Here is a 136874-nt window from a genome sequence, read left to right as displayed (position 1 = left end):
TGATATTTTCAGAGCTGTGAGAAGACACTGCAGTCATGAAACAAGAACAGGAATGATAAAGCGACATCCAACCCCCCCACACACACCAAAAAAAAAAAGCCTGGAAATTCCAAACAGGATAGCAGAAATACAAAATCTCAATATGTCGATAGGAGAATATCAATCATCAAGTATTGTAAAAAGAAAAATCAGGAGGAATGAGAAAGCCAGTCCACCAGTTTCACTATTTGAGCAATTGGAGGAGAAATAGAAGGAACGAGAGAGATAAAATGAGTGTGAGAGAAAGTGAAATAGCAGGGAAGGGGAAAAGTATCAATAAAATATTTTAAGAAAAAAAAAAGGATTTAATTTTTCAGGTTTTTTTTTTTTTTTTTTTTTTTACTTTTTTGAGCCTGTGTCTCCCCCCATGTAATTCAGGCTGGCTTTGAACTCCTGAACTCAAACAATCCTCCCGTCTCAGCCTCCAGAGTAGCTGGGTGTAGGCCATCTGGAGTCTTTCCAAGTTAAAAGGACTCACTGAATGCCACACAGGAGGGGTGATGATGAAAACAGCCACTCACCACGTCTTGCGAAATTACAAACTACTAGGGACGAGGAGAAGATCCTACAAATTTTCAGAGGAAACCAAATCACACACAAAAGAACCCAAGGGACTTGAGTTTTCTCAACAATAATACTGCAATGTAGAAAATTTGGGAGGGAAAATATTTTCCATGTTAGAATTCCATGCCCAAATTGAATTACAAGGCAAATGTAAAGATAAAGACTTTAAAAAAAAATTAAAAGAATGAGCCAGGTAAAACAGAAAACACAGGTGATATAGGAAACAAGAGATCCAGCAAAGAAATTCTGCAGATTTCAGGATGATCCTAAAGGAAAACTCCTGAATGTCACCCGGGAATTGGGCCCACAGACCAACCAGTCGGTACAGTAGATGAGGAGGCTTTGAAAGAAACTTCTTTCGGATGTTGAATCTGACAGAACAGCTGGTGTATCTAGACATCTTGATGGGCTATTGTAACAACTGGCTAGGGTTTAGTGTTGAAATGATATTAAGGACAGAGAAAACTAAGCAAATAGAAAGCCTCGACTTTGAATCATTAACTCAGGAAAGGAAAAATAAACTTGGTTTAACTACACACATCACCTGTATGTGTTTATGAAGTTATAATGATATAAGGACTATGGCCAGGCACAGTGGTACATGTCTGTAACCCCAGAGACTTGGGAGGCTGAGGCAGGAGGATCACAAGTTCAAGGCCAGCCTTGGCAACTTATCAAGACCCTGTCTCAAATTTTAAAATTAATTAAAGAGTGAGGGAGACACACACACACAGTGGGTAAAGTACCTCTGGGCTCAACCCCCAGGCACCCGCCCCCCAACCAAAAAAAAAAGTAAGGGCCAATGAGTTATTTAACTGAAGTTAGGGCATAGGCATAGGCATCCTGGGAGGATGGAAGATGGGAAGGCTGGACTTGGGTATGGTGGTGGTGGTGGTGGTGGGAATGTGAGAGGGCTTACCCACACTTACTATACTGGGAAGTCACAGGATGGTTGTCACCATATTTCAGATAAAACAAGAAGCAATTACATTCTTCAGAGCATGCTACTTAGAGATATGAATGTCAATTTAAAAGCAATGAGATAAAACAAGGTGTATTTGTCTTGTCATTTTGTGTAACAAATGCCCACAAATCGAGCAGCTGAAAATATCATGAAAAACCAGGATGGTTTCTCAAAAGTTAAGACACAATCACCTTATCATTCCAAGATTCTACTTCTAGGTTTATACTCAAGAGAATTTAAAGAAGGGACTCAAACAAACACATGTACACCCACGTTCATAGTAACATTATTTACAACAGCTAAAGGGTAGAGACAATCCACATGCTCATCAATAGATAAATGGAGAAATAAATTGTGGGCTATAAGACATTGTAATATTCTTCAGCCATGAAAGGAATGAAATACTGACACATGTCACCACATGGGTAAGCCTCGAAAACATCATGCTAAGTGAAAGAAACCAGACAAAACGTCATATGTCTGGTTACATGTGGAGTGGCACTGTATGGCTCCTTGTACATGAAATAGCCTGAATCGTTAAAACCACAGAGGACAGACGCTAATGGTTGCCAAGGGCTCAGGGAGAGGGATTGGGGAGTAACTGCTTAATGGACTTTGAGGTTCCCATCTGGGGTGATGGAAATGTGTTAAAACTACATAGAGGTAATGGTTGCCTAACACCGTGCTGTGGTAAATGCCATTGAATTGTTCACTTTAAAGTGGTTAATTTTATGTTACATGAATTTCACATCAATTAAAAAAAACTGTATAATCTAATTGTACAGTATCATTCTGGGTTAGTGAGTGTAGCCTTCCATTAACCTGATTAAGAGAATCTACCGGGGCTGGGGATGTGGCTCAAGCGGTAGCGCACTCGCCTGGCATGCATGCGGCCCGGGTTCGATCCTCAGCACCACATACCAACAAAGATGTTGTGTCTGCTGATAACTAAAAAATAAATATTAAAAATTCTCTCTCTCTCTCCTCTCTCACTCTCTCTTTAAAAAAAAAAAAAGAGAATCTACGGCATGGCAGAGTTATAACCTGATATTTTTTCTTCTCTTTCTTCTCCTTCTTTGTTAATTTTGACCCTTCCACTCTCTTCAACTAAATTCCATTCCAAAAACTTAACAGGAGTAGTATACTTCCTGTTAAGAAGATTTAACACTGGAGGAGGAGGAATGTGATTATTAATAATCCTTTGAAAATGTCCTGGTCCCATTTAGCTTGAGACATCAACTCAATATGATAAGTCTGCAGGAGAGGGAATATCCAGAAATCATGTAACTCAGAGAGCCAGAGTGGGGGGTGACCGATGTTTTTCATGTCAACCTTGTAGAAAGGTTGTATATGTGAAATAAAACTCTGTTTCTGAAAACAGAACACCCTGTTCATTTACTATTTCATGTTTTCTCAGTTGGCCCCGGGAGGTAGTTTGCAATACAGATGTTCTCTTTCTGCCAAGCCAAATGAAAATCTCTCTGATTTCTTCTTCTCTGGTCAGGAAAATTCTTGCTCTCTAAGGGATCATCTGATGATATCTGACCCACCTGAATAATCTCCTTGGGCCATATAATGTGACATAATCAAGGGAGTGCTATCAGACAGTTTCTATCCACACTCAAAGGAGAAGGGATTTTATAAAGGCTAGGGTCACTGGTGGTTGTGTTGCTTAAGTTTCTCCAGAGAAACAAACAAATTTGTTATTTACTTAGTTATTTATTGAAAGAAATCGGCTCTCGTGATCTTGGAAGCTGAAAAGTCCTGAGGTCTGCAGGCTGAGCCAGCGAGCTGGAGACCCAGGACAGCCAGAGTTTCAGTTCCACTCCAGATTCCAGGGCTTCTTATCATAAGAGCCAATGATGTAGTTGCAGCCTGAAGGCTGGAAGGTTCTAGATGCCAGATGAGCCAGGAAAAAGCCAGTGTCCCAGCTCAAAGGTAGTCAGGAGGAATTCCTTCTTATTTGGAGGAGGGTTACCCTCTGTGTCCTATGCAAGCCCTCAACTGATTGAGGTCTACCCATAAGAGGGAGGCCAATCTGCTTTGCTTCCTACCAATTTAAACACTTTCAAAACTACCATCAGCTGAGCACAGAGGCTCAGGAGGCTGAGGCAAGAGGATCACGAGTTCAAAGCCAGCCTCAGCAACTTAGTGAGGCCCTGTCTCTAAATAAAATATAAAAAAGAGCTATATAGAGGTAATGACCTTGAAATAATAATAAACCTTGAAAACATTATGCTAAATGAAAGAAACCAGATTAAAACGTCATATGTCTGGTTACATATGGAGGGGAACTGTATGACTCCTTGTACATGTACTAGATAGTAACTCAAAGGGTCAAAATTAACAAAGAAGGAGAAGAAAGAGAAGGAGAGGAAGAAAATGTGGCTTAGGGCTTAAGCACTCCTGGATTCACTCCCCAGTACCAAGGGAAAAAAAAAGAAGTACCATCATAGAAGCACCCATAATAATTTAAGCACATATCTGATCTCTCTGTTGCCCAGCTAAGTTGCCACCTAAGTTTAACCATCATAGTGGTCATATTGAAATTCTTCCTACATGGAAAGAGTGAGAAGTTGCACTGCAGAGAGTCAACTGGGGAAAGGGAGAGGGTGACTGATGTTTTTCATATAAACTTTGTAGAGATATTTAACTGGTCCTTAAACCTGTGCCAAGTATCATGCCCCTTTCACTGCAGGGTGAAAAGTCTGTGGGGCCAAGAGGCAATGACCATACAGAACCTGTGGCTCCGTTTTCTATCTAGATGACACTAAAGGTTCTGAACAACAGCTGAGATCCTCTATGTGAATCCTGAACAGGTCTCTTACTGAGCCAATCCTCTTGTGCATGCCTCCAGACATGAGAAATGTACCAGTGTACTAGCTGTGTGTGATGGGTAAAGATATCACACGAACATGTTGCTGAGGTGTCTTTTTATTTTTATTTCTTGTATGATCAGCACAGACAAGTTTTTGTAAAGTCATAACACAGAGAAATCCCAGGTACCTTTTATTTGATTTTCTTCAATGGTAACATCTTGTAAAAAATCTATATAGTATCAAAGCAAGGATATTAACATTGACATAGCCATCAAACTTACTCAGATTTACCCAGTTTTAAACTCACTAATGTGTATGTATGTGCATATTACTAAATTCCATACAAATTTTATCATACATAATTTTGTGTATCCATGACCCCAGCCAATACACAAAAAATTTTCCCTCACTAGAGGATTCTCTTCCATGTTCTTTTATAGCCACAAATTCTCTCCTCCATTTCTAGCCACTGATAACCACTAAACTGTTCTCCATTTCTGTAACTTTTGGCATTTCAAGACTGTTATATAAATAGAAATATTTAGGAGGTAATCTTTTGGAGTAGGATTTTTTTTTCTATGTAGTAGATTTTTTTAAAAATGAGATTCTTCCAAGTGTTGCATGTAACAAGAGTGTCTTAATCCACTGTAACTAAGTGCCTGAGATAATAGAAATTTATTTCTCATGGTTCTGGAGGCTGGGGCGTCCAGGAACAAGGCACTAGCAAGATTGGTGTCTGGTGAGATCTGTTTTCTGTTTCCAAGATGGCACCTTGATGCTGCATTGTTTAGAGGAGACAAATGGTTGTGTCTCTACATGGAAGAAGGCATGGAGGGCGAGACAGTGTTTCTTCAAATTCAAGATCCTTTGTAAGGGCTCTAAACTCATTCACGAAGCTAGGGCTCTCTTGACTTAATCATTTCCTAAGGCCTCCGCCTTTTAATTCAGTGGGGACTGAATTTCAACACGTGAATTCTGAGGGGCATGCATACTGCGGCAAAGAATTTGTTCCACAGCAAATAGAAACTGTCTGTGAAAAAGGCCTAAGGACCTTTTAAACAAGTACTATAGAGTATCTGTCTTAAAGATGCTTAAAGAACTAAGAGTAAATGTGGAGAAAGAAAGTCAAGAAAAGGTGAACAACAAGGAAATATCAAAGAGATAAAAAGCAACGAGATGCCGACAAGAAACTCTGGAACAGAAAAGTATGAGAACTGAAATAAAAACATTTTATTAGAGGGTGGGGTCGTAGCTCAGTGGTAGAGCACTTGCCTTCCATGTGTGAGGCTCTGGGTTTGGTCCTCAGCACCACATAAAAATAAACAAACAAAATAAAGGTATTGTGTCCATTTGCAACTGAAAAAAAAAATTTTTAAAACCATATTTTATTAGAGAAATTAAAAGGCAGATGTGAACACACAAAAGAAAGAATTTAGCGAACTTTAAGCAATGGAAATTACCAAATATGAGAAATAGAAAAAAAGATTAATGAAAAGTGAACACAGACTAAGAGACTCGTGACACATCATCAAAATGACCAACGTATGTATAATGGGAGTCTCAGAAAGGGGAGAGAGAGAAAAGGGGAAAGAGAGACTATTTAAAAGATTAATATAGCTGAAAGTATCTCAAATTTGATGAAAGACATAAATGTAACATCCAAGAAACTTAATGAACTCCAGGTAGGAGTTCAAAGAGACACATTATAATCAAACTGTCAAAAGTCAAAGACAGAGAAAGAATCTTGAAAACAGCAAGAGATAACAACTCATCTTGTACAAAGGGTCTTAATAACTTTTCCGGACTATTTCTCATCAAAAACTTTGGAGGCTAGAAGGCAGCAGGTTGACCTATTCTAAGTGCTAAAAGGAAAAAAAAATCAACTGTCAACCAAGAATCCTCTATTCAGCAAAACTATCAAAAGTAAGCAAGAAATTAACACACTTCCAGGTAAATAAGACTGAGGAGGCTTATTATCTTAGGTGAAAAATCTTACTAGATATTAAGTCAAACTTCTATTAAGAAATACAGATCTCTGTAAATATATGGACAATTATAAAAGCTAGTGTTATAATAACAATGGTTTGTAACTTTAAAATTTTTTCTACATGATTTAAGAGATGAATAAATAAAAACAATTTTTAGACAAAGCTAGTATTATAACTGTAGTTTGTAACCACATATTTTGTTTTCTATCAACTTCAAGAGACCAATGCTTTGAAATGCATTTTTAGTTTTTGTTTCAAACACAATGGATAAAGAAGCAATTTTGTGACATCAACAATTGAAAAGGTAGAGATAGAACTATAATGGGGCATAGTTTATGTGTGTCATTAAAGTTAAGGTGGCACAAATTTAAATTTGAGTGTTGTAGCTTTAGGATGTTAAATGTAATCTCCATGGTAACCACAAAGAAAGTAGCTACAGAATGATTCAATTTATATGAGGTATCTTGAGTTGTCAAATTCAGAGACAGAAAGTAGAATGGTGGTCACCAGGGATAGGGGATGGGGGGATGGGGAGCTATTGTTGAATGAATGTAGAGTTTCAATTTTGCAAGATAAAAAGAATTCTGGAGACAGATGGTGGTGATGGTTGCACAATAATATAAATGGATCTAATGCCACTCAACTGTGCATTTAAAAATGGTTAAAATGGCAAATTTTATGCTGTGTGTATTTTATGACAATAAAAAACCTGGAAAAAATACTTTTTAAAAAAATCTTATTTTTTGGAGAAGACGAAAATGTTCTCTGTCTTAATTTGGATGATAATGACAGGGGTATAAACAATTATCAAAACTCATCAAAATGAGCCCTTGAGATCTGCATGGCTTTTTTTTTTTTGGTATGGTAATTATATCTCCACAATAATTTAGAAAACATTAAATTTTTAAGTACAAATTCCATCCATGTATGATTTTGTCAAAAATGAACCCAACTATTATGTTTAACTATAATGCTCTCATGAAAAATTTGAAGCAGAGACAGAATCAGTGGTTTTCAGAAAGGGATGAAAAATCCTGAAGATGGTTCACCATGGACAGAAATTTGGCATGATGGACGTCAGTTGTATTCTCTCTGATACTTCATGTAACTTGGCTTGAGGAGAAGCCACTGGTGGTGACAAGTCAGGTCACAATAACAACCCCTTGTCAGTGTGATCAGCACATTACAATTTATACAAAAATCTCAAATATGCCATCTGTATGATTTTGCTCAGAGAGGCTGGTCATTATTTCCTATTGTTGATAGGGAAACTGACTCAGATGGGAACATTTTGGCAAAGGACCACATCTGGGGTTGTCTCTGTGGCATTCCCACTCTGCCCCTGACTTCCTCCATTATTGTGTTCTGGCCCCATCTCCCCACGGGGACCACACGGGACGTCTTTTTGCTCAGCCTCCAGGAGCCGGCGTCTCATCCTGAGTTTTACAGGTGGCACTCTTCAGCTGGAGAGCGAGCTGATGCCTGTCTTGGAGAACTGCCCTGAAACAGCCCAAAGGGACATGGCAACTGTAGGCGGTGACCACAGAAAACAAGTAAACATCCTCTGCCGCCCTTCAACAAACTGCATGGCATGTGATGTCCCCGGTGCTGGCTGGGTCTGGAACGGACCTTCCCACTGAGCTGGGCCATGTGCTGGGGAGTGGCCCCCCTCCAACGGGTGCTGAGAGGACGTCAGAAGTGCCCAGCAGGTACAACATGGTAGGGGATCTCCATGATCTTTTAATTCTCTTCTCTCACTTTTATCCACTACAGATAAATAGACATAAAACAACGAAAGTGTCTAAAAAGTTTCTTCATTCAATTACCACTGAAATCCCAGTCTTCAGAAGCCACTATGTGTGATTTTTTTAAATGGTGATTCTTAAACTCCTTTTCTGCTCTAAAAATTGACCTGGGGTGATCTCATCCATGCTCATGACTTTGAATGTCACTTACAGTTTTATGTCTTTCAAATCTCTAGCTCCTGAGTTCCAGAAACCAATAACCAATGAATACTGGAAACTATACTAGGATAGCCTCAGACTCCAAAAACGCACGTCTCCAATCTCCTCGGATGACATCCGTTCCCATCCCTGAACCAACCTGGAAGCCTGGGGTCCTCCTCTACTCCCCTGCCCTCACCAGCATCCAGCCTCCAGAACCAGTTTACCTTGTTAGAACATGAGCTGAAGAATTCTAAATATCATATGATAGGCACTGTGTGCCTGTTACTAACACATACGTGCGTATGTATTGAGCTTCTCCTTTTGGCTACTTTATACTGAATCCAGGTGGCTTCTTGGATGTGATGTGGGACAGGCTAAGGCCACTGAGAGCTTGAACTTGAGTGAAGAGAGTGTAGGGGCAGTGTTCATCACACACGTCCCATGGAGGAGCCCTGTCAGGTGTCTTGGGAGGCACCTTAGGAGCAGAGATACCGGGTGTCTCTGACGAGTTTCCCCGGAAGCAAACCTTAAGAAAACAACGGTGCATATAGTTGCTTTGGGAGGCGACTCAAGTAAGCAGAAGTGAGGGAGCATTAAGGGTAACAGAAGGAGCTGGGCACAGTGGCAGACACTTGTAATCCTGGAGACTGAGGATTGTGAGTTCAAAGCCAGCCTCAGTAAAAGTGAGGTACTTAGCAACTCAGTGAGACCCTGTCTCTAAATGAAATGCAAAATATGGCTGGGGATGTGGTTCAGTGGTCGAGTGCCCCTGAGTTCAATGCCTAGCACCTGCTGCCCCCTCCAAAAAAAAAAAAAAAAAAAAGAGTAACAGAAGGAAGGTAAAAAATGTCAATCAAGTGTATGTTAAAGAGTTGGTTACTATGGGTAACTGGGACTTAGTGCCACCAGGGATTCTCTGAAGAACTGTATGGAATACACCTCAGAACTATCCCTCCAAAAGAGCAAATGACCAAAAGACCTCGGGCTGATACCAGCCTCCAGCCTCCACAGCCTCTGGGTTATCTCCAGGGGTGTTAACGTCCCCACATTTCTCCAACGCACCTTCACATGACTGAGAAACCTCTGATGCTCCTCTGAAGCAGGGCAGGGAGGCCTGCATATGAGATCTTGCCGTGGTGCTCAGGGCTCTCCGGCCCAGCTGTGCTCAGAAGACAGGGTGAATCGTGGATGTCTCCTTGCAAGGGGGAGGTGGAGTGAGCCCAGCCCCGGGCCCCCACACCCACCAAATCATGCTACTTCCCTGATTACTTTATGCACATTAAAGTCCCATTAGTTGTTTGATTTGAAGAAAGCATTTTGCAGCTGGAATCACTTGAGAAACACTTTCCTTCATAATCAGCACTAGTGAATAGATTCACTGTGTGCCTGTTACTAACACATACGTGTGTATGTACATATGTGTGTCTGTGTGTATGCGAATATATATTTGCTCTGTGTGTGTGTGTGTAAGCCAATTTGGGCATTAAAATCTCATTCAACTCACACTGGATCTCGCTAAAATGATCTGCGGAGAGGACCCTCTTTGAGTTGCTATTTGCATTTAATGTAATTATTGACAAGATGGGATTTACACCTGCCATTTTGCTATTTTTTTTCTTTAATCTTTGTTCCTCTTAGTCCTCCACCACTGATTTCTTTATGTAAAATATTTTCTTGTATTTAATTTTCTTCACTCTCATTTTTAAGTTATTTTCTTGGGGGTTGCTTAAAAAATATTTGAATTTGATGAATGCTACCTTACTCTCCCCCACATCCACAAACTGTGCTCCACCACCGCTCTTCCTCTTGCCCCTCTTTGGTGTAATTATCATCACACAAGTGTCATCTTGACACATAGTGAATTGATCAATGTAGTTTTATAATTATTGCTTTAGGTTGTTGTTCTAAAAATTATTTAAAAACTTCTTGAATATGGCTGGGAGTGTAGCTCAATGGTAGAGTGCTTGCCTAGTGTGAGTAAGGCCCTGCCCAGCACACCACACACACACACACACACAGACACACACACACACATTTTTAAAACTTGTGGCAAACTATAAATAAGTTAAAATTTACTATCTGAACCACTTTTAAACGTGTTCAGAGGCATTACATACATTCATATTGCTATGCAACCGTCATGACCATCCAGAACAGTTTTCATATTAGAAACTAAAACTCTACTCACCCAACAATAACTCCCCACTCCCCGCTCCTCTCCTGGAAGGCACAGCTCTAGTTTCTGTCTTTATCAATGAGTACCTCAGATAAGTGGAATTGTACAGTATTTGTGCCTTTCGCTTGGTGTATTTCACTTAGCATGGTGTCCTCAAACTTAATTCATGTTGTAGCTCATGTCAGAATTTCTTCCTTTTTAAGACTGAATAATCCAGTGTGAGAGTGTGTGTGTGTGTGTGTGTGTGTGTGTGTGTGTGTGTGCATGCGCGCGCGCATACGTGGTGTGTATCCATTTTGCTTTACCCATCACTTGGGTATACAACTAGAAGCAGAACTCTTGGATTATATGGTAGGCCTACATCTAATTTTTTTAGAAAAACAAATTTACAAAACATCCTAGTGTTTTCCATAAAAATGTACTATCTTACATTCCCACCAACACAACCCAAGGATTCCAGTTTCTCTACATTCTTGTCAACACTAGTTATTTTCTGCTTTAAAAAAAAAATAGGGGGCTGGGGATGTGGCTCAAGCGGTAGCATACTCGCCTGGCATGCACGGGGTGCTGGGTTCAGTCCTCGGCACCACATAAAAATAAAATAAAGATGCTGTGTCCACCGAAAACTAAAAAATAAATATTAAAAACTCTCTCTCTCTCTCTCTCTCTCACCTCTCTCTCTCTTTAAAAAAAATAGTACTTATCCTAATGGGCGTGAGATAGCATGTCATTGTAGTTTTGATTTTATATTTTTTTAATTTCCTTAACAATCAGTGAGATTGAGCACCCTTTCATGTACTTATTGACCATCTGCATTTCTTTGTTGGAGAAAGATCTGTACAAGTTCTACGTCCATTTCACATTCTGGGGCTGCTTTTGGTTCTTGAATTTTAAGGTTTCTCTCTATGTCCTGGATATCTACTCTTTATCAGATATGTGCTTTGCAAATGTTTCCCTCCATTCTGTGGTTTGCCTTTTTACTCTGTTGATAGTGTCACAAAAGTTATTAAGTCCCATTGTGTATTTTTTCTTTCATTGCTTGTGTCATATTTAAAGAAATAATTGCCAATTCAATGACATGAAACGTTCCTCCTGTTTTCTTCCAAGGATTTTATTGCTTTAGCTCTTACATTTAGGTCTTTGATCCATTTTCAGTTTGTTTTTATATGGAAAATTAGTTAAGTTTCAATTTTATTTTGTAGCATGTGGATGGCCAGCCTTCTGAGCACTGATAGTTGAAAAGATTGTCCTTTCCATCATTGGATGATTTAGGCACCTCTGTCAAAAAACACTTGACTATAAATGTCTTCACAATCTTATTTACGGGCTTTCTTCTCCATTCCATCAGTTCACATGTCTGTCTTTATAGCCGGTACCACCCTGTTTCCGTTCCTATAACTTTTTTGTAAGTTTCAAAAAAAAAAAAAAAAATCAAATAGGAGAACATAGGACACAGCCTTCTAAGTCCTCAGGAAGATGTCAGATCTTTTCAATGTGGACATTTTACTCCCAGGATCTTAAGTGTTTTGCCTTCTTGTTTGACCAAACTGGTATCACCAACCCAGGCGGCCACTGATATTAGACAATGACTCCTGATTATTTTGACAAACACCCTGGGGACGGGGTTTTTCCTGCAGAGCAAGCTCCAAGTTAGATCAAAGAACAGCATCCTGTGAATGGAACTTTTACAGAGAGATGTAAGATAGATCAGATAGTAATAATGCGTTGAGGATGAATTTTCATTTTTTTATTTTTATTTTTGGTATCGGGGAGCTTCAAACCTAGTCTTTCCCTCTGGTGGCTACAGGGTTGCTGATTTTACAGATATAGTGACTCTGAGGGGTCTGATTTTTAAAGTTATCACAGAGAAAAGGAAGGGATAGGAAAATAAGTCAAGTTATAAAGCCACAGATCCTAATTCTTTTACTGAGAACCAGCAAATTTCCATTAATAAATGTTCATTAGATTATTGTAAATTTAATTTCAAGAGTTCATTTTTTTTCTCAGTGTTGTCAATGCTTTCTGTCCTGAATTTCCATCTGTACAACATTCATTTTTATGTATGCATATATATTATATTGTGGAAAATCTTGAATAAATATGTATGAAAGTGTAGATGATAGAATAAGAAAGTCCCAGGTGCCCATTAAGCCAGGCTCACTAGGTATTAACCTTGGCTGCTTTGGTTTCATTTTGATCTCTCCTGTTTCGTGAGAAAGGAGAGGTCTGAAGCAAAGACACAGGGATACCTCACCAAGGAGGGCTTTCCAGAGGGCGAGCCGTGAAGTCAGGGCCATGTCTCTGGGTGAGAAAGAAGGAAGAATTTCTCCATTGAGCTCCATCTTCCTGTGATGGGACCACCAGACAGACTGCTCAGAGCTCTGTACTTACAGTTGCATATGTGGAAGCTGAACTTATTTTTGGTATCGGGGAATAACTTCTGAGAGTCCAGAACACAGGGGAGAGCTGCAGCAGTGACTGGGACAAGTGACAGGTGAGGCTGGAAGAATCTGGAGTGCTTGATACACATCTACTTCCTGCCTCAATGCCCCGTACTCTCTCAGGCTGGACTAGGACATGCATTCATTTTTAATGGTTTTGTTCTACTGGGGCTTCAAACCAGGGCCTACACATGCTAGATAAGCGCTCTACCACTGACCTACACCCCAGATCAGGGCATGCATTTTTTGGGAGTGGGGTCTGTACCAAGGATTGAACTCAGGGGCACTCGACCACTTCTCCAGCCCTATTTTGTATTTTATTTAGAGTCAGGGTCTCACTGAGTTGCTTAGCACCTCACTGTTGCTGAGGCTGGCTTTAAACTTGCAATCCTCCTGCCTCAGCCTCCCCAGATGCTGTATTATAGGCATGCGCCACTGCACCAGACAGGGCATGCCTTTATAACAAGCTTCCCAGGTGTTTTTCCCGTGTCCTTAGAGACAGGTTCTTGCTAAGTTACTGAAGTTCTTCCTAAGTTGCCAAAGCTGGTCTTGAACTTGTGATTCTCCTCCTAAATGCCCTGCTTCCAGCTGATTTTTTTTGTATCAGGGATTGAACCCAGGGGGCACTTAACCATGAGCCACATCTCCAGCCCTTTTTATGTTTTATTTTAAGACAGGGTCTTTCTAAATTGTTCAAGGCCTCACTAAGTTTCCGAGGCTGGCTGAAGCTGGCTTTGAACTCATGATCCTCCTTCATGTCGTTGGGATTACATGTATGTACCCTCAAAACCTCCCGGCTTCCCAGCTGCTTTTAACGCACTCTTAGGGTGTTGGTTCTCTCTCTCTCTCTCTCTCTCTCTCTCTCTCTCTCTCTCTGTCGTAAATGGAAAGAATGTCTTTGTTTATTTTTATATGGCGCTGAGTATCGAACCCAGTGCCTCACATGTGCCAGGCAAGCGCTCTGCCATTGAGCTAACAGCCCTAACCTTGTGGCAAGCTGAAATCCCTGGTTTCCAGTCTTGACATCAGCTAGTTGTTACCTTCCACGGGCTGGTTCTAGTCTAGGTCTCCCTCTGCTGGTGATGATTAATATTGCAGCAGGCCGTCACCAGTCCTCACCATCCTTGGGTCTTAACATTCAGGCAACAGCTACCTGCATCTGTCCTTGTGACTTCAAAAAGAAGGGGGCCCTCTGTTCTGCTCTAGGTAAACCCTCAGAATTCTTAGATGATTCTCAGCCTAGGCATCTTCCTGGTGCCACGGACCCGGCCCTGTTTAGACCACTTTTTTTTGAGGGGGGGGGGCTACTAGGGATTGAACTCAGGGGAACTTGACCACTGAGCCACACCCTCAACTTATTTTGTATTTTATTTAGAGACAGGGTCTCACTGGGTTGCTCAGTGCCTTGCTAGGTTGCTGAGGCTGGCTTTGAACTTGCAATCCTCCTGCCTTAGGCTCCCAAACTGCTGGGATTACAGATGAGAGCCACCATGCCCGGCTGAGGCCACTTCTGACCAGAGGTGAACTCAAACCTCACTTCCTTCAAATATCTTTCCAATTACGTCCAGGCAAAATGAATTGTCCTTGCTGGTTCTCTCGAGTCCTGGTGCTGTGGGGGTTGGGTGGGAATCATGTTGACTAAAATGATGTTTTTTTTTCCTAATGCCTGGCTCTCGTGGCAATAATTAAAGCTGATTTGTACTGAGCCTTTCCCTCTGTCAGGCTGTTCTAAGGGCTCAATATCACGAAGTCAACCATGATCATGATTCTTTATAATGGGCACCATTTTTATCTGCATCGTACAAGAGAGGAAACTGAGGCACAGGGTATAAGTAATTGTCCTAAAGTTATACAGTCAGTTGACAGGCAGAGCCCCTTGGTCCTAGTAGTCTTGTGAATAAATATTATTATATATATTGTTACTGTGCTCAGGCACTGTTAGCTATTTGACATTGATGGTCATTTTAAGTTTTGCAGATGAGAAATAGGGACTCCGGGAGGAAGAATAAGAGAATGGAGCCTGTTGGGTCGGTCTGTCTGTCCCATGCTCCCCAAAGCCAAGGGACCTCTGCTGGTAGAATTTACCAAGTATGCTCCATGGACTGTGTGCCTCACGGTCCTCTGGATGCCATTAAAAGCACACTCCTCAAATTCAGGAATGGGTCGTGAGAATCTGCATCTTAATAAGTATCTCCTGTCAATCCTGATTCATACCAACGTTTGAGAAATCTCACTGATCTGCCCTGCATCCATTAGAGCACATCCTTCCAGTCATTTTAGATAAAAATATAACAGTTAAAATGCTTTCTCTGCAAGTAATGGACTCCCCAACAATAGAGGCTTAAGATCCTCAAGCTCTATATTGTTTACTTAATAAAATTTCCAGAATTCATCCCCAAGACTGATGAAGCAGCTCAGCAGCACCACAAAGGACTTAGTTCTTTTAGTCCCTCTGTTCCCCTACTCTTGATGGCTGGCTGCTGTGGATCCAAGCATCTTGCCCACATCGTTATTTCCCTAGATTTTGTTGCAGCGAGGCCATGACAAGTTGCATGACATAGACTGAGCCAAGCAGAAATTCTCAGTGGGAAATTTTAATTGGGAGCTGGTGGCAAGAAGGAAGGGACATTTGGAACTTCATTCTAGGAGATAATAGCAATGCTTTCCGTGGCCACAATGGATTCTTATGCCAGAGGTCTCACCTGATAGGTTTATGATGTCATTTTGACAGTTATGGTGGCTGTGTGGCTACCAGGGCCTTGTACACACTAGGCCAATGCTCTCCCACTGAGCTACATCTGTAGGGCTTTCCCTGTTTTCTAAGTTGGATTCTTTCATTTTTTCAGGTAGTCTTGGAAATATTTCAGCATCTTTACATATTTTCCCCTACCCTTGATTTAGCCGGAGTTGGTTTCTCCTGCTTGCAGTCAGGTCTACCATGCTTGGCTCCAGGTCTTAGCTGAAACACGATTCCATGAAGGATCTCGCCTGGCCAAGAGGGAACACTGCCTATCATACCCCAGGACAAAACCTGCTTTTCCTTCATTACATTTATCCCAATCTGTCTGGATTTGGTCTGTGTTCTTGCTCCTAACTGGCTCCCAACTAGGATATGGCCCTCCCCCCGCCCCTCCTGGCCACAGATCCCTGTGTTTTTATGTGTAGAGTAAAATCCCTGCTCAGAAGGGCTGTATTTGACTGAATAGATGGATGGGTGCATGGATGGTGAGAAAGCTTGTTTTGAGTCGGGTTTGACCTGGGAGTCACTAGGTGGACTGATGAGTCCCGTGTTGCAGGTCACATTCCTTCCTGCAGAGTGACCTGGAGACCTCAGTTCTGCTCCTCCATGATGAGCAGGCCTCTTGTTGACTATAAGCAACTGTTTTTAAGCAGCATCACAAGGGTTGTCTCTGCCCTGGGTGGGGAAAGTATCTGTGCCCTCAGCAAACAGACACCAGCCAAGCACAACAGGAGACCATAATAAAATAATATTTAGAATAAAGGTTATAATTGGCTTTAATACCTACTTGGACATTGACAACCCTGGAAATAATAGGGGAGACGGTCATGATGACACTGGGGAATTATGCATCAGGCTGACTGCACTGAGGCTTCTTCTAGTCACTGTTGCCGCATAACAAGCTATGCCAAATTCAGTCGTGAAAAATATTTTGTATATTCCCAAGGGTGAGAAGTTTGAACAAGGCACTGTGGGATGGCTGGCCTCTGTACCACAGTCTCTAGAGCCTCAGCTTGAAGTCTCAAGGGCTGGGAATAACTCAACATCTAGGGCTTAGTTACTCCCATGGTTGGTGGCTGGAACCTCAGCTGGTCTATTGCCTGGAACGCATGCATAGGCCGCTTCATGTGGTCTGGGCTTCCTAAAACATGGCAGCTATGTTCTGAGGGTCGGTGGAGACACACAGAACCACTGAACTGCTCAGGCCTAAAGATGAGGGTGTCAGCTGCATGCCTCTTCCTTGACCTCCTGCACCCAATCCCTTGGCATGACCCATGGGCTCTGTCTCCACTTCTGAGCCCACCCATTGCTACCACCCTGGTCCATGCCACCATGATGCCTCTGTTATCTGGATGGTTGTGGTAGCCTTCTCCATGGATTCTCTGTAGCACCCCAGGCTTTCTTTTAAACAAGAGCCAGATCCTGTCACTTCTTTGCTCAAAACCTTTCTGGGCTTCCCATCACATTCAGAATAAAAACCAAGGTTCTCACAATGGCTCATGAGGCCCACCTTCTCCTCACCTCTGATTACCTGCACCCTCACCTCTGCACCCTGGGAGCGTCACTTCCTTCATGTTCCACACACATGCCAGGCATGCTCCCACCTCAGGGTTTTGCCCCACCGTTTCCTGCAATTCGCTCCTTTAGATTCACACGATTTCCCCTCCTAGTTCATGTCAGGTGTCAACACTCACACGTCCACCATCAGAGAGCCTCTCCTGTCCGGTCCCTCCCCCACACATGCTCCATTCTGGCTTTTATTCACCAGTGTAGTAATTGTTAACTTGGATTTTTATTTTGTATTTATATGATTACTCACTGCATCTTCTAACTCCTCACCTCTACCCCTCTTACATCCCTCCCAATGACTCCAGACTTCCAGAAAGCACAAATCATTTCTGATGAGTCTCCATGATTTAGCACAGTAGGGGCTCAATAATCATTTGTGATTCAGTGAAATCTTGGAATTTAATGGCATGGTGACCCCAGAAGGTCATATCCTACAGGATAAAAAGCATTAGATTGCCAATGTCAAATAAGAAAAATACTCAAATCCTTCTGTACAGTCATGCTCCCAACCCCCACAGGCATTACATAGTTAGGTGAGACTGAAACACTGTCAGATATTTGTACATGGGTCTGAATTTTTCCCAGGAACCAGTAGGGGGTGCTCCACTCTAATCCCTAAGGGCTCAGAAATATTGGAAAAGGCTCACTCCAAATTAGCAACAAGTGTGTCCTCTGGCATGAGTTGGGGAAAGAGGAGATGTCTGACATTTTAAAATTCCTTTGTATGCTTATATAAAGATTTTTTTATGTTGTGAATATATTTCTGTAAAAAATATTTTAATGTGTCTGCATATATTTAAATATTTTTATTTTAATATAGAGAAAGATAATTTTTTAAGGAGTAGCCATAAAATCTAAATATTCAGATTTTAAGTAATCAGAAGCAATAAAAGAAGTAAAATAGAAATACTTACTTTAAATAATAAATATAAATAAATGTATGAATAAGTAATATCTAACTTTGTTCCAAATTAAACCCCCTCAGTTCTGTGTCCTCTGAGGCATGGTAAATGTGCAGGTTTAGTCAGTGAAACCTGAAGGGTGTGTGGGGTTGATGGAATTGCTGCATGAACACTCCTCTGTCATTGCAGTTTTGCACAATACAAGTTATGCCTCATGGAGGGAGGGCACATTGAACTTATCACATAATGTCACCAAGCACCATGTTGCTATGGTTTGGACCCTAAGTGTCCCCAGAAGTCCATGTGTTAAAGGTTTACTCCCCAATCTATGGCATTATTGGGAGGTGGTCAAACCTTAAAGAGGTGGGGCCTAGTGGGAGGCTTTTAGATTATTGGGAGTGTGCCCTTGAAGGGAGTAGTGAGATCGTAGCCCCTCCTCACTCTTTCTTTTGAGTTCTGGCAATGAATTGAAGGGTTTTACTCCATCATTTGACCCCCCCACCCCCACCCCATGATGTGCTGCCTCACCAAAAACAACGGGCTGAAATTTCATGGGCTGAAATCTCCACATGTATGAAAAACAAACCTTTCTCTTTAGAGGGTAATCATCTCAGGTATTTTGTTACAATAACTGAAAACTGACCAACATACATATTTTGTGATACGATATCACTACATTATTTTAAAAACTATTATAGTTGATCATAAGAGAAAGGCTTGCATGGGAGCAAGGAACAGAGAGAACTTGCTATAAACCACTGTTTCCCCTTGGTTCCAGGGAATAATAATATCCACCTTTGAAGGTTGCTGAGAGGACAAATTATGTACTGGCCAGGGGAGCCCCTGGTATTGGGCATGCTCCAGGTTGAGTGTAGCTCCCTGAGGCTGGCTTCCCAAGGAGACTGTGATACAGGTTGGGAGGGAGAGTGGCCCAGAGCCAAAAGAGGAGGCCAAAGAGGTTGCTTCTGGGAAGAGGGACTCTTGGGGCCCCTGTCAATGACACTGCCTCAGCATAGGAATGAGAGAGCCAGTAACTTAGCAGTTACAGGAAGGAGACTTGGAGGAGTCGTCCGAGAGTGCTTCCACGGGGCTGGGCACCGTAGCAGAGACACTTCCTTGATACTCTGCATCATTTACCTCCCTGTCTCTTCGTAACCCTGTTATGGCATTTATAGCTGGACAGGTGGTACTGCATGACATGCAGATCAGGCACTGGAGCCAGACCACCTGGGACTGAATCCCAGCTCTGTCCCCTGTTGACCTCACTTATCTGTGACCTCAGTAACTTCCTCATCTGCAAATGGCAACAAGACTAGCACTATCCTTAAGGATTGTTGGAAAGGTTAAATAAATACTTCTCAAAGTCTTAGAACAGAGACCAACAGAGTGTTCGCTCTCAGTGAATGTGAGATATGACATTTCTTTCAGTCATTCCAAGTGGTCACTTCATTCATCATTTAATTCATTCAGTTATTCATCCACAATATCATTTATTTAAGTCTTTCATGAACATATATGGGTGCTTAATTTATACCTGATACTGTCTAGATGTGGAGGTTGTAGGGCTAAAAAAAGAAATGGTTCTTGTACATGACAAGTACATGGTCTAGGAGAGGGGACAAAAGACATAGGCCAGTTGACTTTTTATGTCAAAATGTTCTAAAAAATACCTGTGCACAGCGGAGGGGAGAGCAGAGGGAGGAGAGGCCATGAGTGTTTGGGATGCAGCCAGGTGGAGAGATTCGGGAAAAGCTTCCCACAAGAGGGGACTTTTGAGTTTTCATGGAGGTGGAAACTAATAATATTTAATAGTATCTTTTGCTGCATAACAAACCACGTGACAATGTGATACAGCAAGCAGATCTGTGGTTGGCTACTTGGATTAGGCTCAGTTTTTTCTACCTGTCTTCATTTTAAATTCATTCCTTTAGTAGATGTGGAGGTAGTTTTTATTGTTGCATCTAAGTTATGCAAATTTATTTGCATAAGATTATTTATAGTATCCCTTTATTATTCTTCAAATAACTTATTTCTTTTCTTCTTCTTTTTCTTTTCTTTCTTTTCTTTCTTTTTTTTTTTTTTTTTTTTTTTTTTTTGATACTGGGGATTGAACTCAGTGACACTTGACTACTGAGCCAGCCCTATTTTGTATTTTATTTAGAGACAGGGTCTCACTGAGTTGCTTAGTGCCTCACTTTTGCTGAGGCTAGCTTTGAACTTGCCATCCTCCTGTCTCAGCCTCCCTAGCCACTGGGATTATAGATGTGTGCCACTGTGTCCAGCTTTTTATTTCTGATGTTCGTCATTGTATTTTCAGTTTTTTCCTGATCAGTCTGGCTATAGATTTAAGGAGGAAGTTGCATCTATTGATTTCTTTCTTTGTTTCTAATATAGGTTACAGATTCTCTTCAGTGTAGGATGGGGTTTGGCCTGGTGAGTCTTTCTCAACATAAGCCATCACTTTCCCCAGATGTTTGGAGCCACTTAATTGCAAATCTGCACCAGCATTGGTGTCCTGGTGGTCACAGTATTAAATCCTGAGTCACAAAAAGTGTGGCCCTGTTGGGTACATGGGTACATGCCTGTAATCCCAGCAACTCAGGAGGCTGAGGCAGGAGGATTTCAAGTTCAAGGCCAGCCTCAGGAACGTAGCACAACATTGTTTCAAAAATAAGAATTTTAAAAAGGGGTGCATGCATGGGTGTGGCTTAATGGTAAAGTCCATCTAGGTTCAATTGTGTGTGTGTGTGTGTGTGTGTGTGTGTGTGTGTGTATGTGTGTGTATGTATAATGGCCCAAGTCCCTAAAAGTCCTCCTTCTTCTGCCCCCTACTCAAGGGCCCTCAAGTCCACTCCCATAGTACTTATTTGCCCTGGTCCTGCTGTCTTAAGTGGGCTAATTTCCACATATCCTTTTGGACCACAGTCTCTTTATTTTCTTTTGAGAACTGATGGGTCTCTAACTAATTTATGCCGTGACTCAACATTTACTGGCCTGGAAACGCAGAGAGAGGGTGGAACAGACCCTGAGTGGGGCTCTGTTTGCTTGTAGAGGAGAGGCTTCTCCAGTGTCTCCCACATGGCGGGATACTAAGAGGAAGGGCGTCATCCATCTCTATGGGCTTTGAGGGTTCAGGGGCCTCTGGAGAACCCAAATCTCTGAGGTCTCCATCCAGTGACCCTCTCCACATCCCCTGGAATGATATGGAATGAAGATGGGCTCTCCTCCAAATTACTGCTTTCTTACGCCACTCCTGTTACCACCAATTAGCTGGTCCTCCAGATAATAGACCCGGAGCTGGAGTTAGGAAGTTAAGAGATTTGTTGAGTGTGTGATAGAGACTTTGAAAGATAACAGGGGAGAAATCAGGGATGTGCAAAGGAGAGCTTCCTTCTGCAATGGAGATCTGTCAATTTCAGTCACCCTGAAGGGGAGCCCCAGAGCAAAAATGGCTCACTAGAGGAACCCAGTGATGGGCAGAATTCAACAGGTGCCATTTTCCTGCTGGCTCAGTCATTGCCTGGAGCTACCCAGGAAGAGATTGCCTCAAATGCTGAAAAGGAGCCAGAAGGCACTATCAGCTGAAGCTGTCAGCTAACTGCCCTCCTTGCAGAGGAACAAGATATTTCTCTTTTTTAAAAAAATTAATTTCTTTATATATTCCTCTTTTTTAAATTAATTTTTTTAAATATATGACAGCAGAATGCATTACTATTTGTATTACACATATAGAGCACAATTTTTCATACCTCTGGTTGTTTACAAAGTATATTCACACCATTTGTGTCTTCATACAGGTACTTTGGATAATGGTATTCATCACATTCCACCATAATTTCTAAACCCATGCCCCTCCCTTCCCCTCCCACCCCTCTGCCTATCTAGAGTTCGTCTATTCCTTCCATGCTCCCCCTCCCTACCCCACTATAAATCAGCCTCCTTATATCAGAGAAAACATTTGGCACTTGTGTTTTTTTGGGGGGGGGATTGGCTAACTTCACTTAGCATTATATTCTCCATCTCCATCCATTTACCTGCAAATGCCATGATTTTATTCTCTTTTATTGCTGAATAATATTTAATTGAGTACATTTGAATATTCAATTGGCACTTTTTTTATCCATTCATCTACTGAAGGGCATCTAGGTTGGTTCCACAGTTTAGCTATTGTGAATTGTGCTGCTATAAACATTAATGTGGCTGTGTCCCTGTAGTATGTTTTTAAGTCCCTTGGGTATAGACCAAAGAGAGGGACAGCTGGGTCAAATGGTGGTTCCATTCCCAGTTTTCCAATGAATCTTTATACTGATTTCCATATTGGCTGCGCCAATTTACAGTCCCACCAGCAATGTATGAGTGTGACTTTTCCCCCACATCCTCGCCAACACTTATTGTTGTTTGTTTTCATAATAGCTGCTATTCTGACTGGAGTGAGATGAAATCTTACAGAAGTTTTGATTTGCATTTCTCTAATCGCTAGCGATGATGAACATTTTTTTCATATATTTGTTGATTGATTGTATATCCTCTTCTGAGAACGGTCTCTTCAGGTCCTTGGCCCATTTATTGATTGGGTTATTTGTTTTTTTGGTGTTTAGCTTTTTGAGTTCTTTATGTACCGTAGAGATTAGTGCTCTATCTGATGTGTAACGGGTAAAAATTTGCTCCCAAGATGTAGGTTCTCTATTCACCTCACAGATTGTTTCGAAGAAACTTTTTAGTTTGAATGTATCCCATTTATTGATTTTTGATTTTAATTCTGTGCTAAGGAAGTTGGGACCTAATCCGACATGATGAAGATTAGGGCCTTTTTCTTCTATTAGATGCAGGGTCTCTGGTTTAATTCCTAGGTTCTTGATCCACTTTGAGTGTAGTTTTGTGCATGGTGAGAGATAGGGGTTTAATTTCATTTTGTTGCATATGGATTTCCAGTTTTCCCAGCACCATTTGTTGAAGAGGCAATATTTTCTCCAATTTATGTTTTTGGTGCCTTTGTCTAATATAATTGTAATTTTGTGGGTTAGTCTATGTGTCCTCTATTCTGTACCATTGGTCTACCAGTCTGTTTTGGTGCCAATACTATGCTGTTTTGTTTCTATTGCTCTGAGCATAGTTTAGGGTCTGGTATAGTGATGTCACCTGCTTCATTCTTCCTGCTAAGGATTGTTTTAGCTATTCTGGGTCTCTTATTTTTCCAGATGAATTTCATGATTGCCTTTTCTATTTCTATGAGGAATGCCATTGGGATTTTGATCAGAATTGCATTAAATCTGTATAGTGCATTTGATAGTATGGTCATATTGGCAATGTTAATTCTGCCTATCCAAGAGCAAGGTATATCTTTCCATCTTCTAAGATCTTCTTTATTTTCTTTCTTTAGGGTTCTACAGTTTTCATTGTATAGATCTTTCATCTCTTTCGTTGTTGATTCCCAAGTTTTTTTTTTTTTTGAGGCCTTTGTAAATGGGGTAGTTTTCCTCATTTTCCTTCCAGAGGATTTGCACTGATGTACAGAAATGCCTTTGATTTATGGGTGTTGATTTTGTTTCCTGCTACGTTGCTGAATTCATTTACTAATTCTAGAAGTTTTCTGGTGGAATTTTTGGGTCTTCTAGGTATAGAGTCATATTATTGAAGCCAGAATTAGACAAGCAGTCAGTATAGATAGGTAAATCGAGTCAGGTCAGATGGATTCAGGCCAATTTTGAGTGAGTCTTGGGAAGTTGGAGACTGTCCCTTGAAGGATTGAAATGTTAATTCCTTCAGAGCCCTTTCTCCACTCTTATCCAGAACCTGCCCCTGCTCCAACCTGCTGTCAAAGTAACCTGTCCCAGGAATTGCCCCTCATACAGGGAGCTAGAAGTTTGTTAATGTGTCCTTGGCTGCTCCATCCTGTCCTTTCCCCCTCAGCCCACCTGTTTCCCACCTTTGGGCCACCCCACCAAGCATTCCTGGGCCTAGTCCTGTAGGAAGAAAGGAGAAATATAAGGGTGGGAGAAGGCAGGAGAGCAGAGGAAGCCTAGGACACATAGAAACAGGGCAGAACACCTTGCTTCTTGGGGTACCAGGATATCAACTATGGCGCCCTTCTCCCTCCCAGGAGAAGTCTATGTTACCCCCTTTTAAACCCCTGCTTTATATGCTTGCCTTGGCGTGCTTCTCTAATGTTCAAACTTCAACATGTGAGGAAGCAGGACTCGTCACCGATAACCAGAGGTATCATCATCAGCAAATAGTGCTAATTTAAGTTCTTCTTTTCCTATACATATCCCTCTAATTTCTTTCATCTGTCTAATTGCTCTGGCTAGAGTTTCAAGAACTATGTTAAATAGAAGTGGTGAAAGAGGGCATCCCTGTCTTGTTCCAGTTTTTAGAGGGAATGCCTTCAATTTTTCTCTATTTAGAATGATGTTGGCCCGGGGCTTAGCATAGATAGCCTTTACGATGTTGAGATATGTTCCTGTTATCCCTAGTTTTTCTAGTGTTTTGAACATAAAGGGGTGCTGAATTTTGTCAAATGCTTTTTCTGTGTCTATTGAGATGATCATATGATTCCTATCTCTAAATCTATTGATGTGATGAATTACACTTACTGAAAAGGTATTTTTTGAAGGGACAAAGGATTGACACATATCCATGGTTGACACAAGAATGGATCAGGTGTTTTCATATAGTGATCTTGGGCACTGTCCCAAGAGGGTGAGAACAGAAGTACACAAAGCTTCTCGAGGGACTGGCTCTGAGAATTCACACCGTCTCACCTCTGCCAGGTTTTATTGGCCGAAGCAGGCCAAATACTGAGGTTCATCTCCAATTCAAGGGGTAGAAAAAATATTTTTTTTTTCTTAATTTGTTATTATATGTCAACAGAATGCATTTTGATGTTGATCCACAATGGGGAGGGGGTAGGCATGGTAAAGTGGAGGAACTTTGATTGGGCAAAGGAGAGGGAGAGTGGGGGGGTTGCATGGGGGCAGGAAAGATGGTGAAATGAGGAAAAATTATTGTGGCTAGTAATTAGTGTAGCCCCAAGGAATGCTGGCTGGTGAAGACGATGCTTGAGGGTATTTGTCTGGGGTAAGCATCCCATGAATGGAAGGAGATAGAAATTTCTGGGATTTCTTTCAGTCAGAATCCAGAGCAGAGGGGGTCTGTCTGTTTTACACAGATGCTCCTCAATGGGGTCTGGGGCAGAGTCTCTATGAGGAATAGAATGCCCCTATCCCCAAGCCAAAGCCAAGGGCGACCCCAAGAGTCCACAGAGAGGGGGAAGATGTTTAAAGAGGCGTCACAGCGCACCTCGCTCTGCAGCTGGGGGCCTGCTGTGCTCAGTCATCTGAGTGGGGGCCTGGTGGGAGTTCCTGGGGGCATTTGACATGGGGGCCAAATGTGGACCCAGATTCTGCTGCTGACTTCCCTCAGGAGATTCCGTTAACTGTGTGAACTGCAGGCAGAGGACAGGGCGTTTGAGGGCAGCCCACTGGTCTATTGCTTGGAGGGGCAAGAGGGGGTGAGCTTCCCAAGGGCCAATGGCCCCCATGAAGTGGGCCACCATCATGAAAGCACCACCGTGAACTTCCATGGCACCTGGGGGGGGGGGGCTGTACTTCCAGGGCCAGAACCAAGAGGGCCCCGTTGGCCCACATCAGGAAACATGTCAGTAGGGAGGCTGCATTGAAATACTGCCCTGTCAGGGATGGGTCGACCCCTGACTTCAGCACCAGTGAAAGTGGACCTTTGCCACTGAGTCTCTCTCCACTGCTCTGGCTCTGAGGGATCCAGCAAGGAAGGGAGAGAGGGACGATTAGGAGAACCGTGCCCCCTTCACAAGCCTGGGGCAGGACTGAACTGAGCAGGAGGGGAGAGATCCTGGGCCGATGTGGAGTCAAGGTTTCTATTTAGACCAGACGGATCCCTTTAACTGGGAGAGTGCGGTAGAACTGCCACAAAGGGATTAACTAGAGCAAGTGACAGGAAAGCTATGGAATCTGCTTGGGGTTGTTTTAAGGGGCAAGGAATGTTTGAGGAGCACGTGTGAAGGCAGAGAAGGTTCTGGTCAACAGCACTGTGTGGCCAGCTGAAGTGGTGCCTCTGTCCTGGGCGAGGCACCCAGGAAGTGCTGTGGTCTGGGTTTACAGGCTGGAGGCTTGGTTCCCAGGGTGGCCGTGTGTTAAGAGCTAGAAGGACTTTTAAGAGGGAGGGAGATTCTGGGGGGTCGTTAGGTCACTGGGAGGTGCTGGACGGGATTAGGTAGTTCTCCTGGAACCTCAAGTTAATTTTCATGAGAACAAGTTGCTTTAGCAGAGCAAGACAGTCCCTCCCCACTCTCTGACATTTTATCTTTCCCTCTTACATATACTCCTGCCATCTGCCATGAAGGTCTCACCAGAGCTGATACCTCCAAAACGGTGAGTCAAGTGTTTCTTTTTTCTTTGAACATTATGTGGCCTCGGGAATTTTTGTTACAGCAACAGAAAATGGGGAAACATGTAGAGACATTTTTTAAAAGCGTTTGCCCAGCACACAGGGTGTGCTTGGAGCCTACTGTGTGTGACCAGAAACTCTCTCCTAAGGCAGCCTTATCTGTTTTTAGACCTCATGTTAGAAATCTTTCCATGAATTGGCTTGAAATGTCTTCCTATTTTTGCACCTGGAGCCCCACAGAACAACTCCACCTCCTACGGACATTGGAACACAGAGGACAAGGCCTCCCCCAAGTTCATCCTTTCTCCACAAGGTCTTGGCCCTGGCCCCTCTGTCTCCTCCACCAGCCCAAGTGAAACAGCAGTCTGCTCGAGTTGTTGCCATGTGATTGCACTTATTTATTTTGAGTGTAAGGATGTTACGCTACAGCAGATCAACTAAGCCTTCCCTGCCGTCCATGGTGACCCAAGGGCGGAGCAGATGTGTCCCAATTGCAGGCTGGGGATCACCAAGCAGTCCAGACTGGCTCCTCCCCGTATCCATGTGGAGAGTGCCTGGGTCCGTGCTCTGACCGGCTTGAAGGGTGAGCAGGGTCATGGGGTTCACAGCAGGAAGCTGCAGCGGGGGGCAGCAGCTGGGAATGTGCAAAAATGATTAAGTCACAGGCCAGTGATTAAGGCCTGGCCCGGAGCTGAGGGGGGATGTGCTGGAAGTTCATGTCCGGCAGCCTCTGAGGGTGGAGTCTGGGCCACACGGGCAGGGGTCTCACTCCACGGGTGAGCGTCCCTGCTGCATGGTACCCAGGTTTGTAGGGAGGGTGCCGGGCCCTTCACTCGGCCACATCGATCGACAGCATGGCCTTGATGGCGGGGAACTTGTTGCAGGAGAAGTCAGCCAGCAGCTGCTTGGTGCCACTCCGGGTAGGCAGGATCTCAAAACGGACCTTGGACTGCTCCTTGGGGCGCAGAGCTGGCACGCTGATGAGGAAGGGTACAGAGCAGTGTTGATGTGAGAGACACAGACCTGGGGCCCCATGGGCCTTCTGTGACCCCAACCCTGACCACTTCTTCAGCTCCCTCCAGCTGCTTCTCTTGGTCACCTGGACCCTCTAGCCCTATGACACCCAACAGGGGACTGTGGGGGAAGATTCGTGGCCCTGTAAGCATGGGCCCTGAGGGCTGGCTCTTAGCTCTGGTGACTGGGACTTCCCAGGAGCTCAGGACTGGCGAACCCCCAAACCTAATGCAAATGCAGACTGTTGAGTTTCAAGACCACCTCCTCCTGCCCTCCCCCACCAAAAAAAGTGAAGAACTCAAGGCCAGAGGGAGCTCTGTCTGTCCTGCCCAGGGCAGGCCTTCTGTCCCCTCCCTTGCCATCCCCCCACCGGCCGCTCCGGCCTGGGACTCACTCGATCTTGAGGTTGCCCCGAAGCAGGCCACTGCCCTCCACCATCAGCACACAGTCCTTGACCGGCTCGTTCAGGGGGTTGGAGAAGATCATCTGCACATTCAAAGGCTTCTGCACCTGAGCCTGATCCAGCACCTGTGGAGGAGAACGGCCACCTGGTGAGGGTGGGGCAGGATGAGGTGGTGACACATGGGGGAGATGTTACTGAGAACATCCTGAAAAGGGGAGGGCCATTGATTTAGCCCTCGTAAGTGCCCGATGGCTCTCAACATCCAAGTAGGGGATTCTTAGCCAGCATCATCAACCCATGCTATGGAGGTGAAAACTAGGCTCGGAGGGAGAGAGGGTCTCTTGCAGCAGCCGAGCGCAGGATGGCTTCTCTACTACTCTGCAGGGAAGGACAGCCCCCTGCTTCCCAGAACAGCTCCTTGTCACAGGTGTTAGGTCCCAACACCTCCATCCATGCCACTCTTCTTTGATGACAACCCAGTCTTCTGATTTCCTTCCAAACTTTGGTTCTGGGTGTGTCATGTTGTGGTCTGGGTAGGGCTCCAACACTGACCAGTCAAGGGTAAAGAAAGTGAAGCCAGGACTCAGGGTCAGAAAAGTAACCTGGATTGTTTAAGATGAAAGCTATTGTCCTTTTTTTTTGGGGGGGGGCGGGTACTGGAGATTGAACTCAGGGGCCCTCGACCACTGAGGCACATCCCCAGCCCTATTCTGTATTTTATTTAGAGACAGGGTCTCACTGAGTTGCTTAGTGCCTCTCCATTGCTGAGGCTGCCTTTGAACTTGCCATCCTCCTGCTTCAGTCTCCCAAGTTGCTGGGATTACAGGCATGTGCCACCACGCCCAGAGAAAGCTGTTATCCTTCTGCAAAGAGCTGGCCAGCACTCTGGACAGACATATCTGGTAAAGACCGACAATTATCCCTCCTGTACTAGAAGGGACCAAATGAGATCACAGACAGGGAGGAAAGTATTATGGAAATTGTGTGGCTGGGGGAATTCTTTTCTTCTGCTTTCAGGATCACGGGAGGTTGCTGTGTTTTGTTAGTTTGGTTTTGGTTTTTCTTGTCATTAGTCCTCACAGCAACTCACTGCATAGTGACAAAGCGTTCAGACTAATGCAATAACTTGGGAAATCCACACACTAGGAGCAGCAGGGCCCAGCAGGTTCCAGAGCCTTCGCTCCTTTTGACAGGCCTTGCTATACCGACCAATAATTTGTGCATAGTTCAAGTGGTCTCAAGACCATGATTTTAAGTGTATGGTATAATTTTAAGAGTGAAGCACTATTTTAGGCTGTTAGGATGTAACATAAGTAGATGTCATATTTTTTCCATCGATATTGGAGATCTCCACGTGTTTGTTTCTTTTTCTTTATTGCTATTGACCTTCTTCTCCTACTAACCCTGATCTGTAAATATACCGGAAGGAGAGCATGAGGACCACAGGTCACAGATTTGGAGGACGTCAACTTTTGGAACAGTATTTCGACTTTCTGACTCTACTGCCTAAGGTCCTCAATGCTAATTGTCAATCAGTGCCAGATGAGATAATGGGATTTTACCCAAATTGTTATCTTTTCATACAAATCACCTTGGCGAGTTTAAAAATCTGTGCCGTGCTCTGAGTGAGCGAGGCCTTGATTTGTTCAATCAAGTCAAGAACATCTCCATTGTCTGGAGGCTTCCAGGAGAGAACATGAGTGTAAGAAGGAAACTCAGGGGTGTTTCATAAAGATTAAAGGTTGACGATGGGACCCTTCTGGCCTGCGCGTGTTCTGATTTCCTTTGTAAAGATAAAGTAGCCTTGATATGGAGATCCAAAAGACGTAGGGTTAAAATGTTGAATAAAATATAACTCTAAGGAGGTCTGAGGATATTGGATAAAGGAATGGAATGGGGAAAAACAGCTTCATTTCAACACTCATCATTTTAAGGCAAAATGTTTTCATAACTGAGTTGGCTGCTAGCCACCGTCATTTTCTAGCCTGAGGCATTGGAACGGACACTTGGCCATCCGTTGTGTCTTGGCAAAGCCTTGTGAAGAAAGAAGGCTATACAGTACAGGGAACATGAGGGGACTGACAGTGCCATCTGTCCCCGGGGTGGGGGTTGGAGGGAAGAATGCGAGCCCAGACCCACAGCTCTGGCCAATCATGACCCAAGGAGGGCGAACTTTGTAATTTACAAATATTGATTATCTACTAAGAAACTGTGCAGTGAAAAGCCCGGAACACGGGGGCACTTGCTTTCTTGGGTTTACAGTCAGGGAGGGGAGCAAACCATTGTACCAATAAACAAGAGATTTCAGCTGGAAAAAAATGCAGTGAAGGAAGAAGATGGGCAGGCGGAGTGTATAACTGGGGAGCAGGCTTGATTTGGGGGCATCAGGAAAGACTTCCCAGGGGAAATGGCACACTGAAAGGGAAGTGTCTTATTATCCCTATGAGAGAGTGTTGGTGCTGATACATCCTGAGGCCCAGATATGAGCCCATTTGTTTGCTCAGCCTGAGGTCAGAATTACTGCCTCTGCCTGCTGTCCTCACATGGGCCATCCAGGCACTGGGGAAGCTGTAGGGGGACAGACAGGCTTAGAGTCCACACAGACGCTCCTTCTTGGCACTGAAGAAGGGACAGAGTGGTAGCTGGGGCCCCTGCATGGCAGGGCTCCTAGGAGGGAGTCTGGAAGCAGAGTCTGCAGACAAAGGCCAGCTCTGAACACAGAGAGAGGGTCCTAGGGCTCAGCCACTTTGGATGCTGCTGTGGCGACCAACCTTGGAAAGGACACATAGATTTAGGGGAAGGGGCCAGAGGTCTAGCCCCGGCTCTGGTAGGAACTGTCTGTTCCCCTTTCTCTGGGCCTTGCTTTACCTAGATGTGAATGACAGGATATAAGAACCCGAGATTTGGCTTCTAAGAGTCCATGATTCCACAACCCTGGGCTCCAGAGGCTGGGGAGATGCGGGGAGTCAAGTCTGCTAGTTATCTGATCCATGGACGGTGACTGAGCGGCAGCCATGGAAGGACTCTGGAGCTCTCCGTGGACCCTGGGATTCCCGAGCCTGGGCCTCTGGGATTCCTGGGCCCAGCATGGCCCAGAGTCCAGCACGTGCTCGGTAATGGTCCAACAGGCGGAAGCGAGCCCCTCCCCAGTCCTGCCTCACTGATGTCCCCAGTGGGTCTAGAATGGGAACCAAAGAAACAGCCAGCAACTGTGCCTGTTTATCTCTCCAGACAGGAAGCACACACTGTGGCCTGAGCAGAGCCCTGGGCTGATGCATTTGGCAGAGACCTGAGCCAAGCTGAGCCTGGTTCTCTACCATTTGTGCCGAGCTGCGGAGGCTGGGCGCTGGGGGCCGAGGCACTCCTCCCATCCCCTTACCTCCAGGATCAGCGCGGGGTTGTCCAGGACGAGGTCCCGTTCCACCACCACCTCGTCCTCATCGGCCAGCTTGCATATGGCTGTGGTCCGGATCATGTTGTCTGCCTTCAGGTACTTTTCATACTGACCGTACGAGATCTTCACAGGATGCTGCACTTCTGTAAGAAGCAGCCAGGGGAATGGAGGGAGGGTGGGGATGGACCCTGCTGTCAAGCCAGGTCAAGCAGGGAGGAGAGTCCTCCCTGGGCCAGGCCCTGCGCTGGGTGGGCTCCAGGGCAGGGCCCAGGGAGGGCCCAGAGCTCCAGGGAGCTGGGCGGACTCTGGAAAGGATGGGCTTCGTCACCCCCTGCTTTGGAAAATGTTAAAGACAAGTTTCCTCCTAAAGAGGCAGAGAGGAGTGGGAATGTTAACTGATTGCCTAATGGCAGTGACAATAACGATGACAACACAATAATAACCGGGGAGGGAAGCCAGGGTATCAGCTAAAGAAGTGCTTGGAGCCCTCCTAGTCATCTGATGACCTGGGATTCTATTGCAAAACCTTCCCCAACCCGCTTCTGGGCTCTCCTGCTTTGGAATCATTCACACGCCAGTGACAAAGCTTTGCAAGGCCACATTTTTCTAAATCATGTTGCTCCTCTTTCATGTCACAATAAAAATCTTCCATGGCTTTTGGCTACCTCAGAGATGGAGCCCAGACCCTCAGCTGGCCCTGCGTTGTCTGTGACTGGCTCACCTCCACGTTTCTCATCATTCCTTACACAGAACAGGCACGTCTGTCCTTCTCCACCTGCCTCTTGTTCCCTACATGGAACTGCTTTCCCTGGCCGGAGTCCATCTGTCCAGCTCCTCTCCAGGGTTCAGGGCATCTCCTATTCTGATACTGCAGTCCTCCAACACTGCCTCTGCTCTGACGGCCCTGGACACTGTTCTCTCCCTCATGCAGTTGTGCTGCTTTTGATCCAGGAGGAATTTGCCATGACTGTCCCCAGAAAGGAAAAGACAGTCCCTTGCATCAGATGCTCCAACCCTCTCAGTGACTGAACCGTCTTGATCCAAACCTGAGGTTCAGAGAGAGCAAGAGACTTACCTAGGATCACCCAGCAAGCACTAGACAGCATCAAGTCTCCAGGACCACTGTGCCTGCCTCCCCACCTCTTTCCCATTTTGGTCCACTGTCTCTTGCTAAAGGACGTTTCTGAACCCATTTCCCTTATGTGGATTATTTTTGGCCTCCAGAAATAGCTTCTTCCAAGGCTGGGAGTGTAGCTCAGTGGTAGAATGCTTCCCTATCATGTGTGAGGCCCTGGGTTCAGTTCCTACTGAACTACACACTACACACACACACACACACAAAAAAAAAATCCCATGAAAACAAACAATACAAAATCCTCCTTTGAGTTTCAAAGGTAAATAATATCACCTGTATGTGTATGTAGGAAGCAGCAATCAAAAACAAGCTAGCGAAAGAAAGATAAATAGAGTAGAGCGAGGAGAAGAGGGAGAAAGAGAAGAGGAGGGAGGGAGGGACAAACAGAATTGAAATCGAATCCCATGCCTGTATGATTTTGTCAAAATGAACCCAACTACTATGTATAACTAATGCTGTAATTAAAAAAAAAAAGAAAGAAACACTGACGTGGCTGCATCAATATAGTAGGCTGATTTTAAGTCCTTTGAGTATACAGAGGAATGAGATAGCTGGATCAAATGGTGGTTCCCTTCTAAATTTTCTGAGGAATCTCCATACAGCTTTCCAGAATGGTTGTACCAATTTTCAGTCCCACCAGCAATGCCATGACTGTCCCCAGTGTGCCTTTTGTGTATAGCAGTTCAACTCACAGTAGCTAAACTATGGAATGACCTAGGTGCTCTTCAACAGGTGAATGGATAAAGAAAATGTGGTATATATACTCAATAACATGACTCAGCCTTAAAGAACAACAAAATTTTGGCATTTGCAAGTAAATGGATGGAGCTGGAGAATATCATGCTAAGGGAAATCAGCCAGTCTCAAAAAACCAAAGGCTGAATGTTTTCTCTGATATGCAGATGCTAATTCACAATGAGTGGGTGGCTAGGTAAAACCAGAGGTACTTTGGATGAGACAGAGGGGAGTGAAGGGAGGGGGTAGTAAGGATAGTAGAATGAATCAGACGGTGTTACCCTATGGGCATATGTGACAACATGACCAGTGGGATTCTACATCATGTACAACCAGAAGAATGAGAAGTTATACTCCATTTATGTATAATGTGTCATAATGCATTCTACTGTCATGTATAATAATTAGAAAAAATTTTAAAAACATTAAAACAAGTTGTTTCTGATATTTAAAACATTTCTACCAAAATCTGTGACAAGAGACTGGTGGAGGATGCTGCCTTCTGACAGGTGAAGCAGATCTTAATTTCTCTGCAGACACAATTCTTTCATGATGGGCTACATCATTAATCAGTTTCCATTATGTGAAGCAAATAGCTACCCCGCCCTTGCTAATCGGCTTTGTAAGTCCAAACTTTTCATCACAGCTGGAAGGATTTTGCCAGTGTGGGCATACCTGCATTCTGATCCCACAAAACCCGGCTGGCTTCCTCCGCTCCACCTCTTCCCTCCCCACTTGCCTCCACCACCCTGGGGCAAGGAGTCACTGTTCCTCCCAAATGCTCAAAGCTCCAAGAAAACCTGTCACTTTGTCAGGAATCAAGAACTCCACTCACACCCTGGCAGCTCTGGGGGAAACTGGGGAGGCTTCGAGACCCTGTGATATATGACAGTCCACCTGGGGCTGAACCTGAAAAGCGATCCCTGGGGAGGGGAAGTGAGGTGGGGGCGGGGTGAAGGTGGGAATGGTGACATGGCAAACAGGCTCTGGAAACCAAGGATGAAGACCTTGGCATTGCCACTCACGGGCTTTGATGCCATCTCTAAACATGGACACTAATATCTACCCTCTTGGAGAAAACTTGAACAAAGTAGTATTTAAGGACACTCTGCAAATTGCTGGGGTGTGTATGCCTGTGCTGCGGCTATGAGCTGCCAACGCTTCCTTCCCTCCCTCTCCTAGGGTGTAAGAGGATGTTGGTCGATACCATCACGACTTAACGCTGTTCATAGAGATGGTAACTGCCAAGCACTCACATCTAAGGCTTATCCCCCTTCATTCCTCTGTCCCCAGTCAGCTAGTTCACCGGGAGCCCAGCAGGAGCCCTCCTGTTCTCCACAGACTGCTAACTACTTTGCACCGCTTAGAGGACGAGTTACCTTCTTCGGATTCCAGGGATATGATGGCAGAGTCCTTCCACACCTCGTGGACAAGTGTGCCATTGTAGACGATGGTCCAGGCGGTCATGTGCACGGCCACCGTCTTTCGGTCCTGGCTCTGGTTCTTGAGCAGCAGGACTAGGTTGACTTCTTGGCCTACTTCCAGTACACCGTTGACCTTGAACCTCCCAGAGATGCTGGGAGACGACCCCTCTCCTTCCTCACTCTCGGCCGATGTCGGCCTGATGGACGCACTGGGTTTCAGTTTTTTCATTGCCCGTTGTTGCACTTGTCGTTCCTCACCAGAACCTGGGTGTTGGGAAAAGGCAGCAGCATCTCAGAGAGGTGGCAGCAACTGGGACGAAGGTCAGTGGCCTACCTGGAAGGGGGGTCCTGGAACTAACTAACACTGGCTCTACTGCTCTGCCACCATGACACTCAAAGCAAGGTATCCATTCATACTCCTAACCGAGGCCCCCAGGCTGCTGGTCGTGGGTCCTTTCTCCAATCGGGTCAATATTGTCATGAGGCTGGTCTGCTCCTGCCCAAGATGACTATATGGCTGGATCATTCTCTTGTGTCAAGTTAGATTTCTTTCTTTTTTTCTGGTACTGGAAATTGAACTCAGAGTGATCTTACCACCCAGCCCTTTTTTTTTTTTTTTTTAAATTTTAAGACAGGATCTTACTTAATTACCCAGGCTACCCTTAAACTTATGATCCTCCTACCTTAGCACAGGTGTAGACCACCACCATACCTTGCTTTATTTTTTTAAAGGTTTTTATGGGACTTAACAGGTCATTTTAAAGTAAATAATAAAAACTGAGCTGAAAAAGGTTAGGATGAATTCATAAGAAAAAAAATACAAAAACCAAAGTTATGATTTAGACCTGATTTTGTTTAAAAAAAAAAAAAAACTCAAAACACTTCCCTGTGTTCCCCTGCCTTGTGTCTAAAGGCACTTTAAAAGTCAGAGAGTGACATTTCTGTCTGTGCCAGTCAACTAGAAATTCCCGTGGCTGGTATGGTTCCAAGTTGTGAATAAAAGGGTGGGTTTTCTGATTCTGATGCAGTTGAGGGTGCTGCCCAATATGAGGGGGATAAGGAACCCTTGGAGAGTGACAATTATGTACCCAAAAAGGGCTCTGGGGGCAATAAAAGCTGAGTAACCAACTACTGGCCTCTGCCAGGCTGACTCAGCAGCCTGAGGCCGGCTAGGCAGTGTGAGGCTCCCTGCCTGGACCCGGAGAAGAAGAAGGAGAGTTCTCCCAGGAATCTGGAAGAATGACCACATTGACCTCTGTAGGCCACCCGATGGACCCTTGCTCCCTCAACCAACCTGTGACATTTCTAAGGCGCCAGGTAACTTATGATCAGCACTTTACAACTTGGTGAGCTCTTGCCTGTAGGTTATAGGCAGAGACTTCAGAGGCTGAGGGATCCAAGCACATCAGGCTAAGAGGTGACTGGGCCAAGCCACGCTGGGGATTAGATGCAGAGGAGGAAGGGACCTTCTAGAGCCCTGGCCTAAGGTTCCTCCCACACACCCTATTGAAAGGAGGCAGCCAGATTGATTACCCGAGCCAAGAGCTGCTGGTAGGCTGGGTTCCTTTGGATGCCCTTCCATTGTCTGGTCCGCTGTCAGTCCATGCCCAGGGCTGTGAGCGAGCTGGGAGTGCTGCGCAGGGATCTGAGCCTTCTATGCCCAGGACCTCCAAGCAGGTGTGTTTGCACAAAGAGGCTCAGCGCTTAGATGCCTATATAGGTCACCTGCTGGGCTTACTCAATACTAAACTTCCTGCTGCTGTTTTCTCCCTGTGGTGTTGCTGTTGTGTAAATGCTTAGCAACCCATTTTATGAGCTTTTCCTCCCTGGGGCCCTCAGAGACAAGCTGGTATTATCAGGTAAGAAAAACTGGGTAACACTGGTCAGGGTGATCTGTCTTGCTTATGCCAGGGCTGAGGCATTTCCAGGAGTTTTGCAGGGACCCCCTACTTAGCCTCTCTCCATTGCTTAGGGGGTTTGGCTGGGTTAGCCAGAGCCCTGGAAGAGCAGGATCAAGGTGCAGGAATAATAGGAGACTCATAGGCTCCTATATGCAAGTAAGCAGTGCCTTGAGAAGTCATTATTCCAGGGAGGTTACAGATGTTAAGATAGGCTACCACACTATTTATTAAGTCCTCTGTAGATGCCAGGCACTGCACTTGGCACACTGCGTACAGCCCTATATTTAAATCCAACTGAAGACAGGTATTGCCATTCCCATGTTCCCAGTGAGGAAACCAGGAATCTGAGATCATATGAAACCTGCTTGAGGCTGCATAGTTATAAGTGGTAGAACTGGAGTTCACTTTCTGTCCTAGGTCACTTGTTCTCTGTACACCTGTTTCTGCATCATGACATTGTTGAAAAACCCTCCTTCTCCATCTGCCTCCCCCAGGACCCTGTCTGCCGTGCTTTCTTGTTGCAGGCCCCGGGCCCAAGCCTGGAGCAGGCACTCAAGAATGGCTGGGGAGAGCTGTCAGCATAAAAATGGAGTTGCTGGTGTCAACCCTAACCAAAATAATAATAATAACAATAATAATAATAATAATAATAAATAATTCTCATGTATGATGGACTGACAGCAACAAACTCAAAAGACTCTGCCAGAACCAAGAGTTTTCACAGAGGCCACCACGGCCAGACACAAAAATGACTTCTACAAGGACATCTTCCCAGCGACTGTTAACCCTTGGACTGATGTCACTCTGGTTATTAATTATTCTGCCCAAAGTTTATTGCATCAAAATATCTGATGTAATCTTTGTTTTTTGCCTTAAAAAATGTCTCCTTGTCTCACTCTCTTTGCACACACCCATGGTTCACTATGGTACGTGTATTCCCATTACAATGCTCTGCCATTCCCAAATAAATATAACTTATTTTTGGAGAACCCTGCCTCTAATTATTTATTTTTTTAGATTTGACAGGCTCCCTGCATGCTTATGGACTGACAGAAGGTTCATCTGACCTCCATTCTGGGGATACCCTGCAGAGACAGGTGGAGGCCAAACTGAGGCCATCAATCTCATGACCCCAGAGGTATTTCTCAAAAATCTCCACAAAGATCGTCACTCAGAAGGGTTGTACCTCTGGCATTGGGGTCAGGCCCCATCTCAGATTTCCTCTTCTATAAACTTTGGACAACACCAAGAAGACCCAGAAGTTGCTCAAAGATTTCAAGCTTATTTTAGGGGGCACTGTGAGCACCTTTGCAAGAGTTCTCCTCTTGACCTTGGGAATCAGCTGCAAGGAACAATGCATCAACTATTTCCAAACATTTCAGAAAGAGTGGACCATTGAACCCATTAAGGAGTGACCGTGACCTGCTAAAACAAGTGCTACATTACTCTGGGCTATTTCTAAACATGAACTTCACCTTCACAGGCAGAACTTTTGCCACCACCGAGAATCAACCACTTTGCTGTTGGTTCCAAAAACAATTTCCAAGCAACAGATGGAACTGGAGTGCAGGGAGCTCCATAACCCCTGACCTTTCAAGGCCACCCCAAGGACCAGCGCTGGTGTGCATGCTGGAGGTTTGGGGGACTCGAGTGTTGGCCTTAGCATGCGATCACACCTCATCTGGCATTTTGGGATGCCTCTAAATGAACATAGCCCAGGCCTATGTCTCTAGATTTCTTTGTCCCTTTCTTGTTTTCCAATGGAGGATAGGGGAGCAGGAGGACAGGAAAATCTTTCTCCAAACCTCGGGGATCTTCATGGGTAACATGTCTCCCGCTGTGCACTGACAAGGAGACACAGCTGGAGCTGAGCTGGGCAGACCGCTCCCTGTGCCCTGAAGCAAACTTCTATGGCAATGCAGCTACTATTGACATTCCTGTCCCCACTGTCAGGGCAGCTGCCAAGGGCATTCCATGCCAAGGAGCCATCCTACCATTCAGGCAGAAGTAGCTGAGAAAGGTGGCGGGAGAATGAGGCCTTTTCTCCTCTCCACCCTCAAAACTGCCCGCCCACCCTGGAGCCTTGTGGGGCCAGCCATCAGGGCCCTCTTACCTTCTGGGTACTTGTACTTCTCAGTGACATCCATGCGAGAGTAGCTGCCCACCGCCTTGGTGCTGATGAATTGGCCAATGCTGCGAGTGTCCACGCCGTTCTGCTTCTGGCTGCCATTGGAAGCATTATAGATCCAGGTGATGCGGTCAGCGTTCACTTCCGCAAAGATGAAGGGCATGTCGAAATTCAGGTCCACATCACCCTCTCGGATCGCGTTCACCGAAGCTGGGCCACACTGGTACACTCCTGGTGGCCAGGGCGAGAGGTTGGGTGTGTAGATGCTAAGGCCCGACCCATCTGCCACCGCCTTGCAGAGCCTGCTTCTCTGAGGACCTTCTGCCGTCATGCCAGCCCCCTGCCTCTGCCCTAGCCAAGCTCCTTCAGTGGAGACTGTGTGCATCTGGACTCAGTGGGCACCTTCCCATTGCTATCTTTCTGCAATGGCACCCTTCTCCAACTCCACCCTTACCTAACCCTGGCTCCATCCAGCCTCCCTTGGGTGCCTAATCTCAACTGGTCCAGGCCTGTCGATCTGTTTCCTAAAGAAGACAGTCTTCCCTGTCTTGTGCTCATGGCCACTGTCTCTTTTCTTCCTCTGCGAATCACTCTGGCCTACAAGGTCATTGCTCTCTTATTCCTGGAAGACTCCCCCAATGCCCAGCCCCCAGGATCTCTTGCTTCTCTGAGCTCTCATGCCCTGATCTTCACCTTCCTCCTCTGGCACGCAGCACGGGGAGCTTAGGTTTGAAAGAAACAATTCAAAATGCCGTGGAGGAAAGAAAAGCAAGAGGAAAGGCCCCAAGAGAGCCTGGGACCCCAGCCCTGACGGGAGAGAGGAGGGAGAGAGGCCAGGGGTCAGAGTTCAGGCCTGGAACAGAGATGTGATGGCCTGTTGGAAGGAGAGCTGTGTTTGAGGACACCCAGGGAGGAGAAGGGATTGCTGTGGTCACAATCCTGGGGTCTGGGGTAGAGCAGAGAATGTGGAATAAATCCCAAGGGCCAAAGGGAGCCATGAGGTTTCTGTGCTGGGAAGGACAAGCTGCTGGAAATCACCTGGCACATGCCGGGGCCTCTCCCGTGGGAGTAGCAGCCAGACGGGGTGCAGAGGAGGCACCATGTTAAGTAGCAGCCTGAGCCAGAAGAGATGAAGAGCAGGGAAACTATTTTTTAAAACAGTGTTAAAAACCGTGTTACACTTTGCAGTGAGGGACAGGCCTTTTAGGTTTCTACTTGTGTCGCTGTCCTGCTGTAAATAATGGGGAGGCTCATGACTTGAAGCTAAGCCCAAAGCAGGGCCAGCAGAGGGTTACCTTGGCTCCTTTCCTGGGGGGTAGCATCCAACACCTGCCATCCGTTGAATATGGGGCCCAGGTCATTTCGCATAAACCAGGCTTCATTCCAGACATGGAAATTCCTGCAGATAGAACAAGAGACTGCAGAACCTGCCTAAGGTCACACAGCAGACAAGTGACACAACACCACATCCTTGACCTGGCAGCAGAGCACCCTGGTCCTCATCAGGTGAGTTAACTCTGTGCCAGCTACTGTACAATGGGTTGGGTGAGCACTGTCCCATGGGAATCCGCACCGACTATGAAATGGGTACTACTTTTAGATTCATTTCATAAAAAGGGAAACTGAGGCTCAGAGACACTGAGCAGCTAGCAATGACGGAGTCAAAGTCTGAACACAGACGTGCCTAACTTTCAAAGCCAAAGCCTTGCCCACCATGGTCCACTGCCTTTCTGGGGAGCAGAATGGATAGAAGGCAGCTGGCCAGATAGTCTATATCCTCTTGGGGACATTGCTGTGTCCGGTGTGGGCTGACAGTGAGTGGAGTTGCAGCAGGAGTGACATCCTGCCAAGGGACACACAAACTCTCTTGCTGAGGCCTGAATGGAAGCACGACCCAGATCGGCCCTGGGGAGATCTTCATCCACAACAGCACTCTGTGTCCTGTCTGCAAACTTCTGTCACTGTTTGCCCCTCACCAGGCACAATTAGCTACAGCGACATGGGCCCTACAAACAAAGCCCATAGCTCTGCTTTTGGTTTGGAGGATAAACATAGGACACATGGACGCTTTTGAATGTGGAAATAAATACTGCAAAAAAAAAAAAAAAAAAAAAAAAAGGAAAAAGAAAAGAGAGTAAACAAAGTCCGAAGATTTTGGAGGAGAGTCAAAACTTGGAGGATGAGTTGTACTTTATGTGACTTTGCCCCAAGGAGGGGCTATGGTAAGGGAAAAGTGAAGGACAGTAAAAAACTCTAAAATATATAACCCAATATCCTTCTGGCCTGAAGACCCAGGAAACAGATCCTGGGCTGACTAAGATAGCAGAGAGAGAGAGGGGGAGTGTTCTGAAAAGAAAGTCAGGGAAAAGGTACCCCAAGTTTGTCTATAAACTCCACTCCAGCCTCTGATTGGCCCTGAATCACACATGTATGAGACACATCACACATAATGCAACTTAAGATAAAGGAAAGAACTGAGATTGGAGCTGCTTCACTTACAGGTGAGAGGATTTGCAGTGAGTCTCCCCACAGTGGATTTCTCAAACAAAATAACAGAATACAGACACATCTGTACAATCTAAAATGACTCAACATGCAAAGAGCCAGAAAAAAAAAGTGATTTATTTTCAAAGGGAAAGACAATCAACGGAGATGAACTGTAAAATTATGTGGATGTTGAAATTATTATACCAGGACTTTAAAGCAGCTATTATCATCATGTTCAAAGAAATAAAGGTAAATATGCTAGTCATGAATGAAAAGACAGGAGCTCCTTGGCAGGGAAACAGAAAATATTTAGAAAAGAACCAAATGGAATTTTTTTTTAACTGGAAAAAAGATAAATTAACTGAAATTAAATCATTCAACAGGCAGACTTCATAGCAGAATAGAAGATGACAGAGGAAAAGATGGATAAACTTGAAGACAGATAGGTAGAAATTAACCAGTCTGAAGACAAGGGAGAAAAAAATTTGAAACAAAATTGATAAAGTAAAAATTTTGATAAGAGTTGCAACCCACACACTAGATAGAGATTTACTAGATTAACATTATACTTACAAAGACTTAAAAAAAAAAAAGACAAAAAGAAACACATGACCATCAAGGGCAATGAGCAGGAGATTTTTCATAAGGTATACAAATGGTCAATAAACATGATAATGATTTTAACCTCACTACTATTAAAAGAAAATTAAAATGACAGAGAGAAACCATTACAATGACACAAAGGTTACATCTATTAGACTGGCAAACATTAAAGCACAGGATGACAGGCTCATGTTGTTCTTATTTCCCGGTGGGAAAACGAGTGCTGACATGCACAATGGTGGGAGTATAATGGGTATGACCTGTGTGGAGGGTAATTTGGCAACAAGTATAAAAACCTTTAAACCCCTACAGGCCTACAGAGCCAGTATTTCCACCTCTAGGAATTTCTCCCACAGAAAACTTCACGTGAGTACACAGAGATGTCCACGTAAAGATGTCCATAGTGGTATTGTTTGTAATAGTAAAAATGTTGGGAGAAAGAGTTCATGGATAAGGGAATGTCAGGTACGTTGTGGCACAGCTATAGGGCAGAGCATCATGCAGCCATGGAAGAGAATGAGCATCCCATAGGTATGTGCAACTGGTTTTTGCCAATTAAAAGTGAAATGAAATTAAGCAAAAAAGGAACTAGAAAAATCAATCTGGTGCTTACTTATATTTAAAGTACACCATGAGGTAAGAAAATCAAGTTACAAAATCTTGTGTGTGATGAAACCCCTTGAAATAAAAAAAAATTGGAAAAAATTACCCAAAGTTCTATTGTCTTGGCCAGGATTAACAGTTTGGTGTATACATTGTGTATATGGTAATATATGAAAAGTTTTATATTGTTTCCATTTTGTATGTTCAAAATTACTCATGACTTCTGTTACTAGAAAATAAATGAAGATTTAATAATTATATATAGTATATAAATGATAATAGCTAACATAGTATTAACATGGAAAGCTGTGTTCTAACTGCCTTTGTTATAGTGGAAATTAAGACAGAGCAGATAACAAGTGCATCCTGGTTCCTCCCTCACGCAGAAGCCACTACATTGGTCCCACATATTGGGGATATGTGCCATTCCTTTTTTTTTCTCCTTCTCTGTTTCTCCCCACTCAAGCCCTTTCTCTCTCTTTCTTCCAGTACAAAGAATTGAACCCAGGGCCTTATACATGCACTAAGCATGGGCTCTACCACTGAGTTTCACTCCTTGGCTATATCAACTCATTCAGTCCTTATAGCATCCTATAAGATAGAAATGATTATTATCCCCATTTGACAAATCTGTACACTGTGGTGCAAAGAAGTGAAGTGATGTTCAAGTCTCCTAGTAAGTTTTGTGTATAAAAAATTCTACACAAAAGCAAACTAATAATAGATTATCTTTTATTTGAAATAATCTTATTTTTGAAGATTATTTGATGACAGGAAAATGCTAGTAATAAAATATTTAGCCATGAACACATGATTAAAACTGTAAGTGGTTGGTTTCCAGGTGTGGGAAAGGGAAGGGTGTACCTATTAAAGGTTTTGTCTTGTTCTCAAATCTTGCATAATGTATAATTCCCAATTCTACAAATAGCAACAACTCATGGAGAAAAGTTTGGATAGAAACTATCAATGTTAGAAATATGTGAGTGACAGAATCATCGTGAGTTTTACTTCCATATACATTTTGACATTTCCTACAATTGTGGAAAAAAGTCGTCATAAGATTTATCTCCAGGAACACCCACAAAGTGTCTTTTTGAATGGATCTTGAAGATGGGTTAGAATTCACCAAGAGAAGACAGAGGGAGTGTGGGAAGATGATCTTAGGTGGGCACAGGGGACAGGGAGGGAAGAGAGGGCGGTAAGAACACCATGTTCGACTCCACATTTGTGTTGTTCCTGGCAAAGAACCCCAGGGGAAGGGTGGGTTGGTTAGTAGCAGCGTTTTAGTACTTATTTACAAAGTGGGGATTAAGACAGAGCAGATGACAAACGCATCCTGGTTCCTCCCTCACGTAGAAGCCACTACATTGGTCCCACATACTGGGGATACGTGCCAATCAGATGCCCATCGGCATCATCACCGAAATTCCAGTTTGAGCTTCTGGTTGTAGCCACACTCTCTCCCACCACCCACTTAGGCTCCTATTTCTGTCTTCAGGGTTTCAGGAAAGACTCAGACCTCAGAACTACCTGAGTTTTTGTTTATTAAAATATGTAGATTCCTGTCCTTCCTGTCTCTTCCCACACAATTTAACTTTTTCTTTTTAATTTTTATTTTTTTCTGTATGAGGTATTCAACCCTGGGCCACTCTACCATTGAGCTACATCCCCTTCCCTCTTTATTTTATTTTATTTTTTTAAATTTTGAGACAGGGTCTTACACTAAGTTGCCCAGGCGGGCCTCAAACTTGCAATCCTCCTGTCTCAGCCTCCTACAGATTACAAGCACACAATACCACCCCTGGCTCCATCCAAAGCAATTCTAATGTAACCTTGGACGTTTATAAACCACTACTATAGAGAAAGCAACTGAGTAAGCTTACTTTAGAATTCACGGGTTTAGGAGACCATTTTGGAAAGCAACCCCAATGCCCAACCCCTTCTAAAGATAAACTCAAACCACAGTTCAGATGCAGCCTCTGCAAGCTATCTTTGCCAACATGCCCAGAGAATGCCAACCGGGACCTCTCTGCTGTCTCTGAGTCTTCCACATAATTCAACAATTTCAATTCTTCTGCTCCATCATAGCCAATCTTTTTACAAGCTATGAAGTCCTCTACTGCAGTTCCTGCTAGAGGATGGACCCCTCTCAGTGCTCAGTGTCTTATCAAGGAGGTCCTGAGTCACACTTGCTGAGTTCAGCTGTCCTGAGGACAAGGCTACTCTTGTTTGCCTCACTGTGGGTCTCAGTGGCTAAGTGTTAGTGGGCTCACGTGTCCAGAGGCAGAGCTGTGACTGGAGACGGCACGAGGAGCCAGGAGTTCTGCCGAGTGGGTCTGCACAGCTCTTCCTTGGAAGCTCTGCCCAGCTCCATCTGCCAGGCAGGGCTGCGCAACCCACACCTGCCTCCTATCCCAGAGCTCCACACCGCCTACAAGTACAGTCAGGTCTGTGACTACAGAAATTGGGAGATGGAGTCTAACAAATTAAGGAAACAAGCCAGAAACATCAAGCTAACCTTGGCCGAACTGTTCTGAATCATTTGGTGGCTGCTCAGTGACTAAGTGGGCTCCAGAGACCTCCTTCACAGTGGCCCGACAGGGAACTGGATCAGAAAAGCATCCTTAACTAAGCTCTCCCTAAACTGTCCTGACTGTGAATAAATTGGCATGAGCAGAAGGGCTTAGAAAAATATGTTCCCCACTGGACGCTGTGAATGTGATTTTTAAAAAGACCTGGAAGAAATAGCAGAGGATTCCTGATCTAGCCTTTCCTTTTATGGGGTTGGGGAGTGGGGATTGAGATGTAGAAAAGGACCCCCCTGCAGATACCAAAATGTGCAACCTCAAATCCCGTATGTAGAATGGTGTGGTGTTTGCACATGCTCCATATGCTTTCAATCATCCCTAGATGACTTCTAATACCTAATGCAATGCAAATGCTATGGAAATAGTTGTTACACTGCATTGTTTAGGGAGTAATGACAGCAAAGTCTGTATGTATTCAGTCAGCACAGATGCACTCATCACAGGCATAACTACATTTTTGACTCACAGTTGGTTGGATCTGTGGATGTGACACCCACAGACTCACAGGGTTGACCATATTTCTCTCTATGCCTTTGTTTTCTCATCTTTGAAATGAGCAGAATCCTCTCAGGACCCTTCCAGTGCTAATGTTCTTTGGCTTGGTAGAGTCCTCTTTAAGGATACCTGTTTTCTACCTCTAGTTTGCTCACTAATTCACAGTGTGATTTTGGGCGAGTCATTTTTCTTCATGGAGACTCTGGGATACATTTAGTCTCACAAATAAGTAGCTTTTGCTGCGTGAAAACAAACAAACAAACAAACAAAAAACAAAAACCGAAAAAAAACAAAACCAAAAAACAAACAAAAGACCAGCCTAGCTTCTCCGGAATGAGTTGCGTAGCACTCAACATAACCAGAGCTCTCATTGGTGACCAGCCAAATTCTTTTGGAAAAATTTCAAGGTGAGAGCTGTCAGATTTCTCCAACATCAGTTAGGAATAGTAACAACACTCTGTCATTGTTAGTATTTTTTTTTTTTTTTTTTTGTAGTAGGGATTGAACTCAGGGCCACTTAACCACTGAGCCACATCCTCAGCCCTTTAAAAAATATTTTAAAATATTTGAGACGGGATCTTGCTAAGTTGTTTAGGGTCTTGCTAAGTTGCTGAGACTGGCCCCGACTTTGCGATCTTCCTGCCTCAGTCTCTCAAGTTGTTGGGATTATAAGTGTGTGTCACTATGCCTGGTTCTATAGTTTATAAATCTGCCTGAGTTCAAATTCCATCTCCACCACTTTCTGGATATGTGCCATTGGGTAAATTCTTCAACCTCTGTGCCTCAGTTCCCTCGACTATAAGATGGGGATGACAATAATAGGGCGCTCCTTGTCATTTGTGAAGATGAATGTGAGCACAGACCTGGCACACAGCCATGGCTCAGCAAGCCACCGGCTACACTGTTATCATTACTAAGCATTTTGTGATGCTTAGCCTCATGACCCTCACATTCTATTGCTGGACAAGGTTCTAAAAGCCTCCAACATTTATAGCTCACAAAGATTCAGACCAAAGGTTTTTCTATCCAAACCCAGGCTGTTCTCATAATAATAGGTTAGTAATTTCACTTCAGACAGAAATGACTTTTGCTTCAGCTCTCCTCTGGATGGATTTAATGTAGAAAGGGTACCATGGCTGCTTGGGGAGGGGTAGCCCTCATAGCAAAAGTGAGGTGGGCTGGAGCTACAGAGAGTGAAAGTAGTGAAGTTTGCAAGAGACTTAAATGACAGTTGAGTTCACTGACGGGAGGAACTCGGGAACCGCCCACAGCAAGCCGGTTGTAGGACTGGAACAAGGGCTCAAGACTCCCTGTCTTCATACCATCGTGGGCTGCTTCCCCCTCCCACAGCTGGCAGGGGCTGGGGTGGGGCATGGCCACCAGCTCCACTGCAGAGAAGGGATCAGAAAAGGAGGTGCGAGAGGAAGGAGGACAGGACCCTCAGGAACAGTCAGAGCTCCTAGACCTGGAACCCTCCCAACAGAAATGACAGTGAGCCACCCAGGTATGTCTTCATCAACCTCTACTTGTCCCAAAAGGGATTATATCTGAATGAGAGTTCTAATTCAAAATTCAGCTTAAAAGCTCCACCTTCCTGCTCTCTGGAAGCCTTTCTTGAAGATTCCCTCTCCAGGTTCCCACAGTGCTCACTGTCTGAATCACTCACCAAGCAGGTCACACACCATGCCGGTTGCTAAGTCACCTCTAGTAAGGGCTTCCTACCCCTCTCCTAATTGCACCATAAATGCTTTGAGCAGAGAGAGCCAGTCTTAAACATTCAGGTGTCCCTGCAGCTCCTAGTGTATAGGATCTTCACAGAAAGGTTGCAACTAGAGAACCTTCCCCCAGAAGACCAGGCATCTTGTTCCACCAACCATCTCCTTTTGGAGAGGAAGCTAAGACTAGGCACGTTTTTCCCTCCAACTCCGGATGGACCTGGGTTCCAGGGGAAGGTGAGGGCCAGAAACTTGGTGCTTACGGTCACATGGCAGGGTCAGATACTCACCATACACTATCACTGCCTTTCTGCAGGGGGTTTCCCATGGGGTCATAGTACACATCCACGGTGAGGTTTTTGTCTGTGTCATGAGCCGAGTTGAAGTTGGTGACCACGCGGGCGGGAATCCCCAAGCATCGCATCACTGCAAATCAGGGTTGGCATGAGGACTTGGCTTGTGGAGCGGGTACCTTGGCACATCCCATGGCTACCCCCTGGCCCAGAAAAGGCACATCACAGTCAACGTACCTGTGTTGAGGACCCCAGCAAACACCCAGCATTGGCCAAATTGGACTGGCCTGAAGCCAGAAGTTTCCCATGTCTTGAGGATCTCCACACTGCCGTTCCAGTTCCTTGGATCCCGGCCACCAGCGTAATTGCCGCTCCAATTCCCAAGAAGCACACCGTAGTCATCGTTGCCATTGATCTGGACAGAAAATCCCCACAAATGAATCCACATCATACTTGTCCTAGGAGAGTGACTTGCAGAATTCAGAGGACCAGGTAGGGAGATGAGAAAGAAAATCAGGGACCCCTGAGGGAACCTTTATGTCTTTCATTTTGGGGGTGATAATTCTAACAATAACCCCTTAGGAGTCCTATGTGGTTTATGGGTTCAGAGGTGCTCTGCTTAATGGGCCATGTTGGATTGCCCTTGATCCCCACATCAATCCTGCACTGCAGTTGAAAACAGAGACTCCACAGCCTGCCAGGGGCCCAGCAGGGCCAGAAACACAGTTTGCAGAGGACTTCTTGCAAAAAAGAACTCATGAGCTAGCTATCACTGCTGTCTGTCAGCTAGGGGGTCCATGACTTGAAACTCATGTTCTACAAAGACCATTTTAAGACTTTTAAGATCTAACTTCTTGGAAAGAATAAAAAGGGAATATTGTTTTTTATTCATTCATTTGTCCATTTTTTCATCCATCAATTTATTCATTCATTCATGCATTCGACCTAGAGCATGTTTCTACTAAGGAACACAATCGTATTGCAGAACAAGAAGAGCACTAGAGCTTGGGGTGCAGTTCAGTGACAGGTGGCTTGCCTAGCATGCACAAGGTCCTAGGTTCTAGCCCAGCACCATTCAGATAAAGAAAGGAAAATAAAAGAGCACCAAGTAAGGACCTGAATTACTTATGGGTGAAATGATATCAACAGTGTCCTGTCTGGGATTTACCAAATGATCTGTGGAGGAGGGGGTCAGACGTGACACGAGATCAGTCTTGAGTGGGTGGACAATTGCTGAACCTGGTGATAGGTACATAGGAACTTTTTTTTTTTAATTTTAATATTTATTTAGTTAGTTAGTTCTCGGCGGACACAACATCTTTGTATGTGGTGCTGAGGATCGAACCCGGGCCGCACGCATGCCAGGCGAGCGCGCTACCGGAACTTATTATCCTTTGTTTTGTGTAAATCTGAACTTTTTCCATAATGAAAAGTTAAAAGAGGGCCAGGGATGGTGCTAGAATGCTTGAGGGCCTGGGTTAATGCTTAGTGTGGGTGTGTGCATGCACCCACGTGTCTGTGTGCGCGCGCGCGCGCACACACACACACACACACACACACACACACACACACACACACACCAGAAAGAGAGGAGAAACCTAGGTTATAAGCACTGCTTTGCTACTGGTCAGCTTGGGGATCCTGTGCAGGTCACTCACCTCCCTGGGCCTTATGTCTTCAATGCAGAGAAAGTGAGAAGAAATGTTCGCTAGGCTGCCTTCCTTCTAGCAACCTGTGTCATTTATCCCCACTATACAAGAGGCTGGACCAGGACCTCCAATGGCTTCTCCAACCTATGGGTTCCACTCCCTCTCTTTGGAACATCCCTAGTGGAAAGGCCTATGGGAATGCATATTCTGGAAACAGACAGATGCTGGCCCAGTACAGGCTGGGCCCAACATTTCCTGGCTCTCAGTCCAGAGGTGCTCCGCACCCCTTCCAGGAGGGTCTGGACTATAATTGTAGGACCAGGCCATGAGCGCCCTCCCTCTGAGATGGAACATGTGCAGCCTTTCTCCCTCTCTTACGTCACAAGTGTGCAGCCACCAGTGTGGTAATCAGCAGGGTCACCTCTGGCCGAAAGCTGAGTGTTCAAAGCCCTTTCATAGGCCATAATTAGCTCCTGGCCCAGCCCAACAGGGAGGTCTGGAGAGAGCATCAGGGAGGTGCAGCTGAGGAAATTGGCTCTGAGATAAAGTGGTTTGGCCCTTGGCTTAGTGAGTCAGCAGCTGTAGGGCCGGCTGGCCGCACCCTCTCGCTCCTGGTGGAAGAGCTCAGCTCCCTGAGAAGCCCTGAACTCCAGCTAGACTTGAGTTCCCTTTAATAGCCCCTCCTCCAGGTTACTTGGTTTTCAAGATTCAGCCCCAATCTTGCTTCCTCTTCGTACCATTTTTTGACTGCCTTGGCCCTCACTGATCCCAGGGCCCCCAGGTTCTTAGAGCCTATTCCATTCCTTTCCTGCAAGGCTTGGTTTCAGACTCAACTCTCAAATAGCCCTCTCCAATTAACCCTGCATATGTATCCTGCAACTGCAAGTTGTTGGAATTTCTAACCAAGTAACTAGTTTGTTTAGAAATAAAATAATAATAATAATAATAAAATAATAATAATGCATCTCAAAAGTAAAAAGACCAAGACAAGCCTAAATCATGAACCAAAATAAAAAAGCAGTTTGAGATACTTCTAGGTAATTGTTTAGTTCAAGAAAGTTAAAATGAAAGAACTTGCTTTGACTTTTATTTCTTAACTTGTAAGCTGGTTGATCCTCTTGTTTACTTGAATTAAAAAAAATTTTGTGGTTGATGCATTATGATTACATATGATAATGGGATTTACTGGGACACTGTCTGGTCATTTTTTTTAATATTTATTTTTTAGTTGTAGTTGGATACAATCTATTTTATTTATTTATCTTTTTACGTGGTGCTGAGGATCGAACCAGGGCCTTGCACGAGCTAGGCAAGCGCTCTACTGCTGAGCCACAACTCCAACCTTGTCTGGTCATTTTTTAATGGAGGCATTCTCTACACACTGAGTGCAGAGCCACAGATTCCTCCAGGATTTAGTTGTGTGTGTGTGTGCGCGTGTGTGCATGCTCATGTGTGGCAAATCTCTCATGCCAAGGTCGAAGTCAGTGGAAAGAGAGCCTGGGTGGGCAGCTCAAGGCCTTCCTGTGGTCTGACTCACAGTTGATGCACTGTGAGCAACACACACTAGCTCCGTGAGCATCTTTCCCCATCTAGATAATGAATGGGTGTCCCGACAGTCTAGAGCTTTCTTCTGTGGAGGAGCTGGATTATGGCAAAGGAGGTTAAAGCCCCGGGCTCCCTAGCGGATGTAATGTGCCTCCCTTCTCAGAGGCCCCACGATAGAGTAGAGGCTATCTTTGCATCCCCTCTCCTTCCTGACCCATCCCTGGAAGATGCCCAAAGAGGAAGTACCCTTTGGAACAGACAGCACCCAAACTTCCTCGTGCTGAGAACAAGAAACTGACCTGTGCTCCGAGCCCAGGGGTACTTGACCACTGAATCTCATCCCCGGCCCTTTTGTTTGTATTTAATTTTGAGACAGGGTCTCATTAAGTTGCTTAGGGCCTTGCTAAGTTGTTGAGGCTGGCTCTGAACTTGGGATCCTCCTGCTTCAGCCTCCAGAGCCCCTGAGATGACAGGTGTGCGTCTCTACATTGGGCTTCTTTTCTTTTTTTCCCATTTGTCTATGATGTGGGCAGGTGGCTGAATCTGGCTGGATTCAGGCAGGTTCCTTGGCTTAGCTGCAGGTTAACCCCTCATCTGAGAAAGGCCTCCCAATGGAGGTAACCACGAGTAATTACCTTTCTACTGTTACTCACCATGGCGCTCAGCACCCGGGTAATGTATTTAGGGTCATTTCTTCGGGCCACATCAGTAGCAGCATCACGTCGGAAGTTCAGACTCTTATCCAACACGGTGAGGCTGATTTTCAGAATGTCTTCTTCATACTATTCAGAATGGGACTATATATTACCACGAAAGAAATGACAAGTGGTCCTGGCTAACTAAGGGAACGCGAGCCTCTATGGCGAGGCCACAGGATCTCGATGGGACGTTCCATTCTGTGACCTCCTGAACGGAGAGCCTCTGAGGAACAGTGGCCGTGCCCAGTCATTAGCCCTGCAAACTGCTGTACCCAAGACCCTGTCCCTACTCCCCCGTTGCTTTGCTGCCGTGGAGTTGGGAGTCTGTTGCTCAGCCTGTGCGGCCCCGGCTGCTCTATCCAGTGAATGATCAGGCCAAGGTCTTCTCAAAGTTTTCTTATAGCTATGACTGTGACCTGGACTATATTATTTAGACTCCTGGGAAACCAGTTTTATAAAAATACACCTGAATCCATTGTCACAATATGAGGCTTATATTAAGTAATTGCCTCATACTAGGTCCTTTGGCCTTTTACACTGAATGAGTAACAGAAGCTATGTCACTGTCCTGACGGTCTTTCTGGGGCCTTATGTTATTGAGGCCCCAGTAATACTTCTTTGTACTAATTGAGTAACGTGTGTCTGTCAAGCCCACTAGCTTGTGACTCCTTAAAGCAGCAGATCTTCTCCATCTCGTGTATCCTCAGTGAGCAGCTCAGGGTCTGGAGCATAATAGGTGATCAATAAATATCTTCTGAATGAATGAATAAGGGCAGGCAAATGGACAGATACGGAGCTGATCTGTGAGACAAGCCACTGAGCTTGCTTAATTGGGACGTTGTCCTTAGTCTTCACTGTTACCTGTCCAAAATTCCAGCCAACCATGTTAATTCGATTTGTGCTTCCTACAAAGATGGCGCCAGAATCTTCCTCAACAAACTCTCGTCTCTCGGCTTCGTTACTCATAAAGACATCATCCCCTGTTTGACACAGAAAGCAGATACCAGGGACTAGAATCCCACAGAGGATCCAAGCGATCAGCCCTCCCCCAACCTGTGCCTAGGGAATGAGGTCTTGGGTTATTAATGCTTCCAACCTTCTTTGTGGTACTCTGGGCTGGAAAGAGTAGATGGGCTGACCTGAGGGTCTGGCAATGAGACCCCAGGGATGACACACTCCCTCCTTCAGGCAGAAAGCTATCGCCAAGCTTCAGAACTGTGTTGGAGTCAGAATTATAATGAACCATGCTAGGCAGGATAAAAATTCAAGTGACCCCCAGAGGAAATAGCAGGATGTTCACTTGATGGGGAAGGATTTGAGGATCAGAGAGACAGCGTTGACCGCTCAAAGTCACAAAGCTGGTAAGTGGCAGAGCTTCTGACCTCTAGCTTCTCTGTTCTCTCCACGGCCCACAAACTTGCCCCAGTGAAACCTGAGCCTGCAAAAGGGCATTCCCTCACCTCCTTTCCAGGTCCACAGCTTGGATCCAGGCTTACCTTGCATCCAGGGGTTAAAGAGCAGTACGAATACTCCGAGGTTCGCGGTGTACATCCCTTCTGAGGAGGAGGAAGAGGTGACCTGAATGTTCATCGTGTACCACCCTATGGGTGCAGAGACGGGGCTGGAGATGATGACCGTCAGCAAATTGCCCTCCTTGCTCTTGAGCAGAGCTTTCCAGCCTCCTCCAGCGCTCCCAGTGCTGATTGGAAATGTCGCCTTTGTCTTGGCTGACTCTGAGGACGAAGGCCCTGTCAAAGAAGACAGAAGATGAAGGAGACCCAAGACGGTGGGTCAGACCATGGGGACATGTCAGGTTCCAGTACAATCGCAAAGTCCTTCGGGGGGGATTCATCCAAAGGAGTTCCTATTATCCCGCTGGAAGTATCATCTGAAGGTGATGACTCTTGGGCTCAAAGATGGGCAGCCACTTGCCCAAGGTTACACTGAACTGATGGCAGAGCTGGGCCAGAGTCCAAAAAAAAAAAAAAAAAAAAAAGCCCATTGATCCCAGTGTGGTGGCCATCGTCCTTGGGATGGGCAGTCCCAAAATCTACTCAGGTGTCTGTGGATGTGGTGGGGAGGTGAGCAGGTACCTGTGGAGACCACAAAATCTAGATGTTCTTCAGGGGCAATATTTCGGTTCCAGGCTATTGCGATCTCAAAGGGCTGGCCTCTGCGCACGATGAGTTCTTGGCTGGAGAATTTTTCTGTGTGATGTGCATCCCGGTTGGCAGACTTTTGCCAGTTGACACTCTGGAGTCTCAGAGCTGTGAGACAGAGAAGGACAACCTGAATTCTTGGGAGTCAAGGGTGGTGGAGTGGAGAAGAGTATAAGACACCAAAAAGTAGCGATGGGGTGAGGCTAGTCAGGGCAGAGCCGAACTTCTGGAAGGAATCACATTAAGAGTCAAAAAGACTTTGATCCTGCCTAGTAAAAATCTCACTGTCTATTCCAATTTGGCCTTTCTAGACTCAGATATTCCAATTCATATGATTCAAGATTATAGAAAGGCCCCGATCTTGTAAAGAGCTGAGCCACTCCACCTACTGTTCCCACTGCTGAGAGGGTCTTTCATCTGTATCTGGTGACCTGTCACTCAGACTTCAAGGAATAAGCCAAACACTCAGGGACACTTCACCAGCCATTCAGAAGACCTGTGTCCCCAGAGCAACTCTGTCCTATGTTTTAGCATGTCTCATTGCTTAGTGGATGAGGTTCCAACAGAACTGGGGAGGAGGATGCATGTCTCCACTCTAGGGGCATGGATTGCTTTCTTGTGTCCTTGCATCTCCCCAGTCACCAAGGGCCAAACATTTACTGGGAGGTGGCCTGAGCTTAGGATGCTGCTAACCATGACCCTCAGCAACATTTCTAGACCTGGAGATTGGGAAATTCCAGCCTCCGAGGGAACTTGCAAAAACTCACCGGCAAAAGCTACACAGAGGACTGGATCAAAGGCCAGTGAAATCCCCGGATGAGACCCCAAGGACACCCATCTCAAAATCCACCCCACTCCAGTCCTGCTCATGTGATTATAGAAGTGACAGAGCCACACTATATGGGGCTTATGACAGACCCCATGACGTATGAGGAGTTTGGCTCATGGAAACCTGTAGAACAGCTCATTCCCTGGAAAAAACTAACGTCATAAAACACCCTCGTAACTACCACTCAAAATTTGGTCCATAAAGGAAGGTGAAATGCAGGGCACCCATTCATTAGACAGATATAAAACACCTATTCTTTGTACCACACTCTGTTAGACCCTATGTTGGAGTGGAAAAATGTGTGAGATGGAGTTTTAATATCATCTGTATCGGGTGAGATAGGCATGAGTGACAAAGGATGATGGAGTCAGGGGAATCCTGTCCCCTGCCCATAGGGAGGGTGCTTCAGTCACACAGGCAGCAGACAATCACAGTTATAGGGATCAGAAAAAGCTTCATTGAAAATGCTGAATTTTTTTTGTTTTGTTTTGTTTTTAGGAACTGGGGGTTGAATCCAGGGGCACTTGACCATAGAGCTACATCCCCAGTTCTTTTTTTTTTTAATCTTTTGAGACAAAGTCTCACTAAATTGTTTAGGACTGAGTATCTGAGGCTGCCCTTGAACTGGTGAACCTCCTGCTTACTGTGTCTGGTGAAAAGCTGGATCTTGAAAGAAGACATATAAATGGCCAACAGGTCTATGAAAAAATGCCCAGCATCACTAATCACCAGGCAAAAGCAAATCAAAACCACAGGAGGGCTGGGGATGTGGCTCAAGCGGTAGCGCGCTCGCCTCGCATGCGTGCGGCCCGGGTTCGATCCTCAGCACCACATACCAACAAAGATGTTGTGTCCGCCGAGAACTAAAAAATAAATATTAAAAAAAATTCTCTCTCTCTCCCCTCTCTCTCCTCTCTCACTCTCTCTTTAAAAAAAAAAAAAAAAAAAAAAAAACCCACAGGAAACCACACCTCACTCTAGAAATAATAGCTATTGTAAAAAAGACAAAAGACAAGGGCTGGGCTGGCCAGGAGGTAAGAGAAGAGGGAAAGGCTTGCATACTGCAGGTGGGAATGTATACTAGTTCAGCCAGCCTGGAAAACTGTATGAAAAGTCCTCCAAAAATTAAAATTAGAACTATCCTATGATCCAGCAATCCTACTTTTGTGTAAATATTCAAGGGAAATGAAATTAGTATGTCAAACAGACCTCTGCCCGCCTAGGTTTATTGGGCACAATAGCCAAGAATTGGAGTCAACCTAAGTGTCCAGCTGGGGATGAGCAGGTAAATAAAATGTGGTACATACACACAATGGAATACTATTCAGCCACAAAAAAGGCTGAAATCCTGTCCTTTGACAACACGGATGGAACTAGAGATCATTTGTGCGGTGATGTAAGCCAGGTACAGAAAGACTAGTACCACATGGTCTCATTCATATGCAAAAGGTTGATCTCATTGGGGACAAAAAAAAAGGGAAGGGAGGTATGAGGACAGATTGATCAATGAGTACTAAGCTATAATTAGAGAGCTCTAAGAAAGACGAACAACCAACCCTAAAATGGTAAATGGTGAGATAGACATGTCGAACCTGATTTAAACATTATACAATATATGCATGCCTTGAAACATCGTATGTGTCCCAAAAATATATACACAGTCTTTATCTATTAAAAATAAATTCAAATTAAAAAGAAGGATGAACATACTGGGACTTGAAAGAAGATAATTTTGTCAGGTGTCAATAGAGCAGTGTGCTTTCCCGAGGATGGGGAGAGAGGCCGGCAGGCGTAGATGAGTGAGCTGCCTAGAACAGAGGCCCTGCACCGAGAGGGAGGGAGGGAGACAGGAGCAAGCAGGGGGCCAGGGCAGGGTTATTTATGGAAACAGAGACATGCATGCAAACCTCAAGAATTGATTGAATGAAGGGCGGAGGAAAGGGAGGCCAGGAGGGAGAAGAGGGAAGGAGGAAGAAAAGGTGAATGGTCCTGGCCATCAGTAGCAGGTGAGATGGCCATGCAGAGACTCAGATGTGAACTGACACTGAGCTTTGCATGGTTTATAGACAACCAGGCTGCTGGGTCCTCGGTCTCTCTAGGGCTATGGTCCCCAGCTTTTTTAACCTCTGCCTCCTACTGGCCTTGCTCACTGCTCTCTGTTGGTCCCGGTCAGGGAAGATATGGTAGAGCTTTATTCGTGGAGTTACTTTAGGAAAAAGAAGGCCTGCATGGAACAATTGGTTTCAGACCACCTGAGCCCCCTACGCCACTTCCAGATTCTTCACCTCCTTTCTCAACCTTAAAGGAAGCACGCCCTTCTCCAGATCAAACACGCTCTTCTAGACCGAGAGTTCTTTGGGCACAGAAAGTGTGTCCCCAGATGGCTCTCTGCCAACACAGGGGAAGGAAAGAAGGGAGGGACCCTGCAGCTGCACCTGGCACCTGCCCTCCCCGCCGACAGGCCCACACCTGTGGCAGCTCTAGGAAAGCTCGTGTTGTCCTTGCTGCGTCTGTGTCAGCAGCAAAGGCCCCTCTCGTTCATCCCAGGGACCAGTGACTGGTCCTTTGGGAGAATGACCAAGACAAGACTGAGCTCCAGGGGCCTTGGCTGCAGAAACACCATTCCTCCCACCAGGGACATGGGCGGCGAGGAGATGGGTGCACTTTGCATGACCCCCCGGGTCAGAGCCAGGGTGATTGTGGAGGCCCCGATCACAGTACTAGCTGAAGTTTACTGGGCATCCATGTGCCTGTCATTACTCCAGTCCTTACGTGCATCAGCCCATAAACCCTGTGAGTCGGGCATGTGTAATACTCTGTTTTACAGATGAGGAAGCCAAGGTGTGGAGAAGGCCGTGTCATGGTCACCCGGCTCCAGCGTGGAGGACTATAGTACACAGTCACAGGAGGCTGCCCCCGGAGCCCACGTTCACCATCGCCTCCTTTCCTACACCAAGTGAAAGCCCCAGCAAGGAGGAGGAGGAGGTCTGCTCTCCACAAGGGTATCGTGGGATCACGGCCTCCTCTGAGCTGGAGAGGACGGAGGAGGAAGACATTGCTCAACAGGCTGCAGTGAGTCATCGAGGAACTCTCGAAACTGGAAACTGAGGCTCAGAGAGACAAGGCACCTTATTTGAGGTCCTGTATCCAGGAGTTGCAAAGCGAGGGTTCTAAACCCAGGTGTGATACCATAAGAAATGCATGCTTCTGCCACCCCCAACTCCTAAAATTCTTGGGATCTTGGAAAGGACCTGTTGACCCTGTGGATTACTTGGGGATGAATGGATAAACAAAATATGATCTATTCATAGAATGGAATATTATTATTGCATTTGGATGGTAATCCACAGTTCTGAATTCCACCTAACACTACTAAATTCTATCCCAATACCCATTTGCTCCTGTCCTGGCCCTCCCCCCACCGCCCTTGGCAGAGCACTTTGCCTATGCTGCCAGCCGTGCACAGAGACAAAGGGGGAGAAGGGACCTGACCATCTATGTTTCTCCTCAAGTTTGCAATTCATGAACATGTTTGAACCTCAGGGCTGTTTCCTGCACCAGCCTAGGTGAGGGAGGGAATGGAGAGGTGCATTCTTGCTGGGGGTGTATCTCAGTGGTAGAGCACTTGCCTGGCATGTGTGAGGCCCTGGGTTTGATCCCCAGTATGCAAAAAAAAAAAAAAAAAAAAAAAAATCAGAGGAAAATACAGGTTCCCACAAAGGGCACCTCTGGATCTCTATTCCAGGGCTCATCCCACAATATCATGCCACCTCCTTGAGTTACTGCTTAACTCGAGGGTCAGGCAATTTCTCACTTTTTTTTTCCCCCTGAGAATATCAGAGCCACCAGCAGTCCTACTGTGAAGAACACTACTAAATTCTTTCGCAATACTTATTTGTTCCTTTCCTGGTCATAAAATCCCCCTTATCAACAGGCACCATATTTCGCTGGCTCCGTTGCACCTGGGTGGTCACCTGAATAAAGTTTGGCCCTGACTTGTAGGCAGTTCTACGTTTAAACATAGATTCCAGAGAATCTTTTTTTTTTTAACTTTTAAAATTGTGGTAAAATGTCCATAACATTAAAAAAAAATCACGATTTTAATCATTTTAAAGTGGCTTCTAGTACATTCACAATGTTATGAACTATCTGGTCCCCAAAGAGCCCCCTCTGTTAGCAGTCCCCCTCCCCCATTTCCTCCTTTCTTTAGACCCTGACAACTGCAAATCTGCTTTCTTCTCCCATGCATTTGCCTGTTCTGGACATTTCATATAAATTAATCACACAACATGTGCTCTTTAGCATAATGCTGCTGTTCAGTCTCATCCATGTTATAGGATGTATCAGTACTTCATTCTCTTCTGATGGCCGAATAATAATATTCCATTCTATGAATAGATCATAGTTTGTTTATCCATTCATTACATGATGGACATTTGGATGGTTTCTACCTTTTGACTCTTCTGAAGAGTGCTGCTATAAACATTCATACGAAAGGCTCTATATTTTTCAGTACCAGGGATTGAACCCAGGGGCACTCAACCCCTGAGCCACATCCCAGCCCTTTTTACTTTTTATTTTGAGACAGGGTCTCACTAGGTTGCTTACAGCCTCGCTAAGTTGCTGAGGCTGGCTTCGAACCTGTGATCCTCCTGCCTTAGCCTCCTGAGCCACTGGGATCACAGGTGTGTGCCACCGTGCCCTGTGGAGGAAGGCTCTTTTAAAAAGTTGTTGGCAAATGTCCTTTGCTGGTTTTCCTCCCTCTTCTTCCATCCTGCTGTCTGGAGGGTGGACAGGGCTTCAGTGGCCACCTCAGACCCTAGAGATGGCAGAATTGGAGGCAGGACAGAGCCTGGGCCAAGGAAGATTCCACAGTGCCTTTACCTGCCCAGAACTGCCTGCATCTACACCTCTTATGTAAGAAAGAAACTGTTGTCGTGTTTGTTTATTTATTTGTTTTTGGTAAGGCACTTATTTGAGGCTCACTGTCACAGAGAAACCTGATCAATTGCCCTGCTGGTGTCTGGGGTCTAACTTTGGCAGGGGTGATGGGAGAACATGGCAGACTGTGAAAGGGGGTCACTATCAGCCCAATTGACCCTTGTGAGTCCCTGTAGCATGCAGGTAAGGACGCCTTGGTTGCTGGGCGTGTGGTTAAGTTTCACCTCTGCTCCACGAAGGATCACACCACAGAGGAGCTGGCAGGTGACCCAATGTGGCATGACAACTACTCCAGGAGGTGGACCTCCTACCTGCCCAGACTCTACTCAAGACAAAGATATATTTTTATCTGACACACTTCTAGAGTTACAGCTGAGAGGAAATTCTAAAAAAAAAAAAAAATCATCTAGGTGAATGGCTTTTGAGCTTTTTAAAAAAATATAGAAACTTGGGTTGGGGATGTGGTTCAAGCGGTAACGGCTCGCCTGGCATGTACGGGGCGCTGGGTTCAATCCTCAGCACTACATAAAAATAAAAATAAAGATGTTGTGTCCACCAAAAACTGAAAAATAAATATTAAAAAATTCTCTCTTTCTCAAAAAAAAAAAAAATCTAGAAACCACATTAAGAAACGCATTTTACACCGTGTCTGCACACATCAATCAGCAACCGACACCAACTTTCATGAAACAATGTTAGCGCTTCTTATAAAGCTGGGTATAAAGCACTCAGATACTTTCTCCATTATTTCATATTTTTAAAAGATTGCTGGTCACCATCCACTAAGCTGATTTCACAACCCGCTCACGGGTTTCAATGGGCAGCTTGGAAAAAGAGTGATAGAATCCAAAATTTGAACATTATTGGATAGGAAACTGAGCCCCCACTCCTTGCCCCCACCCCTTGTCCCCACCTCAAAACAGAAGAGATCTGCTGAGATCACAGAGAAGTTTATAAGCCAAGCTTGGCCCAGAAGCCGGGTCTCAGATCCAAGTCATGTAAGGGCTGTGAGTCATTCCGATTGCCGCTCTTCCCGCCCCCTGGGCCACAGGCACCTACCTCTCCAGCTCCTGGCCAGCCCCACCTCTGGCTCTGACGACAGCCTCCCTTCCCCTTTCTCTTTCCAGCCTCTGCTGTTTTAGCTTGGCCTCCCTATTCATACTTTCCAGCCCTGAGTAGCACCAGTGGCGCCAGGTAGTGGGAAGTCTGGGGCTCTGTTGGTGGACAGAGGAAGGAGCTGGTGTGAGGCTCTCTGGGACAAAGAGGGACAAGCCCTGGACTGGTGGCCTAGACAGGCAAGAGTATCAGTGTCTCTAATTTGTTCTTTCTTCATGTGTAGAAAGGAGTTTTGAGATCTGAATGTCCTCCCTTGTAGAGTTATTGTTGGGATCTAAGACAGACCCACCCCTATCCCTGGGTTTGCACATATAATGGTAAAGTCACGCAGGAGCAGAGGAGGGTTTGAGCTTTTTGTGGGCTGCCATGGCAGTATTCTTCAGAGCCAGACACTATGTCAAGCCTTTTACCTGCATTACATCTTTTAATGTCAGAAAAACTCTCTGATGTGGTCATGCCCGTTTTATAGATGAGGCACTTGGAAGTTGAGTCAGGTGAAGTCATTTGTCCAATATCACGAGCTCAGGCAGAGCCTGGACCCCAGTTCAGCCTGGATGACTCTAAGTTGCCACCCTGCAGCTAACCCAAGTGGTTAGGGGGGGGGCAAAAACTAGGGCCAGTCCCTGGAAACTGTCATCCATGGCCTGTTTAGAGGGGAAGGGGGACCTCATTCCCCTCTGAACAGAGTTTAGAATCTCTCAGACCAGGGGAGGGTCTCTCGACCATGCTGCCCAGATGAATCCTTTGGAGAGTGTCATGTTGGTCTGCGCCTCACCCCAGACCAGTCAATTAGCACTTTTGGGGTAGGAAGAGCACTAGTATTTTTTAAAAGATCTGTGAGCACTGCCTACCTTAGGCCTCTGTGTCATTGATACTATTGACACTTTTTCACATGATCTCACCTGAGCTGCTCTAGAGGGAGGGGGGTGTCACTGTCCTCTTCTCCCAAATAAATCTAAGAGAGGGGAATGCAGGCTTCTTTGGAGCTCATCACCCAGCCCACGACGTACCTCTCGCTCTTTCTGCTCCCAAGTGGTAGGAAAAGAATTTCCTAACTTCAGCACACACGCAGCCTGACATGTGTCCCTGGGGAGGACAGCGACGGCCCCAACTGAGAAAACAGCCCCGCAAGTGGAGGTAGCATGGAGAAATCATTTGAGGTGGACAAGAAACTCATGCAGACACCAGGACCCAAGGCTCTAGGAGTGTATTAAGGGGACTGGTGAGGGGACAGGACGACAGGTGTTAGGGAGGTTTCTAACAGGGGGATCCCCTGGGAATCATCCTTGAATATCATCCTTGGAAATAAACTTCATCTCATAAGATCCCAAAGCAAGGAGAAAACAGACTCATGAAAGAAGTTTCCAGTCCTAGGGGACACCTAGGAAGTGGATAGCACAATAACCCTCATGTACAGGTGAGGAAACCCAGACACACAAGTTATCTTACCTGTCCGAGACCACTCACTCCACCAGTAGGGGACAGTCAATCCAGGGAGCACCTCTTGACTTGCCCTTGTAACCCTTGGTTTCCCTGCCCCTGAATACAGTCCCATGGTAACAAAAACCGAAGTATGGGTGGTCCTCAGGCCAGGGGGGACATGTCTCTGATGAACAGGTAGCAGCTGCTGTCCACGTCAGCCAAGACAGTGAGTCTGGGGCACAGAGGAGGTAGCTGGTCCTCACTGGAGCCCAGCGGGGTCATCTACTTTTCAGAGTGAGCAGAGTCCAGGTGACTGAATCAAGAATGCAAAGAGAGTCCAGAAAGATCCCAGAAGATTCACAGAAAGAAGCAGGTAGCACCCTAGCAGGAATGCCTAGCTGCTATCATGGGACAAGGAGCCCCTGATGCGTCAGCTGCCGGGAGATGTTTGGTGGCCGACCCACGAGTCCAGAATGTGACACACCCTCGGGAGATGGGGAAACAGAGCCAAGAGAAGGTAATGCCTGAAGCCAAGGCTAGTGCCATGTTCAGGAAAGTGGTTGGTAAGAAAGCTCATGGCCCCCAGCAGGACAGAACCGTAGTCCCCAAGAGGTTCTGGTCTTTTGCAGCAGAGGTCTTAGGTTTAGGTTTGCACCCTAAGGACTCTGCCTGTATGAGGCGCTGGGGATGGGGAACAGTGCTCCCCTCCACCTGGGACCCAACACCTGGGTGCACAGTCTGCACTCCTGTTCATTCCAGGGGTGCTCGAGGCTGCTGTGTGTAGGATAGTGCTGACTCTGCCTGAGCCACCATTGTCCCATCCATGGTCCAGGTGACCTTCTTTGCCAACAGGCAGAATAACTGGACACACTCTTATTCCAGCAAGAGGAGCAAGTTAGGAGCTAGACGCAGAGTCCTCAACACACGTGTCATCCTGATAGTCCCCTGGGTCCCACCTAAATGTAAGTGTTATACCTGTTCCCTCTGCCTGAATGCTTTTAATGCTCTTAATCTCACAAACCACTCCAGTCCAAGCCCAGCTCACTGTCCATGACCAAGTGCCATTGACTTTCCAGGGCCGTCCATATTCCACATTCCAGCCAAGATTAATCTCTGCCTCGTTTTGGTCCCCACAGCACTTGGTTTGCATTTGTCACGCAGCCTAGCGACAGTGCACCCTGCATGTATCTTACCAATGAACTGGTGTCGTCAAGACTGAAAGCTCACCAAGGGCAGGCCCTGCATGCCATTCATCTCCTGATCCCCTCTGCACCTGGCATAGTCCTTTTCCCTTTCCCACAAGTAAATCCATTCACCCACGAAACATGAACCTCTTCCTGGCTGAGTGACTAGGCACTGAGCTAGGGACTACATGTGTGACAAATTTAAGGCACTGGATGCATTCACCTGCTCTTCCTTCCTCGTATTCAAACTGACTCTTTCCCAACCAGCCACTGCCCTCATTCTGTTGTGACCTAAGAATGTCTCTGGTGAACTTGGGTGGGCTCTAGGAGCTCAGTGCCCAGGAATCTCAGACCCTAGCCATATCAAGCAGCTGGACCACTATGCGCACGTTACTCATGGGGTTCATACCTTCAGGGGCTGGGCACATACTGGGGCCACTGGCTCTCTGCCCTTGAGTTCCTTTCATGGAGAATCACTCCTGGAAGGTGCCTCAGAATCCCTCTATTTCAAGCTCATCATCTTGCAGACTGAAGGCTCAGAAGTGACAGGGAGCAGTTGGTAACAGAGACCAAATAAGAATCCACATTCAGGATTGCTTTCCTGTGTCCCACATGTCACTTGCACTTGTGTATGAGCTCAGCTCGAGCAACAGGACACAATGAACAGATCCCACAGTGGCTGGGCCATAGTTGGGCTCTGCTACCAACTGGTTGTGTGACTCTGACAAAGGTCTGCCCATTTCAGGTGCTCAGTCACTTCCTGGGGGAGAGAGGTAAGCTTCATGACGGCTACCATTCCCTTTTGACAAAGTTTGAAGGACTCAGGGCTCCTCTCAGTAACATCCTGGCCATCCTGCGTATCCACAGGAGAAAGCGGAAGGCAGGGGAAGGCACATTTTTGCAACAACCCTGACCTGGTCTTGGGGGTTCCTAGAGGAGACAGCATTCACCTTTTGCATCTGGCTCAGTGATTCCTGTGGTAAACCTTCTTGTGGTTCTCACTGCCATTCACAGTATTTTATGGGTTTGACTCATGCCTTGTTTGGGTTTGGCATCGCTGCTATCAATGTCTAAGGCTGAACACCCATGACAGGCAGTAATTATCAGGGGCTTAGCAGGGTCTCTGATTAACAAAGGGCCCAAATCCTCGACAGTAACCGACAGTAACTACAGAGTTAAAGAACCTGCACTTCTTGTTCTCTTTTGCTCCCCTTCCCAGGTAGGAACACCTAGCATCTTGTGGTACACCTTCTGCTACTGGATTTCAGCACATCAAATCTCTGACAAGGAGCTGGTGCTTCCGGATGCATAGTTTACCTAGGAGCATTCCAGCGATGCCAAGAAGTTCTCTTTTTACAACTAAGCTTCCTTGCTCTTGCTCTCTCACCCCCTGAGGGCTCTGAGACTTCTTGCTATTCTTCGCCTCTGCTGCTGACAGCTGGTAAAACAGACACCGCGAAACACAACGAGCAAGTGCTCTCTGGCTTGACTTTAGTAGTGGTAACAAGACGTGTCAAAGAAACACCAACACAATAAAGCTAGTCCTCTATCTAAGGGGACATTGACCTTCAGCTGCACTGAACACCTGCCCATCACTCAGAACTACATCCCACACCTAGAAGGTGCTAGAGGGAGCCGGCAGCCACTCTGAAAAGAGCCACCTCTGAATAAAACCCTGAAATACTGAGATCCAGCCTTCAACCGTGCCCCAGGCAGGCAGCTGTCCTGGTTGGCTGCTCAGGCCCCGCACCGGCCTCCAGCAAGGGCTTGCTGGAGAAGATGCTGCGCACTCACCTCTCATGTTTCGCCTTCCTCAGCCTCCTCTGGGGCTCCGCTGAGAATGTCAGGGACAGTGTGGGGAGATGTGGTGCCAGGGATTGCCTTACCATTTATAGAAGCCTCTCCTACACACCCCAATTAGAATTCTAATGAGGTGGGCGAGGCACCAGGTCATTCCTGTAGTGCCTGTAAACGTTCACTTACGACACGCTCATCGCCCAATGGCAGGTCATCACGCTTGTGCAAGACCAGCTTGGGAGGAAGGGGTGAGATAAGAACGTCAAATAGTTTGTTTTTATGATTTATTTTTTAAAAAAGGTGAACAACTTCCTGGATCATAAGGCTTAGGGAGTTGATACTGCAAGTTCTTTCTGGGTCAATAAATCTCAGCTGAACCCCCGAGCAGAAACCTGTGAAGTCCTTTCTCAGTGTGCACATATCCCCTTGCACAAGGGGTGTGAAACACATCACTGTCCATTTGTTCAGGGCTGTGGTGTGATAGAAAGAGCACTGGACTTGGAGTTGGAAGCTCTCCAATCTGTTGCTGGCCAGGTTGCGGTCATCATTCAGCCTTGAAAGCTGGAAGCCTTGTTTGTGACTAGGGACAATCGTGCCCACCCTTCTCAACTCACGTAGGCAGAGGAATAGTCCTAGTGATGACGCGAGTGGAAAGCGAATGTTCACGGACCACAGCGGACTAAACCAGAGATCATCAAGAATCCAGTGGCAGTTTGATTCTAGATTAGGGGAAAAATTATTCTTTTTCATGAGAAGGAGTGACAGCCACTGGCCTTCTGGTTTTACCACATGCTACCTGTAAGACTGCAGGGGAAGTGGGATCTGGTGTTGCACGCCTGTAACCCAGAGGCTCGGGAAGCTGAGCGAGGAGGAGCACAAGTTCAAAGGCCAGCCTGGCAACTTAGTGAGGCTCTGAGCAACTGAGTGAAACCCTGTCTCAAAATTTAAAAAAAAAAAATAGGGCTGGGGATGTGGCTCAGTGGTAGAGTGTCTGCTTGGCATGCATGAGGTCCTGGGTTCAATCCTCAGCACCACAAAAACAAACATGCAAACAAATAAATAAAATTAAAAAGGGCTGGGGATGTGGTTCAGTGGTTTAAAGCCCCTGGGTTCACTTCCCACTACAGGGGGAAAAAAATGAAAAAAGACTGCAGGGGTAGTCACTGACCCTCTGCTTCTTTATTGGTTTAAAAAAATATGGGTGAGAAGAACCTCTGACACTCTACATTTTTTTTTTGCTTGTTTGCTTATTTTTTAAAAAGTATTTTTTGTTACATATTGACACTATACCTTTATTTTATTTTATTTATTTTTATGTGGTGCTGGGAATCGAACCCAGTGCCTCACACGTGCTAGGCAAGGGCTCTACCACTGAGCCACAACCCAGGCCTTGTTCGATTGTTTTTAAGGTGAATGTTTTTTCCAAGATCCTATGATGGATATTTACAAGTATTGAGGTTTCCTGTGATAGACAGGGGAGTTAATAGTCATATTTCAGGGAGTCCTGATACAGACGCTGTTTTGCAAGACTTCCCCAGCGCTGGAGTGGAAGAGTGAGGACTGAATACTGTGATGAGAAGATTGGGTCTTTAGGGAGAAGGTGGGAATCCTGGGTCTTGAAGACAAGAATGAATAGACAAGAGGCTTAGAAAAATTGGAAAAGAGGAAATAATGTCCTTTCCCTCTCCTCTGGGCTCCTACAGCCTTTGGTACATTTAAGGACCTGTAGTAAGATATGTATCATGGGACTGGGGGTATAGCTCTGTGGTAGAGTGCTTGCCTAGCATGCGTGAGGCCCTGGGTTCAATCCCCAGCACAGAAAGGAAAAAAGAAAGGAAGGAAGGAAGGAAGAAAGATAGACAGATTTGGGTGTTTAAGATGTGGATCACATTGCACTGGGACATGTTTAGAGGATCCCATCCTTAGACTTGAAGGAACAGGCTGTGGGTTAATTCATTCCTTGCTCCAAAACTAGCAGAGCCCTTGACCTGTAGCAGGAACACATACACACACGTTTGAATAAACAAATCAATAACACTAGGACTGGGGATTGTCACTCCCGTCCTTTTCCTGTGAGCAAGCTCCAGCCAGCCACTGCATCTCAACCCTCTCACCTGGGTGCTACTGCTATTGCTCTAGTAAAATGGGGACGAACGGAGTAACCTGAGGACACACAATTGTGAGATGCATTCCCCTGTGTAAGTGACTCTGGAGCCCGCTTGCTTAGGAAGAGAGCCTAAGGAGCGAGCAGAGGTGTATGGCAAAGAGCAATGGACCTTGATTCGGAGGTTTAAGGGTGGCCCTTAGGGTGGCCTTGGCCTCTACCATGCACCAGCTTTGACTCTGCAGGGTCAGTCCCACCAGGAAGCCTGAGAACTTCTTGATAATTGTTTATGATTGTTATTGGGGTTGGCCTGGGAGCCAAGAGGAACTGGACCCTGGGCATTCCTTTCAACGACTTGACAGAGGACGCTGAAGAAATGACAAGTGGCACTGCCCTCGGAGAGGAAACTGAAGTCACAGAGATCTGCCTGGGTCAAAATTCTGCCTGTGCCAAGTCACCTCTCAAAGCCTCCTTACTTATCTATAGAACTGAGGTGGAATTTCTTCGAGAATTAAAGGAGTCGATGAATATAAAGTGCTTAATTAGTACAGCACCTGGCACAGCCCAGCGTCAGAAGTTGGTATTGATGTTATCAGGATCCTTAATATCCTTAAGGGATTCCACGTTTCCAGTGTGCACAGCGTGGATATTGGTGACTGACCACTACTCATTGATCTCCCCTTGGATGGGTCTGTGCTGATCAGCCTTGACCCCAGTGTGGTGGAGTTAGAAAAATACTCTGAGCTGGATTCAGAAGACTAAGACTCAAAGCCAGACGCTGTAGCTTGCCTACAATGTGACCTTGGCCAAATCCTTTCACTTTTCTTATACTCAGTGTCCTCATTAGCCTGATCCACCAATCTCCCAGGCTGTAGTGAGGCTCAGAATTAGGGTGTGATTGCAGCTCTGAGGTCCCCCTTAGACAGACTCCTGTTACGCAGGTTGGGGGCTGGCTTCCCGTCTCCCCTCCTTTGCTGCCCCGGCTGGGCTGGCCTGCAGCCTGCTAACTGAGCAGCAGCAGGGCCAGGCTGTGTTACCTGCCAGAGGATTGCGCCACAGTGGCAGCCGCAGCCCCAACCTGAAGGCAGACTATAATTTGCCGGCTATGTCACAATTTCAGCTAAATGATTTTCAATTCCTAGGCGGAGTCACCCAGCTACACGCAGGACGAAATTCCTGCTTGGCCACAGTCTCTGCTCCTCAGACTTCAGTTAAGATGGAACATGCAAATGTAGGCTTTTAAACAGAGAGCCTAATTGATCACTTGCCTTTTTTCTCCCTCTAATTAAGGGATTTAGGGTTGCTGAAGATTTCACAACACATGCAGATGCACAAACGCTTATGAGAAACTGTCCAGGCCAGACCACCCCCAGCACGAGGTGGGTGACACATTTCTCTCGACAACTGTAAGGAAGGGGATCTTATGCCTCTCAAGACAGCCCAGGCTATACTAGAGAAGTTTTCTGGCTGTAGCATTGGACCCTGGGGTGGTTCTGACTGAGGCCTTTAACTCTGGTTAAAGTGCATTGAAAGGATCAGAAAGTTTTTCTTCATTTGAACTGAAAATTTCTCCCTAGAGCTTCTATCCACTCACCCTCATTGCTGTCCACCAGCCCCAACCACTTATGGAGACCACACAAAATGAGCCTGCTTCTTCCTTTATCCAATACCGATCACGTTCTCCCCCAGGCCTGACAAACACTTTCCTCTCTCCCTAAGTCTTCTCTTTACCAGGTTAAACACCTGTTTCCTTAAAGATCATTTCTGGTGAGTCATGGTTTGGGAGCTTCTCATCATCTTGTTACTCCCTTCTGAAATCTTCCCTATCTCCATGGCCCAATCAGCTTGAATTCCTTAGCTGGGCAGTTGGAGCCTTTCAGAATATGTTCCTCCTTAATTCCATGTTTTCTGCAACTCTTACGTGGACTCTCTTCTTTGGCAAAATGTGACGGATCATTTTTCTATCTATTTTTAAGCTGGGCCTCCATGGAACACCTGCCCTATTCCTTAGGTAATAAGCATCATCATTGTCACGGCCCAAAGCCAGTTTCTTCTCCTGCTCCTTCCTGTGGTTTGTGGAAAGACGATTTATAAGGAAATAGGCAAACTCAGGCTTAAGTCTCAGGGGCACATTCTAATTGCATGAGCCACCTCAGGCAAGTCACTTAACCTCTCAGCCAATTGTGTCATTGCAACATAGGTCTGATGCCATAGGTCTGCCTGGCCCATCTCTGGAGTATGGTACGAAACCAGGAGATGACTTCCACAAAAGCCCTTTGTAAATGGCAAAGTGCACTGATCTGCCCACCTCTGAGCTCTTTGAAGTTATCCGGTGTCACTTGTCACCTATTCAAGAATACGGGATCTAAATCTGTGAGTGCCGTTTCAAGGAACATCTCAGAGTGTGAGACCCTTCATGAGGGGAGTATATGCATCCACGTGGCTGACACCATTCCTGATCCCAGGCTTTGTACTAAGAGTTGCACCTCAGTTAACTTCCTTGGGAAGTGGGCATTACTATTCCATTTTATGAGCAAGAAACCAGATAAGCTTAGTACTGGGACAAGGTGACATGACCAACAAGGGGCTGCACCGGGATGTGAGCCCAGATCTGTCTGACACCAGAGGCCCTGTTCCTAACCATTAAGCAGCTCTGTCTCTGACGAATCCTCCAGGTCACTGAGGATGGAGCCTCAGTTAGGCTGGCCTCTGCCATGCACCAGCTTTGACTTAAATTCAAGAGACTGTGGACATTGATCGTGGTGATGTGATGTGAACAATCCAGGGCTGACTAGGACGTCAGGGTCCCTAGGAGACTGATACTTCAGCTTCAACATTCCTGTGTTCATGCCCAAATCTTCTACTTGTGACCAAAAAAAATAAAGCAAACCAAATCCTTGGAGTAAGAGTGGGTGTCCAAAAGTCCTGCTAACTTGCATAGGTGCTCATGTCGCTGACTGCCTGCTTGCAGGAGGCCTGCCGGACTCTTAACAGATGCCCGGCTCTCAGTAGAGAAGACAGATAAGCAGCAACAGAATTTAAAAAAAAAAAAAAAAAAAGATGAACTGATAACAGCTAAAAAGAAGTGCATACCACTTGTGAAAAGCATCCAGAAAGAGTGATGGATATTGATCACGGAGATTAGGAAGGGCTTTTATTAAGAAGGAGGCATTTCACACAAACCCTGAAGAGAAAGCTCATGAAGAGAGGCGTGGGAGAAGAAGAAGTGGGGTGGGGGGCTGCAGCCTGGCCCTGGAGAAGGCTGCACATGAGTTGAGAGGACCCAGAACCCCAGGGCACTGGGGAGATGGGAAAGGCCTGACTCTGCCCTGACACACTAGCGTGACACTTAATCCTCAGGCTTGAGGAAGGCCAACCAGCCTGCAGCCTCAGATCATTGCGTGTCTAAAGCATCTTGTTGGAACAATCAGTTGACTCTGCCAAGTTGTCCCTTGGCCATTTATTTGTGAGCACACAGCAGAAACAAACAAACAGGGAGGACAAAGGAAACCACAGCCCACTATTTGTGGTCCCAAGGCCACAGCCTGGGGGGCCATGTTGTGGTGTGGTTAAGAATACACCAGATGATCAGGGGTGGTTCACCTGGACCGTGTCAATCCTCGAAGTGGACCAGACAGGCCAATAAGCTTAATCCCTTCATTTGCCTGATGACGAAAACGAGGCCCGCAGAGAAACAACTTGCCTAAGATCACAGAATTGCTGACTCTGAGTGCCAGAGGCAGAGGAGAGCACAGGAGTCATTTCCTGCAACTTCCTTTTTAAAAGGAAGAATACTAAGGCCCAAAGTATCCAGAACGAGAATGCGGGCTTTCTGGCTCTCGGATCGCTGCTCTTTCTGCAATGCTGTTCTAGTCACTTCCTTCCTTTCGGTTGAGGAACACATCTTAGAAAGGCCCATGGGGGCTGGCCCTGCAAGTCAGGGAAATGATCTTCAACGTCACCAACAGCAGCATGTTACTATTCACATCGTCCGGCATCTGTACGATAATCACAAAACCACCTCTCCGATCCTTAAGAGGGTCTTCAGAAGCAGATCACAGGGCACCTTCGGAAGCTTGCCGAGTCACAGGGGAAAAAATTGGGCCTGCATAGGTTGCATGTCTTAGCAAAAGCCAGACTCAGATTTGAAACTTTGGATTTTAAATTTCATGTTTTTTTAAAAATCCATCTCATCTAAGGTGATAAGAGTAGATAAATATCAGGGGGAGAAAATTCTCTGTGTGCTTTAGAGTAACTTTAAATACAAGGCTTTGCTTCATTTTTGCCATCTGACATAGTATAAGCTGCTTTGAGTAAAATGTGATTTATCAAGAAACTGAAAGGTCAGGGAAGACAGGAGGGCTGCCCAGGCTAAGTGGGGAAGGCCTAGGCTGGCCTGGGGTCCGATGGCCTCAGGGACTATTCTCTGCCCCCACCTCGTGTGGCTCACTCACCCCCAGATTTGGAACTAGGCACTTCCTCTCAGTTTCCATTTCCTCAGTTTACCAAAACAGTAGGAGAATAGAGAAGATCAGTGTACACAGGACCTACCTCTAACAGCTCCCCTCCCCTGGTGCCTGAAGAATAAATAGATTTTCCAACCATGTCTCAAAATTAATAAAAGAAAGATTAGAGGGAATGGAAAATAATTTCTTCTGGATTTTGTTCATCTATTCAGCCAACAGTTATTATGTCGTTATGGGCAAGGCTCTCTCTCTTTAGACATTTTGGAAAACTAAAATCTGAACACATTTCATTGAGGGCAACTTGTATCAAAACCTGTAAAAGTGAACCTCTGCCAGAGTGTGCCTTAGGGTGATATGTAATTGGTTAAAGAGGTATTTTGAAAAATTATAAATGCCTTATTAAAGTATGGCAGATTCACACATTATCTATGCAGATATTAAAAAGGGTGATGTCTGTGGCTAAATTACTTGACATTGAAGGATGTTTATGATATATTAAGTAAAACAAACTGCACGTACGAATGAACGTATTTAAATATGGGGAATGTGATACATTTACACATACTCTAGTGGAAAATATGAAAGGGTATATAATACACTAGAATGGCAATAATGGTCTATGTGTTGAAATTAAAACAATTTGATTATAAAATTCTACATTTCTTTTCAATTTTTTATGATGAGCACTTTTGGGTTTTTTGTGTGTGTTTTTTTGCTTTTTATTTTGGCACTAGATACTGAACCCAGGGGTGCTTCTGAGTCACACCCCCAGCCCTTTTTATGTCTTACTTATTTTGAGATAGGGTCTCACTAAAATGCTTAGGGCCTTGCTGAGTTGCTGAGATTGGCTTTGAACTTGCATTCCTTCTACCTCCGCCTCCTGTGCTGCTAGAATTATAGGTGTGTACCACGTATTTTTAAAATAAGAAAAATGACCATATTATCTTAGAAAGATGATAATGACATAGTATAAAAAGTATACTTAACTTTATATAGCTTAGTATGATCCAGTTTTGATATATCTTTATAGCAAATGTAGGAATTTTAAAAAGCTAGATATTGTACAACAAAATATAAATGCTCGTGCTCCTTAATTTTATATTTTCTAGTGTTTATCATAGATATGCATAAATTATATAATGAGAAAGAAAAGTAAGTTTCCTTTTTTTTTAAGCTAAAATAGGGTCCTGCCTTTAATTTCACCAATGACATCTGGGTGGAGTTGGAGCCCTACGTTAGGTACCTGGGGACTCTGGGTAGTCAAGGGTTTGTCTCTAACTTTCTTGGAGAGGAGAGCAGAATGCACAAAACTAACATGGGCAAGAGGGCTCAGTAAGTTTGCCTGCTGAATTGAGAAAAGATTCATGGAAGGGAGAACATTTGAGCTTGAGCCATGCCTTAAGATACAAAGGAACAAACAAAGAATTGGAGGAAAGGCATTCTCATCAGAGAAAAGGCAAGGGGGGCGAGTGTGGGCTCCTCCTGGGAGCAGCACCCCTATGGCACCAAGTGGCCCCTGATCAACTCCCCCCGTCACACCTGCCAGACCCCCTCCTCCATCACATGTCCTCCCCGGGCTCCTCAGTATCTTTCAAAAAAGGCGGCCGTGAGTAAGTACAAGGGGTGCATTTCTCCCCCTAATTTGTTCTCATTGCAAACTGAATGAGGTAAACAAAAACGGATTCAGCACTAGAGAACTTGAATTAATGAATTCTTTCATACTTTTGGGAATTCGTCGGCTACTGCCTGGATTTGACTGGGATTTTTCGTCTTCACCAAATTGATCCCATACAAACACTTCCTTAATTATCAGGGACAAAGTAGGAATTTCCCAGGCAGTAGATTTTGATCTCAGTTTCATGCATTCATTAAGAGAGCTATAAATTTCAGAGGGCTCAGGCTTGTACCTGCATAACATGGGCCTTCACTGCAAGGATGTTAATGACTTGCAAATGACGTTCCAACCCTGTCTCCTGGCAGACTCTCTGGACAGTAGGCATGGGGAGATGTTCTGGGAAACGGCTCTGTTCACCCCTCTGGAGTATAAAAAGTCTAGAAAGTCACAATGTGGCAATACTTATGGGACTCGTGCACAGGGAACATGAGATGACATGGAACTATTCAGTTGAGTTCATTACAACACAGGAACAAGTAATTTCCAGTCTGCTTCTAACTAACTCCAAACACTTGGCATCGTTCCAACAACAAAGTGGCTGTGAGGACTTCCTCTGGCTCTGAGTCTTGGTCCTCACTGATGTCATCTGGGTGAAATTGGAGCTTTATGATGGCTATCTGGAGACTTATGGTCTAGTCAAAGCTCTGTCTGCAAGTCACTTGGAGACCTTAGGAAATGAAGGGTTTGGTTGAAATGGGGAAGTTTCAACATTTCCTTTAGTTTTCACACCATCTCCTGTTCTACACACATTGGTCAGGAGCATCTTCCAATAGACAGTGATCTGCTAGGAGCATGGCCACATCCACCCATTTCTTCCTTTTTTGTAATTAGTTATACATGACAGTGGAATGCATTTTGACTCATTGTTCACAAATGGAGCACAGTTTTTCATTTCTCTGGCTGTACACTATGCAGAGTCACATCATCCATACAATCACACATGTACATAGGGTAATAACATCCGTCTCATTCCACCAACCTTCCCACCCCACTACCGCCTCCCCTCCCCTCACTCCCCTCTTTCCAATCCAAAGTCCTTCCATTCTTATGTTGCCTCTCCCCATTATGGATCAGCATCCACATATCAGAGAAAACATTTGGCTTTTCTTTTTTTTTTTTTTGATTGACTTAACTTCACTTAGCATGATATTCTCCAACTCCATCCATTAACCATATGCATTAATTTCATTCTCCTTTAAGGTTGAGTCATATTCCTTTGTGTGTATATACCATAGTTTCTTCATCCATTCATCTACTGAAGGGCATCTAGGTTGGTTCCACAGTTTAGCTCTTGTGAATTGAGCTGCTATCAACATTGATGTGGCTGTGTCCCTATAGTATGCTGTATTTAAGTCCTTTGGGTATAGACTGAGGAGTGGGATAGTTGGGCCAAATGGTGGTTCCATTCCAAGTTTTCCAAGGAATCTCCATACTGCTTTCCAGAGTAGTTACACCAATTTGCAGTCCCACCAGCAGTGAATGAGTGTGCCTTTCCCCCACATGCTCACCGACACTTATTGTGCACCTTCACCTGTTTCTGATCCTCACTGAGAATCTCTGAAGAAAATGATGTCAAGTGTTTTTCATACCTCCCCCTCACTCTTTTAAGTTGTATGATTCTAGATATAAATGATCAAAAGAGCCTTAAAATATGGGCATGGCCACAATTATGCTTGCATACACAGATGCTATCTGGGAAAAGTGGTTTTCTCTGAGGAAGGGACCTACGAGCCTCATGGTTAAGGAAAAAAGAGGCCAACTCTTCACTGCAGAGCTGCTGTTTCTGTTTTAACTGAACAAATGCTATTTTAGGAATTTCATTTGTGTGTCACAGAGACCTGAGGAATGTGACTTAGTCACACAGAGGTCTTAGTTTTTGTTACTAAATGAAAAACCTGGGCAGGTTGCTGAGAGATTCCTTCTGGCTGTCTGCAACACCATCGTGAACTGTGGCCCTGTCTGACCCCAAGCTCACAGGGAGCTGCGATCTCTCTAGGCAAGACCCATGTTTTAGGCAAGAAGACAGAAGGGCAAAGAGCAGCAGATCATTCCTTGCTTCTTACAGAGATTTCCTGGGACCATCTCAGAAGCTTCTGTTGACATCTCAGTTCTGCTCAGAACTGAGCTATGCCCTCAAGCTGCAAGAGAGGCTGGAAGTAGAGGGTTTTTTCTTTTTTCTTTTCAATTGGATATAGTGCTATCCTTGCAAAGTTGAGGTTCTGTTAGTAAGGCTGGAGAGAAGGGATAGGGATTTGGTAATGTGCAGTGTCTGTCAGACATGTATGGTCCTTTCAGAAAAGAACAACTGTGTGTGTGTGTGTGTGTGTGTGTGTGTGTGTGTGTGTGTATACTCATAATATATATATACACACACATAGATGTAAAAACGTTAGGATACCTACTTAAGTATACATAAGAGCTTTAGTATATATAAGGTTATATATACGTATACATATATGCATGTATGTATGCATGTGTGCGTATGCATACGTATACACTCACATATTCACACCTTAAGGAGGAAGTCACAGCATAAGAAGTGCCTGTGTGAATGAGGGCGTGATAAAATCAATAGATTTCTCCCAGCCACAATCATGAAGCTGCTGAAAATTACAAACACCCCCATTTAAAATCTCTGTAATTGTCCTAAGGCCATACAGCAAATGAAAAACCATTTATCTAAGGCAATCTGCTTAATCTTCTTGGGAGCCTGTGACATTTAGTTCTCCCCAGATCAGTGTGGAGAAGACTGCCACAGGCAGGTGGCTCTTCCCCCAGTGCTCATTCCTCTGTGTCAGGTACAGGCTGGGTCTTCACCTGATGAGGTCTCGATTTTAAAGCTGTTTAGCCTCATGGCTTTGGCTTTTGTTCTGTTTTTAAAAACAGAACTATTTTAAAGGGCAACTGCTTGAATTCTCCTCGGGTTGTAAAGCCCAGACTCCCCATTATGACAGAGAGCAAAGAACGGGACCAAGAATGGAGGCTGCCATGTTTGGGTTCTTGCTGTTTTCTTGGGCAAGTCACTTCCTCTTTCTAGATTTCTACTTCCGTGGAGAAAGAAAAGTCAATTTAGGAAACAGGAAGACATCTTGAGAATCGTGATCTGATGATCTGACCCTGCTGTTCCCACAACCTTCCCTTCCTTGTTCTTCTCAGATTTCCCACCTGAAAATCTCTGGAAGATGCATTGGAGTGTGGGGGATAAGGATTTGATGCTATTGGTTAGAGTTTCAGATGTCTGCATCATACCAGAGGACTTAAGCAAGAATGTTCAAAAGGAGAACTAAGACCCTTAGCTGGGAGAAAATGGAAGCAATAAAGCAAACATACAAAAAGAGAATCTGTGAACAAAAAGAGCAGGGTTGATATAAAGAAGAACACCATGTTATCATTTGCAGGAAAATAGACGGAACTGGAGACATTGTGTTAAGTGAAATAAGCCCGACTCAGCAAGAAAGTATCATGTGTGGAAGTTAGTTGGAAAGAAAGGAAATAAAGGAAGAAAGAAAATGAAGGAAGGAAGGAAGAAGGGGAGAGGAGAAAAGAAAAGGATGTCAAGAAAGCAGAAGAGGATCCGGGGAAGGAGGGGGAGTTGGACAGTGAGTTGGTCACATGCTGTCACGGTGTACAGTGCACCACAACAAGAGCCACCATTCTGTATAATTGATAGGCACCAATAAAAAATAAAATACATTTTAGAAAAAGTAGGGCTGAGGTAGAGTTCCAAGTTGAGGGGGTGGATTTGTAGCTACTTTTATTTCTTCCCTGATCCACTCTCATCCTTTCTTTCCTGGGAATGGAAGGGAAGGAAAGAGAAAACACCTTCAGCACCCGCCATGTCTCAGCCCCGGGCTTGATTCAGTATAAATTCACTTTTCCAGACTTCAGTTATTTGCCCAGAACCTTCATGAACTTTGCTATATTTGCACACCAATTATCCCATGATGTACGGAATATTTTTCTTTAAGTCAACTCCTTTTCTCTTTTTTTCAACTTGCAGAGTTACCTAAGCCCAGTACTAATTGATGACGTCCATAAAAGGCTTTGGCATGCTATTGTTTTCAAAGGCATATGAAAACAAACATGTCAAGAGTAATATGTCACACTCTGGGGTCCATCAATGACAGCTTGTTCAGCCCTTGCAAGCACCCTAGAGGTAGGGATTATTGTACTTAGCCTACATATAAAGAAACTAAGGTTCAGAGAGGTTAAGTAAACTTGCCTAAGATCACAAAACCAGTAAGGGCAGAACAAGACTCGAAACCACTTTTGTCTTCAAGTCCTGTGCCCATTCCTCCAGCCCTGCCCTAGAGTGAGGAGGGAGAAAGGAAAGAGCAATTCAGAAGCAAGATCAGTCCACAGAGATTCAATAGTTCTGGTTCAAATTGCTCGTTCAGTCCCTACAAAGAGCCCAGCTCTGGTGCCCAGTTCCCCTCCCTAGCAGACTCCTTTAGCACAGTGAAGTCGTGTCTGGCGCAAACCTGATGCCTTTCTGTGTTTGTCAAGTGGTGGCTTATTCCAGGGACAGCTCGTGCCAGGCTGTCCTGGTGTGGAGGCTCCTGGAAGCCTTCCTAATCCCTGCTCTTTCAGATGCCTGATCCAGCCTTTTCACTCACCATCCCCAAGGCCCTACCTTCCTGTTTACTTCTTGCCTGGACAAACACAGGGCTTTGCCCACAAGTTGGGTCTTGGGGACGGATTTGCTATTTTAAGTAGTGGATTTATGATCATGGGCATCCATTCTGGAACAACTTAGGAGCATTCTCTCATCTTCTGTTTTCACCAAGAGCAACCAGAGGACTCAGCAACCCAGGCATAGAGGTCTCACGTGCTTGGCAAAGAAGGGCAGGATTCTCTGCCACCTCCCCCTTGGTCTCCCCATCAAAGGGCCTGCTGGGGTGTGGTCCTTCCATGGAACTATGGTTAGGACCATGTGAGGACTCAGACATGGCCTGCCTCTGCTACAAGCTCTGCACTGATAGCAGCTGGTTCTGAGCTTGGGGAGGAGGGGTGGGGGGTAGAAGAGTGTAGGAAGAAGGGGGCAGAAGAACTAACGTGCATCATAGGCCTACATGGGCCAACCACTGTTCTACACACTTCACATCTGCCACTCACTCAATGCTCTCAACAACCGACAACCACAACAAATAGATATCATCAGGCTCATGCTGCAGATGAGGAAATCCAAGAGGGGAACGTGAAGGAGCTCACTTGAGGCCACGTGGCTACTAAATGGCAAAGCCAAGAGTTGAACACAGGTCTGATTCCAAAACCCACACTTTTTTTTCCCCACCGTACCAGGACATCTCATTTCTAGATGAGATAAAGGAGTTTACAAAGAGACTCATTTCCCAGGTTGCATGTCTCAGAACCCCAACTCCTCAGGCCTGAGGAGAAGACCAAACAGAGTCAAAGGAAGATGGTTTAGATAAAATTAAATAGATGCCTTTACTGTAGGACAGCTCAGAGCCTTTCAAATTCTAATGTGCATGTGAAACTCCAAAGACAGATGCAGAGAGCCACATCACCCAAATCACCCAGGGACCCTTGTTTCCATGCAAAACATCCAAGAAACCAGTGTTTTATAAATCAGTTTGGAAAATACTCATCAACCAGACTTGAAGTACAAAAAGGGAGGCAGGACACTTGCCTAAGTAATATGACAAGCTGAAGCCAGGCATTTCCAAACACACTGTGGCCTCACTCCTGTCCTGCCTACTGATCCCAGTGGGCTCTGCACAATTCATCAGTCATTAAGGATGAGGTAAGTGTCCGTCACCTGCCAGGCACTGAGGCACACAAGGCATCAGAACAAGACATAGTGGAGAGGTGACCCCATGGCCTTGTGGTGGCGGTGTTGATGAGGGCATGGCTTGGGAGATAGGAAAATCCTCCATGGGGACCCAGCAGGCAAAAAGACCCCAGTTCCTACAAGGTGACGGCATGTCTCCTGAACACCTGTGACCCCTCCCCTCCCCCATATCCATTAAACAGCAGAGCCATTTTCAGATTCCATCGCCAGTCCCATCCTTGTCCCTCTTTCTTTTGTCATAGTAAAAGGGACAATTGGCATAGGAACAGATTCCTTTGGCCTCTGTTAACACTGGATGAAATCTCTCTGCCAGGTTGGGTACACAGATTCCTGGGGTGCTTGATGGCAGAGCGATCACAGAATGTCAGGGCAGAAAGAGATCTTGGTGACTAGCAACCCCAAGCCACACTGTGAACCAGGAAGTGACGCTACAAGGTAAGGACTTGCCATGGTCTCCTGTCCTGGAGGTCCAGTGTGGTTTACCTGCTCTACTGGTTGACCCACAGTTGATGTTCACTCGATTTAAGCCATGCAAAGCAGAAAGCCAAACTGTAGCACGAGCCTGTGTCCCAGCTATGGGGAACCGTGAAGGAGGGGGAGTCCCCGTATCTTCCTTCTACAGCACCTTCACAGAAGATTCTAGAAAAACACAAGGCTGACTGCCCAGATTCCAGGATTGGTTGCTGGGTCCTTCCCCAGCCTCTGCCTCTGTGTCACCATGTGCCCTTTGGTGGGTCACTCCTCCTCTCTTAGTCTGTCTATTCATCTGCAAAAAGGAGGAATTCGGGTTTGAGATGCTTCCTTTAGCTCTAAAGGATGCTCCATGGGAAGGAGCTTTGTGTCAAAGGCCAGAAAACTGCCAACATCGCCATGCGTCTCAGTGCCCCCTCTCTCCTGCTCATGTTTTTAATCCCTGACCATTTACTGGGCTCACTTTCTCTCTGGGGGCTGGAGAACTCGTGTTCAGGAGACTACAGGCCCTGGATAGGTGGGCCTTGCTGCTGGAAGAGCACAAATTACAACTAACTTGCTGGGGCAAGAGTGGGCCTGTTGGGGCTGTGGCCTGACTGCAGGAGGGAGAGTCAGGTGCCCCTGACCCTCTGCTGTGCCCAGACCCACAAGGTAGGCCAGGGCCCAGCCCAATAGATTCTGGTGCTGAGGAATTGACATGCTGCTGTCAGCAGCCTTGACAGCCCTGGCCAGGGGCACTTGCAGGACTCAAGCATCTGGCCCCAAGAACAGAGAGCACCCTTCCATCTTGCACTCCCTCCCGCTTGGTGGACATTTACTTTTATTTAATTTAAGTTTTTTTTTTTTTTTTTTTTGAAGGCAGAAGCAAGTGTTGAGTTGCTAGCCTAGAAAAAGTGCCCTCTGTAACTCAGCCTATCTCTAGGGTCCTGAAACTCAGCCAGAAGGATGGCCTTGAGGGTGGTGGCTCTGGAAACGTTGTGACTAGCCTCTGACTGGAGAGAATTTGTTGATGAGGTCAGAAGCATCATGATTAGTAGTTGGTGAACTGTCACAATGAAGAGGAATTAGCTTTGGAAGGAGCTCCAAGGTAGAAGTACCCAAGCAGCCAGTTTGAACTTGACATAAGGGCAAAACTTTCTAGAACTTGGATGAAGGGAAATTGTACTTCAAGGGATGGTGGCTTTGTCTACCACTGAAGAACAAATGGCAGCTCAATGACACAGACAGAAATGTCTAGGAGACAGGTGGCAGGCTGGCTAGGGCCAGGGTGTGGTACCACAGGGTCAATTTGAGGTCCCCTTCAATTTAGAGGCTTGAGTTCTGGAAAAGGCCTGGTGAGAAGGTGCCTGCCCTTCTTAGCAGATGTGATCCAGGGGTGTCTGCATCCTTTCCTAGAGAAAATAAATCTGTACACTTCTCCAAACGCTGATGCATTTATAGGACCCACTTCCTCTCCCACGCCACTGACTTTCATTCTTTGCTCCTTGGGGCTTTAGTGATGAACATCTTGGAAGCCATTTCTTCAGATTCTGATTTCCTCCTTCAATCTTGAAATTCCCAGAGAATAAATAAGCTCTGTCCTCCTTTGAGACATCAGACTCATGGATTGGGATTTCAGTACCAGGTGCTCTTTGGGTTATTATTTTCAGTATCTACATTTTCTACTCTCTCGGCCAAGTTGGCATTATTTTATATTGCTCATAGATTAACTCTTCTGCATTGATTTTTTGATGAGATAACTAGAAATTTGGCTACTATTCCCTACTGTCTTCACTCAGCCTTGGGCTACTTGAGAAACAGAATACTAATTTGGTATTTGGGCTCCAGAGGAAGTGAATAATGATAAGATTTATAGCATTGTAAGTGATTAGGAATGATTAGAGAGAACGGAGATGCTCCCAAATCCCTATTTCGTGGAAAACCATGCAGAGAAAGTACAACTGTCTCCCCTGGTAACATTCCATGGTGCTTGTACAAAAACCAGATGTCAAGGGAGAACTTACGTAAGAACACGATCAGACTTGAACTCAGATAATACGGGTTTCAATCATGCTTCTCTCACTGGGACAAACCCCTAAACAACCTCTTTGGGACTCAGTTTTCTTGTCAGTAAAACGGAGTCATTTATTCACTCAACAAATATGTGACTCTCTACAATGCACAAGGCATTTGTGTGCTCTCCACCTGAGGGAATTGCTGTGCATGAATTGATGGAGATATGACTGTGAAAGAGTTTTATACGAGCTCCAAAGTGCACGGTGGAAACACAGGGTGTTATATATAAGATGGGACAGAAAGTATTTTTTTTTTTCATTTCTAGTAAAGATCACATGCCCAGTTCTAGGGAAGTTTTTCTTTGAAATGATCTCACTTCTCTTGTGTCTGATAGCACCCCAAATACAAATGCTCCTCAATTTATGATGGAGTTACATGCCAATAAACCCATTGTGAGTTGAAAGTACCATAAATCAAAATGCACTGAACGCTCCTAACCTACTGAGCATCAGAGCTCAGCCACACAGCACCTGTGGAGTTCTGGTTGTTTGCCTTCATGCTGGCTGGGCTCCCTGGAAGCTGTGGCTGGCAGCGACTGCCCAGCATCAAAAGAGAGGACTGCCAGGTGTGTTAGCCCATGCCTGTAATCCCAGCTACTCAGGAGGCTGAGGCAGGAGGAGGGCAGGGTCAAGGTCAGCCTGAGCAACTTAGCAAGACCCTGTCTCAAAATAAAAACGAAAAGGGCTAAAGACGGGGAGAGAGAAGGATTATGGTACCACATAATCCTGGGAAAAGATCAAAATTCAAAATTCCAATGACAGTTTCTACTGAATGCAAATCACTTTTGGACTATGGCAAAAACATCATAAGCCAAACCACTGTAAGTCAGGACCATCTCTAGAGCAAATGAGGACAGCCATTTTCCTTCCCTTCAGGAAGGATGGAGGCCGGCTTCCTCTATGCTTGCATCAGCTGAAAGTCTGTGGACTGCGAGGACCTCTCTAGGCACACCCTCTTCTAAGAAGCTCCACGTTGCTTTTCTGTGCTGGGGACACTTAGGAAGGCAGCCAGGTGTGCGGATGCTATTCAAAAGCAGAAAGCCATGGCTTTTACTGACATCGTTGACATTCACTAGTCCCTAGCCCTAAACTCCATCTCCTTTCCTGAACCGAGTATCCCAACACAGAGCTTGTTTACCTCACAAGGCTGCTGTGCAGCTCCCTCCAGACAGCGCTGTGAGAGGACTTCGTAAAGCTAATGACTATGTCCCCAAGTCAGGGCTTAGTTTTCCGTGTACATCCCCTGAAGTCGCATTAGCGATTGTGATGTCTTACCCGTCTCTGTGCAGGACAAATACTAATGCTGGCTCTGTCTGGAACCAGAAGTGATAGGATCTGATTTTCTGATCATTATCTATTTAAGCAGTTTCCAACACTTCTTATTTCCCCAGTCATTCTCTCCCCTTCTGAATACTTTTGTGACATTATTTTCCCAGCATGGAAGTAAAAAACAGATTTCGTCTGACCCCCTGCATGGAATGGTGAAGGTCAGGCAGTGCTTTGGAAGTGTCAATCTGTTTCCTTTTTCTGTGGAAGCTGCTGTTGTGCCTAAGTCAGGGCCACCTACAGATTCATGAATGTGACTCTCTATTTCCAGGCCCAATGACGGTAAGAAGTCCCTGCACCCTCCTCGCCACGCCTTCTAAACATCTTCCCACAGTTCAATCTACTGATAGATGGCGACGATTACTTAGCACATATAAAGCTCCTGGAATTTATGACTTGTTTTATTAGTCCTTCCTTAGAACCTCCCTAAAAGGATGGTGAACAAGACACTGGTGAAGAAACAGGGTTCTGGGTGACACCATGAGCATGACAAATCACTGTTTCCACGGGTAAGACATGTGTGATTGATTCCTCTACTAAAATCCTATAGAGTTGGTTGGTTTTGACATTAATAATAGATTGTGAGAGCTCCAGCCACAGAATCAATGAAAGTGATTGGTGCCAATGGCCTTTGAAGACTCTACCAGAAGGCACTATCCTCTGACTGCTGCAAATCTTTTTTTCCTTCCTAAATGGGTATCTTCATTTTTTCCAAAGTGGAGCAGGGAGACTGAGGCCTTATGGAGGAATGTGACTTGCCAAAAGTTACCCAGTTGATGGCAGAGCCGAGATCACACCCCTTGGCACAAAGTAGGAGTTCAATAAATACTTAAATGAATAAAAGGCTGAAGGAACTCGGGTCTACTGTTCACTTTTCTCTCTCTGCTACAATCTATAGGAAGCTCCATGGATTCCTGCTGTGTTTTCTGAGTTGAAGGAACTTCCCTCAAGTCTTATGAAGTTCTAGTCCTGCCCTTTCCAATAAGACAGCCACAGGCCACACATGGCTAAAAAAACACGGGAAATGTGATTGGTTCAAATTGGGATGAACCTTAAGTCAACCTCAAATTTTGAAGGCTTACTGTGAAAAATGAAAAAAGAATATCTCCTTAGTAATTTTTGCATTGATCATATGTTGAAATGCTAATAGCTTACATATATTGAGTTAAATAAATTATTAAAATGAATTAAACTAGTTTCTTTTTACTTTCTTGATGTGGTTACAAGAAAATTTAAAATTTTATTAACAGCTTGCATTTCAGTTCTACCAGACAGCCCTATAAGGTCATCTATAGAAGTTTTGAAAAAAGAATTATATATTGATTTGTCAACCTTTCACAGTAAAAATAATTTCATCTGACTAGCCAAGAACCCAGGAAACAAAGTTAAGAGTAATAATTTTCTTTTCAATAACAACAATAACAAAAATTCCTCTCTTTTCTCTGCCACAATCCTTTCCTGTGAGTATTATGCAGGGTCCTCAATCTCATAACTGAAAATCTACACAGGTGACCCTAATTGGAGGGCTGGCTGGCCTAGGAAGTGTAATGTCTCATCAGAATCGCCACATTCCCAATCCCCACAGGCAAAGGAGTTGTGTGAACTTTTGGTGAACAAGTTTTCATAAAAATAATTACCATAATAACTTAATATTTTATAGCAACTTGCAATCTATAAAATGCTTTCACATATTATCACCTTTGATTCCCGTAACAGCTTTGTGATACGAGCAGTATTATAATCCCACTTGACAGATAAAGACACTAAACTCAAGTAGGATAAGAGGCTTGCTTAGGATCACACAGCTAGAATGTGGTAGATCTGGTTTTACAGCTCGGTCTTCTACCACTAGGGCCTTAGCAGGAGTCCAGTGTGTGACCTTCACCTGCCTGACCTAGCTCAGCGGCCCCAGGTTGTCCTTCTCTGCAGTACCTCATTAACAGTGGAGGAGAAAAGAAGAGATTTAAGAAGTAGTAAGAAGAAACTCATGGAGCACAGGTGGCCCCTAATTCATAATCATTCAATTCACAATTTTTTAAATTTAAGATAGTGTGAGCCGGGCATGGTGGCGCACGCTTGTAATCCCAAAGGCTTGGGAGGCTGAGGCAGGAGGCTCTCGAGTTCAAAGCCAGCCTCAGCAACATAGCCAGGCCCTAAGCAACTCAGTGAGACCCTATAAAAAAAGGACTAAGGATGTAGCTTAGTGGTAAAGGACCCCTGGGTTTAATTCCTAGTACCATAAAAGAAAAAAAAAAGTGTACAAGTGACGTGTATTCAATAGAAACCATATTTTAAATTTTGATCCTTTCCTGGGCTGGTAGGTGCAATATGATCCTCTTTTGCTATGATGGGCAGCACCACCAGCTGCCAGCCCCAGCTCTAGCCAACCCTGGGATCACGGGTGAGAGCAGCCAATGCCCTACAACGTACTATATTGCTAAACTGTGATGTGTGGTTGGTTAGGTGTATTAAGTGTGTTTTCAACTTATATTTTCAGTTCATGATGGGTTTATCAGGTAGTCCATCAGAAGCAGGGAAGTATCTTGAAGATAAATTTTGCTATGGCTCCACCACAATCCCATTGTAATTATCTCTTACACTACTGCATACAGAGAAGGGAGAGCTACACTGGCAAAGTCCTTATTGGTGTAAGTCCAACCTACTGCTGGGCAGAGGGAAGGTATTATTTCCATCTGAAAGAAGTGGAGAAACAGGCTCAGACATGAAGCCTGCTGTTCATTCTGCCACCCTCAGTTGATTCTGGGTATCAATATACAAATCATAAGCATGTTTATTATTTCTATTTTTGTCTTTATTCATCATTTAATAATTAGCTTGATTTTTTTTATACTTCTAGTTTCTTTTGGTTTGTTTTATTTCTTTAGCTTTTAAAATAAAATGTATTAGGCTCTTTAAAAAATTGTTTGTCTTCTAATAAATGTCTTTAAGGTTATAAATTTTCCTCCAAGTATCAAGTTTGCTGCATTCATGGGTTTGGATAGTCCCTGTGTGTATGATGGTCTCAAAATTGATTTCATTAATCATAGTTCATTAATACTCTGTTTATAATTCAGTCCTAAATATTTTATAGTTTCCACTGGGATTTCTCTACAACCACAGACTTTGTGCATGGAATAATTTTTTTACCTTGTAAAACTTGTATTTGGTTTTCAAATAGAGACTCTATGACTCCTGGGGCAAAAGGCTGCGGGTGGTGGGAGGGCGTGGCTAAGGGACAAGAGAAAATGTGCGAGCTGAGCCGAAGGAACTGTTCTATGCCTGCATTGTGGCGGTCCTTCCTTGACTGTACACTTAGAGAATGTGTCAAAACTTAGAGAAATGTGTACTAAAAAGAGTGGCTTTTTGGGCTGGGGATGTGGCTCAAGCGGTAGCGCGCTCGCCTGGCATGCGTGTGTCCCGGGTTCGATCCTCAGCACCACATACAAACAAAGATGTTGTGTCCGCCAAGAACTAAAAAATATTTTTTAAAAAAATTCTCTCTCTCTCTCTCTCCCCCCTCTCTCTATCTTTAAAATAAATAAATAAAAAGAGTGGCTTGCACTGTATGTAAATTAGACATTAATTTTTTAAGAAGCAAATTAAAAACCAAAGCCTCCCTCCTTTCTCCTGCAACCCAGGTGCCTTGTTTCTCTCCCTGAAGGTCACTATTGTCACCATTTTCTAAAGTATTTTTCTAGGGCTTTAAAAACGCATTTTCAAATGTATGCCTATTTTTTCGACGCAAATGGAAATTATTATAAACCCTATTCTGCACTTCTTTTGCAAACTGAATACCTTGATGATATTGTTCCATGGTTTATTGTACACTGTTTTTTGTCATTTCTAATTTTATTGCATTATAGTCAAAGATCACAGGGTAGCCAAACAGCAGTTATTTTGTTCAAGAATAGGACAGACGCGTGGCTCTCTGTACAGACAACTATGACCTCAGGGAACATCTCGCTTTTTCAGTCTCCTCTGCTTGATGAACTTCAGGCTCAAAGGCAGCATCCTCTGTGCGGTTTCCATAGCAACTTTTGCTGCTGCATCTTGGGTGCTGTCTTTATATCACATCTCTGCTTGGCTCTGTCCAGCAATGTGCCACCAGGCTGAGCTCCCCCACCACTCCCTAGAAAAGTCTTGGTCTCAATGTTCCCAGAACCTACCCAGTCACTGAAATCCCCAGGCCATCAGCGTGAGAGGAGGCTACACAGGCCAAATATCCATATATATATTTGATGATGGTTCAGGAAACTTTGTTGTCATTTGATAAGAACCAAATTTACAAGATATGTTTAGGAATGAAAGCTAGACTTGCAAAGAGGAAGAAAATAACATAAGTCCTTTGGATTTCCTGGTACCTCCAGAACTTGAAAATATATATCTGTGATTTTCCCCCTTACTAGAGACAATTTTGTTGTAGTTACAAGGAAGCTTAAGAATATTAAAAAATTTTTTCTTAAAAGCCAATCCACAGAACAATATTTTGACTTTGGATAATATCTTTTGCAAATATCTACATTCTACTCCCATTCACTAGAGATAAATGGCCTTGAATACATGTACCTCTCTACCTGGGAAATATCTGATCTGTTAGAATCTACTGGAAAGCTTTAGGAAGCTCAGGCAAAGCTTATTCCTCATCTCTTTGAGTCCCTGATTAAAACTTACCTGAAAAAAATCAAGCTGACCTCATGTTTAAGCTCTGGACATCAAGAGGCTGCTGTGATGCCTTCTAAGAGTGGTCATAAGAGAGATGACCAAGATGTCATAAGTATATTCAGTCAACCATGACCAAACTAAAAATTCTGTCATTATATTTTTGGGTTATGACAGCCAAACTAGAAGTAAACAGGGAATGAGTTACCTAATAAAAATATTCTTTCCTTGAAGTCTGTCTGTAGCAGGCAGACATGGTCAAAAGCCCTATTTTGGAAAGACTATTGATTAATCTATTTTCCACCTTCATCCAGAAAGTATTTAAAATGCTGAATTCTTGCGTAGCCACCCCATGCATGAGTGCGGATGGAGAAGTTAGTGTAAGTCTTGGTTTCCCCTCCCATGAAATGAAGAAAATTCCTTCTATTTCTCAAGTTACTGGAGAGATGGAAGGGGATGGTGGATGGAGATGTCAGTGACAGAGTCCTTCCACAGCCACTGTGTTTGCCAAACAAGGACCTCTGATTCTCCTATTCTAGTGAGGAGGATGGTTTTTTAAATGTCTTAAAGGTCCTTAGGTCCGAAAGACAGTACCCATCAGTGAACTTCCTAGTGGGCACCATGTCAATACCAGGTATGATACTGGATGGATAAGGGCTTTAGACCATGTACAACACAGTAAAGGCACCGCCAGCTCCTCCTCACACATCCATCCAGTCTGCCTAGGTGATTGGCGCCTGTCCTTCATGCTCTGCTCAGGCACCATCTCCCCGGGGAAGACTTCCTGGACTAAGGAGCCTTAGCTTTGATGGCTGCCAGAGCCTCCCACACCACCCCGACTGCCCCTGCTTGTCTGACACCTCCTCCTCTCTGGTGCTTAAAGGGCAAATTCTGCATCTTTGCTCTTTGCGTCTCATGAGGGGTGTATATCTGGCACAGGATGCATGTGCAGTAAATGTTGACAGACACGGATGAATGTTAAGCCATTGTCAAGAGCAGAGGGGCTCTGGTTCAGAGTCTGCTACCTCAGAGTCTTGCCCCATCTCAAGCAGATGTAATCTCGCTTTACTACCCAAACCCCAGGGTCCGTTGTCCTCTCTCACAATGCCCAAGCTGGGGCTCTGAGGAGCCCAAGGATGGTTGGCTGCTTTGAAGGAATGAAAGGGGAAGCACTACCTAGGGAACAGGCTGGAATTCTTTATTAGCTTTATTTTAATATTTTTAGCTCATTAGAGTCATGAAGTCAAAATAATGGAACATACAAAATTTAAAAAGCCAAATAATTGATCATAAGCAAAACTTGAATTAGAACTCAGATCGTAAGGTATAGAAACAAGGATGGGGAAAACAGATTATGGATGACTTGCTCAGAGTTTGTGCTATCTCATTTACTCTGGGTAGAATGCTGTTAAATCAGATCACACCATTTAACAATATTAGTCTTTTTTTTTTTTTAATGAAGTGCCTGCCATATTACCCAGCACTGTACTTGGCACTTGGGGGGAATTACTTTTCCCTGCTCCTTTTCCTCTGGTCCCAGGAACACATTTCAGAGATGAGTCAGGATTAGCCCTCATCCAAACCTGGCTTCCCTCCCTGCTCTGAAATGCCTGGCTTGTCCCCAAGATGATCTCTCTTCTGTGGAAGTCAAAAATCCTTCCCATTAACTTGCTGTGGACAGTAACACACACCTTGGTGATTTCCCAGTGTCCTCTAAGACAGTGGTTCTCACTCACTGGAATCACTGGAGAGCATTCAAAGATTCTTCTTGGCGCCCCCACTCCAGAAATCATGATTTGTTCAGGGTGACATGGGGCTTGTGCCTGTCCCACTGACAGCTTTCTGGAGTGGCGGGGTTCCAGGGGATAGTGCACATTTATACTGAGCCTTAGCAATTAGTTCATTTGGATTAGGAGACCTGGGTTCAAGCCTGGTCTTGTTGAGCCACTTACCTTCTCTGGACCCTGGGTTTCTCATTCTGAGAATGAGGAGGCTGGGCCTCATTGAACCCAGGTCTCCTAATCCAAATGAACTAATTGCTAAGGCTCAGTATAAATGTGCACTATCCCCTGGAAGCCCACCACTCCAGAAAGCACCGCAGTGCCTTGGTCAAAGCTGTTGGTGGCTGCTGCTGGGCCATGAAGAACAGGGAAATTCTGAACTCAGTGGAAAAGGAGGATCCTAAACAGGGATGGGCTATGAGCTGGTGGACCTTGGACAAGTTGCTTCTGTGATCCAGTTCTGTCACCTGGACAACTGAACAGTGCTGTCCAAGATGAAACCTGAGACTCATCCTGGTCGTCCTTCAACTCCTCACCCTCACAGCCCATCAGTCATCCTGTCCCGGTGATTCTGTCTCCTAAATTGATTTCTTTAATCCATCCATTTCCTCTGACACTGTCACCGTTTGGGCTACTGTCTTTGTGGCCACGGACCACTGCCACAGTTCCCTCCCTCCCTGCTTCTCCCGGCCCATCCTCCACACCAAAGTCAAGTCTTCTTTAGAAGATGAACATGTCCTCCTATCCCTCAAAACCTTCCAATGGCCTCCACCTTGTTCTGTCTTGGGTGAAATCCAAATGCATTACCCGCCTCCCACCTGGCCTCATTCCTCATCTTCCCTGCTCACCCCCTCCATCATCACCTCTCACGCTCTGACCACTCCAGGTCCTGACAGTTCCTCAAGAAAGCCTTCCCTGGGCTGGGATTGTGGCTCATCGGCAGAGCGTTTGCCTTGCATATATGAGGCACTGGGTTCGATCCTCAGCACCACATAAAAATAAATAAAGGTATTGTGTCCATCTACAACTAAAAAAATATTTTAAAAAGAAAGAAAGCCTTCCCCGATTCCCATAGGTCTGAACTCCTGTGATCACTACAGAATGTGTTACAATGGCCCCTTGACCTGAGTGTCCTTCATGACAAGCCAGGGACCACTGCCATCTGGGTCTTCATTTTACTGCTGTGTGCCAAGTGTTGGATTGGGAGACTTTATTTTTAAAAAATTGATATCATAAAATGGCATGTCCTGGATTTCACAGCCTTGCTACCCAAAGTAAATGAGGCAATATGAGCTCCAACCCCGAACAGGGTCTGACAGGGCTCAACAGGAGTATTTCCGCACCCTTGTTTCCCTTTTTATATCTCATGATCTGAGCTCTAATCCAAGGTTTTCTTTTTTCATATATATATATGTTGTAGTTGGATACAATACCTTTATTTTATTTATTTATTTCATGTGGCAATGAGGATGGAACCCAGTGCCTCACATGTGCTAGGCGAGCACTCTACCACTGAACCATGACCCCAGCCCTAATCCAAGGTTTTCTTGCAATCAGTTATTTAGCTCTGTATTTCCTTTCCATTCATTTGACTTTATGACTCTCATGAACCAAAAAAGAGAGAAATTCAAGATCCTTTTCCTCTTTCCTTTCCTGGTCAACTCCTCCCCTCTAAGTATAAGGAATGAGGAAGGACGCATCTCTTCCTCCTAGGGCCTTCTTAGTCTGATGCAGGGATCATTTAACAAGCTGTTAGAAAGATTTTATCCTTCCTGCACCCTGAAGTCCAAAGAAATTCCTTCTGAGGTCAAAACTGTTCCTTTAATGGGCACCTGATGTATAATCCGGGGATCCTGGGGACTCCAAGTACCAACTTGATCCAAGGCCACACTGTGCCTGAGTAAGGACAGGACAGGTTTCCTCCACACCCTGGTCATCTCAGTGCTGGGAGGTGGGGTGTGGCGGAGAGGGTGGGGAAGGTCATGGGCAGTGGAGGTCAGACGGCTGTTGCGGCTGCCAGCTGGGGACCCGAGAGAACCCCAGCCTCCCCACACCGTCGCACCATCGCATACTTACTCTGGGCGTCCATCTCGGCTCAATTCAAGAGTTCTAGGCTTAGCTTCATGGCTCAGGCCGCTGCGGCCGGCCGGTGTGCTCCCCTGTTGTGCTGGGGTCTGCCGGGAGCTGTTGGTGGGTCTGAGCCGAGGCCGCCTCGCGTGCAAGTTCGTTGGCTCACGTGGGAGTCTTCGTTGGCGTTGCCGTTGCCGCCCCGTGCTCCGGTCTGGTCCGGTCCGGTCCGCCTCGCTCCGTTTTAGCTCTGAGCGCCATCCATCGCCCCCGTCTGCGGGACTGGTTCCACTAGCTGCCCTACAAGGACACGGAGCTGACACTGGTGGGCTGCAGTACTGCGGCAAGACCACCTTCGTCAATGTCATCGCGTCCGGTCCATTCAGTGAAGATAGGACACCCACAGTGGGCTTCAACACGAGGAAAGAGACTAAACCTCACATTAAAGATCTGGGACATAGGGGCTGGGGAGATAGCTCAGTTGGCAGAGTGCTTGCCTCGCCTGCACAAGGCCCTGGGTACAAACCCCAGCACTGGGTGGGAGGCGGGGAGATCTGGGACAGAGGAGGACAACCCTGATTCTGGAGCGTGTGGGAACGATACTGCAGAAGAGTCAATGCCATCATTTACAGGATAGATGCCTCTGGAAAGGAGCTACCTAATCTAGATAAACTGCAGTGACAAGGAATTCCAGTACCAGGACTCGGAAACAATATCTTCCAAATACACTGAATGAGAAACAGCTAATTGAAAAAATCTCCTATCTGGTAGAGAAATTTGCTGCTATTCAATTTCTTGCAAAGAAAAGGATACTATAGATATCATACTTCAGGGGCTTACTCAACATTCAAAATCTAGAAGAAGCTGAAACATCTCCGGAAGTCTTCCAGTCCTTCTTGACTATGATCCTAGATTTATTGTCCATTCCTCTGAAGTACTTGCCAGAATGTGGTGCTTCCTAAACCCAAGAAATTGCCTTTTTTGTTTTAGAGTTCTCTATGCACTGCTGAAGATGTGTATCCCTAACCCTTCATAAAGAATCAGAGTTGTCCTGATGAAGTTGGCATGCATGAAAGGATTCTCCCACATAATTGTCTTAAATAGTGTGCATGCATACACACATACACACATGCACACATCTTAAGAAAATTGCATATTTCCAGACTGGTCTTTCTGGGCCAGTGTTTGATATTGGTTTTCGGTAAAATATCTGTAATATTTCATTATAGAGTCCAGTAGCTTAATACTGATATGGACTTGATACAGCCTGAAATTTCTAGTGCCACACACAGTATTGAGAAAACCCTTGAGCCTGACTCATGTGAGATATAAACATAATGTTTATCTTGTCACACAAATGCATGTGAAATGTATAATGACACCTTAGGAATTAAAAAATGACCTGTAAAGAGTAAGCAGAGGCACCAGATCCAGGTTGGTTCTTTATACTTTGGAGAATTTTTTATCAGCAAATGGCAGTGGGAATGTAGGAAGAGAGGAGCATACTGTTTTGTATCTTTTTTTTTTTTTCCTTTGAACACACTCTTTTAAGGGGTTGGGAGTTGAAGATTTTCTCAAAAGTTTTCATGAATTTAGAGCATTCCAACCAATAAAAAAATCTGTTAAGAATGTAAAAAAAAAATCTCTAGGGCTCTCATTGCTTACAGCTGTCTCCATAGCAGCTCTGGAATCTACACTGGACCATAAAGTGAGATAAAAGCAGGAAAGAAGTTAGCCACCAACTCAGGACATGGCAGGGAACTACAGAGCAGCTCTTACACCCTACCAAGGAAAGTCACCATCTGCATGAACTCATGACTTCATTCTCCAAAGTGCAGGAACCATTAGTACAAAATAAAGATATCTGTCAACTTAATATAAATATGCCTGTCAATTGCTGCCTGGAACACATAGTTCCTGAGGTCCTTTTTTCCTTAGAGGCAATACAATTTAACTTGGACGTGTATGAGCAAATGATTTATATAAGCCTTTCTCCCATGATCCTCATCCCAAAGAAATGTGCCAAGTCTGCCTTCCCCAGAGCTTACCACACAGCTCAGGAGATAAGACGTGACTACAAACAGTCCAAGAGAGAGTTGGGTACAATTCAACAACCCAATCCAGGACAGAGATAATGGAAAGAGACTGATTCTGGCCAGGAAAGATAGGAAAGGTTACTCAAAAAGACACCACACCTGAGCTGATCTTGAAGGAAGAATGGGACTTTTTTTTTGGGGGGGGGGAGTGGGAGTGGATTGAGCTCAGGGGCACTCAACCATTGAGCCACATCTCCAGAACTTTTTTGTATTTTATTTAGACACAGACTCTCAATGAATTGCTTAGTGCCTCACTAAATTGCTGAGGCTGGGTTTGAGCTCGAGATCCTCCTGTCTCAGCCTTCTGAGCTGCTGGGATTACAGGCGTGCGTCACCACACCTGGCAAGAAAGGGATTTTGATGGCAAATCTTCTTTGGCTCTGATGAGTAAGGCTAGGTTAGCTTGAGTCCTGGGTTCCAGTAAAGTGTGTTCCAAATCTAATCTGCTGCTTCAGATGCTTTTTTAAATTTTTTTTTTATTTTTATTGTTGGTTGTTCAAAACATTACATAGTTCTTGATATATCATATTTCAGACTTTGATTCAAGTGGGTTATGAACTCCCACTTTTACCCCGTATACAGATTGCAGAATCACATCAGTTACACCTCCATTGATTTACATATTGCCATACTAGTGTCTGTTGTATTCCGCTGCCTTTCCTATCTTCTACTATCCCCCCTCCCCTCCCCTCCCCTCCCCTCTTCTCTCTCTATCCCCTCTACTGTAATTCATTTCTCCCCTTTGTATTATTTTTCCCTTTCCCCTCACTTCCTCTTGTATGTAATTTTGCATAACCCTGAGGGTCTCCTTCCATTTCCATGCAATTTCCCTTCTCTCTCCCTTTCCCTCCCACCTCTCATCCCTGTTTAATGTTAATCTTCTTCTCATGCTCTTCGTCCCTACTCTGTTCTTAGTTACTCTCCTTATATCAAAGAAGACATGTGGCATTTGTTTTTTAGGGATTGGCTAGCTTTACTTAGCATAATCTGCTCTAATGCCATCCATTTCCCTCCAAATTCTATGATTTTGTCATTTTTTTAATGCAGAGTAATACTCCATTGTGTATAAATGCCACATTTTTTTTATCCATTCGTCTATTGAAGGGCACTTCAGATGCTTTTTTAAAAAGAATCTGTTATGGGTGTGTGACTTCTCTCTCTAGTCCTCAGTTCCCCCCTCTTGGTTTATTAGACCTAACTCGACTGGATGCCTGGCTCCTTCTTCTGCACTTTGTCCTCTTTAAAACCCAACATTATGCTGGAGACACAGTATGTCCCCCACAAAACTATTCTGAGTAGAATTTATAATGAGGATGTTCTGATCTCCAAGTTTTCTTCTAGGATTAACATGTCATCATGTCCTAGGACTCTGATATATTTTTCTGAAAAAGAAAAAATAAAGATGCTGTAGATTTATACTTGAAAAAGTTGGTTATAAAAATCACTTCTACACCACCATGTTGGGAGGAAACTACTATTTTACAGCAGATTGACAAAGGCAGGCAGCCCAACAGGAGAATGGGGAAAGATTTGATCAAGCCCTCCATAAAAGAGGATATCCAAATGGCAGATAAGTATACAAAAAGGTGCTCAATTTAGTTAGTCAGGAAATGAAAATTAAAACCACAGTGCAATTCCATACCCATCCACCAGTATGGCTAAAATGAAAAAGATAAATATTAAGTGTTAACAAGGATGTGGGGCAACCAAAACTCTCATGTTGCTTTTAGGGGCAGCAGCTAGCAAAATGAATATATTCACTCCCATGACTCAGCAAATTCCATTCCCAGATGTATACACAGCAGAATTACGTATGTTCACCAAAAGACGGGTGCTAGGATGTTCATAAAAATATTCTTCATAGTAGCCAAAGATAGCAAACGACCCACATTTCTATCAACATCAGAATGCTGTTTAGTCACACAACTAAAAGAAGGAACAACCCTGCTCAACGTCATGGACAAATCTCACGTATATTAAACAAAAAAGAACATTCTATATGACTCAACAAATTACCACGTTAGAAGTCACGGAGGTGGTAATCCTTGAGGAGTTGAATTAATGACTAGAAGGGGACACGAGTGGAGACTTTGGGGATGCTGGCAACTCTTCTTGGTGCGGGTGGTATTTTCACAGATGTGTTCACTTTGTCAAAATGTAATGAGCTGTATACAAGTTACTGTTATGCACTTTTCTGGATGTGTGCTATGCCTCAATAAAATTAACACACAAAAAGCACATCAGAACATGCTTTCTCTCCACAGCGACATTTCAAACAACAGGAGAATAATTTGGGGGCAGGGGACAGAGGTAAGTCATACTGTTTATTGAGCTATAATTTACATACGATAAAGGTCATTGATTTTAAGTGTAGAATTCAAGGAACTTTGAAAAACATACACCACAATGATGAGGCAGAATAGTTCCTTCCATTACCCCCCAAACACGCCCTTGTTCTCTACAACCAATCCTCTTATTAACCCCTGGCTACCACCGATCTGCTTTGGAAACTTCACCATACTTTTGTCCTTTCTAGAACTTTCTATAAATGGAGTCATGGGATAATATCTTTTTGTTGTTTCTTGTTGTTCTGGGAATTCAACTCAGGGGCACTTTACCACTGTGCCACATCCTCAGTCCTTTTTATTTTTGATTTTTGAGACAGGATCTCACTAAGTGGCTCAGGCCCTCAATAAATTGCTGAGGCTGGTCTCAAACTTGCAACTCTCCTGCCTCAGCCTCTTGAGTGACAGAAATTACTGGTATGAACTAACACACCCAGCCTAGGATAATATCGTTAAAAGTATTTTCTTGAAACATAACAGCATACAGTAGGTGACAATTATGTTGAAAAGAATGTGTCACACAGCATTTATCTCCAGACACCACTCTATCGACCCTGGCAAAACACACAGGATCTTTCATGAGTGTTAAGGCAAGATTGACTGGAGGAAAGCAACATACCCTAAATTTAAAGGATTATGTGAAAGAGGAGCTGGGCCCCAGGCAGCCCTGGGGGCAGAGCCAATACTGGGGACAGTGGCAGGGAACCCTGGCCATGGGCAAAGAAGTGGTGGGTGTGTGCTCAAGGACAGATAACTGGGAAAGAAAGGGAATCCCAAGATTAGGGATGGAGAGAGATTAGGGAGAGGGAGGGAGAGAGGAAGAGAGAGAAGTGTGTCTGTTTCAAAAATAAGCTGCAGCTGGCAGAGAAGCGAGGTCTACATTCAAAGCATAGAGTGGACCACAGTTACACCCCTGTATGTGTAAAAATTAATAAAAATCCTGTGCTTTTCTCCTCTTATCTATCTTGTGTTCTTTCAGTTCCTAGACTCTGCCAAAGATCCCGTGCAGACCGAAGATGGGTACAGTGACCCACAGATGACATTCACGCACACTGTCACCACTCGTGCCTGGTGGAATCCAGCTCAGCGCTCCATGAACCCACCAGGAGAAGCCTCCTGAAGTTTGCTGATTTCACCTTGGGTCCCCTCACTGTCACAATCATAGCTGTGAGTAAGAGGAGTCTCGCTCAACGCTGAGTCTCTTGAGGCCTCCAGGTGAACCCCAGAACCTGGGGTTGTCTTGGTGTTAGGCAGCTGGTCATCCATGAAAGGGTGGCATGGAAAAGACAGTGAAGGGCACGTGAGAACCACGGGGAGGCTTCCCTGGCAGCCAGGCACCTGGAAGATGGGGGCCGGGTGGGTCAAAACCTCCCCCAGCCATCATCACATCCCCTTAAGAAAAAGGGTTGTTTTGAGATCATATCACACTCAACTAGGTGGCCTGGACCCTCCCTTATCACCCAAACTTGACTGTCAAAACCTCAAATCACCCTGGCAACCAAAACATTGAGACCCTCACAAAGTTTGCTGGGGGCTATTCAAAGGGCAGCAAATCCATTAGGGGAGCAGGACATTGAGGCAAAACAGGGGAACTCGATTTCCTTAAAATTCCCAGCTCTGAGCACCACACAGTGCTCTTTCAGAGGGAGTCCATGCAGTTACTATGCTGTCAATCAAACCTGGGTGGCACTCTCTAGAAGCTTCCCTGGGACTCCCAATAAAACAGGAGCAGGAGGGACACACCCTCCTCCTCTCTCTAAGGGGACCCACTCTCTCCCTCAAGGGTGTCCCCTTTTCCCTTTTCTTATCCCTTCTACCCTGAGCCACGTGCTGGAATCTTTCTGGTGTGATCAAGAGGGGCCAGCATCCGTATTTCCCTGTTGGATAGACACGTTGTCTTTTTAATTGGGGGAAGAAAAGGTGTTTCAGGGGGTTTTCTTTAGAACTTAAGAGTACCATTAAAGAGGGCTTTGGAGACAGCGGACTAGATTGGAGAAATGGTTGGGAGGGGGTCACAGCCTCCTCAACATAAGGTGGTGGGTGCGGGGCCCAAATCCAGGCTATTTCCCAACTCCAGAAGAATTGGCTTGCTGGAGGCCCCGGGCTGCTTTTGGCAGTGCTGGCCAAAGCTGGGGGAGAGAGAAAAATCCAGTCTGCTTGATGTTTTTTTTTTTTTCTTTCCTATAGGTGGGGAGGAACAGGGCCCCGACTTGTTCTAACAAGCGTGCTTTGGGTGGGCCAAAGATGTTAATGATGTGCGTTGCTTTTCCCTCCAAGATGAAGAGAGAAACAGTCTGTTCCTAGGAGAAAACTTGAATCCAGAGAGGAAAGAAGGGGAAGGAGACAGTGTGGCCATTTCGTCACACCCTCCCTTCCTTCCACTAAGATGCATGGCAGCTGCAATATTAACTAACGTTGCAGATGCTGAATTCGCTGGTAGGGGTTTGAAAACATTTGCAATGGGAAAGAAAGGGATTTTTGTTGTTTTTTAAATTTACTTTGGGTACTGGGGATTGAACTCAGAGGCACTTTACCACTAAATTATATCCCTAGTCCTCTTTATTTTTTATTTTGAGACAGGGTCTCACTAAGTTGCTTAGGGCCTCAGTAAGTTGCTGAGGCTGGCCTAGAACTTGAGATTCTTCTACCTCAGCCTCCTGAGTTGCTGGGATTACAGGTGTGCACCACCATGCCTGACATTGTTGCTGTTTTTAAATTACTTCATATTTTGTAGCTCTTGCATCTGTATGTATAGTAAGAACCAATGACAAGTGTTAAAGGCTTTTTAATTTCATAAATGCTAGAGTGCTCCTCCCAATCTGGGAACGCAGAAAAAGAAATTGTGAGGTACAACTTCCTTGCTTTTTCACCACTAATGAGCAAACTAGAATTTAAGTATTAAATCTTGAGTATTAGGAACAGTAAATCTCCACACGGATGATATTTTACTATGAACTTTTTGGAGCCTCTAGACAAGGCAATCAACAGGAAAATAGAGCTGCTCAACAAATGAAGGCGTCCTTTGGAGTTTTAAGAAGGAGATTTATAGTTGCTAAGGGCCCCTTGTAAATCATATCAGATCTTGTTAAATTCGACCTTTTCAGCTGATGATTTCAACCTGCTGGGCATATTTTTGAGTGGGTCAAATTGGACTTTAAGAATGACAAGACAGGCCAGTGGCACATGCCTGTAATCCCAGGGGCTTGGGAAGCTGATGCAGGAGGATTGCAAGTTCAAAGCCAGCCTCAGCAATGGGGAAGTGCTAAGCAATTCAGTGAGACCCTGTCTCTAAATAAAATACATAGGGTTAGGGATGTGGCTACGGGTTGAGTGCCCGTGAGTTCAATCCCTGACACTAAAAAATAAAATAAAATAAAAAGAATGACAAAACATAAAGGGCAAAAGAAAAATGAAAGTCACAGAGGCTTGGAAATGTGCCTTGTGATGCAGATGAGCTGCTGTAGCTGTTAAAGGAACACACAGGTGGGGAGTGGAAGCCTCTGGCACCCCGTGGTGTCTTGCTGTAACAGGGGTTCACTTGATACTTTGACTATATCCCTTCTGGCATTGAAACCACTTTTTTTTTTCTTTTTCCCAATCTCCCTTTTCCCTAAACTTCTCCTCCCTGATCTCCTTTCTCTAATCTTCTCCTTTCTTATCTCTCCTTCCTAATCTCATTTTTTTCTGAATCATCTCTATAGAAGCTCCTGTTTCTGCAGATGGGCAGAATCACAGCCTTTGGGAAAGGAGTCTCCTGTGTTTCTTTTATGCCAGCAAAGCAATAAACCTTCTTTTTCCTTTTTCTCAAAGCCGAGTCTTCGTTATTGGATTGGCATTGGGGACAAGGACCGAGCTTTTGGCAACATTGCCTTTCTGCTGAAAAATAAATGCCCCTAGTCTTTTTGCAGTCCTGAGCTCACTGATGAGTACCTCCTGCTTGGCCATTTCAGCTGGTTCCTGCTGGGTTCTGCACTCAGGACTTGGGCTCTGGGGCTGTGGAGGACACAGGACACTCCTGGGGTCACTAAACTATGAGAACATCGTGGATTCTAGTTGGACCACTTGGGTCACATTCAAACCTCCAGAGGAAGGTACTGTGTTCTCAAGGGACCATCTGAGATCTCACCATTGGGAGGCTCTGCATTTCTGATACGGAGACCACTTGCTTTCTACCTTGAGATCATTCCTGAAAGCTGCAGGTAGGGAGCGCACATCACAGAGACCAGTGATCCCTTCAGCTGCTCCCGACAGATGGACTCTCATCCACCTCTTGGAGATGCCTCTCTGCTGTTGATTGTCCTGTTGCATTGTGGGGGTTAGCCTCAGTTTCCAGCAATGGACCTGGCAGCCCGCCTGCCTCGCCTCGCTTTGGGACACATGCCTTCGTGGGGTGGTTTTGTTACTGGTTGAGGGGGTTCTTATACTGTCCATCTGAAGAATCACATAAAGGCACAACTGAGACAGGAATGAGACTCTTGCTCAAGCAGAAGGGAGAGCACTGACCAAGAGAGTGTCAAAGGATAGAGCTAGTTTTATTTCAGGAAAGGGTGGTAGGGGTGGGCTGGAGTTGAGGATTGCAATTGGCCTTGGGTACATTTCAAAAGCTCTTTTTCTTTCCCTGGGTGAGCACTGTCACCTCGAGGGAGGGGTGGTAGCCTGTCAGGCTGGAGCCACTATTTCATCTCAGGCACAAACTCCTGTGCCTTGTGATGCAGATGAGCTGCTGTAGCTGTTAAAGGAACACACAGGTGGGGAGTGGAAGAGAACAGGAATCACAGCAAGTAACAGCTTAAGGGCCCTGAGAACTTGCTGTTTCTGTGATCCTGCAACAGTTTTATCTTTTATTTTTGTTGTTGGTGAATTACAGGGAGGAGATCCTGGCTTCAATCATGCACCTATTTTTTTGAGGCTGATCAGACAGAGCTGCAGAGTGAGTGAGAGAGGGGGTGGGGAAAGCACATAGCTTCCTCTGAAGACTTAGCAAGCCATGCGTTAAGGTGACAGAGCAGGGAAAAAGCACAGATCATGCTGTTAACAGCTCCCAGGCTCCAGTTAAGGGGCAGGAGCACATCTGCCCACTGGTGGCTCCTCACTGTGTCGTTCCACTCTCAAGAATTTTGTTTTGTTTTATTTTAGTACTGGGGATTAAACCCAGGGATGCTTTACCACTGAGCTTTGTCCCCATCTTTTTAAACTTTTTATTTTGAGACACGGCCTCATTAAATTGCTGAGGCTGGCCTCAAACCTGTAATCCTCCTGCCTTAGCCTCCCCAGCCACCAGGATCACAGGCATGCACCACTGTACCTGTCCCACTCTCAGAGGTCTTACTCCCTTAATCTTAAGGGGTGCTGCTTTTCACTGGGGGTCCCTGACTGTCTCAATTTCAATTTGGTTATTAAATGCCACTGGGCCTAGGAGGGGAATGGACTTTTTTCAGGCTGCTCAGAATAAAAGGGCTGAAAGGTTTTGTCAGCCCATGTTGAAATGTTTCTTGGGGGTGCTGGGGATTTAACCCAGGGGTACTTTATCACTGAGCCATATCCCCAGCCCTTTTTATGCTTTTTTTTCTTTTCCTTTTTCTTTCTTTCTATTTTTTTTTTTTTTTTTTTGAGAGAGAGAGAGAGAGAGACAGGGTCTTGCTGAGTTGCTAAATGCCTTGTTAAGTTGCTGAGGCTGGCTTCGAACTCATGATCCTCCTGCCTCAGCCTCCCGAGTCACTGGAATTACCAATGTGCACCACCGTATCTGGCTCATGTTGAAATTTTTTGAAAAGTCAAGATTTCATCCTTGATCGATTCCTGAACATGATGTATCTTTACATAAAAATGTTAAGTTGTATAAAAAAGTTTTTCAGTGAATATGCTTTTATCCCTCTTGTATATACCTCTTCCTGGCAGAAGGTCTGGATGGCAAGGATGATTTTGAAAATGTGCAGTTCGGATGGCTAGATTTTTTTGTTGTTATTTCTTGTGCCAGGGACCGAAAGCAGCCCACTGATTTTAGAGCAACAGAGGGCAAACAGAAGCCCCGACACCTGGGGAGGTACAGGGGGCCTTTGTTTCAGAGTCCCGGCTTGCTGTGAAGCTGCAGAGGGAGCATGAGGCCCCCTTCACCCAGGGCTGTTCCCCGGGGTGATGTCCACACTTGCACCTCCAGAGCCTGAGTTGGATTCGGCTCCTAGGCATTCCCTCGGGTTACAGGCAGCTGTGCAAGCCCGCCCTTCAGCCTGCTTCTTTCAATCATGCCAGAAAGATTTCAGAGATGTCGCTCAGAGTAACAGGCAAGAGTTTATTAGAAGAGATAGGAAAAGAGAAAAGCAGATGCCCTTGGGGGAGAGAGTGGGTCCTCTCAGACAGGAGGAGGAGGGTGTGCCTCTCCTGCTCCTGTGTTATTGGGGGTCCCAAGGAAGTCTCCAGAGAGCCAGGCCAGATCCACTTCTTGGCTTTTGATTGACAGCACGGGAACTGCATGGACTGTCTTCCAAAGAGGACGGTGTGGTGCTCAGAGTTGGAGACTTTAGGGAAACTGAGTCCCCCTCTTTTTGCCTTGGTGTCCTGCCCCCTTAATGGATTTGCCCTCAGAAAGTTTTCTTTGAGAGAGTCTCCGTGTTTAGGGGTTGTGACATTGTTTGGGTGATAAGGGAGGGTCCAGGCCACCTGGTGGGGTGCAACAGGATCTAGAAACAACGTTTTTAAATTTTGTTTTATTTTTCGGGGGATGTGATGATGGCTGCGGGGGTTTTGAGCCACGGAGCCCTTACCTTCCAGGTGCTTGGCTGTCAGGGACACCTCCCTGTGGTTCTCAGGTGCCCTTCACTGCCTTTTCCCTGCCTGACATCAGGCGTTAGCTGGCTGCCTGACAGTCTTTGTCTTTGGAACTCTTCCTGGAAGCTTCCTTTCTTCCTGAAGGAAAACGTCCCTGGCTGCCTTTCCAAGCTGCTGGGAGCGCTTTGAACTCCACTGGCTGACAGGCCTGTGATCGGGCCTGACAGCTGACCCCAGGACAGCAGGGGGTGGTAGGATTCACCTGTCCCCAACGCAGAGCACCTCCACATGTCAGCCACACTGGTGTCACCTACAAACAATGGGTTGTAACAGACTGCCCGAGGCAGTGCTGGGACTGGGGACACAACTGAGTTAATCAGACAGAACCAGAGGCCTATGGTGGGAGGACCCTCTTGGAGGTCTCACTGTTCTGCCTACTGTCTGCCCTCTGCTGTGTCTTCAGGGAGCCCGTGGGGCTGACCTGTAGCCTCCTATTACCCCTCTCTCTGCCCTGGATGGCCCTCAGGTAAGCTGCCACTGTCTGGCTAAGACCATCTTAAACCTAAGTGGATGCCTCAGGGCAGTGGGGAGTTCAGGCAAAAACTTAAGGCAGAGCCACTTGGCTTTCTAGATAGGTCTTTATGGTCCATGGGATTTGCTTTCACTGCTGAGTCCAGGACCCCTGGAGGATATAACAGTGTTGACCTCTGCAGGGGACCCTAGTGGTGATAATATTGCTGGAAAGATGCCTTGGCGGTGGCTGAGGAGTGACTACAGAGCAGACCAGAGGCTGGGGGTCTTAGATCTGCTTGGGGTTTGGCATTGACTGAAGTTTGGGAACATAGATTTGGGACGGTCCCCACTCCTCCCTCCGATAAGAGTATCTTATTGTGCTGAACCCTTTGTATTAACAATGTGGTTTGTGCTAAAGTCTTGCTTTCCTCTGGGAGTCTGGAATTTTGTATGTACTAGGCTGATGTGCCTATATGATCAGCTCCGATGAACACCCTGGACTTCTAGGCTCAAGTGACATTTCCTGATAGACGAGATGTTACATCTGATGATATCACTTTTTTTTTTTTCCTGGAAGAATTAGCATGTTCCTTTTTTTTTTTTTTTTTGCTACCAGGGATTGAACCCAGGTACACTTAACCACTGAACCACATCCCCAGCCCTTTTTATTTTTTATTTTGAGGCAAGGTCTCAGTAAGTTGCTGAGAGTCTTGCTAAATGGATGAGGCTGGTCTTGAATCTGTGATCTTCCAGCCTCAGCCTCCCAAGGTGCTGGGATTGCAGGTATGCTCCACTGTGCCCAGCGTGGGAGAGAATTCCTGAAAACCTGGGCCTGGTTTCTGCTGGACTTTGCCCCACATACATTTTCCCTTTGTTGGTTTTGCTTTGTGTCCTTTCCCTGGAATAACTCAGGGCAATTTAGTTGTTAGCCAAAGCTTCTGACTGTAATACCTTCCTCAAGGGGCCATTGAGAAGATGGAATGAGGTAATAGATAACAGTGAACTTGGTAAAAGGCAAAACACTTTACAGATCTAAATTAGCTATTATAATTTTGCATCCTGAACTTTACATTTATTTAAGAAAATCTTTGAGCAGATGACTGTGTTTCCCGGGTGAGCTAGTGATGCCCTGATTGCAGTGAGTTCTGCACTTAGGCCCCGATTCTCCATACATAGACAAAGAAACAGGCTTAGGGAGTTTTAAAGACTTTCCCAAGGTCATGTGAAGAAGGGCCAAGGTCGATCTGTGGTGTCTTCTCAGAAATCAGATTTGACTTTACAATTTGTTCTCTCTTAATTTCCAGGTAAAGTTGTATCATTTTGAAGTTATTGAAGCCTTTTCAAAATGGACACAAACCTCAACACCCCAAAAAGATAAGTTTCTTTATGTGGAGATGGAAAGAAAATGAGCACTGGAACCAGACAGACTTGGGTATGAATCTAGGTTCTGCTTCTTACTAGCCAGGCTACCTTGGGCCAAGGACTTCATTTCTGTGAGACTTACCCATCTGAAGAATGGGACAATAATATCTACCTCCTAAGTTATAAAGATCAAAGGTAATATATATGGAGCATCCAGCTTTGGGTCTCGCACCTTACAGAAATTCTATAAATGGTAGCCAGTGCCACCATCACTGCGATTATTACCATTATTATTAATAAATTGAAGCAGCAGGAGGAAGAATCACAAATTTTGGCTTGTCGTCTCCACCAGACCTAGTGGAACTGGTCTGGCGGGTCACTTGTGAAATCAGGATCAAAAGGTCTTTTTCCCAAGAGATGACCAAAAAAAAAAAAAAAAAAAAAAAAAAAAACCCTAGAGTCAGCAACTGCCACCTGTGAGATGAAGCTTTGAGTAGAAACAAGAGTCTCATCCAGGTGTGAGACTTCTTTTCAGCACCAGCTTCTTGGCCTACCTGTGACTCACCAACCTGGAGACAAGGGATAGGAATGGCTGAATTTGTCATGATATCTTACAAAGGATTGCGTGTAGTGAGGGCATAGGAGACTCAGAGCCAAGCCCTGTTTTGGGGTGGGGAAGGGAAAATAGAAGCTTCAATAAAAACAATGAGGACTGATCAGAAATAAGCAATGCACCCAGGTGAAACCCATCCACTTGGGACCAAGAGTCATGGTGATACATTCTTCACCCCATCTGACACCAAAACTGGGGACCAGGCTGAAATAGATGGAAAACATGAAAACAAGAATGTAATCATGACCAGGAAAGACAGCCAGAGAGCGGGGGGGGGGGGGGGGGTGTGGGAGCTCAGAGGGTGCCTACCCTAGCCATTGCCACACCCTGCAGATCACAGGGATCTGCAGAGATGCCCCTGGGATTCCACAGACCATGGCGCATTTCTTGCCAAGAAGATGACTTGCCACTTGGGGAACCTATTCGAGCGTTTAATCACTTTTGTTCTGGTGCTAAAGATTGGAAAGACAGTGATAGATGGCAGCGCCTCTCTTTTATAGAGAGATCTAAAGCCCAGACAGAATGATTCACTTGTTTGAAATAACGTTAAGGGCAGAGTTTCCAACCCAAAGGTCCATATCCCTTGTGGCATGTGAGACAGACACTGGTTACTCCTTCCAATTTACAGATGATGCCAGATGTGGAGCTCCATCTTCCCCAAATCTAGGGAAGTGTTAGCGACAGCCGTTTTCTGCATTAGGAGGCGAGGCTCAGAAAGACTCTAAGATGGAAGAATTCCCACTCCCTGAAATTAACCTCCTAAGATTGCTCTGGGCCCCAAGACAGACCAACCTCCAGCCTCCATATGCGGTCTCCTTTTTTCTTTTTGCCCTTCTGGACTTGGTCTGGGCCTATAAACTGGGACTGAGTGAGAGGGACCTGAGTTCCACCATTTCTCTCATTATTTCTGAATGGGCTCTACCTCTATTGAATGCCCCAGAACAGCTAAATCAAATCTCATAAGAGTCCTCAAGATCTTAAAGCTAAAAGAAAACCTTGAGGTCATTCAGTTGAAGCCCTTAATTTTGCAGATGAGGAGACGGAGGTCCAAAAAGGCCACGTGACTTAAAAGTCACCAAGTAAAAGTCACCAAGTAAAACCCAGGATTCCAATTCAGTCTTCCTAATTCCACATAAGCATGACATCATTCTCCCATTTCAATCCACTCAGAGTAAATCAACACAGGTTTACGGACTGTCTACCAGGTGCATTTTAGGAAAGGAAGAGCTGGAGGAAGGACATGTGGGAAGAAATCACAAATCAATCCAAAAGAAACTGCAAGGGAAAGGCGGGAGCCAGGGATGCATCTATTATCCTTAAGAAGCTTATAATCCTGAAGGAAAGACTAGGATATATCCAACACAAGGCAAAATGTAAATGCTCCCGAAAAGGATTACACATGTTAGATCGAAGCAAAGAAAGTTTAAGATGCCTGAAAAAGGCTTCAGGGAGGAGGTAACATTTAAACACCCATTTCAGTTCCCTTTAACTTGGCCTTTAGAGGCTAGAAAGCTTAAAATCTTCCCAGGCTCCCTTGCAGCTGGGGGTGGCAAAGCAACTCTGTTCTGGCCAATGAGACATTTGTAGATTTTTTTCTAGGGCAGCTTCTACCGCTTCTACCTCTTTCTTTCTACTTGGGACTTCTATAATGCTTACAGCCACAGCAGTGTCACTATAAAGAAGTTGTAATGAGAAGATGAAAAGAACTAGGTTCCTGGATGGCATCCCGGAGCTTCCAAACCAGCCTTAGACTGCCTGCTCCTGAACTTCTTGTTGTACAAGATACATTAAGCCCTATTTAGTTCAACCAGTACAGCAGAACTTTCTTAAATGCAAATGAACCTGAACATTACTGGTTCACATCATTGTAAAGAGTCATGGGATTTCAACAAGCAGAGGCAGCAGAAAGCTGTGAGACAAGACTCTAAGATGGGGAAGCATGAGGCATGTGCTTGGCTCAGCAGAAGAGAGCACACAGGGAGATCAGAAGAGGAATTGAGAGAGGGAGGGTGGAGTTGGGGGTGGAAGACCAAGGGGGCTCAGAGAGTGGATGTGGGCTTCATTCCAAATGCAGAGAGGAATTCTTGGGAGAAGTGAAGAGTGCCATTTGTGGGAGCTGCGGTTAGTTCCTTGGCGCTGAGCAGGCGGGGTGGCTGCTGAGAGCCTGCAGCCAGAGTGGGTGGCCTCGTTCATGCTATCTGTGGTACATCTATTACATTCCTGTTTGCTTAGGATTTGCATGGGACACTGGGAACCACAATACCGCAAACTCCCTTGCATTCTGAAAGCCCTGTTGGCACTGTGTCACTGTCCTCCCACCAGCAATTACCAGGCTGGCAAACCGCAGGGAGCTGCACCAGCCCTCTGGCTTCTAAAGCTGCCCTGCTTTGACTACGGCTTCTGCAGGGTACAACTGCCTGTTCCAGGAATGGCCTGAGATGGAAGCGATAAAAAGACAGGCCCACGAAAATAGAACATGGTCAGAGGTCATTAATAGGAACTCTGAACAAGTTCAACAAAGAAATCCTTTCCTAGTTTCCTTTCCTATGTATACTCAGCCTTCCATATCTGTTGGTTCTGCACCTCTAGATTCAACCAACTTCAGATTGAAAATGTTTGGAAAACTTTTTTTTCAGCTGTGCAGAATATGTACAGATTTCTTTCTCGTCATTATCCCCAGAAACGTAGATAAGAACTATTTACATAGAATTTACATTATATTGCTGGGTGTATGCCTATAATACCAGTGACTTGGAGGCTGAGGCAGGAGGATCACAAGTTTGAGGCCAGCCTCAGCAACTTAGTGAGACCCTGACTCAAAATAAAAAAAATAAGAAGGGCTGGGGGTGTAGCTCAGTGGTAGAGCCCTCCTGAGTTCCACCCCCAGTACCATACACACACTATACATACACACACAGAGAATTTATATTAGTTATTATAAATAATCCAGAAGATGACTTAAAATACATTGTCATTTTATATAAGGGAGTTGAGCATCACTGTTTTGGGTCTTCAGGGGTCCTGGAACCAGTCCCTGTGGACACCCTGGGGTGTCTGTATGTTTTTCTCCACTTCAGACACAGGAGTCAGATGATGCTGTGGAAAAAATACTGCTTCCATGTGCTCCCAACTCACTGTGTGAGCTCAGAAGAGTGTCTCACTAACAAAAGAACAAAACAAAACAAAACAAAACAAAAAACATCCTACTCCTTCAAACTCCCCCACCCACTTATTCAATGAGAGGTTTGGACCAGAAAAACAAAATTTCATCCTCCTCAAATTTTTCCTTAAAAAAAAAGTGCAACTAAAAAATTTTTTAATTGACAGATAACAATTGTGTCTCTTTATGGGGTAAAATGTGGTGTTTTGATATATGTTTATATGGTGGAATAATTAAAACAAGCAAATTTGCAAATCTATCATCTCACAGCAAGACTTTTTTTTTTTTTTTTTGTGGTGAGAACACTGAAAATCTACCCTCTTTAGCAAGTTAGAAATAGGTGATGCCTTATCAATTAGGGCCATTGTTCTGTGCAATGGATCACTAACGCTTATTCTTATCCAGCTCGAAATCTGGGTTCCTCAAGAATGCTCAGGGCTGGGTTGGGGCTCAGTGGTAGAGAGCTTGCCTAGCACGTGTGAGGCACTAGGTTTGAGTCTCAGCACCACATATAAATAAATAAAATAAAGATCCATTGGCAAGTTTATTTTATTATCTTTATTATCTTTAAAAAAAATAAAGATCCATTGTCAAGTTCAAAAATTAAAAAAAAAAAATGCTCGGACCAGAGCTTCTGTGCAGCCAGCAGAGAGCCCCCTCTGCCCATCTGACATTCATGGCCTGGTGTTGGACGTGCTGTGAATCTGTTCAGAGTCCCCACTTAGTTCCTCCAGGGCACGAATCTTGTTTTCTCCCCCATCAGCTGACATAGCAGAAACTCAATAAATCTTTACCAAATACATTAGCGAGTGGCCACAGTGGCTCACTAATGATGAGGGCCTTAGGAAAGAAGTGGAGATGCTCTCAGAGCCTGGGATCATAGCAATACATGGCACCAATGAGTGGCCATCAATGAATGGCTCCCACGCTCAGGGCAAGCCAGCCCAAAGAGACGGTGAGGTCTGGTTGGTGCTGTGTTTATCAATGAATCCCTTGCCGATGATGTTCTGTGAGAAAAAGGTTAAGGAATTCGCTAACCTTACCCTGTGGACATGGGCCTAGGAAGGGCCCTGAGAAATATTTTAGTAAAGATACGTATGTAGCTTCAGGGGATCTAGAATGTCTCCAGTGTACTTATGCATGCCACCTGCTTTTGGAAAATATCTAGAAGCATCAAGATAGTTTAAGAAAGGCTAGCTTACTGTAAATGTTTTCTATAGTGACAATTTTCACATATAAACCATATTGGGGAAGTGAGAAGCCCCTAGACCCCAACATTATCAGTCGTTTCATAAAAAGGGATAACACCTAGAAATGAGGATAGATGTTATTATAATAGTAGTAATTATTATAATTATCTCATTTATTTAGCATCTGTTCAACATCAATTGATTATCTAGTATGTGTCTAATACAAGGGGCATAAGGATATATAATACAAGGTCCCCCTCTATCCAGAACATTACCTAATGGGGAAGAGAAGGCAAGTGGAATAAGGTGCTAAGTGTAAGCAGATGTGACGGAGGCAGAAGTTGTTACCTGGAAACTGGACCTTGAATAGTGAAGATAATAACATTAATAATAATAATAATACCTCTATATAGTACGAACATGTATGGAGCATCATTCTGAGCACTTAACATATAATACCCAGCTTAAACCTCCTAAGTCTTACAATGTTCCCTTTAGTGTCTGAAAATGAGGTCAGTGAGGCTCAAAGAGGCTAAGTAACTTGCCAAGGGTCACACCACTCTGATAATCTCCCTGAACTTCTTTAGAAGCCTCCTACCACCATCTGAAATATATGTGAGAATTCTGTATTTTATACTATAGTAGAATTGTGTTGATTCAATATGAAAAATTTTAACCACTTACCAGTTCAATTTGCATCTTTCCATGGATCTCTAGGAAGATGTGCCCTTGTTTCTCTTGTGGCCTCAGGGATCCCTGGCAACCTGCTGATCCTCAGCTGGAAGGAGAGCTGCGTACCAGGGAGGTTAGTTTAGATGTCTGAACCAGAGATAAATATGAGCACATTCAGGTTTTCAAAAAAAATAACTCTTCAAAATAGCAAGACCTTGAAATAACTCAATTATCATCAGGAGCGAACTGGGTAAGTCAATTGCATTCCTACAACAGAATACTATGACACTTTTAAATGGGATAGATCGGCATGTACAGATAAGGGAAGTTCTTGAAGGTGACATTAAATGAAAGAGAAAAACGTGGACTGGCGTGTAGAGTGTATTTTCATTTGTGTGCAGTATGTGTTGGATGGTATCCCTACCTACACATGCTTGTACAGGCAGAGAAAAATTTTGGAAGGAGACACACAAATAATGAACAGTGAGTATCTCCGGTGGAGGGTACTAGAAATCTTACTGGGAATGGCTTCTGCTTATTTGAGGGCATCGGCAATTGAACCCAGGTCCTTACGGCAAGCAAGGCCAGCATCCACCACTGAGCCACATCCACAGCCACTTGTGGGAACATGAAGTGAGAGAACTTATTGTCATTGCATATCCTTTCATAGTCTTTGAATTTCTACCCTGTGCCTGTATTACTTTCTCAAATAAAAGGAATAACTTAGTGAGTCTTAAACATGTTCCAACAAAAAGTTAAAGAATAGTTTTCAAGAAAAAGAAAAATGGAAAAGTCATCTGGGAGCAACTAATGTGGATGGTACACAGGATAGAAAAAAAATGAGAGAGAGAGAGTTGTTATAGACAGAGACCTATTAGAAAGCCATTGTCCCAGAGCAAGATGACAGAAGTTGAACCTGGGAAGCAGCAGCTGGACCAAGGAAGAAGATGGAGAGGCATTAAGTTGAAGAAACAGTGAGACTGGGTGTCGAGTCACTGTGCAGGTATAGTGGATGTGAATGTTAAGGATGACTTCCCTAGAGCTGCTAAGTAGAAGGTTCAAAGAGCCAGAAAGTGGGATAACAACGAGTTCGGCTTGGACACACTAGATTTGACGGATCTTGGGACCATCGAAGAGACGGCCTGCTAGAAATGTGAGTCTCTGGGATTTAGGTTGATAAATTCTCTTTGACCTTATTGCTGGCAATTTCCCAAGTTCTAACAGAACAAGAACAAAAGCATCTGCCTGTCTGTGTAGTGGTGTTAACATAGCGGCCAGGGATGGCTCTGTAGAGAGGCTTGCTTTGTAAGGGTGGCCCTTGATTGACACCTGGGAACTCACCGGGTCAACAGTTCCCTCCACTAATATGAAACTTGCCCATCATAAAGGTGGCTCGCTGTGCCTGGGTCATTTGTGCACACAACAGGATTTATGCTGAATATCTGTTTTCCTTCTAGAAAGTGCCCATGTGACCATCTGGGCATGAGTTTCCAAAGAATATCCCAGGTAGACCTTTGATATGAGTTGTCACAATTTGTCCTGGGAGGAACTGGGCACGTCCTGTGTGACTCTACAGGGAGAGGACACTCTGTAGCTGACTCCTGGTTCCCTATGAACTTCTCCCTTTGTTGATCTCACTTTGGATCCTTTCCTTGTCATAAATCCTAGCTATGATTACAATATGCTGAGTGCTGTGAACCCTTCTAGCAAATTCCAAACCCAGGGACTCTGACACACCTTTCCTGGGTGGAGGTGAGGTAGAAGATCCATTCAAAATCTAAATGTGCAGTCCTTCCTGTACTCCTTATCATCTGCCCATCTGTCTCTGTCACAGTTCCAGATGAAGATGTAACCTTTAAGTGTTTAAGAAAAGCCCGAAGCTTCTCAAAAAAAAAAAAAAAAAAAAAAATGTTGCAAGAGAGGTGCGATCCACAGCTTCACTGTGACTGAGCCCCACCGGCTCTGCAGCCGGCCTCACCTGGCGCATTAACAAAATGCTCGGCGATGACTGCACGATCAGAAAGTGCCTATTAATTCTGACAGGCGGGGACTCTGATGGCTCCACATTGAAGTGGTTTGGGATTCTCCAGAGACAAATCTCAACCTAGGAAACAAAGACCTATGGTCACAAAAGCCTATAAAATAGAAGGCTCGGGGTGAAACTTCCACCCCTGGCCAGAATCCAGGGTGGCCCCAATTAGGGCAGGATGAGTGAAGAATGAAGCACTTAGGACTTTTGATCTTCCTTATCCCCAAGCCGCCTGCCGCCTGCCGGTCCAGGAGTCTGCTCATTCTCCAGCCAGGCCCTGGCTCCAGGGGGTCCCAGTCATAAAGGTGTGTCTCCGGGAGGAGCTGCTAGGACAAGTGATAGTTCCTGCTGGCTTTGCTCTGGGAATCACCAAGGATGCTTCATTAAGAATTGACGGGTGTGGGGTGGGGGTGGGGGGTGGCAATAGTCTTTTCAGGTCACAGGTGTTTTTTTATTTTTTTGTGCTTTTGTTTTTGTTGCTGCCACACCTTGCGAGACAGTATTAAGAGAAAGGCCTGGCAAGCCCTTCATTGCCAATCCCCATCATCCAAGGGACTGAACTCATTCCTAGAGCTTTAACATTGGCCGAATTACTTTTTTCTCTTTATTCTTGCTAGAATATTCCTCACCCCTCCCAGGAAAACCTCATATCACCTGTCTTTAAAGTAACTACCCTATTCATTACAAATGGGAGAGCTTATTGGATTAGGAAGGTATAGAGAATGGACTATTCACACACAGTTTCGAACTTGTACATAAAAGTAGGTCATTGTTTCCTGCGATTATAGAAACCATCTAAATCTTTATAAGACTTAGTCTTTTTAAAGGTAATCCTTACTCTTTATTCTTTGATAGAGTTATCTGAGTTCAGCTTTGCCTGGAATCTCTAGTCTTTCTTTTGGTAGTTCACTAAAAAAATCTCCAGTTTCTTCTTAGTTTCACCCAGATTCTATTTTTAATTAAGCTATAATAGTTTCTCTACATTCCATTACTTTTCAGAACAACCATAGTTTTGCGTGGTTAAGATCCCAAAAGGCTTGATTTCAAATGCTACCTGTCGAGTATAAACCAAGAATTCATAAATGAGGTTTAAATAAATGCAAAGAAGCTTTCATTTGAATGCAGAAGAGATTATAAATAGATTTATAAATTGGGAGACACAGGTTGTTAGAAACTGAAGAAGTGTGGAGGGGAGGAGGATTGAGTTTTCAAAGGGGGATAATGGGGTGAGGTGAACTGACTCGTTTTAACAAATTTCAACAGGCCCTGTTAGTTACATGAACTGTTTTGAATGAGTTTGGATTGGTGCTGAGGGTCTGCTCATATGCCAAGTACCCATGATTAGCTGCTAGGGGGCCACTGTGAGGGTCATCGATGAGCAATAAGTCTTCTGAGATGGCCAACAAGAAAGTAGAAGTCCCAGGATTGGAAACGGTCACAAACAGGGATCTCACAGGCTCATTCTTTCCAAACATCATTCTTTATCTGGCAGTTAAAGACCTAGGGGTGGGGGGTGGACAGAGTGTCTGTGATAAACTGCAGCCTGTCAGATGCAACCCCCAAGACCAAACTGCAGCCATCTTAATTTGTATTTCCAAGCAACTTTGGACAGGCCATATAATCTCATTTCCCTCATCTGAAAAATAGGGGTGGGGAGTGCTATGAGGAGGAAGTGGAATTATTCAGGTGCCCACACTAGGCCTGGGCCTGTCCCATGGTGAGTACTGGCTAAAAGGCGGTCACTGTGATAACATGACAGCCACAGCCGAGGCTATTTGAGTTTCTGGTCTCCTCAATCTCTCAAGCTCAGATTTGTGAGGCTCTCACACTGAAAAAAATATTGACTTTTCTTCCATTTCTTGGTCTTGTTTTTTAGTAATGCGCTACTTGTTCCTCCTTCCTAATCTCCATGTGGCGTATCCTCTAAGACATGTGAGGCCGGTAGGCCCAGTAGCCCTACCACACTCTCCATGCTTCCTCCCCGCCACCCACTGTTGGCATCTCATCTCTAACCCAGCAGCACGTGTTCACGGAGAGGTGTGCACATTTTCATGTCAGATAAGACATGTTAGATTTTTCTTCCTACAAGTCATCAGGAGTTAATGATTAATGAAGGATTCCAGGAAAAAAGTTTCTTTCCTCATTTACTTCTGAGTTTTTAAATAACTGGACCAAAGGTCTATGGTTGATGGAGATATCTAATTTTCTTTGGGGGGCCATAAGCCACACAAACATTCTAATTTTTCCTCCTGAGGTTCTTCCTGGTCCAGTTCCACCCTGTCTGCCAGCGTTAACAGTGGTTATAGGGCACATCTTCTACTTGTGTGGCTTTCTGGGATCTGCAGGGAAAAAATAAGTATGGAACTCCAATCACAAATCTAGCCAGGGGAGCTCCAAGGGGAGGCAAAGGGGAACTCTTAAATGATAGATTAAAAAAAAAAAAAAACTGTAAGGTTTAGCTGTCAGGGAAATGTACATCAAAACCACAAGGGGGGCTGGGGATGTGGCTCAAGCGGTAGCGCGCTCACCTGGCATGCGTGCGGCCCGGGTTCGATCCTCAGCACCACATACCAACAAAGATGTTGTGTCCGCCGAGAACTAAAAAAAATAAATATTAAAAATTCTCTCTCTCTCTCTCCTCTGTCACTCTCTCTTTAAAAAAAATTCTCTCTCTCTCTCTCTCTCTCTCTCTCTCTCTCTCTCCCTCCTCTCTCACTCTCTCTTTAAAAAAAAAAAAAAAACCACAAGGGGATACTGCTTCGTACTCATTAGAATGGCTCTCATCAAAAAGACAGGTAATGAGATCTGGAGAAATTGGAAATCACTCCTACAGTGCCGGAGAGAAGGCAAAATGGTATAGCCCATTTGGAAAAGAGTGTGACAGTTTCCCAAAAGTTTCATCCTAGGGTTAGCATAGGATGCAGAAATTTCACTTCTAGGCATATGCCCAAGATAAATGAAAACATTCATCCACACAAGAACCTGCACCCAGATACTTTCTATTAGCAAAAAGTAGAGTTAAAAAGTAGGACCAACCCAGATGACCACTGACCAGGAAGTAAACAGAGTTCCGCAATGGAACATTAAACAGTAAAAAGGAATAAAGAACTGAAACATGCTAAAACATGATGCTCAGTGAAGAAGCCAATCAAAAAGAACTTCGTATTATATTGTTCCTTTTAAATGTACAGAATAGGCTGATTGATTGATTGATTGATTTTGAACCAGTCTCACTATGTTATCCATGCCAATCTTGAACTCCTGGACTCAAGGGATCCTCCTGCCTCAGCCTCCAGAGTACCAAAATAGTCAAATTTATAGATACAGAAAGCAGATGAATGGTTGCCTAGGTCAGAGGAGGATTGAGGAGAAAGGGAGTGATTACCGATCAGAAAGTGTTTGTTTAAGGTGATCAAAATGTTCTGAAATCTGTAGTGATGGCTGCTAAACTCTGAAAATTCTAAAACAAAACAGAACAAAATTGAATTGTATACTTTATGTGAGTTGTATGCTATGCAAATTTTATCTCTATAAAATGGTTATGGCAAAAATAAAAAGAAACAGTACAGAATTTCATCATGACAATAAAGGCCAAAGGTCAAAAGATAGTTTGAAAAACTGCAAACCTTGGGACATACATTATCATGGACATGACACAAAACTGGTGGTACTGTTGGGAAGGCCCTCTAACAAAACCCAAACCTTCAAAAACAAATAAAAGTGACTCCCCTAAAAAAATATTTCCATACCATCTTGCCTAGGCTGCCTGAAGTTATTCTGTAAACCAACCTGGATTGTTCGGGAATAATGTTTATGAGGTAAAAGATAAACCTGCATCCAATGCTAACTAGCAACCAAACCAAGTAAAGAAGTTATTGGCATATTTCATGTACTCCACGCCCTGTGAACCACCCATAGGTCATTCTAATCCCTGCCTCGGAGTTGTTTATAGTGTCTGATTTATCACCCCTCCTGTAACATGGCAACTAAAATCAGCTTAGCCATCTGTCTCAAATGTTCTCAGTTCACCTCTTACCAGGAATAAATAGCAAAAGTAAAAGATGGTGTTCCTATAGTCAGTAATAACCAACTGACAAAATGTAATAAATGAGACCCTATTGTCAGTGGCAACAAGGAATCCCAAACGTGGGCCACATCTATACAGGAACTGTAAAAATGTTACTGAAGAACATAAAAAGTAAAATCCAAAAAAAATGGAACAATATGACATGTTTCCAGATGGGAAGGCTCAGCATTGAAAAGAAATTAATTCTCTCCAAATTAGTCCACTGGTTCAATGTAACTCCAAGGAAAATCCCAGTTGAAGCCTGTGGGCCATCGTGTGCGCACGTGCATGCCTGGGTATGCAGGCGTGTGGGGGCCTGTGTGTGCTGCAGATAGACCAGCAGGTTGACACAGTTTCAACAAGTTGATTCTCCACTTTTCTGGGATGCGACCATACCAAGGATTTCTTGCAAAACAAGAACAATGAGGGTGGAAAGAAGGAAGGTAGGAATATACTCTATAGAACAGAGTTTAGAAATAGGCTCCTGAACTTCGAAGAATTTTGTAAATAGAGTTGGGCCACACGGCCTGACCTGCTCTTGGAAAGCTTCCCCAGTGCATGAAAGGCCCTTAGGTGAAATCGAAGAGCTGAGACAACTTGTCATCAATGCACCCTTTACTTAATACTTACTACCACTGACTAAACGCTGAGTGTCCAATTTCTGCTGACCCAGGACCTAATAGGACTGTTGGCCTCCCATGCCTCTCCATTTAGCAAAGTGCAAAAAGTACTTCCAAATAAATCAATCTTCTGAGACAATAATCCAGCTTCTAGGACTCTCACTTACTGAAACACTCATCAAAGTACATCAAGATTCATATAAAATAATATTCATGACAGACGTATTTCAATATCCTAGAAAATGGTGGATGTGATAATAGTGCCAATATACATTGAAGATTTATGATGAGCTTGGCTCTGCTTGAAGTTTTGTATACAGGGTGCTTTGTTCGATCTTTGCAACAATTCCAGGCAACAAACCTATGAGAGATCTGGTATTATTCCTATTTTACGGAGGGCAGGGGTGGCATGGAGAGACTGTGTTATTACCCGAAGTCATGTTGTTGGTTTTGAACTCTGGATGTGTGGCTCCAACCTCTTAATTGCCTTAAGTCAAATGTCCATCATTCATTCATCCATTCCAAAAATATTTTGAATGCTATCAAATTCCCAGGCTCTGTGCTAAGCTCAGGGGACATAATGAACAAAACCAGATGTGGTCTCCACCCTCATTGCATTTACAGCCCAATGGGTGATGAAAACATGCAAAAATGAAGAACTATCATCTGATGGGTACAAGGAAGAAAGGAAGGACATATGGTATCTTTCTACGTGACCACTTAATAGGGCACTAGCTTAATCCCAGGGTCAGAGGAAGACTTCCCTGAGGAAGTAACACTGAGATCTGATGAGGGAGCAGGTTGGGACAGGGTGGACGTGTGTGATGTATCAAGGAAGGGGACATCTCATGCAATGATGCTGTGGCAAGAGGCAGTATAGTGTCATCACTTAGGCTTGGTGCTACAAGCACCCCTAGGACCCTGGCTTCTGAGAGACATACACACACCATTGTTTTGCAAACTTCCAGCCAGAGGAGCCTGGAATTTGGGAAGGTGAAGGGATCGAAGAGTTTGAGCCATGTCTGGGGCATGTGTCTCAGGGGATGGGAGGAAAGAGGAACACATACACGTTCCAGTTGCTGGCCTGGGGCTTCCTGAGCATTCTTCACATGCACAGAGCTCCTTTGGTAATAGACTCCTACGGGATGGAATGAGTCTGATTTGGTCTAGAGAAAGGCCACTCTTTGTGACCAGGCCTTCAAACATGTTCCCCTCCAGAAAAGAAAGATGAAGAGAGAAGGGAACAAACAAAGACCAGAGCCAGAACTCAATTCCAAAGGTAACCTGCCAGGACCACAGCTGGGAGGTTCTGGCTGCTTCTCAGAATCAAATACAGTCCCATATGTGGCCACCCTCTGCTGGAGAGCAAGCCTCCCAGGCTCATTCCCTGCTCCCTCATGAGTCTCATTAGGAGCAGGGCTTGAGCCTGCATGCTGCAGGCATTAGAGAGAGACCCTGTACTTGAAAATCTCCTAGGGCCTGAAATCCTTTTTGGACTACAAAACAGTACAAATAGACAAACATAATAGGAAAAGCCAGACATTCACATATAAAATGATAAAATTCTACATAAAATATATTATGAATCTAACCATATAAAACAAATCAGTCAGTTGGGTGCTTTGGCGACTCCTGTAATCCCAGCAACCTGGAGGCAGTGAGGCAGGAGGATTGCATGTTCAAGGCCAGCTGGGCAACTTAAGACAGAGCCTGTCTCAAAATTAAAAAAAAAAAAAAAATAGAAAGGGATAGAGATGTAGCTTATTGGTTAGTGCCCCTGGGTTCCATTCCCAGGAAAAAATCAGCCAAAATACCATAAATAGTAAAAGGATTAGAAAGAACACTTTTTAAATGTGAATTATGTTTTGACTCTCAAGCATGGAATTATGTAGGATTTTCCTCTACATTTTTATATTTCCCAAAGTCTGAAAATAAGCACAGACTACATTTGTGATGACAATTTAATAAAGTTAAGTCCATTCACTCATTAATTCAACAGCTATTGATGTGAGTGCCTATGGCAGCAGGCAGGGTTCTAGGTCCTGGGGATTTGACAGTGAATGTGTTTAGCATCTCCAGGAAAAGGAAGAGTTGTGTGGCTGAGGCAGAGGGAGAGGGAGGGGAAACATTGGGGAGTCGTGGGGTTATGCAGGCCCTTGTAGAGATGAAAAGATTTTGGCTGTTATTTTCTAAATGGGATTAAATAAAACACTAGGCAAGCGTTAAACAGCTTTGCAAGAGAGATAGCAAAACAGTACCTGCACGACTCGGGTACTGCAGCTAGGACTGAGAGAAAGGCCAGGACCTCTGGGTGGGAGTGTTAAGGGAAGGCTTCATACTGTCACGAAAGTGCAAGCTGGGCCAGACACAGTGGTACATGCCTGTCATCCCAGAGGCTCGGGAGGCTGAGGCAGGAGGATCATGAGTTCAAAGCCAGCTTCAGCAACTCAGTGAGGCCTAAGCAACTCAGTGAGACTCTGTTTCTAAATAAATACAAAACAGGGCTGGGGATATGGCTCAGTGGTTGAGTGCGCCTGAGTTCAATCCCTGGTACACCCACCCCCCGCCACAACAACAACAACAAAAAAAAGAAAGAAAGAAAGAAAGAAAGAAAGAAAGAAAGAAAGAAAGAAAGAAAGAAAGAAAGAAAGAAAGAAAGAAAGAAAAGGAAAGGAAAAAAAGTGCAAGCTAGACCTGAAGGGTGAGCAGGATTCTCACAGACAGATCTGTCACAGACTGGGGATGGAACCAGGGCCTCATGGATGCCTGACCAGCACTCTACCACTGAGCCCCATCCCCAGCCCTTTCTTTAAAAAAACCAGAAACAAAGCTAACATTTGGAAGAAACTATTTTAAGGGAAGAAGCTTTGCCTTGATAGTGAACAACTAGTCCTTCCATTTGAAATAAGAATATATAAAAAGCGATAGCAGGAAACTATCAAGTTGTTATCTGATATATCCATATTTGTTCCTGCAAGAACTGAGGGTAGGTAAAGCCTCTTGGCTCCTGTGAAATCTTCCCACTAGGAAGGAAAAGGAAATCCCACCCAGAGGGCTGCTAAAGAACCTATGAAACAATGGGGATGCACCTTCATTTTCTTTTCTTTTTTTCCTGCTTTCTGGGTATGTTTTCAAGTGGGACTGCTTGGCCATCAGACACAGGTTTCTGATTGAACACGACACAGCCACTAGCTGTGTGTTTTCAGAGGTGAGTGGGGATGGGCTCCCCAGGCCACCAGAAGAGGGTGTTTTAGAGCACTTCAGGGACAGATAAAGTACCAGGCACGTGGAGTCTGCTGTGCAGGTCACTCAACAGGCAGCATGGGAAGAATGGAAGCAGGGAGGAAGATGGGGGGGCTTACAAAAAGTAACTTGAGTTCTTGCTTCCTGTCCTTCCAGCAAACAAAAGACAAAACATGGGCCCAGGACAATTGGCCCCCAACCTAGCAACAGAAAGCAGCTCAGGTAGGTTCATCCCTCCCCCAGATCTAACATCAGTTGCCCCTCACCTCACCCCCCCACCTCAGCACTCCCCATCTGCACCACCAGGGGAGCCCAGCAGTACCAGCAAGGGTGACAGATTAGAAACCCTGCAAAAAGAGAAGGGAAGAGAGGCCAGAGGAAGTGTGTTCCTTCCCTGCTGGCCCTGGGACTCCCGTCCCCCACCAAGTCACACTGTGGTAGTACCAAGGCACTATAAGAGCAACCATGACACAATTAACAGACCAGCCCAGTAAGCCTCTTTGTCCTCATGGGCCTGAAACTCCATCCCTCCCACCCAGAGATATAGGGGGAGCTATGTGGCACTAACAAAAGGGATTCTATCATGCAAGTGCCTTGTCTTCTTTATCCTCCAGGCCTGACTGCTCCCCAGCTGAGACACCGCCAGTGGTTCTGGTCTGGGGAAACCTCTTCTGCCACCCTAGGCCACACCAACATGGATCCAAAGAAGAACCAAGAAATTGCAATTTGAATGAGAAAGATCAATCAATCGACTAATGTCACCCGAGATGAATTAGATGTTGGAATTATTCAAGAAGGATTTTAAAGGAGTTATCATAAAAATGCTTCAACAATCAATTACAAATTCTCTTGATGCTAATGAAAAAATAGAAAATCTCAGCAAGAAATGGAAGTTATAAAAAAGAACCAATGAAGATTATAAAACTGAAAATATAATAGCAGAAATAAATATCTCCCTGGATGGTGTTGATATTAGAGAGAAAATAACAGAATAGAATCAGTGAACCTGAGCAATGTGAACAACAGAGAAGATGTAAACTAGTAGCCTCTGGGGCATTTGTGTCACTGGGGTCACAGAAGGAGAGGAGAGGAGGTGCTAAAAGAATATTCAAATAAAATAATGACTAAATGTTTTCCAAGTTTGGCAAAGACACAAAACTACAGAGTCCAGAAGCTGAGCTAAATCCAAAGAGGATAAGTCCAAATTAATCCATTCCAAGACCCATAATAACTAACATTCTAAAAACTAAAGACAAAGTATTTTAAAAGAAGCTGGGGTGGGGTTGAGGGGGAACTGCACATTATCTCTAGAGGAAAACCAACTTGAATGACAGCAGATATGTCATCTGGAACCACAGAGGCCACAGAGAAATGGTACAATGTTTTAAAAATGCTTTAGGAAAAGAACTGTCAGTCATGAATTCTATATCTGGAAAAATTGTCCTTTGTGAATAAAGGAGGATATAAAGCCATTCTCAAATGAAAGCTAAAAGAATCTGACACTAGCTGACCTGCACTTAAAGACTGGCTCAAGGAAGTTCTTCAAATATAAAGACAATTATAAAATTTGGAATCTTGGAGCATTGAAAAGGAGGAAGGTCCTAGGTTTGATTTCCCAGCATTGCAAAAAGAAAGAAAAGAAGAAGAAAGGGAGAAGAAACAATGGAAAAACAGATATGAGTCCATGCAATCAACTACTCTTATCATGAGCTTTATAAATCATGTTTGATATTGAAACAAAAAAATAAAACACTATTTGGTACTCATGTAAGTGATACTTAAAAGCAGTGAAGGTAAAGAAGCCTAAATGCAGATTCTATATTTCACTCAAAGTGGTAAAATTACTTATGTATGATGTACAATAACTGACAGTAACTACTAAGGAAATTATACAGAGTTATACTCAAAAGCATTATAAATAAAGCAAGATGGAATCTTAAAATATGTTCTTAAAAACCACAGAAATGGTACAAAACAGAAGCAGACAAATAAGAAGTAGAAGAAACAAACAAAACAAATAATAAAGTAGCAAACCTAAGCTCTAATATATCAACAATTACCTTAAATGTAAATGGCCTAAATATATCAACCAAAAGACAGAAATTGGCAGAGGGGATTAACAAAAATTATGCAAGTAGACTCTGCTTATAAGAAACTCATCTCAAATTTAACAAAAGGATGAAAGAAAAAGGATGTAACAAGAATGCCGTGCAAACATTAACTTAAAAAATCAGGAGGAGCTAAAAGAATATCTGATAAGTTAGACTTCAGAACAAAGAAAATTACTAGAAACAAGAAGAACATTTCATAATGATAAGAGAATCAACCAACCAGAAGACATAACAATCCTAACTATATATGCACCAAACAATAGGGCCTAAAAATACAAGAAGCAAAAACTAGTAGTGCCAAAAGAAGAAAAAGACAAATCCACCATGACATTTGGTGGCTTCAGTAGCCTCACTGACAGCAATCAGTAGAACTACTAGAGATCAGTATGGATATATAAGATCTAAACAACATGATGTTGGTTGTAAAACACATTTTCCATCTTTTAGGAGAATCTCATCTACCTCAGAAGAACTTATTCTTTGAGAAAATGAGGAAAATCACCATGTCTCTGCCTCCTAAGAGCACAGGCAAGCATAGCACAGAATACATTTCAGAATCAACATAGAAACTTCATATGGTCTACTAGTCAGAAAAATATAAGTATTATAATGGGTTCATAAGATCAGAATAAAACAAAGATCATTCCTACTCCTGGGTCTACATAACATTTTTCTACACTATTTCTTCCACCAAGCAATCTAGCTATGCTATGTCCAGAGAGCAGACAAGAGAAAGCAACTCACTCCTCTCCTAAGTCATCATAACCCCGTCTATGTTAGTAAGGAAGAGTTGAGACCATGGCTTTCACTTATGCTTGAACAATCCTCAGGGCAGAAAACTTGTTGCCTCCTATTTTTTCTTTGGCTACTCTGTTAGTAAGATCTCTCTCATTACATGAGCACTCTCCTACAACATGTTTAGTACTGCAGCCCAAGTTAGCACAAAGTCTCAACAAGAAAAAAATATACAGAAATTGACCTAAAATATTTCTACCCCCTCACTAGAAGCAACAAAATAGCTGTGGCAGGATATTGTCGTTTTTCTCATCCTACATGTTGTCTTATATACTGCTAATATGGCAGTCACAGTCACATGTGACTGCTAGGCACTTGAAATGTGGCTGGTCTAAATGGAAATGTGCTGTTGATATAAAATATATATATCGGGGATAGGAAAGGTAGCAGAATACAACAGTCACTAATATGGCATTATGTAAAAATGTGAATATGTAACAGATGTGATTCTGCAATCTGTATTTGGGGTGAAAATGGGAGTTCAAAACACAATTTGAGTCAAATGTATGAAAGATGATATATCATGAGCTATGTAATGCTTTAAATAATCAATAAAAAAAGAAAATAAAAAAAATATATATATATCGAGTTTTGAAGATTTCATACAAAAAACTGTAAAATGCCTCATTAAAAAATTTTATATTGTGACTACATGATGAAATGATTTCAGCTATATTAGGTTAAATAAAACAGTTTAAACATTTATTTACTGTTTTTTTTCTTTTTACCTAGTTAAAATGTAACTAATAGAACATTTAAAATTACATATGTAGCCAGGTGCTGTGGTGCATTCCTGCACCTGTAATCCCAGACGCTCAGGAGGCTGAGGCAGGAGGATCGAAAGTTCAAAGCCAACCTCAGCAAAAGCAAGGTACTAAGTAACTCAGTGAGACCCTGTCTCTAAATAAAATACAAAATAGGGCTGGGGATGTGGCTCAGTGGTTAAGTGCCCTGAGTTCAATCCCTGGTACCAAAAAAAATTTAAAATAATAAAGAAATACAATTATATATGTAGCTCCACCATATCCCATTAAATGGTGCTGCCCTTTTCTCTCTGGCCTGTAATCTCTCTACAAAACTAAATACAATATTCATCTTCCAGGCCGTCTTTCATCCTGGATGGTCACACGGCATAGTGGAAACCAAGTCACATGAAGGTGAAGTGAAGGTGGCTGGTGTGAGAATGTTGTCAGGGTTCTGAGAAAGCTTTTGCTCTTCTAGTAAAAGGAGATAGACCCAATACACCTATCAGAATGGCAAAACTTTGAAACACTGACATCATGGAATGCTGGGGAGGGTGTGGATCAACAGGAGCTCTCATTCACTTATGGTAGGAATGCAAAATGGCGCAGTCACTTTGGAAGACAGTTTGGTGATTGATTTCTCACAAAATTAAACCTACTCTTAACAATCACACTCGTAGATATTAACCCAAAGGAGTTGGAAACTTATGTGCACACAGACACATGTGCACGTAAGCAGCTTTCTGCATAATTGCCCAAACCAAGACATCCTTCATTAGGTGAATAGTTCAATAAACTGTGGTACAATGGGATGCTATTCTGTGCTACAAAGAAAGAAGCTATCAAGCTATAAAAAGAGACAGAGGAACCTTAAAAGCATATTATTAACAAAATAAGTCAATCTGAAAGGGCTATGCACTGTATGATTCCAACCACATGGATTTTATGGTTTTCTTTTGTTTTTGAGACAGGGTCTCACTTTTTTTCCCAGGCATCCCCAAGATGGTTTCCTACTCCTGGATTCAAGCAATCTTCCTGCCTCAGCTTTCCAAGCAGCTGGAGCTACAAGCAGTGAAAAATACCCTGAATGATACTATAATGTATACATGTCACTTTACATTCATCCAAATTTATAGACCAGACAACACAAAGACAACGACCCTAATGTAGACTGTAGACTTTGAGTGATGATGATGTTATCAATGTAGGTTCACCAATTATAACAAATGTACCACCCGTAAGGGGATATTGATATGAGAGATGCTATGTATGTGTGTTGGGGGAGGGAGTCTGTGAATATAAGGGACATTTCTGTATCTTCCACTCAATTTTGCTATGAATGAACAACTGCTCAAAAAGAAAAAAATCTTAAAAGAAAAACAAAACTAAAAAAAAAAATCAACAAAGAGAAAGACACAGCTGGCACTGGCTAGTTGCCCCTTTTTATCTCTTCTTGCCCTGAATGAAGGTTCCATGCCTGCAGCTGAGGCAAACGATTGGTGACCATGAGAACAAAAGCCACCCTGCCAAGGGAAGGGAAGATGTAAAGGCCTGAGATCCTGAACCAATACTAGCAGCTGCCCAATTTAGATCTCTTGGTATGTGAGAAAAATAAACCCCTGCTCTTTGAAAGGCACTGTAGGTAGTATTCTGTTACTCGAAGCTGTAGGTGCTCCTCACACAACAGCCCTCAGGCCCAAAGCCAATGAGCATGCAGCCTCCTCCAGGTTCTTCTCCCTAACTCCTCTCCAGCTCCTGCAAGGAGCCCACCCTAGTTCAAGGTCAACGTGAACAATATTTCATCTTGTAGTTCAAGCTCAGCAGTAAAGCTCATGCTTAGCATGCATGAGGCTCTGGGTTTGATCCCAAATACCAAAAGAAGAAAAAAAGAAGAGGAAAAGAAAAAAAGAAAGAAAGGGAAACAAAAAAACTTCTGAGACCCCTCCACCCCACCCCACCACCTTAGCTACTTTCAAATTCCAGTTTAAACAGACACTGGCAAGACTTCGACAAGAAAGCTGACCTCAATACCAGGTCATCCACCTCCCTCTCCAACAGGAAGTGGCCAAACCCATAAAGAGCCTCATGATAATACTTTAATTATATGAAAACCACAAATGATATACAATCTGAACCAGTCAACACACAGTATCAAGATGGATACTGCCTTGGAGAGCCCATCAGTCTCAGAGGACACACTCAAGTCCCACCTGAGATATCCCCCAGGTAAGCATCCTAGCTGCCCCTGGTCAGGGTTGCTGCTCAGTGCCCAGGGCAATCTGAGCATCTCGTTGGAATGCACTCCAGTCTGTGAATTCTCCTTCAGGTATGCTACTGGGAGAAGAGCTAGTCCAGTTGCACTACATGAACTCCCCGTGGAGCAGTAAACCACCTAGACATCAAAAACCTCCAGTGCCTCTGGGCACAGCTGCCTGAACCTGAAATGGAGCCAATAGAAATGAAATTTTGTTGATGTTAATAGGCACTATGAGGCCTTAGCACTGGCGATCAGTTGATCTAGCTTCCATGCCAACTTGTGTGACCTTGGGCAAATAACTCATTACTGTGGGAAAACCTCAGCTAAAACAACCTTTTGACATCAGATATTCCAACATTCCATCTAACAAGTGATGCCTCTGCCATCATGAAAAATAGTTGATCTGGCAAACTGTGACAGACGTCAGTCATTTTCCCTCCTTCCTTTGCTATGCCAGGAAATAGCACCTCTTAGCCAAGTGCCCAGGTCCCAGGCCTTGGAGTCATTCCTCATTTCTCTCCCACCCAACATGGAACTCATCTGCTCCACCTTCAACATTTCTCCCAAAGCCAAGTACTTCTCACTTTTCTCTACCACCCAAGTCCAAGTTCTTACCATCTCCCACCTGGAGTCTTTGATGAGCCTCCTAGTTGGCCCATTTCCACTCTTACTTCCTCAATTCTGTTCTCCATCCAGTAGCCAGAATGCTTCTATCGATTAGGTTCTGCCACCTCTCCAGCGTCCTCCCATCTTCCTCAGAATAAAATCTAAAGCCCTTTCCATGGTCTTCCAGGTCCTAGTAATCTAGACCCCCACCTCTTCTCTCTTTCCACCGGCTCCCTAGTGCTCTTCCACAGCTGCCTTAGCCTTCTTCCTCAGAAACTATGCACAGCTATTCCTTTTGCTTGGAACCTTCTTCCATCATTTATCAGTTCTCTGCTCCAATGTCACCTCCCTGGAAAGGCACTGTATGGCACAGGCTGCCCTAGAATATGGGCTATTTGATGGCAGGATCTTCATTTGGTTTAGTGCTGGATCCCTAGTGCCCTAGCATAGTGTCTGGAAATGTGCTGAATCAGTGAATGAACAAATGCTTGCATACATTTCAGTAAATGATGACTTGCTCAAAGTGTCGACTTGCTTTCAAAATTCCTATTGAGGATAAAGATAAACATGTTCATCAATGTTCCAAAGAGCTCGCTCTGGTTGAACCAGGATGCCCCACCCAAGCTTTCTGTGTTCAGGTGGTTCTTTTCCCAGAGCAGCTCTTGATGAGGGGTGGGGCCCTGAAACCCTGAGACCGCATAGAATCCTAATAGATGATTCCTAAACAATTCTCTAACCCCAAACTCAAATACAGGGAGGGGATCAAAAGCAGCACAAAGACCCTCCCTGTTCTATTCTTACTCTAGAGCTGCTACTCCTCTGAAAGTGGCCACAGAGGGGACAGATGAATGTGATGCCGATGCTATGTAACATCATCACCCTGAGGAGCAGGGCCCTCCCAAGTTCTGACTGATCCTTGGTGCTCCGGGAGTGCAATGTCCAGAAAAAAGAAAGTTCATCAAAGCAGCTCATCCTCAGGAGATGAGAACACAGTGCCTGATGTCGCATGATACCAGCCTCCTGTCTTACCAGAGGCTAACAGGCATCATGGTACCCTTGGCCTGTTTTGGTTCTGATATGGAGGTATGTTAATGCAGGTATGTTCAGAGGTGAAATGACTGGACTATGGTAGCTGTTACCTAATCAGTGGATTGGTCCATTTGATGGATTGATAATTTGAATGGACTAACTGGGTAGTGACTGTAGGTGGATGGGGAATGGCTAGAGCAGTGGGTCCCTGGGGGCATGTCCTTGGCAACGCTCTCTCTCTTCTTGATCACCATGAACTGAGCCGCACTTCTCTGACATGTCCTTCTCCCATCATGTTCTGCCTGATCTTGGGTCCAGAGCAAAGAAGTCAGCCCACTATGGACTGAACCTTTGAAACCATGAACCAAAATGAACTTTTTTTCCCCCTCTAAGTTGTTCTTTTCAGGTATTTTGTTTCCAGCAATGAAAAGCTAACACATGGCCTCATTATGAAAATAATAGAGAACTCTGTAGCAGACATCACTCTTAGCATCTGGACTCGCACATTCTGTAAACCAGTGACACATGCTTCGGGAATCAAGTCAGAAGGCTACATAAAGTTGTTGAACTTGAGTGTTAAAGGAGGTTATGAGATTTACCATAATCTCTGGCACAAGTGTTCAATAAATGTTAGCTGCAGTATGAAATTCACTGTTATCTGAGCTTCCTGGGTGGATTCACTCATTCATTTAACAAAAACTTACTAAGCCCCTATAATGTGCCAGGCAATAAAGAGAATAGAAAGACTATGAAAGGTTACTCTCTCTTTTGTAAGCTGGTAATACAATAGTCATCATCATGGTAACAAAAAGAACAGGGAACCTTTTTTTTAGTACTTGCTCTGCACCAAGTTGATCCTTTAAGTGCATTATCTCACTGGATCATCACAACAGCCCTGGGTACTATTATACTTGTTTCAGAGATGAGGAAAAACTGATGCTTAAACATTTATCTCAGGTCACACCAGGGTTATATGCCCTCTCTCAAAGCTAATACCCATCACCTCCAGGAAACACTGCTTATCCTTTAACCTAGTGGATTAACATGAGGATAAATAGACTTAAGGAAGGTGACTCAAGGGAGGGTTTCTAAAAACAAAAGGAAAAAATTACTATTAGCAGATACTCCTGTTCCAGTTAGTGAGGAGGTCACTTCCGGGGTCCAAGGCTGGGAACCTTCAGGGCCCCACCATGAATATAGATTCACAGCTGTCAAATGAGAAATAAGATGGCTTCAGGGTGGGAAATTCATCATTTTATTGGGGTGGAATCATTCTCACTTATCCCCCAAACATCTTGGTATTTCTACTTATGAGACATTAAGAAATTTCTTCTCCCTCCTTGGAATCCCATAGGACCTCATATAATTTCCTCAAAGCACTTGCCACTTTATCTCACTATTCTAAGAGAGTTGCTGGCATAGGTGCTATCTTTACTGAATACATTACTTTACCAGGTGAGGTAAATACATGAAAGATGATACCAGGCACCCTAGAGATAGATGAGAAAACAGCAAGTAACCTGCCCAAGGTCACATGAAGAACCAGTAGCATAAGTTCAAAGTCCACCTGACTCAAAGCCCAGAGATCTCTTAAAGACACTATACTGCCTCTTCTAACCATGTAAAAGCTGGAAAACTTTGAGAGGTAAAAAGAGAAATGTAGGCAAGTATCTATGTAATCCAGAAAGAGGCTAAAAGTCCATATGATTGCAGGACAAAAATCAATCCTTTAAATTCACAAGGCAAACAGATAGAGTGATAACACTATGATCTGAGTAATAACAGAGCACTTTCTATGACACTAACTATGGGCCTAGCACCATTCCAGCAGCTTTACAAATATTAACTCTAAAAATAAGTCACCACAGTGCCAGGTGGTTTCTGTTATTACCCTCATTTTTCAATGAGGCAAGGTTAACCTTAAGAACAGAGGGGTTAACTAACTTGGCCATGGTCATCTAATAGCAACTAACATTATCGAGCAGTTGCCATGTGCCAGAAATCAAGTCCAGAAACTACACTGGGTCCCATCACCTCGTTTAATCCTCAATGGAACCCTAGGCTAATTACTATTATTATCACCACTTTCAGACGAAGCCAACGGGGCTCTGAGAAGGCGGCCTGCTCAAGCAGCCCGAGTCCAGAGCCCTTGCTCTAAATCACTAGCGACATCGCTAAGTGCAGGGGAGCAGACACAGGCTTCCCGCGAAAGGAACCGGGAACTGGGTAGAGATCTGTCAGCAGCTCAGCAAGGGCCGCGCCTTAGGTCAGTTCTGAATGTGAGCAAGCCCACGACTTGCCCAGACCTCGGCGCCCCAGTCCTGCATCCTGCTCCGGGATTCTCCGCCCAGCGAGCCGCTACCGCCCCCTGCTGCCTGCGCGACTCTGAACGGGAGCCGCAGCCCGCGTCGGCCCTCTCCCAGAGAGCGCCCAGGAGCTGAGGCCTGGGGCCGCTAGGCCCTTGCCCAGTACAGCCGCAGCCACCTAACGCCCCCCGCAGGAGCAGGCGGAAGGCACCAGCACTTTCTACACCCTTCTTCTCGCCCTCGAGTCCCTCCCCACCCCCAGCCTCCCACCGCTTGCCTGCATGGCCGGGAGACCTAGAGCTACAGCCCCACAGCCCCCCACCCACCCCGCGCCAGCATCCCGGCCACCCGCCCCCGGTTGCCATGGTGAAGGACGCGGGGGGGGGGGCGGAGGAAGCGCCGGAAGGGGCGGGGCCCGTGACCGCAGGCACGCGCCTCGGGTACCTACAGCCGGCCGAAAGCCGCTGGTTTGCTAAGACGAGACGAGACCCCGAGAAGTGCCGGAAGGGGCGGGACCACGGCTGCCGGAGCGGGAAAGCCGCACCGCCTCCAGGGTTGCCATGGTGATGCGGACCCCCAGAGTAGCGCCGGAAGGGGCGGGGTCCGAGGCCGCGCGGGGTCTTGCCCAGCCCTCGCCGGGCCTCCTGCCTCCTAGGGTTGGGGGCAATTCCTCGCTTTCCCTTAACCTGCTGTTTTGGACTAGGAGCCCTTTTCCCTCGTCTGGCGCTTGTGCCCCCGCCAAGGCGCCTTTGGTTTCCTCGGAGGCGAGGGGAAGCTTCTTGTTTGACCCCAACCACCGACCTGCGAGGAGTCGGGGCTCGAGCTCGCAGAGATGCTCCCTGGGCGCTTAGAATTTCGAGGGCGGACGGGGCAGAAAGCTGCCTGTCTCTGGTCCTCGTTTTCCCACTTCAGTGCCTGGCAGCCCCCGGTTGCCATGGTGACGCAGGCGGCAGAGGACCGGGTCAGGAGTGGTGTGGCGCCCACGCCGCCACCCTTTCCACCTGCTGTGGGTGGTAGACCGCAACGGAAGCGTTACACCGGGCCCCCACGGAAACTTTAAGGACAGCCTATTGGGGGCTGCCTCCCGGGGTCCCTCGTGACTTCACCTCCCGGCCTGACACTCTGGGTGGATCTGCAACAGGGTGACCGTAGCCAGGTCTCGGCGCAAACGTCTCCCTGACCTTTTCAAGACTGCTTAGTTTAATGCAGCACAGATATGTCATGAAGTATTTAACTGATCTCTTAACTAGGGGACGTTAATTTCCCCCCCAATCTTTCAATTCTACAAATGGTACTAGTGTAATATAGTAATATCTTTGTATATACCTGTATGTACACATGCAATTTTCTCTGTAGAATAAATTTCCAAGACTAAAATTACTGTGTCAAAAGACAAATGCAATTTTAATTTTCACGGATATGGCCAAATTGCTCTCCAAAGACATTAACAAATTTACATCTCCACCAAAACCGGAATCCAATAATTTTAATTAGGATTATATCAACAGTGATGAACTACTTAGAAAGAATTTTCCAGAGCCAATGTCATTAAGCCAATTTAATTCTTTGATCAGTATTTTATACAACATCGTTAAACTATCCAATCCCATTTGTTTCATAATGAAGTTTTATTTCTTCAGTAATTTGTATGTCGAATTTTACTTTGGTTTCCGTCATTATGAGGTTTCTTATTTCACCCTCATTTTATTGAAAAAAATTAAGGAGAAAGAGCAACTCTGGCATTCCAAAGCTGGCCTGCCTCAGCTCAGCCATGCTATTTTGGACATAAACAGCATCACAGAATTCCAACCTCAGGCAAGGTTATTCTAAGGGCAAGATAAAATGAAGAAGCTGGGGCTGCCGGTGGAGCTCAGTGGGAGAGGGCTTGCCTAGCATGTGATAGACCCTGGATTCCAAACCCAGCATTACCAAAAAACAAGTCTACTTTGTAATTTTGTTTAACCACAGACAAAAATCATGGTCACTGGGCCACCCACAAAATATCAAACATCCCCCTCTCTTGGTGAAAATGAGTGACGGCTGGTATCTCATTTTCGCCAGCAGTTTACCAATTTTTTTTTTCCAATTACAATTTTATCTTTGTTCTAGTCCATTTTCCTATTGATTAGATTTTTTTTAGATTCACAAGAATGGATTTGCTTCTGCTTCCTGACAACATCCAATCTAGACCCAACCCAGCTTCCATAAGACCCTCTCCTGCTTACCCAAACTGAGCTCACACTCAATAATAATTTCTGACACCTTTATATTGAGACAGTCTGTAGTTTGTCTTTGGTGTACACTCTCCAAGTAACAAGTAATAAACTCAACTTGTTCAACTATAAGTGTGTTCCTGGTGGTCTTAGGCTGGGGAGAGTTGGCACTAGTAAGTTCTATTTTCCTCTGGTAAAAATTTTCAGGTCTGTAGATGTTTAATATCAGTCTGTTTTAATTTGTATGATTATTTCAACTATCTCTGATTTCCCTATTTTTGCAATTTCTAATATTACCCTCAAGATGTGACTCTTTTGTTTTTTAAAACAAATTTAGCAGATGCAATCTTAGCCATTGTCAATTTTATTTTTTTATGATTTTTTTCTACAAGTGGTAGTCATTGTGAATCAGATAGAAGGTCGATACTATTTTGAGTTACTTCCTGACTCAAAGATCTTCAATGGGGTGATAATGTAGGGCCTGGATACAAGGCAAAGTCAAAATGTTCTGCTTTAATTGGCAGGATTATTGTGTGTCACCATACCTGCTTACTGTGCACTGGGTACAGAGACCCGGCCATGAAGTAACTCATGGTCTAATCAGAAAGATTGGGAGCTATTGACCTCAATTTGACAGATGACAAGAATGAAAAAAGTTTCTCAGATAGAGGGAACAGCAAACTGAGTTATTTATTCATTCAGTAAATATTTATTGAGAGCCTACTTTGCACCAGGAACAAAGGGTGTGGGGCTAGGTGCGGTGGTGCATGCCTATAATTCCAGTGGCTCTGGGAGGCCGAGACAGAAGAATTTCGAGTTCAAAGCCAGGCTAAGCAACTCAGCAAGGCCTTAAGCAACTCAGTGAGACCCTGTCTCTAAATAAAATACAAAACAAGAAAGGGGTCTGGTGATGTGGCTTAGTGGGTAAGCACCCCTGAGTTCAACCTAGGTACCAAAACAAGCAAACAACAGCAACAAAATGGATGTGGGAATGAATATGTTCCTTGGGGTCATGTGTGATAACCATTGCAAAGTAATCCCCAGGGTTCTGTGGGTACTTGGGACAATGGCGACCTGACCAGTGGGGGTCAAGGAGGGCTTCTTGGAGAGACAGATTTTTAACCTGAGATGTGAAGTATGTGGGAGGTTATTCCTGGCAGAGGAAACAACCCAAGCCCCTAAGTGAGAAAAACTTGGCTCTTTTGAGGGTTGGAGGCAGGCCAGTGTGACTGGAAGGCAGTGGGCTGGGGGAGGGTGACAGAGGTAGACAGATGTCTGATCCTGCAAGACCTTGTCCATCATTTTAATTTAAAAGCTACACACTAGAGAAGGGTATCAAGATAAGGAATGGCATTATTAGATTAGAAATACATTTTTACCATACCTATGTGGAGAGGAGATCTAGGGTGGTGGATGTGAGGGGAAAATGACACCAACCACTTCAGAGACTAGTGTAGTTGTCTACAGGACAACTGTAATTGGACCAGGTGGAATTCAGAGGATGGAAGTATTCAGTGGAGTGCTGAGGATGGAAATGAGATCGCCGTGGACTGAGGGGTGTGGGAGACAAGGAAACACCTAGTGAACATTATGAGAAACAGAGTCTTCACACGTTCCTGTTATGGAATCATCCCTCCTCCTTCATATGTTTAAGTCCTAACTTCTAGTACTTTAGAATGTGAGTGTTTGGAGATAAGGCCTTTAAAGATACCTTAAGGTCATGGCTCATATGACCTCATATTGACCTAATCCAATGTGACTGGTGTCCTTAGAGAGAGAGACACTGGGGATGCACCTGCACAGAGAAAAGCCATGTGAGGACACATTGAGAAGGTGGCCATCTCCAAACTGCGGAGAAGGCCCCCAGAGAAACCAAACCTGACACCTTGCTGTTGGCCTTTCAGCCTCCAGAACTGTGAGAAGGTAAACTTCTGGTGTTAAGCCACTCAAGACAGTCGGGTTTTGTTTTGGCAACCCTCTCTGACTATCACACTCAAATGTCTAGATAATAGACAGTTGGGAAATAAATTATGTGTATTTATTTCCTTGAAAAAAAAGTCTTACCCCAAGAGCTACTTAAAGAAGTTCAAGATTTTGACTCGATGAAGAGTTCCATTTAACAGCCTCTCTTTGGTTTCTGAGGAATTCCATTGCATTGACAAGGACCAATATGGCACCTCCAGAGCAGCCACTATGCAGTCATCTCCACAGGAGTGCATGGGGGGGGTTGCAGTTAAGTTGCTGGTTGTGGTAGTGACACGTCTAGGCATTACTTGCATTGTTTCCTTTGTCTCTGTTACTCTAAATGTTTTCAATTTCATAACTTTAAAGAATCATACATATGTTCTGCTTATGATTTCTTGCAGTAATGGTTACCATCAAGTTCAAATAGTTACTATCTTTTCCATTTATAAAAATTCACCATCTGAATATTTTTATTTTTTTTTAGAGAGAGACAGAGACAAAGAGAGAGAGAGAGAGAGAGAGAGAGAGAGAGAGAGAGAGAGAGAGAGAATTTTAATATTTATTTTTTAGTTATCGGCAGTCACAACATCTTTGTTTGTATGTGGTGCTGAGGATCGAACCCGGGCCGCACGCATGCCAGGCGAGCGGGCTACCGCTTAAGCCACATCCCCAGCCCCTGAATATTTTTAGGAATGACTTAACCTCGTAATGAGCATGAAGACTATTCTATGCAAATATTAAAGGAATAAGTTTTGAAAAAACAAGGTAGCGCTATATATACTGACACGAAAAGATGCCCAAACCATATGGTTAAGAAGGAAAAAAAAGATGCATATGTAGATATGAACCTATTTCTGCTTTTAAAAATAACCATTTGTTAGTAGAGCTTAGGGAAAAAATCTGAAAGAATATACAGCCAACTTTTAAGGTATGGTAAAAAATTTACCATGTAAAAATCTAAATGAACCCCGTTGATGGTATTCTGCAGCAAGGAAACTGCAGTGCCTGGTGATATGCGAAGGCCAATAAAGGCGTCAGAGAGCCACAGTCCACTGCTCTGGCATTCCCAAGCTCACCGACCCTGACACACATCGTGCCATGTAGCAAATACTAGTAAAAATTAATGTCTGTCTTATTTTAAAATAAACACAACCATAAACACGAATCCAAATATTCTTCCACCCCAGTGGATCATCTTGTATGCCTCACATACCCTACTTGAGAGAATGTCAGTGTATAAATACACAGTGTGCCCTCAAATGGAGTGGAGGGCGATTTGTGACCAGAGTGTTTGCAAAAAGAACACAGCTACGTGTGTAAAACCTCCACTGTGTCTGATGTGGGGAACGAGACTGTCCTAAGAGGCTCCAACTCGACCAGCTCTTTGTGTTCTTGGCTGGGGGAGGACGGTGGTGATCTCTCCGAGGGCTTCCCATTGGCTTTCTGAAACTCCTGGACCCCTCTCAGCCATTGATGCTGCAGTTGAAGTGGCTGTTCTGGAATGAAGTGGTGTCCTTGGAGGAAACTCTACCCAGGGTGATGATTCAACAGTGTGACACCCAGCAGTCTTTGGAAGGAAGGTATTTACAGTCATTAAGTGTGATTCTGTGTAGCTGAGACGCGTCAAGGAGGCTGTATTTATAAAACCTCGAATTTAATAAGAGAGTTTAATAATGATCCCCTTCACAATACCCCTCACAAAATAAGGTTTTTCAGGCTTGACTTCTGCTTGAGGCAGTTTCCGGAAAGAAGCCCAAGCTCAATGGAAAGCACTTTACCCAGTGCAGAAATGAAGATCGAGCATCGCCAAAGTGATTGTGTACGTTTTGGAAAATTATTTCATTTATCAAAACGAAACCCACAGCACTTTTAAAGTAGGCAAATGGACAAATGGCATTGAATTAGAAAAAGTTAATCGAGCAGTCTTTATTGAAACCCTCTATGCTAGGGATGGCACAGGAAGCACAGTAATCCTGCATGACATTTATCATGACATTTATTGTACCGAGTGCCAGGCAGTGGCTGATCAAAGGGTGGGTTTTCTGCACAGCTGCCCAAAGCACTAATCCATCAGCAGCCCTAACATCACGAGAACAGATGGGAAAGAGATGTCAGGTACCTGAGAATTTCACCCAGGATTCCTTTAGAGGTGTCAAACTGTTAAGTGGCCTCTCTCCCACCTAGTTGGCAGCACATCCCAGTGACATGGCAGAGGGTGCTGGGGAAACAGGGGGCATCTTTAGATCAAGTTGAGATAGGATTTTTAAGCCAGCGCTACCTGACTATGAGCAAGGAGCCAGTCAAGTGGAGACCCAAGACAAAAACATTCCAGGTAGAGGGACAGCTGGGGCAAGCAACCAGGTCCCAGGTGATTGGGGTCTGGAGACCAAGAGCCTGGGATAGAGGTGTCAATCAGATTAGGAGGTAGTCAGGAGCCACAGGAAAAGTTTTACAATTACCTGAGCTGCAGTGGGTAGACATTTAGGTCTTCAAAAGGAAAAGTGACTGGAACTGACTCACTTTTAAAAAGACCCATTTGATTGACATGTGGAGAAAAACTCCAAGGCAAGAATGGAGTGAGAGTGGTTAAGCCGCTGCTCCTGGGGGAGCATTACCCAGTGAGAGGTGATGGAGGTGAGGGGTGCGGGTGGTGGGGTGAAGGAAAGCAGGCAGATGTGGGCTGATACGTCCAGACAGAACCAACAGGTCTTGCCGAGACAAGATGGGACTCCGAGGATTAGGATTTCAGTTTGTGCATCTTATGGATGGTGGACAGGTGGCCATCACTGATGGGCAGCCGCTCTGGGAAGGACAGAGCTCTGAGTGGGGGAGGGTCAAGAGTTCTGTTTAGAGCCTAAGTGTGAGATGTCTGTTGAACATCCAGGTGATGGTTTTGAGTAAACAGTGTTGAGTACACAAGTCTCCAGGAG

At 44.7% G+C, this 136874-nt stretch overlaps 1 protein-coding gene across 1 annotated transcript; it reads right to left on the bottom strand.

Moving 5' to 3' along the window:
* Positions 1 to 26967: 26967 nt before the first annotated feature.
* On the bottom strand, positions 26968 to 91613 carry TGM3 (transglutaminase 3; the record flags this gene model as incomplete). The annotated part of the gene is made up of 13 exons (XM_081292826.1): positions 26968 to 27549; positions 27981 to 28114; positions 31369 to 31526; positions 34633 to 34941; positions 38692 to 38937; positions 40002 to 40105; positions 47488 to 47623; positions 47728 to 47905; positions 51338 to 51466; positions 52244 to 52362; positions 52879 to 53130; positions 53476 to 53649; positions 91415 to 91613. The coding sequence occupies 13 exons, from the start codon at positions 91611 to 91613 to the stop codon at positions 27402 to 27404; spliced, it is 2286 nt and encodes a 761-aa protein (XP_081148952.1). The 3' UTR covers positions 26968 to 27401.
* Between the last annotated feature and the right edge of the window lie 45261 nt (positions 91614 to 136874).

The sequence above is a fragment of the Spermophilus citellus genome (genome assembly GCF_964194105.1).
Source record: "Spermophilus citellus genome assembly, chromosome: 4".
NCBI classification, from domain to species: Eukaryota; Metazoa; Chordata; class Mammalia; order Rodentia; family Sciuridae; genus Spermophilus; species Spermophilus citellus.
The sequence above is the reverse complement of the archived record's forward strand: the minus strand, read 5'-3'. Positions and strand labels throughout refer to the sequence as shown.